Source organism: Vanellus vanellus, assembly GCF_965231255.1.
Source record: "Vanellus vanellus genome assembly, chromosome: 17".
NCBI lineage: Eukaryota > Metazoa > Chordata > Aves > Charadriiformes > Charadriidae > Vanellus > Vanellus vanellus.
The window spans coordinates 15,297,004-15,416,104 of record NC_138922.1 but is presented as its reverse complement, the minus strand read 5'-3'; the positions used below and the strand labels follow the sequence as shown (position 1 = coordinate 15,416,104).

General features: G+C 42.4%; 3 protein-coding genes across 4 annotated transcripts; all 3 read left to right on the top strand.

Moving 5' to 3' along the window:
- Nucleotides 1-1,953: 1,953 nt before the first annotated feature.
- CCDC57 (coiled-coil domain containing 57) lies at nucleotides 1,954-51,687 on the top strand (the record flags this gene model as incomplete). Its single annotated transcript, XM_082492325.1, has 16 exons — nucleotides 1,954-2,181; nucleotides 2,532-2,851; nucleotides 14,394-14,816; nucleotides 17,961-18,063; nucleotides 21,235-21,377; nucleotides 22,785-22,985; nucleotides 24,650-24,812; nucleotides 25,677-25,811; nucleotides 30,111-30,340; nucleotides 31,900-31,955; nucleotides 33,012-33,112; nucleotides 36,064-36,292; nucleotides 36,954-37,090; nucleotides 43,449-43,571; nucleotides 43,938-44,160; nucleotides 51,464-51,687. 16 exons carry the CDS (start codon nucleotides 1,954-1,956, stop codon nucleotides 51,685-51,687), a joined length of 3,039 nt encoding a protein of 1,012 aa, XP_082348451.1.
- A 9,977-nt stretch (nucleotides 51,688-61,664) lies between these two features.
- Nucleotides 61,665-100,273, top strand: FASN (fatty acid synthase; the record flags this gene model as incomplete). The annotated part of the gene is made up of 42 exons (XM_082492431.1): nucleotides 61,665-61,791; nucleotides 62,600-62,752; nucleotides 64,020-64,193; nucleotides 65,037-65,237; nucleotides 65,684-65,806; nucleotides 66,496-66,611; nucleotides 66,868-67,002; nucleotides 69,822-70,281; nucleotides 70,632-70,819; nucleotides 71,618-71,807; nucleotides 73,287-73,381; nucleotides 73,797-73,931; nucleotides 74,233-74,436; nucleotides 76,046-76,161; nucleotides 76,608-76,783; nucleotides 77,139-77,330; nucleotides 77,619-77,699; nucleotides 77,794-77,979; nucleotides 78,270-78,449; nucleotides 78,716-78,919; nucleotides 80,217-80,527; nucleotides 80,677-81,066; nucleotides 83,072-83,236; nucleotides 83,429-83,547; nucleotides 83,654-83,808; nucleotides 84,145-84,348; nucleotides 85,292-85,442; nucleotides 85,946-86,124; nucleotides 86,697-86,816; nucleotides 86,966-87,088; nucleotides 89,544-89,767; nucleotides 90,038-90,239; nucleotides 91,279-91,430; nucleotides 91,912-92,003; nucleotides 92,155-92,306; nucleotides 92,594-92,836; nucleotides 94,601-94,789; nucleotides 95,298-95,525; nucleotides 95,978-96,198; nucleotides 96,787-96,885; nucleotides 97,007-97,258; nucleotides 98,364-100,273. The coding sequence occupies 42 exons, from the start codon at nucleotides 61,665-61,667 to the stop codon at nucleotides 98,499-98,501; spliced, it is 7,545 nt and encodes a 2,514-aa protein (XP_082348557.1). The 3' UTR covers nucleotides 98,502-100,273.
- Nucleotides 100,274-103,362: 3,089 nt separating this feature from the next.
- On the top strand, nucleotides 103,363-117,689 carry DUS1L (dihydrouridine synthase 1 like). Of its 2 annotated transcripts, none has more exons than XM_082492360.1 (13): nucleotides 103,363-103,677; nucleotides 105,265-105,373; nucleotides 107,114-107,164; nucleotides 108,899-109,011; nucleotides 109,772-109,854; nucleotides 110,024-110,127; nucleotides 111,097-111,241; nucleotides 111,854-111,950; nucleotides 112,315-112,403; nucleotides 113,163-113,329; nucleotides 113,834-113,871; nucleotides 116,920-116,995; nucleotides 117,340-117,689. In XM_082492360.1, exons 1-13 carry the CDS (start codon nucleotides 103,441-103,443, stop codon nucleotides 117,489-117,491), a joined length of 1,461 nt encoding a protein of 486 aa, XP_082348486.1. In that variant the 5' UTR covers nucleotides 103,363-103,440; the 3' UTR covers nucleotides 117,492-117,689. The 2 variants fall into 2 exon arrangements, with proteins under 2 accessions (XP_082348486.1, XP_082348487.1); XM_082492361.1 differs by having other exon boundaries at nucleotides 117,360-117,472.
- The last annotated feature ends 1,412 nt before the right edge of the window (nucleotides 117,690-119,101 follow it).

Below are 119,101 nucleotides of genomic sequence, written 5' to 3'. Positions count from 1 at the left end.
GTTTGGTTTTTTGGTTGTTTTTTGTTGTTGTTGTTTGTTTGTGGTTTTGTTTGTTTGTTTGTTTTGGTGTTTTTTGTTTTGTTGTGTTTTTTTACTTATTTTTCCTTAATGAGCATGTTACCAACACTTACAAGTTATGGACCATAAGCAAAAGAGTAAGGCACAGCTCTGCATACTAATTTCATGTTTAAATAAGTATTATTGTGGCTTTCTTCTTAACAAGAAACAAACAGGTCTTTTAATCTTGAGACAAATACTTGCATAAATATTTTCTTTAATTACAAATACAACCAACAGTAATTAATGGTTCAATCTTCTCAGGTCCCAGCTTTAAAACAAATATACTAGTTCTACATCAATACCACTGTCCACCTCCCTATTTGTTGCCTCTTTATCAAATGCCCAGTTTCTGGAGAAGTGGACTTATTTTTCTAAAGCCTACAGGGTTTATTTACACCACATCCATTACCACAAATGCATTAATGTCAGCATCACAGCAACACCTTAAGACTAGACAGCATATGCCCCTTCTGTGTGCACAGAAAAAGTGACAAACATTCCTTCAGTTGCACTTCAAATATCTGGCTGCTTTCCGTATGCTTTCAGAAATAGAAGTTGCAGAATACCAACTTCAGTTGAATACTTTCAATTCATCCTCCATGTGTCATGAAAATGAATTTCAGCCCTGCAGCTCTGGTGGCTTTGTAATGTGTCAGAGCTTTAGAAGAATATAAATTCTTGCCAATTGTTTATAGTAGAGAAGTGTCCTTATTTTGCCTAGTATAAAACAAAAAAGTGACAGCTAGATAAATATTATTTAAGGGTCCAGTCCTGTCACCAGCTGGACATGCATGCTTATTTTTGCAGAATACCACAGAACTATCATGATACACAAAGTGTTTGCACGGACACGCACTGTATCTCAAGCTACGTTAGCACACACAGCTGACTATAAGCGGGAAAAGATCATCTGGCTAAGAGGTGTCGTTTTACACAATCACTTCAGACAGTGCAGCTGCATAACATGGTGTCATACCTCAAGATATGTGAATTCCCACTTCAGTCACAATTTAAAACGTCAGCGTAATATTCTTGCAATTTACCTTGAGTTACACTTCCGACTGAACCACAACAGGTGTACTGTACTAATAGATTCTGGTTTACATTTTTAAACTGCCGACTGCCACACCTTAACAAACTACCGCTCCCTCTGAAATAAACATTGCAAAACCACACATGACTTCACTCTGTGACATCCCAAACTAAACGGTTTTCCAACTACTTTACGCAAAAAGCACGCAAACCTGTGACCAACAGTGCATTTCCACACCCGGTGCTAACGGTCTGTGCCGGTGAGGAAGCTGTCTCCCTACAATTCAACCTCACCTTTGTGCGCTTTTTTTTTTCTCCACAGAACCGTTTAGCATAAGGTAAGCCGAAGACCCTTCCATGCGGGTGACGAGCAGTAGCAGAAAAGGGCTCTTTTCCCGCCGAGGCGGAGGGGCTGCGGCGGCCGCGCGGGGTCGGGAGAACAATAGTGGCGGTGGCGGCGCCGCCAACGGCCAGGGCGGCCCGCCCGGCGCTCCGGGGCGGGCACAGGGCCGAGAAGGCTCCGGCGGAGGGCTCTGTCCGGCGCCGCCAGTGCTCACGCAGCCCAGAGGGGCGGCCGTGCGGTTCCGCGCCCGAGCGCTCCACCGCCCCCGGCGCGCTCGCGGAACCGAGCAACGGCGCTGGCGCCCGGGGCCGCGGCGGTGTCCTGATGAGAGGACGGTCCCTCCGACCACGCGTCGCTCGCTCTGGCGGGTCTGAACCGTCCCCACTGTGACAAAGGGAACTCCGGACCCCCCCCCCCCGGGCTCGACACCGACACGAACGGCGAGCAGCAGCGAAGGGATCGCGGAGGCGGGGCTGGGCACGGAGACCCTCGTCGCTGGCACAGGGCTGAAGGCAGCGATGGCGGGAACCACCGGCGTGGCACCGCTCGCGCGCTGGGGCGGCGGCGCCGCGCGCCTCGGCGTGACCCGACCGCCGAAGGGGGAAGCTGGGGGCAGCGCTCGCAGCCGGAGCGGGACTCGGCCGACAGCACCGCTCAGCGCCCGGACAGCGCTATCAGGCGGGGACGCTAGGAGACCCGCACCGCAGCGCGGGGGTCCCGAGAAAGAAATGCGCCCGCCCGGCCCTGTGCGTGGGGGAAACGCAGACGGAGGACGGGGGGGGGGGGGGGCCGCCGTCCCACGTGAGGCGGCGCCCGGGGGTCGAGGACAGCCCGCGCCGTGCCCACTGCCCCACCGGCGCCCTGCGCAGCCTCTGGGAGAGGGATAAAGCCCCACCGCGATCGCCCAAACCTTTGGCCGCGCTCGAGCGCGTCCGCCAGCCCGGGCAGCCCCACGCAGAGATGCGCCCTCGGCCCCACCCGGCTCCGGACTCCCCCACGCTCCCCATGGCGTTCGCCTCCGTGCGCTAGCCAAGCACTCCGCAGCACCACGCACGACGGCCCCACCACAGTACCTGAGTCACGTCCGACGCCTCAGCGTGAGGATGCTCGCGCCGGACCGCCGCCCCAGCCCGTCTGCGCCCCGCCGGCCGCGGAGCGCTTCGCCGCGGCAGGTCGGCGGCCGCTCTCGCCCCTCCCACGCCAAAGCGGGGGCGCCCGGGTCCTAGCGCCGCCACGTGACTCCTTCCCGCCGCTACAGGTTGGTCCGCTCAGGGGCAGCCCAGCCGCGTGCGGCCCGGCTGCGGCGGCGCGGAGCCGCGTGGGCTCCTCGGGACGGCGCGCGAGGCGGCGGCGGGGGCGGCGCGGCTGCGAGGGTCGCCGGCGGGGCCGCAGCGACGAGCTTCAGCATTGGCTTCGGTAGTGAGACTTGTTCTCGGCTGCCGTTTCTGTTTTCCAGGGAGGGATCACAGTTTCTTCGTTGCCTCCTCGCGTAAGAAAGTCTTTTATGAGCCTCCTTGTTTGGTTGTTTGTCTTTTTTTTTTTTTGCTTTCTTCTTCTTCGGCATTTTGACTGTGATAACTGTACATTCTGCAGATAATTTACAGGCTTCCCTCCTCATCCTTTACCAAGGGAGCACTGCCTGCAAATATGCCTGCTTGAGATTTCTCTCCTTTGACATATGGGTGAAGTGACCTTTCTGCACTGATCTGCTGTGGCTCTACTGCTATTCTACAAATGTTGAATTATAAAACTGTTTGTTGATATTGCTATTATTTAGCATCCACACAAGTTGTGATGCGCTTCCAAAGTGCAGTACAGAAATAAGCCCTCCTTAGGCTGCTTAGGGCTTGGGAAATTGAGGAGTGGGTGTTCTGCTCCTTGGGGTGCTTACAGCACACAATCTGGTGTACGGGGCAGTGATCGCCCCTCTGCACTCGGCAGTGGTGAGGCCGCACCTCGAGTGCTGTGTTCAGTTTTGGGCCCCTCATGACAAGAAAGACATTGAGGTGCTGGAATGTGTCTAGAGAAGAGCAATGGAGCTGGTCGGGGGTTTGGAGCACAAGTCTTGTGAGGAGCAGCTGAGGGAACTGGGGGTGTTCAGCCTGGAGAAAAGGAGGCTGAGGGGAGACCTTCTCGCTCTCTACAGCTCCCTGAAAAGAGGGTGTAGCGAGGCGGGGACGGTCTCTTCTCACAAGTAACAGGCGATAGGACAAGAGGAGACAGCCTCAAGTTGCGCTAGGGGAGGTTTAGGGTGGATATTAGGAAAAAATTCTTCACCAAAAGGGTTGTCAAGCATTGGAACAGGCTGCCCAGGGAAATGGCAGAGTCACCATCCCTGGCGGTATTTAAAAGGTCTTTTCCAACCTAAACGATTCTATGATTCCTCCCCGCTGTGTGGAGATAGACTGGGGTAGGGTTCTAAGTAGAAGAGGATAGGTAGGATACAGAATTGTCTTGTGAGAGCTATGGCGTTGCACAGATTAGTAGCTTCCAATACTTTAGAAGTGACTCTCTGAAATTGGGTAATACAGAAGGAGCATCTGAAATTGTTTCGACTCCATAGAAGTTTTTTCTTTTCCCTGCACATTATGTTTGCTTTGGCTTTTGATACAGTTTTGCTGTAGTACCCATTTGTACTTGCTTAGGGATTCGTTGCAGTAATGTGCAAAGATGAGCAAGGCTGGGTGGTTTGTTTTGAGTAGACAGCATACACCGAGACATACATTGCTAATCTTAAAGATCAGTAAAAACAGTTTTTGACAGTTTTTGACCATTACCTAAATTTAGGCCATTCGCTTACAGGCTAAATGAAGGTAATTGCAGAAGAGCAAAAACCACTGATCCTTGTGGCACTTCTGAACCAAGCAGTGCAGTGGCTGAGGCTCAGCAAAATTGGTGGAGTCTAGCAGCTGAAGACATTTTTACATGTCTTTACAGGTAGTCTGGGTTCTCTGGGAAAAACGAAGTATGACCTCCATTGCCAGTCCCAAAGGACTTGAAAAACTCCTACAGTTTTTGAGAGGTAGGCAGTTTTATTTGTCATGACTCCACCCACTGATGGTAATTTCTCAAGGAGGACAGTTCCATCCTGCAAAATCTTATGCTTTGTTGTTCCACTTTACTTGAATCACTACATCATAGAAATGTATAGCCACCAGTGGAATTTTTAATGCAAATCTTAGAGGTATGTACTTTGTGATGATATTTTCAGGAAGGACAGAGGCACCTAGGAATGGAGAGGAATAACAGTGACAGTGAAATTGGCAAAACACCTAAACCATCAGTATCATATATAGCTACTGAAATGATATAAGAGGCTGGAGAAGGAAAGAGGTGTTAACCTAACATGTTAAAAAGACAAAACAAAGGACTGGTGTGTCCTTCACATCTGTCAATATTGCCCCTACCAAAGCCTCCATCTCTCTGCAGCCTGGTCAGCAGAGTGCAACACGTGCTCTGTGTTCGTTTGGTTGTCGAACACAGACACCATTTAAGAGGTCAGTGTTTTTTTCCTGGAAGCAGAAGAGTGTCGCTGCAGTTGGTCTGTTTTTCAGAAATGGACATCCATAGGCATAGACCAGCTGTTGAGAAAACTGATTGGTCGTCTGTGGTCTCACTTTTGTAGCTGATGGCTCCCATTGTTTTGGAAGAGTGCATTTTCTGAAAGAGATGTGTTCATAGAGGATGACGTCCAGGGTAAATGAGACCCCTCAACATCAGCACACAGAGTTGCTGTGTTTGCAGAAGCCTGCACAGAATCTGGATAACCTCGTAAACACTTGTAACTGAGAGGAAGGCACAAATCCCCTATCTGTTAGGTGGAGTTATGTTGCATGTGTTTAAGCATTAAATATGCTGCAGTACACTTATGGGTAGAGGGAGTATTAAAGTGCAGCAAAGAGAACTCACAGTGACTTAAGGCCTCTAACCACAAAAAGAGCTTTGAAAAAATCTTCTTTACAGTTCTAACTAAATTTACAAAAAGATCTTCATCTTTGTATTGTTCATCTCCAAACATGTTGAGGAACAGGAAGTTATTGGAAGTGGTCAACATGGATTTACCAAGGGTAAATCATGCTTGACCAATCTGATAGCTTTCTATGATGTTATAACTGGTTGGCTGGATGAGGGGAGAGTCGTGGATGTCATCTACCTTGACTTTAGCAAGGCTTTTGACACTGTCTCCCATGACATCCTCATTAGGAAGCTGAGGAAGTATGGGCTAGATGAGGCGACAGTGAGGTGGATTGAGAGTTGGCTGCGGGACAGAACTCAGAGGGTTGTGATCAGCGGCACAGAGTCTAGTTGGAGGCCTGTAACCAGTGGTGTCCCCCAGTGGTCAATACTCGGTCCAATTTTTGAATTTTTATTCATTAATGCCCTGGATGAGGGGACAGAGTGTATCCTCAGCAAGTTTGCTGATGATACCAAACTGGGTGGGGTGGCTGACACCCCAGAGGGCCGTGCTGCCATCCAGCGTGACCTGGACAGGCTGGAGAGCTGGGCAGAGAAGAAGCTAATGAGGTTCAACAAAAGCAAGTGCAAGGTCCTGCACCTGGGGAGGAAGAATGCTAGGCATCAGTATAGGTTAGGGGCGGACCTGCTGGGAAGTAGCTCGGAGGAGAAGGATCTGGGGGTTGTGGTAGACTAAATTATCCATGGCCCAGCAATGTGCCCTTGTTGCCAAAAAGGCCAATGGAATCCTGGGCTGCATAGGGAAGAGTGTGGCCAGTAGGTCGAGGGAGGTCATTCTCCCCCTCTACTCTGCACTGGTGAGGCCACAACTGGAATACTGTGTCCAGTTTTGGGCTCCCCAGTTCAAGAGGGACAGGGAACTGCTGGAGCGAGTCCAGCAAAGGGCAACTAAGATGATTAAGGGCTTGGAGCATCTGCCTTATGAGGAAAGGCTGAGAGAGCTGAGACTCTTTAGCCTGGAGAAGAGAAGGCTGAGGGGAGACCTTATTATGGCGTACAAGTATCTAAAGGGTGGGTTGAAAGAGGATGGAGCCAGGCTCTTTTCAATGGTTCCCAGTGACAGGACGAGGGGTAATGGGCACAAGTTAGTACACAGGAAGTTCCGTTCAAATAGACGGAAAAACTTCTTTACGGTGAGGGTGACAGAGCACTGGAACAGTCTGCCCAGGGAGGTTGTGGAGTCCTCTTCCCTGGAGATTTTCAAGACCCGCCTGGATGCTGTCCTGAGTAATGTGCTCCGGGCAATCCTGCTTTAGCAGGGGAGTTGGACTAGATGATCTCTAGAGGTCCCTTCCAACTCTGAAAATTCTGTGATTCTGTGATTCTGTGATCTATAAGTATGCCACTTATTACAGATATTCTCAGTCTTATTGAACTCACAAGGAATCATTAAATAGGCAAATTCTTTGTCCACAGCAGACTGTGAAAGTGTCAGTTTAATTTTTTGCTCGAGGGGATTCTTAATAGGATAGTGTCATTGGTTTATACTTAATAGACTCTAGATTCCACCAACCCTCCACTAAAAAATCCTTCGCTCCATAATTCCTTACTAGTTTCCAAATAATATGGATCCTGGTGTGTTCTTTATTTACATATTTAATTTCTCTCTCTTATTTTTTTATTTTGCACCTTTACAGCAAGTAAGGCTAATGATATTCTGCGTACAGCATAGAAGGGCACATTGCTGGCTCATGGTCAGTTTGTTGTCCAGCATGACCCTCAGCATTCCAGCTGTCTGGCTCCCAGGCTGTGCAGGTGCATGTGGTTATTCCTCGCCAGGCACAGGACTTCACATTTTCCTCTGTTGAGCTTCATGGGATTCCTAGATTGTTTCCATTAAAACCAGTGATGTAGTAAATCCAATAACTGTTTACCATTCACATCAGTAAAGATGGTCAGAGAATGCTGGAAATTTTTACCAGGCTTTTATCAGGCTTTCAATAAGGCAGAAGTGACAGGAATATTGTTATTACCGAGTATAAATAGGAAGAGGGTGGCTGACATTAGGACAAAGCTTCATTGCTGTGGCTTCTGGTGGCAAATGTCTTCCTTAGCACCTCCTGAACTGGGGAAATGCTTCTGTGTATCGTAACAGTTTTGGGTGGTTGTTGCTTCCTGTTGCAAATTCCAGCTGTACTCCTTGCTGTTCATGCAGTTTGTAGGTGAGTCCCAAATATTACCTTAAAAGTGCCTGTAAACATTTATTCTTGTTAAGCTTTTATAGATATTCTGTTTTTAAGAGTATGTTTTCTTATTTGGACTTGAATGGAGTCTGTTAATTACAGATTTTCACTGCAGTATTTTTAAGAATGTTAACAGTAACAGTGAACGTGTCAAATGGTTGCGTACATGGTTAACTGAGCACTGTGCAATGCATACACCTCCGCCTTTGATTCAAAAGGTAAACGTAGCAGATCATGTTGTACAAAGAGCCCTTGTAAGATATTTATTGCAGAAAGGCCAGTAATATTCAGAGTTGAGGTTTCAGTAATGTTTAGTTTGTTTCTAAAGCAAGTACGAAAATAAGGTCTTTTTATATGGCTCTCCAGATGCAGTTGAGGAACATGAACTGTACCTTCAAAGATGTATATAGTCTTCAAAAATTTGAACCCACAGTAGTTATACGGGTAGATGTGGAAAAGAGAGACATGGAAATCAAATTCTGTTAGCCTGGATGAAACTGGAATTTAAATGTGTCATTTAGGTCCTAAGTAACAGCACCCAAATTTAAGAGGGGATCGAAAATTCCTGTGGAGTCCTTTACAAGCTATAAAGCAGGCCACTTTGATTTAGAAGATCATCTTTAAAATGTTAGTTCTGAATTTTTTGTATTTATTGTTTGTATCCTGTATATCAAATACATTCCTCAGGGTTCTGTGGAAATAAATTTATTCATTTGAAGGAAAGCTGCACTTGAAAGAAAGAGTTTTCTGAATCACACTTTAATTTTTATGTTTTATCAAGGTAGACTATGTCCGTATTCACTTACTGAGTCCCTGCATGATGTTTCTTCTAAATCTGTTCTTCTGATTATCCAGGTAAGCATCTTTAGAGTGTGCTATGGCTCTCGTGTGGCCTGTATCTTGGAACTACTTTTCCATAGAAACAGGAATGAGAGTGGAAGGATAAACAGTTTGTGTAATCCTGAGTCTTGTCCTGTTATGGAGTCAGGCCATGACGAGTTGGACATAGCCTTTGGACTGGAAACTTAAAAGTTCTTTTGAGCCTCATAGCATATCTGTAGCCAGGATATACCCTGCTTTTCCTCTCTAAAATGCAGCATTTTCAGAGAGTGGGCCCATATTCTTTCTTTCATTGTGAAGCTGCTCGTGTTGCTATTTCACAGTACGCTGATGGGGCCAAAGACTTGTATTCAGACTCTGAAGGTGGCTCTAAAGGTGGCTGAATTCTACCTTTAGCCTAAATCTTACTGAACTCACTAGTGTTTGATAAGGACAGAAAATCTGTCTCTCTCTTCTGAGTTCCTGTTCATTTTTGCTAAAAGGGAAAAAACGTTTCCTTTCATTCCCATCTATGAAACCAGGACATTTTCTGCATTTATTTTAGGTGTATACAGGGTTCTACATTGATCCCAAAATTAATGTTGTGTAGACTGTAATCTTTTTTGACTCACCGTTAAGATTAAAATTTACCCATTTCAGGAACTATTGAATCACTAGAAGCCATCAGTTACTCATTTGGGGAACTGACATGCATTTATAACTACGTGACTAGGGACTGTCTGAAGGTACTTTGGAGAAGATGACAGCTAATTTGAAAAGGGGCGGTGAGGAAGAGTTGCAAAAGATAATGTGGTTGATAGGTTACGCAACTCTGGGGTAAGACATAAGAAAAAGGAGTATGCCACCAGTCAGCATGGTATATGGATTTATACATTTGCCTGCTATGTATTGATTCTGATTAATGCTTTCAGAGGTCCACTGCAGAGTATAAATTAAACTGGGACTTGCGCTATAATTTTTGTGTTCTCAGATTTGGAAAATTGTTTGAGGCCAGACTTCACTGTTGTATTTTAAACCAGAGATGATTCATATAAACAAATGAGCAAAATCCCTTTAGTAATGGTAGTATTGTGAAATTATATGTAGATACACTTCATGTAGCTAAATGAAACCTGATTTATTTCAAAAGTCAAATTGTTAGTTCTGATTTAATTTTCAATAATAGTTACTGATGGAAATAAACCCCTCTTTTCTTTAGGTGACATGGGGTTAGGAAATGCAGTTCTCTTATGATGACCTAAGGAAAGATATTTAAGAACTACTGACAATATTCTATTTTCTTTAAATAAATGTACTTCAGATATAATTTACGCAACATTCCGGTTTCTGAAAGGTCTCTCATCTGGCAAAGCTGTTTATGTAACCTAGAAACACGAAAAAGTGAGAGAGCATTACAGGAAGTTTGCCTCATGACTTCCAGACAAGCAAGTCATCCAGAGTGACGAAGGGAAAATCGTGCCTTCTGGCGAGTTCCTGTATTATGTCTTCCTCAGTCTCACGTAGGCAGTGTCGGCTGGTTTAGTTGGTAGGTAAGTTTTTTAATAATTAAATGCCTTAGTAGCAGAACATATTTATCTGTGCAGCATGACCTCATGTTGCAGTTGGCCTGAGCTTGTTTTACAAGCTTTTTAAAGTTTTTCACGCGATGCAGTGGCAGTTAGGAGAGAATGGGAAGTTTGTTCCTATTTGCTCCCATTCCTAACAGCTGTACTTGAAACGGGCCAAGACTCTCCCTCCTGATCTGTGCTAGGGAGAAATGGTTTAACGCTCAACACTCTGGTAAACAAAATGCATAGGAAGACAAGTGAACAAGGAAATGAGAGTACAAAACAAGCGTTTGCTGTGCTTTGGGAGAAGGGGTTGTTGTTAAAAGAGACCGGGGCCGCGAAGGCGCGTGCACACGCGCACACTCTGTGGAGGAGGGGCTGCCGTGCGCTAACGGCCAGCATGAAACGGGGAAAGTACGCGGAGACGAACATGATACCGGGTGCCTGGAAGCGAACGCTGCGGGGGGAACCGAGAGACGCAGGTTGGCGGAGCAGGAGGGGGGGCCGTGGGGGCCGGCGGAGCGCTGATTGGGCGCCAGCGGCGCTCGCCGCCCGCCCAGGGCTAAGGGCGGGCCGCGGTTCCCATGGAGGCGGCCACGGCCCGCACCGGGAGCGGAAGGAGTCGGGCTGCTCCGTAGGCGCCGTCGGGAGGCACAGAGGCCCGCTGAGCCGCAGTTTGTCCTTCAGCGCGCCCGACGCGGCAGCCGGGCGCCCTTTTGCCCGTGGGGATCCGCTGTCTTCCTGCACCCTCCCTGCCACTGCTTGCTCTTGGTGTGCTGCCTGTCGGCCCCAGGCGTTACCTTCTGCTACCGCGTGCTCCTCTCTGCTGCCTTCCTCTAGGGCACTCGACCTCGGCAGTCCGTCTGCTCTTCTGCTTCAGAGCATCAGAGCCTCTGGGCCCTCCTCGGGACTTACCGCCCCTCCTCCTGGGGTCTGCCTGCTGCCTGTTCCCCGGTACCGTTTTCTTTTGCTACCACTCCACTATGTCTTTCTCTCCCTCTCTGCCCTGAAGGTGTACAACCCTCCAGTCCTGTAGAGTACTTGAACCCGGGTTGCCAGTAGCCTTTCCATCCTCCATCCTCGTGGCTGTCCCTGTCACCCCTGAGGGTATTTCCTCTGGGGACTCAGTGTCAGTGCTCCTCACCGTGTGTTGCCCTCTGCCTACGTTCCTGGATGCTCTAGAATATGCACCCATTTCTCAGTCCCAGGGGCTAAATGTTTCTTCCCACCCTGCCTTGTCTGCTACTTATGCAGGCCCTCGTGCCCCCTGCTCTTCTGTTGGTCCTGCATAATGGCACAGCCTGCTATCAGGTGCCCCCTGGCTTAGCCCACCCCGTGCTTTGCCAGAGGTGTCTCCCTGCTCAGTACCTGACATCCTGGGTTTCTCTGGTATGTTATTGGTTCTTATCCTATACCCCAGCTTCTGCTAAATTTTATCTGTTCTGATCAGATTGTGTAATGCGTGATGTCTATTTACTGTTTTATATGTCTAACCTTACTTGTAAATAGCAAACCAGCTACTAGCAGTAAAGAAAGAGACAGCGCACAAGTGATGCTAACTTGTATCACTGATTGTCATCATTATTTTTCGTCTTGGAACAGTGGGTTTCCTGTCCTTTTTCTTTTTTTGCAAGAATGCTGTGGCACAACTACTTAGCAATGTAGCTGTGGCGTATGCTGGTTGCTTGTCTCACAGCACATAGTGAAATATCAGTGCTAATACTCAGGTGATCTTGGTTCTGTCTGTTACTGCTTCATCAAGGCAAACAGTTGTGGCTAGAGATAATTAACTAATACTGGGTGTGTGGCCTTTTTTTCTCATCCTCTTTTCTGTAGTTTTGAAAGGAAGATAAGTAATTCTGTGTTTAATCCTGGCTTATTAGCTCTGCTGCTCTGTTATGCACATCTTATTTTTGGTACAATAAGGAAATGATAAAGAAGAGAGAAGCAAGTACAGCTTCTTTACTTTGAACAAAATTGTAAAGCTTTACATCTTGTTGACAAATAGAGGTTGTATGGAAGTCTGAAGGTTCTCAAGTGTCACTCTGAAATGTTCTTCAGTATCAACCTTGTTCTTATTTGGTTGAAAAGTGAGTAGCTGAAACATGGCATCTAAGTTCTTGTTGTTGAAGTAGCACTTTAGTAAGCAACAGTTGCGAAGTCTCCACTGAATCATATGTGCCAACCACATTCAATTGTGTGTGACTTACAGCCAAGCCATTACTTTCCTTTGGTAAAGAGGCTGATATGAGTCCCATTAGGCCCTCATGTGGGGGAATAGCAGCACCTATCAATCACCTCTTTCTGGATATGCTTGAAGTAAGTGGTTGGATTGTAACGGGTATCTTTGCTGTTTAGATTGTACGGGTAAGCTGTGCTTGTTGTAAGATGTTGTCTCTTACTTATATGTATGCTGTTTTCTAAGTCATCTTTTAATGTCATTGTATATAGGTTTACTATTCTTCTTTTGACTGTAAGACATCCAGGCAATTGGCACAATTTATATTTAAAATTACTCTGTTGTTTCCATTATGGTCCTTATTGAAACTCACTTGCAATTATAAATACTGCTGCTATCAAAGGCAAAATGTCCCCTTCTCCCCTATTAAATTGCATTTCCAAGAAATACAGCTGTCTGTGACGGAAAGCAATATCTTAAAATTACAGGAAGGTTCATTCATTAATATGAATAATATGAATGATTCCTATGTTATATGTAACCCAAACACATCAGAATACAACTTTCAATTTACCAGTGATTTACCATTAATTTAAGTGAGATATACGGAGATAGGGAGGAAGGTTGTTTTTATAGGAAACTGTGTGATGCCTTTTAATTTTAAGATACTTGTTGAGAGAGATTGTAAAGGTAGTATCATTTTTCTTAACCACCTCTTCCAAGAAAAATTGTGACTTCAGTTTGATGATTTCAAGAAAGTAATAGGCTGCAGCTGTGCTCTTGTTTTTGATTCCTTACACAAAGGTCTTGTCTAATAATATATTGCTAATTTTAGCTAATGAAGCATACGTCAGTTTTTTAAAAGGCACTCAAAAAGTATTTTGATGCCTTAATTTTTTATCTTTAATGTATTTATGATGGGGGGGAGGAAGTTGGATTTAGTTAATCTTAACTGTAGTAGTCATCAAATGCATTTGGAGCGACAGTAGCTGAAAGGAAGATATAGAAAAAACCAATTCTTTCTTAGCATTGTATATTATAGGCAGGGAGACAGTACTGTCCAGGAATATCCACGACAGTGACTTTTACAAAAAATATGTATTTCTACTTACCCAAATGAAGAAGATACTACTTACACTCTTTTCTACATGGTAACAGCATTTGAAAATTGCCAACAAGAAGCAGAATATGAAGAGAAAACATAATGTATTTTAATTGCCTTAGGGATAAATGTGAAATCTAGGCCAGCAGGATTGAAAGACCACCAGATCATTGTTTCCTCTAGCAGTGTTTGTTACTCAGGGTACCTGAGAAGAGCAAGCTTGAATTATTTTTATACTTGTCATGTCCAAAGATCAGAGACTCATTCTTTGATCCTGGAGAGTTAGAGTTGTCTAGTTTGTTTGTGAAGAAATATTTTGTTTAAATTGTGGCATCCTTTAGCATCTCTATGTTGCATTACGTTTGCTGATTTGGAAATCTCTTTCATTTAAAGAGATTAAAGAGCCACTATTTGAAAGACATGCTTGTCTGATTTTGTTCTCTGCATCCCTGTGCTTATCCAGATGGGATTATCTGTAACCACTGACACAGAATAATACTGTGAGAGAAGCTGTATTGACTTGGGGAAATCTCTGGAGAGATCCGAGCAGAAATTACCATATTTTTTCTTTTTCTTTTTTTTTTTTTTTTTAAAGCAACTGTGGTGCTGAGAAATAATGTTTTTTCTTCTATAGAGTTTCTAATCAGATATGAGGCAAATATGGAGAATAAACAATAGGAAGAGATAGAAGTGAAGCAGGTAAAGGGTTTTAGCACAACTTCTATATTGTTTATTTACTTTTTAGTGTTAAAGACACAGTTAATATGTTACTGAAATACAGCCATTTGCTCATAGCTGTTGGCCTTTCTGAAAAGTAACTTCAAGGTGGATTTAACTGTGAATAGAACAGTAGCTTTGTAGCCCTGTGAGTAATTGCAGGAGGAGGAGACTTATAGGAAGAAGGGGGCTTATGAAAGATGGGCACGATCTTTTTAGCAGGGCCTGTTGCGATAGGACAGGGGGTAATGCTTTGAAACTGAAAGTGGGTAGCTTTAGACTGGATATAAGGAAGAAATTTTTTATGCTGAGGGTTTGAAAATTCACTGGTAATTAATTATCAACTATGCAATACATTGGGAGTGACAAGATACTTGATTTGTATTAGTTATCAGTCTTAACTGTCTTCTGCCAGCTCCTGTTTCAGATTTACAGTAGTGCTACAAATGGAGAAAGAACTAAATGATCTCCTTCAGTGGAAAGAAAAAGAAGGGAAAGAGCTACATACTTGCCAGTTCCCATGTCAAAAGAAAACGCTGCAAGATGTCAAAAAGCAACTCCAAGACATGTGTGAAAAATTTAACAAATTAAAAGAAGATTTTGTCTATAACCTTAGAATTTTAGAAGAGAGAGATAAAGAGTTAGAACACTATGATGTCACAGTCACTCATCTGAAAACATCTGAAAATGCTAAACAGGTGGAGATTAGTGATCTTAGAGTACAACTGGGTAAAGTGGAGCAAATGCTTGTCAAGGAGAGAAGAAAAAGACACGAACTTCATTATCACTATCGACAACACATTGAAGAACATAAATTAGAGCTGGAACAGTTTTGCAGGTGAGATGTTGGTGTCCAGTCACGAGTGGTGTCCCCCCGGGATCGGTGCTGGGGCCCGTTCTCTTTAATATCTTTATCAATGGTCTGGATGAGGGGATCGAATGCACCCTCAGTAAGTTCGCAGACGACACTAAACTAGGGGGGGCGTGTTGATCTGCTTGAGGGTAGATTGGCTCTGCAGAGGGATCTGGACAGATGGGCTGAGGCCAATGGTATGAGGTTCAACAAGGCCAAGTGTCGGGTCCTGCACTTGGGTCACAACAACCCCATGCAGCGCTACAGACTGGGGGCGGAGTGGCTCGAAAGCTGCCTGGCAGAAAAGGACCTGGGGGTGTTGGTGGACAGCCGGCTGAACATGAGCCAGCAGTGTGCCCAGGCAGCCAAGAAGGCCAACACCATCCTGGCCTGCATCAGGAATAGTGTGGTGAGCCGGACTAGGGAAGTAATCATCCCCCTGTACTTGGCACTGGTGAGGCCTCACCTCGAGTACTGTGTTCAGTTTTGGGTCCCTCACTACAAGAAGGACATTGAGGTGTTGGAGCGTGTCCAGAGAAGGGCTACAAAGCTGGTGAAGGGTCTGGAGGACAAACCTTATGAGGAACGACTGAGGGATCTGGGGTTGTTTAGCCTGGAGAAGAGGAGGCTGAGGGGAGACCTTATCACCCTCTACAACTACCTGAAAGGAGGTTTTAGAGAGATGGGAGCTGACCTCTTCTCCCTGGTGACAAGTGATAGGACAAGAAGAAACTGGTTCAAGTTATGTTAGGGCAGGTTTAGATTGGATATTAGGAAGCATTTTTTCACTGAAAGGGTTATTAAACATTGGAATAAGCTGCCCAGAGAGGTGGTGGATTCACCATCCCTGGAGGTGTTTAAGAAAAGAGTAGATGAGGTGCTTAGGGACATGGTTTAGAAGTGGTGGTGTTTTTATCAGGGTAGGTTAATAGTTGGACTTGATGATCTTAAAGGTCCCTTCCAACCTCACTGATTCTATGATTCTATGTGACTTCCTTAGAATAGTATGCAGGAAAAGAGGAATCTGATTTCTCAAAGACACATCATTCATAGAGTAGAGAGCACTTTGAGCATGGAGATACAATTAGCTATACTAACAGGAACACCTAGAATGTGAACAGAGTGAGGACTAACAGAAGTGACTTGGGCTATCTTTACGCTTCCTACATCTTGGCTTCCATAGTGACTTGTCTTATTTCTGGCAATGTGTTAAAGAAAGGAGAGCATTAAGTGAGGATGCTCTTAAATATACAGCATGCCCCTATATAATTTACAGGCGTGTATGCTGGGAAGATGATACGACTGGGTGGAGATGCTATGACTATAATGGAAACATAGTGTGGGGAACAGAAAAGGATTTGTCAGAAGGAAATGCTTTATCTTTGGGCACTGAAATACCTCTGGGAAATAAGATGAATCTGAAAGTATTTTGATATGTCTCCTGTATCAAGATGTACTTGTCTTCTGTGTATGTGAGGAGACACATGATAATGGTATCAGCCGTTGTCAATAATATTATCTAAGGTTACGAGACATTAGTTGCTATATTGTGCAGTTGTTGTGCTATATTGTGAGTTGGGTTTGTGCACTCTTAAATACATTTTGTCCCACCTTCTCTGATAGGCCTCTGTGAAGGAAAGAAGTCTGGGCATATCAAGTCACAGGACCAAGATTTATGACTAATACAACTAATTAGAGATGACAATAGCTAAATCAATGCACTTGTTTAGTTTGGCTATTCTTAGTAATTTTTATTATTCTGTATAGACTTCTAAACTTTGCAGGATGGGGGGGAATAAACACTTATTTCTTGAGATCTGTCTGCACATCTTTCTTGTTTAATATAACTACTATCTTCAGATATAACAGCATCTTTGGGTTTATTCTCTAGTTAACATTGTAACTGCTGTAAAGTGTTCTGGTTCAAACTGCATTTATAATGTAGAGGTGGCTGGATAAGATTTAAATAACTTATTTTAATTATTAGAAGTGATCTGGATGTGGATCTGGAATTCCTCAGAAGTCACTAACTGACTGGTGTTACTGTAGTTCTGGAGCATATGCAAATTCATTTAAAGCCATTTCAGGAATTTCGTATGGAGCATATCTTGGGAATGGAAGGAGGAGTTTGAGTCTTTCACACCTAGCATTGCCTCTTTATCAGGCTGAGCTGGATACTGATCACTGAGCAGTACAGCAATTACTCTTCTGATCTACCTTGCCCTGGAGAGTTGTGGGATGAACAGGGGAGGTGTTAAAGTGCCTGTCTAGACTACATTGAGACAACACTTCTTATATGCATGTGTTGGCTATAGGATTCGGATTAATTCAGGTGAAGTGTAAATTCAAAAGCAAAATCTAGCAGAATATGAAAACGAATATGCATTTAGCTGTTTGTAAATATCCAGTTCTAGCTTGCAGTTCTGTCTATGTAGTTATTATGTGATCAATCTTATCTAACCAAATGAAATGGGCATTCAGCTACAGAAAGTGACTGTAATATAGAGTTGAAAGTAATCAGAAGATTGCAGAACTGCACGATATCAATCCAAATCTGTTTGGCCATGTAATGGGCAGCATCAAGCCTGTTGAGTCTTGCAGAGATGAATCCCAAGCTTGAAAAAGTTCAGTGTATCATTAGAGAGCTTACTGGTCGTGGTAGCAATATCAGCTCTTCAAATTTGTTGGAAATGCTGGCATTACTGGTATTCTTCCACTGTATCTCAGAGAAAATTTTTTGTTGATAGCAAATAAAAATACTGGGGGTGAAGAGAGGAAAAGATATAGAGCTGCTTCTATTTTTAAATGTATCTAAAAGCTCGGAGTTATGCTGGACAGCCTTTGTTTTGCAATTTCTTCTTATGTAACAAATTTTTGGGTGGAAGAGGAACTCTGTTGTACTTAAGTGGAAGTCTTGCACTACTTTTCAGCAGATCCTCGATATTTCATATGCCACTAACCTTTGAAGTATAGTTTTGAGAAGTGGCATATACTTTTATAATTGGTTTCAACTGAGTTATGAGAAGAAATTTTATGGTGACTCTTTCTTCAGTTACACATGTATGCCTCATTAGGTCACCAGAGATGCTCTTTAATGTAAATTTGGTTTATTTTTGTTTATGGCTCTAGGAACGGTCACATAGATCATCAGCACGAGGAGTATGTGAACCTGAAACATCACATGGAGAGAAAAAGACAAGAATTGGAAGGAGAGCTTGCTTATCAGAAGCAGGTATAAGAACATGGAGAAACAGTGTTGTGTGGCTGCGGTGCAATCTAGCAATCCTTTTTTCTCTTTTTTTTTTTTTTTTATTCAAATGTTTTGGTTTAACATTGCCATAGTTTTATAAGCTTTTATTTTTTGCCTTTTTTGCTTAAATTGATGAGATTTGTAATGACAATTTAGAAAATTATGCACGACTTGTGTAGTAGCTGTTGCTCTGCTTGTCTGGCAGCTACCCCTTGTAAGGAACTGTTAAGAACCTGTTCAGTAATCTGAGATTGTGTAAGATTATTTTATGTAGACAGCACGCTGCTAAATTTGTTAACCTTGAAACTGCAGGAAAGGTCAGCATCTCAAAAGCAGAAGCAGCCTTAGGCAAGATGGGTAAATGTACATTGTTTATCATACTCCTAATTGCAAGCCTTTTTTTTTTTTTTTTTTTCCCCTTCTGCCTCTTATAATGCTATAATTTCATCATAAAAGTATAATCTTACTAACAGTGAAATTTCACCTTCAACCATGATACTTTAGGGGGGGCATTATGTCACCTCTCTGTATATTACAAACTTTAAAGAACAAAACCTACCTTCTTTGGTTTTGTATAAAAAGTTATTTAATATTAAAATTACCTTTAATTATTTACATATGAATATGTTTAATCAGTAGATCTAGAATGGTTAATTTTTGGCCTGTCAACCAAACCAATATATAATATAAATGGAAGGGATGAAAGAGATTGTTAGGTAATTACGTCTTGCACCCAACACCTGCCAATCCAAATCTTGCTGCCCTTAATATAGTAGTTCAGCTAAAATAACCCGTCTTCATCCAGGAATCTTTTACCCGTGGGCTCCCCAAAGGCAGTGCATGAACCTACCCAAAGGAGCATGAGCAATTCTCACTTGAACAATACTTGATAACTGGCTTGATTTCGAAGTTATCTTTGTGCATTGTGTGGTTAAACTGTAATGATAAAGCTGATTAACTACTGTTCTGCAAGTGTAAGGGAACACCATCTAATACACACTATTTCTCTTAACTTTTTTTTTTCTTCTCCAGTGTGGTATCTACATTGTTTATGACACATCTTACATGCTTGCCGTTGGGTGTCTTTGCAGTCATTCCCCTTAACCTAACATGTGATATTGCATCAATTGGGCAAAATTCCTTCTGACCTCATCCTCTTGTTTTCAAGTTTCAATCATGATTTATCAATTGAACTCCTGAAAGTAGTATCTCATAAACACTTTTTTTAATACTTTGTCAGTCTGAGCACCTGAATGGTGGATTGAGAAGAAGGACTTGGGTGTACTGGTGGGTGAAAGGCTGGCCATGAGCCAACAATGTGCGCTGGCAGCCCATAAAGCCAACCACGTTGCAGGCTGCATGCCCAGCAGAGTGGCCAGCGGGGTGAGGGAGGGGATTCTGCCCTTCTACTCTGCTCTCATGAGACCCTCCCTGTGGTACTGCCTCCAGTTCTGGAGTCCCCAACATCAGAAGGACATGGACCCGCCCAGAGGACAGGTCGAGGAGGCCCCGGAGATGCTTTGAGAGCTGGAGGCCCTCTGCTGGGAGGACAGGCTGAAAGAGTTGGGGTTGTTCAGCCTGGAGAAGAGAAGGCTCCGGGCAGACCTTAGAGCCCCTTCCAGGCCCTAAAGGGGCTACAGGAAAGCTGGGGAGGGACTCTTGATCAGGGAGAGGAGCCATAGGACAAGGGGAAATGGTTGTACACTGAAAGAGGGGAGATTTAGACTAGGTATTAGGAAGCAATTCTTTACTGTGAGGGTGGCGAGGCACTGGCGCAGGTTGCCCCGAGAAGCTGTGGCTGCCCCATCCCTGGAGGTGTTCAAGGCCAGGTTGGAAGGGGCTGGGAGCAACCTGGGCTGGTGGGAGGTGTCCCTGCCCAGGGCAGGGGTGGGACTAGATGATCTTTAAGGTCCCTAACAACCCAAACCATTCTATGATTAAACCAGCTGATAGCATTGGGAATAGCAGACAAGCTTTCAGAAAGAGGGCTTGTATACCTAAACAATTGGCAGCTTTTTCCAGCTGTGTTGATTTTTTTTTTTTTAATATTTTTTTTTTTGTCTAATACATTACATCTGCCTACAAACTTTACTTTGCCAATGGCTTATTAGGGTAGCAAAAGGTTGCCTGGCTATTAGCGGTATCTGTGGATTTCTGCATCTTGAATGTTGACACAATTGGAGTTTAGTTTCTGGTTTTGTTTTCTTGCCTTGTCTTGGGCCTTCTTTAAAAGACACTGCTGTAGTAATGGACCTAGACCCACATTTGTCTTATTGCAGTCTTGACTATAAAGATTGCGTGACCAACTGCTGTTGACTCAGTGTGAACAAAGAAACTGCAGCTGCATGTATGCTTATTAAATGTAAATTTGCACATATTGCTTACTCTGTGATATGCAGTAGAACTATGATAGTACTTCAGAAGAAACCTTTAGTCTTGCAATTTTCAGACTTGACTGCTTGATTAGATATTTCTAGTACGGTTTCAGTTTCTAATACTGCTTGCAGCTGCATCTGAATGTAACAGGTCTCAGTAGACCTCATGTGCTAGATGCTATTATATCTGTTTCTTTCTTTACAAAACATATTGTCTATATTGAGTTATGTATTTATATCTATCTATCTACTATTTGCACCTGAATTGATGGTGGAAGTGTTAAGCAAGGGAAGGAGCGGTCATCGGCAGTCATTTCCCCCAGGTATTAGTGAGGCCAGCTGCAGGGGAAGCCAAGAAGTCAAAGAATAAAAAACTGTAAAAGGAACTTTAGGCAGAGTTAGGAAGAGGTAGTATGCGGGATTAATGGTAATGTAGGTAATAGGTGTAGGAAGAGGATATAAAATGGATATTTAGCAGAAATATGGGAGTAGAAATCTAAATAATAACAGAGATTATAGGTTATGGGGAAGGTGTTTTAAAGTGTTTTGTTGTTCTAATGCTTACACTATGCAAAATGTTACTACAAATTAAAAAAACAATCAAACAAAAGAACTACCCCCAAAAAAAAACCCACCTCACAATTTCCTATGCTATTTTGTTTGTTTCTCGAGCTGATGTGAACACTTCAACTGTATAAGGGCTCTGGACCTCTTAAAAATATTAGGTTACATCAGGCTCTCATTAGAATTCTTAAGTATTATTCTCCCCCTTTTTAAGGTGAAGCTGCTGAACAGAGAACTGGAGGCCCTCAAAGAGACTGGAACACAAATGGCAGAATCACTGCAGACAGCAGAAATGTTTGATTTGAGACTGGAAAAAGGAAACCAGTTCAATGATTTTGTTGCTGTGAGAGATGCTTGGTATTGTACAATTTTGATTATGATTGAAATAAACTGCTTTTCACAGACTCTACAACTCCACAACACTTCCAACTTACTCTTCTTCACGTACTCTTACTTTAGCAACAGGTTGGGATGGTGTTTGTGAATTAATTGATCTAGTAATATGTATTGTTACAACAGAAAGCGGTCACCATTCATACGAAATATTTGCTATGTCGCATGGATTCAGGTTAATTTTGCTAAATTCTTTCTGGATGTAACCTGTCTCACTTTAAAAACGAAATTTTATCTTAGAAGTTCTAATGGTTCAATGGTACCTTCTGCCTTTACTGCAAAAAGGAGTACCTCTTCCAAGAAGTAGATTTAATGAAAAACTTTGTTCATCCCGCTTCTAGAGTATGTGGCTAATTTTGGTCATATTTCACCCACTTGATTTGAATCCAGTAAGTCCAGTTGTGTTCAGTCACAACTTGATACTTTCTCAAGCAGCTACAGACAGATTGTGAATATAGGGACAGAAAAAAACTTGTTCAAACCAGAGTATTATTGGGGTTTTTATCTTTTGTTTTACTCATTGCCAGTTCAAACTTAAGAAATAAGATTTACTCATAGTTCAATTTCTGTTCCTTCTGATTTGCTTTAATCCTTTATATCCAAGAATTTGTGTGTGTTTTGAAAATGCAGGTCAATTTCACAGGGTAAGAACATGAAACAACTGTTACTTGCATGCCTCCTTTTTTATTGACTGTTCAATTTCGGTTTTCAGTAGGCTCTATTTGGTGGTCTTGTCTTCTAACAACTCCTGTCTTATTTTAAACCTGGTCCCTATTTTTTGTGATTGCACGCTCAGGAAATTAATCTGTAAGTGTAAACTGAATATTCAAGGAAGTATTTTTGCTCCATGGATTCCTACAGTCTCTTATTTGGGGCCCCTGATCATAGCTGTCCTTCAGTTGTTCAATTACTGTGAAGAATATTTTCAGTATGGTAAAAGAGTGTGTTAAATGGAGTAGTTTACCTGTTAAAACAGCTTCTCTGTGTTTCAAAAAAAAAGAAAAACAAACAATTTTTAGGATTACCCCGATCCCATAATTAAGTGAAATACTGTTGTTCTTCGTGCTAATCACAGACTTAAACTTCTGTGATAATCGGAGTTAAACTTTCTGCAGTGGTATAAGAAAGATTCAGCTCTGGTCCGAACTCCAACTAATTAGTGGCATTCTTAGTTTGAAAAAACAACCGCAAAAGACCTCCCCGCAACCTGTTCCTCTGAGAAATGGATATTGATTTCTGTTTCCACTGCTTCCAACAATGATTCTTAGAGTTTACTCTAACCAAATTGGTAAGTAAATCAAGAGTACTAAAAAAACAACATGCTTGTGTTGCTTGAAACCTCATTTTATTCTGTGTCTCTACATCTTGTAGGCATGAAGAACTATCTCGTGCTGCCAAGGAAAAGGATGCAATGCCAGCTTCAGTGAAAGAAGCCCAAGTCAAACAATTTAAAAAGTTGAAGCAGCAAATTAGAGAGCTGCAGATGAGACATAACAGTCTGGAAATTGAGCTATGCAGAAAAGAATGGCTTCATAGTGCTTGTTTAAGAGAGAAAGATGCTCTTATTAGAAAGTGAGTGACTTGATTTATTTTGTTTCATAAGCTAAGATGGAAGAAACTTAGAACATCCTACTTACTGGTTTCGTGCCCAACTTATTTATGTGAAAAGCTTACAGTAATTCATGGTTAAACAGACACCACACCTGGAGAACTGTGTCCAGTTCTGGTCCCCACAGTTGAAAAAAGACATGGATGGACTGGAGAGGGCCACAAAGATGATCAGAGGGCTGGAGATCCTGCCCTTTGAAGGAAGACAGGAGTTGGGTCTTTTCTCCCTGGAGGAGGCTTGGGGGGACCTCATTAACTGTACATAAAGGCTGGCTACAAAGAGGATGGAGGCTCTCTTTTCACAAGGAGCCACATGGAGAAGGCAAGGGGTCATGGGTACAAGTTGCACTGGGAAAGGTTTCATCTCAGTGTAAAAAATAATTTTTTTTTTTTTTTTTTACATTGAGAACAATCAGTCACAGGAATGACTGCCCCAGGGACATCTCTAGAGGTTTTCAAGACGCAATTGGACAGGGTACTAGATAATCTCATCTAGGCTGCCTTTCTAATGAAAGGTTGGACCAGATGATCTTCCCAACCTGGGCTGTTATATGTATATTATTGCAACAAAATTTGTAGCAAAATTTCTATATATGCATATAAACATTAGTTTTATGATTGACATAATCAAGAAATATCTCCTCAAGGTTTAAAAAGAAAATGAGATCACATGAAAAAGAAAGTATCTGGGAATTTAGAGAAGGAACAATACACTGGAATAAAATAATTTCCCATGAAAAAGTCCCTCTGAGCTCCTAATTAATAAAAAAAGTCATTTAACAGTTTTGTATCCAAGATTGCATTACGTGTTTTGTTAATTGTCTTAAGCAAGTATATATTAACATGGGAGGGGGGTAATTATTCTTTTTCAAGAAGAAATTGTAGTGCTAAAAACAGGCCAAGATTCTCATCTGATTTAAATTTCTAATGAGTCTGCCTCTAAAGAATTCAAAATTCAATTGATGCAGGAACAGGAAGAGAAGTTGAGGGCACAGTTGGCCAAATTCTGGAAAGATGCAGAATGTGGTAAAGACGACTAAGACTTTGTCTAAAGTGACATTTACAACCAATCTTAAGAGTGTCCTGAAGTCTTTAGAGCTTTGTGTTTTAAAAGCTGAGCAATATGACAACTGAACCTGTCTTGAAAGCCCTTAAATTCTGAATGAGGTTTGTCTCATTTTGTGCACCTCCTGTCTCTTCTCTTTCCACAGTGTGTTTTCAAGGTATATATATGCAGCAGCCTTTGAGCTTAGGAATTTTACCCTGACAATCCAATAACTTTAATTTCTAGCTATTTTGTGTCTCGTTTCCATTATTAACGAATGGGAAACATGCTGTGGATGATACTGCTCTTGGCAATATCAGCATTGAAGAGCAGTTTATGCTGCTTGAGCTGAGGTGACCTCCAAAGCTGATTCTAAATACCCATACAGATGGACCCTAGGAAACTGCTCTAAGCAATTAAAATGCTTTTGTCCAGTAAAATACTTAGAGTGGAGCAGAATAAAATAACTAATTTGTCAAACAAGGCTGAGATTGGAAAAAACAAAACAACCACAGAAAACAAACGCAAAACTTCCTCGGTATTTTTTCTGCTGAAATCAACAGCTTTGCTCTGTGCATCATAGGTATGAGCAACAACTGTCTGCTGCAGCTGAGCGAGAATGGATTCTGGAAAAGAGTAAAATGCAAGCAGAACTGGACTGGCAGCAGCTCTGTGAGAATTCTGAAAGTAATTGGTATCAGAAATCACAGGATCTGACACAAAGCCTGTCTTCAGGCAGAGAGCAGGTGATAATTTCAAATTAACACTCTTTAGGAACCATCTGTTGCATAGAGAGGTACAGAGTTTTTCCCATCATGGTGTTTCTCAGGGGAGAAACAGTCGTCTTTCAAAAATCTGTAAAATGGTGATTCTGTATTGTGCACAGCAGTTTATCAGTTTCATGGACAATCTCTAATAGCGGCTTTTTCTCCCTTATAATGAAGTCAAGTCAGTGTGAGAGATGCCACTGCTTTGCTCTTGGCATCGTAGCAGAAAAAGAAAGATCCGTCTTAGAGCAGCCCCAGGTGAAAAAGAGTTTCAGATCAGAGTACAGCTTGAATTCTGTTGAGGGAACAATATTAGTCCTGGAAAACTCAGAGTATTTTTGTATGGAGAAAAAAAAAAAAAAAGCCCTATTTTGTGAAGTGTACAGGCTTCTGTTTCTGAAAAATGAAATATATGTTTTTTGTTTAGAGGATATTGCACAATGGGCTAATAATTTTCAGTGACCAGTTGCTTAGTAAACTCATTGGTACAGAAGAAACACTCATTTATGAAGTTTAGAATGCATGCATTTTCTCTGGTGTTTTGTTTTACCATTGCCTTCCCAAAATGATTCATAGGCATTAATAGCTGTAGTGTAGGAATACATACAAGAGATGAATCAGCGTTATCCATTTCATATACAGAAGACGAGACAATGAAATCAAATTATTTTTCTGTGAAAGCAGTTTTTGACAGAGCCAAATGCTTCAAGTCCCTGCCCTGTGATTTGAAATATCTTTTTATTTGATTTTCTTGTTTTCTTTTTCTTTTCTTTTTTTGATCTTTACACCCTTATCCTGAAGATACTGATGTCCTCTGCTTTCTCTCCCTTCCCTCCCTCTGAGGTTGAAGCTGATCTACAGAAAACAGACTGCAGGTTGCACAAAGTAAAGGCTGTTCTTCATGCTTTAACTGTTGAGAGAGAACAGACAATGCAAGCATCATTTAGTCACAGTATTTTACCTAAAGGGGAGAAACAGGTTAGACAAAACTCAATGTCTTGACTTGGATGAATTCATTCTGAGATGACGACAACTTTATGGGGCTTGTTTCCACTGGACTTCTTGTAAGCAGTTAATCTGTTTCATATGTTTAATTCAAAATATAGACATGTCTAGCCTGGAATACACATAGATTAGGTGTCACAGGCTTCATTACAGCTCTGAACTGTTACTCACTGGCAAAAGCAGCAGTATTGGGTCCAGTCCTGTTCAATATATTCATCAGTGACCTGGATGAAGGGATAGAGTGTACCATCAGCAAGTTTGCTGATGACACAAAACCAGGAGGGGTGGCTGACACACCGAAAGGCTCTGCTGCCATACAGTGTGACCTGGACAGGCTGGAGAGTTGGGCAATGAGGAACCTAATGAAATTCAACAAAGAGAAGCGTAGGGTCCTGCACCTGGGGAGGAATAACCACATGCACCAGTACAGGTTGGGGGCTCACCTGCTGGAGAGCAGCTCTGTGGAAAGGGGCCTGGGAGTCCTGGTGGACAACAGGATGCCCATGAGCCAACAACATGCCCTTGTGGCCAAGAAGGCTAATGGCATCCTGGGGTGCATCAAGAAGAGCGTGGCCAGCAGGTCAAGGGAGGTCATCCTCCCCCTCTACTCTGCCGTGGTGAGGCCACATCTGGAATACTTTGTCCAGTTCTGGGCTCCCCAGGTCAAGAAGGACAGGGAACTGTTGGAGAGGGTCCAGCAAAGGGCTACAAAGGTGATTAGGGGATTGGAACATCTTTTTTATGAGGAAAGGCTGAGGGACTTGGGTCTTTTTCGTCTAGAGAAGAGAAGACTGAGGCGGGATCTTATCAATACTTATAAATACTTAGAGGGAGGGTGCCAGAGGGATGGGAACAGTCTTTTTTCAGTGGTGCCCAGTGACAGGACAAGCGGTAACGGGCACATGCTTGAACACAGGAAGTTCCATCTTAACATGAGGAGGGACTTCTTTACTTTGAGGGTGGCAGAGCACCAGCACAGGCTGCCCAGAGTGGTGGTGGAGTCTCCAACTCTGGAGACATTCTAAACCCACCTGGATGCCGTCCTGTGCAACTGCTGTAGGTGACCCTGCTCTGGCAGGGGGGGTTGGACTCGATGATCTCCAGAGGTCCCTTCCAACCCCTATCATTCTGTGATTCTGTGAAGGAGCAAGCTGGATGTAGACAGTTGCTCCAAAACAGGACAATGCACCGTACCACTATGGAACATCATAATGGGAAGAAATAATTTCTGGAATGTTCCTGAGGCTCTGTGTTAGTTGCAGTTCAGGGTAGATTTTAAAGTTGCAAAGTTAAAATTTTAGGGCAATGCTTCAACATAGTAATTTGCCAGCTGTTTAAAATAATGTCTTTTATTTTATTATTACAAACTAGTTTTTGCTGCATTGCTACTTATTAAAACACATATATTTTTAAAAAGCCATTCAAAATTGCTAATGTAATGCTGGTTTGAAGGATAATGCATTGTGAGTAGAAAATTGTCTTTTGTAAAAGAATGAAAGTAAAGAGTGTGCTGCAGTGCACCCTACTGGGCAGCTACAGATGCTCAACGGTGAGCAGTTAAGAGTGTATTACTAGAGCGCTCTGATAAGAAGAAGCAGCGTTAACCAAGCCTAATGGTTTCTGAATGCAGAAAGTGTTGTATTCAGAACGAAACTTCCTGAAAACGATTTTTATAATAAATTAGACAAAAGTAGACTGGTAGCAAAAACTTACTATGGAGCAAGTTGCTTTTCTAATTTCATTTCATCCTGGACTGTTTTGCAAATTGATCATTCAAATACCAAGAGAATCAGGGCTAGGGTGGGATTCTTCTTTTACTGTTCACATTGGCTATTGTCTTCCACTGTAACTGACTGTTACTGTTGTTGGCAAGACTTTTTCGTTGTCACACTTTTCTTTCTGTTGTTAATCTACTCTGTCTCTGGTTTGCATTTTTGGCCTGTAGGATAAGCAATATCCATTTCAGGAAAACCATTTTTGTCTCTGATTTATGTGGCAGACCATTGTTTAAAAAACAAATAAACAAAAAAAGTTATCTATTAGTCTGAGCTAGAAGCTTTTCTCATAATTTTTCTGTACAAAATTAGTTGTAAACAAAGGGTGGAGAATTGATTAAAAGTTTAAAATTGATAACGTTTGTGTCAATGAGTCTTCTTAAAGAAGGAATAGTATGTTGGCTAGCTTCTAGTTCAGAGGACTGAGGCAAGAAAGATTAAAGTTTAAATACACCCTAGTACAGTATCTTCAGCATGGAGGTCCTTTCTTCAGATTGGCCTGAGACCCCATGAGGGTGCTAGAAATACTGCAGTGTCATTCTTGGCCTTTAATTAAGTAACAGAGTTGTGAAACGCACCAGCCTGGAAAATCTTGCTTGTAACTGATTTTGAGTCTGACTTAGGTCATGTCTGCCTAACTCGAGCATGCTAATAATACCGTGCAAGTGCACAGATAAGAAAAGATGATAAGCACAAATGTTGAGACTGAAGTATTTTGACATGTGTCCTATGTGCAGGGCCTCATGGATTGCCCTTCCCTCTCAAGAGGCAGAACTGCAGCTTTGCAACAATTTAAGGTTAGGGTTCAATACAAATAAACATTTTTTTGAGGCTCAGAAACATAAATTAGTAGCATTCAATACAAATATTCGAAGCACGTTAGACAGTCTTTTCAAAAACATCTGGTCTGGGCAGTCTGCAAATTAAGACTCACTTAATGACTGCAGGAGTGTATTTTCCACAATTGCAGTGCTTTCTTATACTCCTGTACCAAATAGTATCAGCATTTCTTAAATGGCTGATGACAAATGTTTCCATCAACTAGAGAGGTTTTTGCAGGTGTGGAATCTAAATTCTGCATTCTCTGTTTGGATGAAACCACAGTTATAATACGCTGCCATCAGTCTAATATGGCTTTTAAAGTGTTTGCAGTCACACTCACACTTTGAATGAAGAAACAGCAGAAGTAAATAATGTCAGGACCCTGATATCCTGGTCCTTATATCCCATTGGTCCTACTAGAATTTTTTCCTGAAGTTTGCACTGGTATTTCAAGTGACCAGGAAATGTGTTTTCCAGTCAATGTCTGTGTGTTTGGGTTTTTTTTGTGGCATCTGGTTTTCCTTTTTCTACCCTCCCCCAAAGTTGCAAATTTGGAAATTGAGGAGGCACATGAGAGGAAGCATTTCCGTATTTGTTCTTTTTCCTAGGATTTTCCTAAACATATGTTGCTGACTATTGTCAAGGGTTGGATTCTGGAGCTAGCAACCTTTGGTGAAACAGAGTAAATCAGTTCTTAAAGTCTGTGATCTGGAATGTTCACATTCTTCTCCTGATTAGGCCATCACTTCATTCACACAGGACTAGCTTTCCAAACTAAATCTCTAAGATAATCTTTAAAAATGTGTGCAGCCCATGAAGAAAGCACTCTTCAAAAATTTAAGAAATAGAATGATATTGGGATGTATTACTCTATAAGCACACTGCTCATATTTCCCTAATATAAATTAGGTTTTTTACAGTAGTTAAAGCGGCTTTGGCAACTTGGGTTTTGTCAGCCTCTTCAGTTCTGGAAGCCTGTAAGAATGACATTTGCTCATCAATTCATACTTCCACCAAGAATAATTCCAAAAGTCAGTCTTCAAGGCCTTTCTGAAGGCAGAGCTTCCATCGTTATCTGACAAATATTCCTTTTACATTGTTTGCTCTTAGCTTATCTGTAACTAACGTGCAAAAGGAAGACATTGCTACTTATTTTAGCATTTAAGTGCTTAGAGGTTTCCTATGTGTTGTCCATTGTCCAGGTTGTCTAGGTGTAATCCGTACACTCCTCCTTCTTTTCCAGTTTAGCAAAGGGTGTCCAGCCTCTTTATGTTCTTGTGAACAAATGGTCTCCAATGACAGTTTCACCAATTTGGCTGGTCAGAAAGGGGACTGCTGTTGACCCAGTAAGTTATATAAGGAGATGGGTTACCCACGCATGGAAGAGAGAGAGATGGCACACTTCAAAGAACAACAGTGCTAAGACAGAGCGACCTCTGTGGCCATTCTCCTCCCCATCTGTGCCTCCTCCCCCATCTCAGGTTCTCACCAAAGCACTTTTTTTCCTGGCAAATCCCCAGAATAACCAGATCTCTTTCTTTTCTTCCTATGGTTCTTTTGTCCCAAGTCTCTTCATGGATTGAAAGTATTAGGATGTCTGTGTGTGGTGTTGTGGAGAGAATATGTGTTACTCATTAATGAAGTGTTGTTATTGTGTTGTACTTTTATTTTACAGATATTTCAGTATGATGATAAAAGTTCTCTGAGCAAAGATATTCCTACCTTGGAAATAAAAAAGTTGCAGGAGCAGAACGCCAACCTTCGGGCTGCTGTTGCACAAATGAGGAAAGAAATGGAGAGTCTTGATGAGCAGATGTTGTCCTCTCTTCCTCTGACAGAAAACAGACAGCTTGCAGAGCAAGGTGACAACTCTCACCACAGAACTCTGAACTCAGTTACGGCAGCGTAGCAGTCACCATCATGACGGTCATGACCTATTAGGGCTACCTGACCCACATAAAGATTGCAACTGTAGGGTTCTCAGGATTCCACAATACACAATCACACAGAGGTCTGAGATTCTGGGAATTTCTTTATTACAAATTACCACAAAACTATTATTAGTAAAGAAAACCATACACACACACACTAGTGTCACTACAAAATTACCACTAGCAAAGCAAATGTATATATATATTGCAAGAGTAAACCAAATATATATATATTACAAGTTATTACAGAATTCCAACTAGTGAAGCAAATATATAGAATCATAGAATGGTTTTAGTTGGAAGGGACCTTAAAGATCATCTGATTCCAAGCCCCCTACCGTGGGCAGGGACACCTCCCACTAGACCAGGTTGCTCAAACCCCCGTCCAACCCGGCCTGGAACACCTCCAGGGATGGGGCAGCCACAGCTTCTTGGGGCAACCTGGGCCAGTGTCCAACCATCCTCATAGTAAAAAATTGCTTTGTAGGAGAGGTATTCTAGCCCTCTGATAATTTTCATGGCCCTCAGCTTTAACAGGTCCATGTCTTTCTTACAAACCTTTACCTATGCACGTGCCTACAAATATATTGTATGAAGTATTACTGGTATGGCACTCACCAAACTGCTCCCAGAAATGGGGCTAATCAACGATGGGGAAAAAAGTCTCACTTCAAAGATGATCCAAATCAGTGAGTCTGGAGTCAGCCAGATGTCCCCAGGGAGGGTCCAGTCTGTCTGGGAGATCGCGTGCAGGGAAGATCTTGCAGAGAGTCTCATTTTGGGTAGGTTGTGAGTTACTTTTTATACCGTTTTGGTGTAGATATGTAAGCGGGCATAGGGCATCGGTTCCAGGTATAGTTATTGCTGACTTCTGTTTTCCTGGAAGGACGGTTCGGTATCACAGTTTCTTTGTCCTGTACCCATCGAGCTTTCTTCATCCTGCCTACTATGGCTGAGCGCTAAGGAGATACCCTTCTTTGTTAGTATGTTTACCTGGTGGCCTTTGTGATGGCTCCATCAGGAAGCTAAAAATTTAAAACCACCTCAATATTAAAAGTATATGATACTTTCGAATGTACTTTACCAGATATTGTGACATGTTAGGTGATTTTTAGCATCTCTTAGAAACATCTCCGTATATCATGTCTTACACTTTCATTTTTACTTTATTTCATTATGCTTCATGGGAAAGTCAAGGCTGAGAGCATAAAAAAAAAAACCAAACCTGCAGAAAGTAAGTCCATTACAACTAGGTATATTTTGTAGTAATTTCTGAACATTTATGTTTGGTTTTGTCCAAACATTCTTGTGACTTTTAGGAGTCTGGAGAAAAGAGGAAAGAAAATTAACTGTAACTTGGTAATGGAATAACCAGCTCTGATTTGGTTTGGTTTTAAAAAAAACAGGCAAGGTATAACTTTTTCAACAAGCACCTTTTACCGGTTGTGTAAGTGCAGGTAGATAGCTGCCTTACGCATCTCTGTGCCTTATTAATGTAAACATTTAATTTCCAATTGCTTCAAACTATTCCAGAGCCACCATGGATTGTTTACGGTATTTCAGAAAAAATAAGATGGGTTTGATGACAGGTATTTTGTTGTACTAGCTGTTTTTCTGTCATTATGCTTCTCTGTTTAAATTTTGCCATGAGACTGGATCTGTGTGTTACCACTGTGCAGAATTAGTGTTAAACTGTCATTTGTACAGTAGCCCGAATCATGAGCTAATTAAGTGTGCAGGTATTTTTCATAAATATAAGCATATTCTGGCTTTGTTAATAATGAGACATTAATAACCAATTAAAGCAAAACCTCTGTTGATTTTAAATAAAAAACAAATTCAAGCATAGTTTTTTGTCACAGGCAGCTGAAGTTAGTCCACTTTTTTTAAGATGTTTTAGTCCAATATGTAAAATATTTACCGCTGCTAGAGTTTAGCAGTGTCCAAGAGAAGCAATAATCTTTGTCGGCTGATAAATGTAAGTTTTCAGAAATGTATTAACCATTTTCTTTATGGCTGAGATACTTTATTCAACTAAAATAATCTTTCTTATATCCCTTTTAAAAATGTATGGAGATTATATTCAATCACTAAAAGAGATTATAATGTTAAATCTGAAATTTTTAAGACAATGGAGAGTAACTTGAAGAGGCACTTCTGGTTTCCAAAGAGTCATCTGTTCTTTCCCCTGACTTTTTCATATACATCAATATGTTCTGACTTACATTTTTACTGGAACTGAAAGAAGACTTTTTCGGGATTAACTTCCATTTATTGGTGAATTTTCAACTGTGATTAAATAATGCTAGTGTGTCTTAATTATTCTTGTTATACTCAGTATTGCCAGTTTCCCAAGAATGATTAAATAATGCAGTACTGGAAGAAATAAAAACTTCTCTGTGCTCCTTACCCACAAATTGACCTTTCTGATGTGTCGTCTCTAGTCACTTCTGTATTTTGTAGCTGACTGATGTTTGTGTATTGTGAGACTTACTATTTTTTTTATTTCTTCAATTCAGTTTACAATATATCTACTGAAGTGATATACATGTTTATTTATGAGACAAAGTTCTGAAGCAGCTGTTGTGATGAAAGCCTAGACTCTGTGTAAATACATATACGTTCATATTATACTCCTCTTTTAGGTTTATTGTGCACAAACAAAATTTCAACTGGAACCACTTTGAGCAATGTCAGAGTCAGCTCAACTAACTTGGATTGTGTAATAAACCCAGACACAGAAAAGGTATGAAGAGGTTTAAACTACCTAAAATACTCATATGCACGTGTATCTGTAATTAAATACATAGCATTTTTGTTTGTTTGTTTGAATAAATATTAAAAAGGGAAGCAATATACGCTTATATGGTCAGTTAATAACGAGTGTAAGTTAAATGAGAGCCAGCAATGGTTTTTTTCAGCCAAACTTATGCTCATTCCTTCTAGGGAATAAATTTTAGTCATTCCCTGGCACAAGTCACTCCTGACCTTTCAAGCCCTTCTTGATATTTTTTTTCCACTTGCAAATTCTTAAACTACTGTATATAATCTCTGAGTTTTCCATTGTAAATCCGGATTTTAGCCTTTTTAAAAAATACCAAAAATCTTTCAATATGCCTTGTAATAAGGCGAATAGAAATGAAACTGTAGATATTGTGTCACTACTGGACTCTGGTGAGAAGGTCCTGTGAAGCCCTGGTTGGAGAGAGAGATGCAAATGGGGTTGCAGGCTCAGTTGGGGGAGTGGGTGGCTTTTCCTGGGAGAACCTCGTAACTGCTGGATCGCGAGGCTCACTTCTGACAGGCCTGCATTAGGGGCCAGCAGCCACCCGCTCGCCAGGTCCAGCCACGGTGGGCTCCCGTGCGTGCCCCGTAGTCCACTGGGGAATGATTCGTTGTGACCAAGAAATAACTGAGTGCCAGCATTGGTTCAGAGCTCTCACCACCCACGAAGGAAAAGCTCACTGGCTCTGGGAGCGTTTTTACTCATTTCTAGGGTACAAATGGCATTCCCCTTGTTTTATTTTAAAGGGACAATATCAGCATCAAAGTGTGACAGCAGCACCTCTCAGAAAAATAGTAAAGGAATTGAAAACTGGGACAAATATCTGTTACTATGTAAGGAGTAAGTCACTATATGCTCTCTCCCCTTCCTGTCTCCCAGCAATGTCATGGTGTAGTAGAGTCTAAAGTAAGATAAGTTAAAATACAATTAAAAAATAAAGGGTTTCTAATTTTCAAGTCATCTGTAAAATCTACCAATATCTGTTTCATGCTTTAATCTTACTATTAAGGCTCAGCAATAACCATTTAAGTTCAAGAAAATGGAAGTAAGAGGTAAGTAAGAAATAAGGACGAGAGATGCTGATTACATTAAAAGATAAGAGCTTTAAGAACTGAAACAATATCAATGTTTAAATAAAACTTTGGAGCCTTGGGAACTTTGTGTGAAAACATGCACAACCTACTAGGGACAGTTCATGTTTAATCTTAGTTGTGTCTTTTTGCTAAATATAGAAAGAGGTTTGTTTGGTCCTGCTGTCAAATTGTATTTAAGAAATCATTGTATGCCAGTATAGACAGCACAGATTTATTTTTTTCTCTTTGGCCGCTTCCAGAATTAGGTGAAAAATGAATTTTATACCAACTATTTGTTTCTGTTGCAGAAAATGTTTTACAAACTACTGTCCAAGATGCTTTCTCATTTTCTTCACATTTATTTATGGGGATAGAGCCTTAAAAGAAGAGAGTGACTTTGCCTTGGAGGCAGTAAGATAAGAACTGAACATTCTCTGTGCCAGAGATTAAACCTTTGTTTAATGATGCTAAATTGTAATTGAACTCTCAGCACTGGATATGAGAACAAGAACATTTTTCAGGCAGAAGTGTGCATCTTCTTGTGCTTTATATGTATAGACGCATAGTAAAGAGCAGAAGTGCAGGCCAAAACCTGAAGTGAACAAAATGCGGAGTTGTAGTTAATGTGTCTTCACTGGTGTTGAACTATGATTTCCTGTCTGTTTCTGCTGTCTGCTTTATTTCTTCTTCCTCAGTGCATAACAAGCCTTCTTAGGCATTGACCGGTAGCTGGAAACAGTCCTAAGAACATCTTACAAACGATGGGCAAAGCTTCGTTAGAATTCCTTACTGCATTTTAGAAGTGCTTATCTTTTAACATTCTTCTACATGGTCTCTGTGCTTCTTACATTTATTAGTTGCATGTTAAGGATGTACTTAAGGCCATGATGAATTACAGGCAAAAATATTTTTACCTCAGGGAGTTTAGAATCTGTTGAGCAACAATGGTAACTAAACATAGGGGTGCAGATGTGAAGTCAGTACAGAGACCCATAGTGATAGTTTTCTTTTTTTCCATTTAATATAACAGAGGTTCTGGGGCCATAATCTCGAAATGAAACTCCAGAGCTAAAATATAGCTAAAGAAAAAGAGGAAAGTTTATTGTGGAAACTGGTAAAATAGGCGTATAGACTTTTGCATGTATTAGATACTTTGCATTATTAGATACTTGCGGCAATGTGTAGTATTTAAAAAGTCTATAGGTAGATTATTTGTTCAGCAAATGATGAGTTTTTAAATGGATATTAAAAAATCTCCTCTGTAATAAGGGGGCTGGAAGAGGACGGTATATAGCTCTTGAAAAATAAGGATGTGATCTTTTGGGTAAATATCGTAACGTATATGTGCAAGTGAACTCAATTAGGTTTGCAGAGACAAAACCGATTGTGGAATCTTTACTTTTCACTCTGCACAGCCTTTCTCTTTAAAACAATGTTTTAAGTCATATCTACCTCGTGTGTGTATGCACATGATGATTATACAAAGAAGGGTTTGTGGTAGCTTGCTATCTTCTGTAAAGTGGTTTTTCCCACATTTTATCTTAAAATTAACTGCGCTCTAGTTTACAGTTATATGTGCTTATCCTATGTGTATTATTTTACATTTACAGTTAACAATATTTGTGGGAACATCCCAGGCTGCTATAGGGGTTTGCTCCACAATATAAATAGCCCTATATTGCTAACAAAATCTTGAAAGTGGACCCTAAAAAATGGGCTGTAGACTTCAACTTTACACTTTTTTCTTCAACTGGCTTCTAATGCGTGTTTGTACAAACCTCTAAACCTGCAGACCACACTTTCAAAATACTCATTATAAGCACTACCCGTTTTTTTCAGGGGGCAAACCCCAAAGTTCTTGAAGAAAAGATGGTAAATCTTGGACAACACTTACATGGCAAAGGTCCTGGTGCTGGTCTTCAATGTGGTGGCAGCTGCACTCTACAAGGAATGCAAAATAAACTGAAGGAAGCAGCAAGAAAAATCTCAATTCTGAGCCAAGAGAAGCAGCAGTTGATTGAAATGGGAAACAGACTCAGGGGAGAACTCGGAATGGTATTAAAGAAAGGTAAACTTATTCTACAGAAGAGTGCTAGCTTATATATTTAGAATAAAACCTGGGAATCAGTTCATCCTTTGAGCTGGAGAGAGCTAGGCTTTAATATGAAAACAAAGTCCTGAACGTAACTGATTCTTGACCTGCATGGTTTGTGTGAGACTGCAGTGCTAATTGTTGCAAGTAAGATTATTCTGTGATAGGAGGTGCTAACATAGAACAATGAGAGTCCGTAGGCAGTAAATTTTTGTTGATGAACATCTTAGATGAAGGACTCCCCGGTGCTTAGATATCAGTGTGGGAACTGGAAGTTGAACTAAGACTTCTTTTAAGAGCAGAAAAGAGATAGTTTATCTCTTGGAATAAAAACTAATGCTTTATGAAAGTGGAAGAGAAAGCAGATTAGGCTTACTATAAAGTAAGCTTGAATCAAGAGTGTATATAATGTAAGAAGATTTCGCTGTGGACATTTAAGTTCCATGCAAAAATTGCTCTGGCAGTGAAGCAAAGGAAAACACTGGCCCATTTCCGAATAGCACTGAATCTGTCTGCAATGAGAAGGCCTGTGTTCTGTGGTTCATTTGTATCCACTATAAACACTTGCTGGGAATGTAATATTGATGACAAAATAACAATAGGGAATGCCTTCCTCAGTATTTTCTCTCCTTTATAGGACTCTGGCATCCTGTTAGCTCTAAGCTCTGCACAGTTTGTATTGCCTCTGGTAGTCTTTTTCCAAGAGATCTTGTCAAAAGAACACAGTGTCAGCAATCAGCTTTAAAGCATCTACAGCACAAGCTTACAACACAGGTAATGATATGCTCTCTAAAATCTAGTGATAATGAGCAGTTAAGCCAGTTCGAATTCCATGAGTATAACTTTCCTTAAAATTTTGCATTTAAATGACTTTTTCTGACTTTAGCTCAAATCTTCCTGTGGTACCTTGGAAGATTTCATAGAATCATAGAGTATCCCGAGCTGGAAGGGGGACCCATGAGGATCTTTGAGTCCTGACTCCACACAGGGCAACCTAGAAGTCAAGCCATGTATCTAAGGGCATTGTCCAAATGCTTCTTGAACACCAACAGGCTTTGGGCCATGGCCACTCTCTGGGGAGCTTGTACCAGTGCTTGACTACCCTCTGAGGGAAGAACTTCTTCCTAATAGCCAGTCTGAACTTCCCCTAATGCAACTTTAAGCCATTCCCTCGTATGCTATCACCGGACGCCAGAAAGAAGAGATCAGCAGCTCCCTCTCTGCTCCCCGGCATAAGTAAGTTGCATCAGGGGAGGTTTAGGATGGATATTAGGAAAAATATTTTCACAGAAAGGTTTATCAGACACTGGAACAGGCTGCCTAGGGAAGTGGTGGAATCGCCATCCCTGGAGGTATTTAGAAGACAGGTAGATGTGGTGCTGAGGGACATGGTTTAGTGTTGGGTTTGGCAGTGTTAGGTTGATGGTTGGATTCGATGATCTTAAAGGTCCCTTCCAACCTAGACGATTCTATGATTCTATAAGTTTCAGACAGCAATGAGGTCATCCCTCAGTCTCCTCTTCTCTAAGCTGAATAAGCCGAGTATGCTGAGCTGCTCAGCATAAGTTTTCCCCTCTAGTCCTTTCACCATCTTTGTTGCCCTCCTTTGGACATATTATAATATTTCTACATCCTTCTCATATTGTGGAGCCCAAAACTGCACACAATACTCGAGGTGAGGCCACAGCAATGCTGAGTATAGTGGTTCAATCACTTCTTTCAACCGGTTAGCTATACCGTGCCTGATGCCCCCCAGGATACAGTTGGCTCTTTTGGCCACCAGAGCACGTTGTTGACTCATATTGAGCTTGCCATCAGCAAAAACCCCCACAGGTCTCTGCAGGGCTGCAGTCCAGCCTCTTGTCTCCTAATCTGTACGGATACCCAGGATTACACTGTCCCAGCTGCAGAATCCAGCATTTGCTCTTGTTAAATTTCATACTGTTGGTGATTGCCAAGTGCTCCAATCTATCAGGATATTTCTGTGAGGTCTCTACTCTCAAGAGAATCAACGAGTCCCCCTAATTTACTATCGTTGGCAAACTTACTTTGTGTGCACTCAACTCCTGTGTCTGAGTCATTGATAAAAACACTGAAGAGAAACGATCCTAAAATTGAGCCCTGGGGAACACCAGGAGCGACTGGCCACCAGCCAGATGTTACCCATTTTGCTTAAGGGGTTGTATTTGGGACTTCAAAATTAACTTTTTTAAACATGATTTTCATGCAAGGAATTTCAGAAATGTGTTAATGCAGCATAAATGCAATCCTGAATTACAAGTATGAGTTTAATAAAGCTTAGTTTTAAATAAATAAGATAGTCCTTATGAAGGATTTGAAGTATGTTCTAAGATAAACTTGAAAATGATTAATCAGTGAACATATTTCCAAATATCCACAGTGGTGGAATTTTAAAGCACCCTTGTCCAAATTATTGTAATAGCACATTTTCCATATATAAAAGCAGGATATATCATTAACCTGTCTCTTATCTTTTGTAATTAAAATACAACTTTTAATAGTTAAATTGCAGCTTTCATCAGAGAGACAAATGGATAAATCCTGGCTCCCCTAGTAGTTAGTGGCAGACCTCCCAGTGACTTTGATAGTCAGGATTTCACTATGTACTTTACTTAATTGATCAGCAGATTTGTTCCTGTGAGGATTGAGTCAGAGCAGCTGACTGTCGTTGTAGTTTTGAGGGCAGTAAACAATGTTCTTTCAAAAAGGGTGAGGTGGTTGCTCTGAGGTATAGAACTCCAGTAGAATGATTAACCAAGTTCAGTTGGGGAAATACTTCCTCTGGGAACCTCTCTGGGCAACTTGTTCCAGTGTTTGATCACCCTCCCAGTAAAGAAGGTTGGGGTTTGTTTGGGTTTTTTTCCCCCCTTTTCCTTAAACAGCATGTCCTGTACTTCACTTTCTGCCCACTGCCTCTCGTGCTCCCACTGTATACCACTGAGAAGAATCTGGCTCATTCATCTTTACCTCCTCCCACCATCCCTATCAGGTGCTTATACATGTTGAAGAGATCACTCCTGACCTATCTCTTCTGGAGGCTAAACAAGGCCAGCTTCCCCAACCTCTCCTCATACGTCTAATGCTCCAATTCACTGATTATCTTTGTGGCTGTTTGCTGGATTTGCTCCAGTATGTCTGTGTCTTTCTTGTACTGGGGAGCCCAAAAGTGGACACGCTACTCCAAGTGTCGTTGGTAGAGGGAAATAATTCACCTCTCTTGACCTGCTGGCAGTGCTGTTCCTGATGCAGCCCAGGATGCTGTTGGCTGAAGGCCTCAAGAATGCGTTTCTGCCTTATGTTCAACTTGTAGTCCACCAGCTTTCCTGTTCCTTTTCTGCTGAGCTGCTTTCCAAGCAGTCAGCCTCCAGCCTGTTAGATTGAAACTGCAATCTCCTCTGCCTTTGGGGAAAAATCAACTGAATTAAAGTTAATTGCCTGTGGAGGATCCTGTTTATTTTAATTCTGTCTGCGTTCTTATTTCTGTTAACTGAAATCAAGGGCAGATTGAGAGCCTTTTTGTGGATTACTAAGGTTTATCCAGGACTATGTAGGAGACTGAAGTCTAATGGTTCTCTTTTTACATACTAAGATCTCTGTGATAATATGAAAATACACAGGAGATAATCCTATCAGGGTTATCAAACATTGGAACAGGCTGCCCAGGGAAGTGGTGGAGTCGCCATCCCTGGAGGTATTTAAAAGACAGGTAGATGTGGTGCTGAGGGACATGGTTTAGTGTTGGGTTTGGCAGTGTTAGGTTGATGGTTGGATTTGATGATCTTAAAAGGTCCCTTCCAACCTAGATGATTCTATGATTCTATGTTGTCAGATTGCACTAAGAAATCACAAATGTCAGTCATTTACTTGAAAATTTTACCATCTGAACACATTCTAAAAACATCTTAAATGTTTTTACATCTGGACAGATTCTAAAAAGATAAGATGGAATAACCATGTATACATTTTGAGCATGCCATCCTGTGATTTTTTGAGCCTGAAGTTATCGCTAATTTTTTCAGATGTTATCTGCTTGGCCTAGGTGTATTACAAAGTATATGAACCATCTGGCCAGACAGTTTGAATGGCAAAGGTGAATTTCTTAAAAGAGACAGTGGGAGTAAATTCTGATGAATATTTGATTATTCTTACATCACAACAAGAACGGTGTTAAAGGAAAAAAAAATGTATTAATCTCTGTAGTTGCTTCGAATAAGGGTTAGGAATTTGATAAATAAAGGTTAAGTGACTCAGCTGGTGCTTATTTAACCAGTTATTTGTCTGGGGATGATGCGCTTTCAATTTGCAATTTGGTTCTGCCAAAAATAGATTATTTTTGTTCCTGTGAAGTAAAACAGCATTGCAGATTACCCACATAATTATACCCATAAAATATGTTAGCTGGACAAATTACAAAAACTTCTGGGTCAGTAGATTTAAGAAAATATTGAAAAAAGTTGAAGTGCAAAGATAATCCCACAATTAAATTTGAGAATAAGTGTTTACAGGGTCAAATTCAGTGTTCTGCTACGAGGTCTTCAGGCAGACAGTTATCCAGCTTCTGCACAGGATCGCTGGTAACTCTTGGGAAAGAATAGTAGTAAAAACAGGTAGTACTTGTTTGGAGGGCTCAAGTGTTTGAATATGAAAGGAAAAGGCTCTCCAAGCATCCAAAGTATGCAGCAGTATTTCAGCCTGGAAAAGCATATATTTGGGGAAGAAAAAGGGTACACGTGTTTCTTGGCTAAGGCGACTCTATCAGATTGAATCTATGGCAACATTTTGGAGTATGTTCTAAGGGTACCTGGCAGGGAAGAACTCTGTGTTTGGGCGACCTATCACAGGTGCTTGAATTTCTCTTAGCTTCTTCCTGGCAGAAGATGTCCAGGAGGAGTGGCACTCCTGTTTGATTGAGAAGGGTTGCCTGAAGGCCAAAAGGCTGTGCTGTTAGAGCCAATTAGAACCAAATTTGAACAGATTGCTTGAGTGAAAGTAAGCCCCTGTTCTTTACTGCCCATTAGTCAATGAAGAAGTTTTAAAGGTTGCAGTGTGAGCTAACATTGTAAACCATCCATCAGACAGTGATAAACTGAGAATGCCATCTGTTGTACCTTTACAGAGCTCATGGAGACTTATTCTTCCTTAGATATAGCAGGTAGTCTAAGATAACAGAAATTAAGAACTTTAACAGGTCAGTCAGGTGAGTGCAACATGAGCTGGAGAATCTGGTATATTTTACCAAATTTATCTAATCAAGTTCTTTTGATACCAAAAGTATTAGTGAGGGCATCAACAATAATAGTTAGAACATGCTATAATGGAAGTCATATGGGTTTGAGACTGCGAAGGCTTGAATTATTCGAGGTCTGTGAGAACAGGTCTGGGAATGCAGCATTGTTCTGCAACTCTTCATTGACAGTCTGAGGACCTGATGAAAGAGCTGTCACAGCAGCACTGTCACAAGAAGTATTAGCATCTTGTTGTAGTGTGAGGAAGGTCCTTGGAGAAAAGAATTGGGGAGCATTAATAAACAGCCTCGCTGGCATATCAATGATACATCTTATGGGCCGGTTGTATGAGTTAACTCTGCAGCAGGAGATTAGTGTCCAGCAAAGCATTTGAGTTGACCTTTTGTAGCCTGCTTGTTTCATCTGTGCACTGCTTGGATCGAGGTCTGAAAGGATTGGTTAAATGCTTATACTAAATGTATGTAAAAGCAATTTCCAGATCTGGGCCAAATTGCCACAATTCAAACCCACATTTTTTACATTTTTTTTTCTTCTCCACCTCTTTAATTTTTCTTTCTTTCACAACTCATCTTAGAACTTAGCTGAGTTTAAATTGAGACCAATGAACATTCATTGCCCACCCATCCCAGTCTTCCCTTGCCTTATTTTTAATGAACTAGGTACTGTGTTTGCTATTTTTCTGACATCTCGTGTCTCCCATGTTTTTTCTTGCTTTTGTATGAATAAATTGGTTTTAAAAATACAATATGTCCACGGCCTTGGAGAGGTAGCATTTGACTGCGAGTTTCCAGATGTTGTGCTAAACTCCAGGAGTAGTAGTCCAACATCTTCAGCTCACGTGTTGCTTGGAGGTCATGGTTGAAGTGGCTATCACTGAGAATCTTTCCTGCTCTGGAACCGCTGGGATCATCTCTCTTACTGCTGGAATTTGTCCAGACTAAAAAGCTGTTCATCTTCAGTCTCATTCCAGGCTGCTTTTTACCCAGAACATATGGGCTGAGGCTTCAGCTCCTGCACTGAAGCTGAGCTCCAGGTTGAGCTTCCAAAGACTGCTGTTCTAGTTTGGGTGTTTTTCTTCTAGGTAATCACCCTTAGTAGCCACACTACGTTTGCTCCTGTGTTCAAGATCATAGGTCTTATCACTCTGAGAGAGTGAACATTGTCTGCAAAATATGCTGTTAATTTCAGTAGTTAGAAGAGGCTCAGCTAAGAAGTGAAGTTACTGAACAAAATTGGTCCTGTTTCACCTCAAACCAGGACACTTACCAAAAACTGAGAGAATTTATTACTATGATACCTACAGGAATTTCAGTGCGCGTTACTTTATATGATGGGCTCATCTTTTGTTTCTTTAGTCTTAAATATATAGCAAAAGATTTGATGTTTTATTTTCATCTCGTTTGACAGAGCTGAAGGAGTTCACTTTTCATCAAATCTCACTTTAATTGCTACATGTTGAAAACTGGTGAAATTTTGTGGGGTAATTAGTTTTTTTTTAGTTGCTGACAAATTAATTTTCCATAGCTGCTTTATTTTATTTGGGTTTTTAGGACTTCTTTGGGAGTTTTTCTTCTGTGATTTAATAATGGGAGAAGACAAAAGTGAAGAATGACACTGACAATACAAACTTGAGTAACAAGCAGGATGATAGTAACAGCAACAAGGAATGTAGATTTTGAACAGGTTTAGCAAGAGGTTTATTAGGAGGGTAGTTTGGCCCTGGTGATCTGAAGGGAACGTAATTTTGTTTAATATTATCTATGACTTATTATTTTAAATCTAGCAGTGTAACAGCAAACTGAGCTATAAATGTGTTATTTTTAGAGATCATGAATTATTTGTGTTAATGAAATATTTCATATTAGGAGCTGCAGTATGCAAAGCCACAGCATTCCTCAAGGATCTCTTCTCTAATTGCCTGCCCTAGCTTAAAGGAAGAAGAAGCTTCAAGCAGCTGTAGGGAAGAAACAGAATTATCGTCCGCTGAGGTATGGTGCAGTTTTATCATCAATGTAACTTGCCCTCAGTTGGATTTTTCAGTTGCAGTAGCTCAACAGTCATCTCCTGGAAGACTTAAAAATATATATATTCTTTTAAGTCATGCATTGTTCCTGTGCAAAATAGTATTTGTTAACATTTAATAAACTGGGGTTTCTCAATCACTTTCATGATGTTGTAATTAATCTTCTTGTACAACCTTTCACAATTAAAAATAATAATTTTCTTTTGTCTTGCGTCTTGCTGAAACCTTCTATCTTTCCAAGACCAAGATGCCACTGAGATTTAACCAATTTTCTAATGTCTTTGATGTCAGAAGTACGTATCTCTGTAAGATTCTGTTTGATTTTGAACAGGTTCAGCTAGATTTCTCTGTTGAAAATCATGGGCCAGAGCAACGAAAGGCAGATAGATCCTCAAAGATTGTTCAAAGTCGGCCACTCAGGCAGAATCCTAGTCCAGCCCAGCAGGTCCAGCTTTATTCATCTAGAGCATGTGATTTCTGCCAAGGTATTTGGCAAACTTTAGAAATGGAATCAAGCCCTTCTATTCTCAGTCCTCAAAAGAACACTGACCAAGGTAAGCACGCTTTGAAAAGTAGTCACAGTATTTGACTTATAGAAGAATGGAAACACAGTAGTGGATTCTGCCCCCTACGTTACAGTCCTGTAATCAGAATCTGAAGATCTAGTGAGTTAATTGACGGGAATTTCACTGTTGCCAACAGAAGTAAGAATTATGAGGAATGCCTATATAGCTCTCTGGTTTTAATGCCATTGTTGCAAATGCAAACGCTTTGCCCCTTTTATTAAATACTCCTGGAAAATACAAATACCCTTCTGTTTTGACATAGTCTAAACCTTATCTGTGGTAGATATGAAAGTGTCTGTCTGAGAACTGCACACTTTATGTGTTGCCAAGTGACTGTTAGATCAAATTGTAGTTTGGCAAATCCTTGCTTAATCATTATTTTTGTGGCAGGTTAATAGGTACAATGCTGTTTAGTGTGCTAAGGCTTAAAGGCCAAAAGTGAGATCGTGGGCATAATGTGGTATACGCTGTGGGCACACAGTGAACGAGGTGTTGTTATTCACTGGAATTTTGTAGTCCAGTGCAACAAGTTGAAACATAAAAAATAAAAAAAAGCAGACAAATTCTTATATGTGAGACAGCATCCAGACCTTACATGTCAGACAGTATCAGGGTTAGGGTGAGAGGAGAAGGTAAAACCCAGAAACACAGACTGAACATTAATCAATGTTGTATTTCTAAAAAAAGCACTATATGTTCTTGGAAGATTTAGCAGAGGCACCATTTGTAAGATACATGCAGCAGTGTTGCCTCTTCACAGGCAAATTGTAAAGGAACTTTTCAGTGGTAACCATTATGTTGAACAGTGTATTGCAGATGAATGTTCTGTCTCTCAAACTCTTGTCTTGTTTATGAAGTAAGCCTTCATTGGCTTCATTATGATACTGGAAAAACTTGAGGATGGCTAATAATGGAGTATGTTGCCCGGAAGGACTGTAGACTCTTCTTTATTAAAGGTCTTTATAAATAGGCAGACAAATGTTTCTCCAGAATGTTCCAAGTAAAGGTGATTTTTATTTTTTAGTAAGAGGCGTAGCATTCAATAAGTTTTATTTCTTAATGCTGTAGGGCTTGTGTGGGTTGTCTGGGTTTTTGGTTTTGATATTATCAATTTTATCATCATCATTATTCCTGAGATCTGATGGCAGCTGTGGAGTAATATGGCATCCATTTAGACTTTTCAGGTGAGCTTTATATTACTATTACATAGATACTTGTGTGCAGTTAACCATATACCAGACTGCAGGAGCAAGAACCAGTGGGTTAAGGGAAGTGATTTGTTCCCCTCTATTTGGTAGCTATGAGGCCATATCTGTAGTACTGTGCCCAGTTTTGGACCCTCTGGGACCAAGGATTGACAAACTGGAGTCCAGTGGGGAGCCACTAAGATGGCTAGGGCGCTGGGACACACATTACACGAGAAGAGGTTTAGAGAGCTGTGTTGTTCAGCATGGACAAGAAACAGCCGATGGGTGGTCTGATTGCTGCTTTTTAACTACCCAGTGAGGGGTTTTGGAGAAGACAGGGCCAGACTCTTAGAGGTGCGCAGTGAAAAGAGGCAATGGACACAACCTGTGTCAATATGCGTTCCGAGTGATAAGCACTGTGACATTTCACCCAGAGATCCTTTCCAACCTACATTACATCTATTTTTAAACCAGTGTATAGATGCAATGAAAGACACAACAAAAAAAAAATAACCAAAAGGACTTTCAAAATGAAGAGTGGATTACAAGTGTATTTATTCACAACAGCAGTGCATTGCAGGGACAAAGTAATGTGCATTGACAGACCTGTAGGACTGGAATGGACATAGTGCTGACAGCCATGATTTGTGTGCTTTTTTTGTGGTGCTGGGACTGAAATAGAAGGAGTATTTCAGGTCAGGCCTATATTGACAGGATAAGCAAAAGGATGTCTTTGAAACGTTACTGATAGTGCCATGCAGTTTCATGCTGCTCTATGCATGATGCAACACCACTGGCAGCCTTACAAGGACGTCAGTTTCTTAATGTCTAGAAATTTCCAGCCACCGTTGCAAAATTTACTGTAGATTTTTGGGGATCTAGAGAATAGCAAAAGGGAAAGGTAATACTGCCAACATGAAACCAGTGTAACGCCAATAAGGGGTGATATTTTTCTGAGAACAACCTTAATTTGATCTCTGCACTCAGATATACCCTAAGAACACTTGAGCGGAGCTTCTTACTCAAGCATGCAGCCCCTAAAATACTGCATTGCAAGAACAGGACTTTAAAAAACTTATCTTGTTTAGCTTGCTTCTCCAGGAAACCACCCAAATGGTATCTTTAATTTTACTAGACTGAATACTGCATTTCAGATAACAAAATTGTGAAAGCAAAATATTTCTTTTTTGGAAGAGCATTGCCTCAGAGCAAAATATACAAAATTTTCAAGGAGTTCTGCAGAACTTGCATTATTTTTCATGCCTGAGCAATGGAAAAAGAATTCAATCTTTCCTGTTTAAGACCACTCACTTATATTTAACACATTGATTGATCACATGGTTACAGTGGATAGAACCACCATTAAGATGGAGCGTCTCAGTGCTGGGCTTTCAGATACAAGTGACACACACACAGACTTGAAAGCTCAGTAACAAAAAGTGGTTTGGAACAAAGCAAGCAAGCTAGTTTGCTTACTCAAACGTTTCTTTTACAAGTTCCACTCTGTACAAATCCGTCACACCAGTAGCTGTGTTTCGTGGGCATTTCTGGTGAAACAGAAACAATTGCAGTGTGAGAATGATTTTTCTGAACCTGTTGAACAGCTTCATTCATTTTTTTCATGTACAAAACAGTCTATTGGGGCTTAAAATGGTTGGCATGTCAAGTTAGCCCTGCAATTTGCTGTATGTCCAGCATATGACACAATTCAATGACTCAATGTGTTTTGGAGTGTTTATGACTACATGTTAACACTGAATTACTGAAGTGAACTGTTGTATGCTTTATTCGTTTCACCATTTAATTCAGAACTTGTGGAAGCTTCCAAGCAAGTCAGAAGTCTATGAGATATTTTAATTTTATCTCTCCTTGTTCTTCCTGCTGATTTTTAGTTTGTACTGTAGGAATGAGGTGGCTTTAATAATTTGCATGTTAATGCTGCAGATAAGTAGAAAGAAATGGTTTAGAAGGAACACAGGTTCCTTCTTCAGGTGTTTTTATTGTTCTGTATTATTGAAAGAAAAAGATCCTGCTACTGAGGTAGAGAGGTACAGGCCACGATGATATTGAAAGCATCAGCATTACATACATAGACTGTACTTGTAAGAAATACGCTTCTGCATTTCTTTCTTTTTTATATGCCCTATCCCAGAGGTTGAGAGCAGGTGGGAGACTTTGGCTGGTGATCCATACATATCATATGCGTCTTGACTGCTGATGACAGGCCATCCTCAAAGGAAGGTTGTTTGTCAGAAGAGTTGTGGGCTTTCTTCTGAAAATCATGACAGACATATACGACCATGTGATTAGCTTCTGTACATTCTGCAAGGTTTCGCTATTCACCTGTGGGCTATAGGGTCTTTTTTGATTTCAGAGTAAATGTTAGGCAGGAGGAGGAGAAGCTTTGTAAAACATGTAGAAAACTGGAATTTATTTTTCTTCAGGTAATTTTGCTTATTGAAGTTTCTACTTGCTATTGGAGATGCTTACTAGTTTTTCTGGAAAGGCAGGCGAACATCACCAATTCAAGTGTGACTGTGAGACTGCATTTAGAGTGAAGCCAATACTGTGAAGGCTGCTTTGTCCTACCATGTGAAAAGCTCCTGATCAGCTGTATCTCCTTGGGTCAACAGAGGCCGGGGTCAGTGCAGAGGGAGGAAGAGCAGAAGGCAAGCTGTGTCCGCACTCAGAATGTCCCCACTGGTCACTTGTTTTGTATACTTTTGGGGTAGATGAAACTTTGCATTTTCCATGCCAGAGGAGGGCTCCAGCTGTGGTGGACCGTCCCACTGTACATTTTGAGAAACCCACCTCCAGAGACGCTCAGAACTGTGTCCTGGACGTATTAATTTGAGTTTACATTGTAGCCTAACAAAGACTGAGATTGAGCTGCTTTGATGCAAAGTAACTTTTCTGGTTTACTGCTGGAACTTAGATGGGGGAGTTTGTTTTACTATAATTCTCATTGTTACTGTTACTTGCAAAGCTCTATGGTCTGAAATTCTACACTTTCTGGATCAAAAGTTATCTTAAGTGTTTCCACACTAGACAGAATTTCAACAGCTTTGACATCACTGACAGTTCTAAGAGCAATCCATGTGGGTAAAAAGCTGGCCAGAGAAAGAATCTGGTAAAATATTAACAAACAGAAAGAGCGCTCTGGCTCTGGCTTCATTCCAGCTCCAATCAGAGAAACACTCATGATTTCTTTTCTGTGTTACATAAAACTTCATCTTTGAAGTGTTTCACAAATATTAACTAATCCCCTAGTTACATTTTCTTCACTTACATGTTCTTCTCCTGAATAGGAGCTTGTTTGAGTTGGTGTTCCTTCAGAAACATTGTTAGCCATAAGCAAATATCTAGTGACAAGTTTCTTAAATGAAATTTTCCATCTGGGGAAATTTCAGTTTGCTTGTACAGCATGTCTACCTGTATCTCTTTAGTTGAAAAAAAAAAAAAAATCTGAATATTCATTTCTGACTGTAGTTAACACACATCAAATAGAAGGTATGTTAAGCATTTCAATACACTAAACATTTAAGTCCATTTTCAAAAGCAGTTGAGGCTCTTAACTATGATCTTACTAGCTCTTGTTGCCAAGGTCACTTCTGAAAGTAAGTTACAGGCTTGTAAACTAGGTGTGCTTTTTCAGTGTTTGTGAAAACCAAGTTACTGCATTTAAATTTTACTGCACAGTGTGTATTGATGCTGATTTTATTCAAGGTCCTTCACACATGTGAACAGTCCCAAGCAGAACCAGTAACATATGAAGGTCCTTATTCAGTGTTCTCTTAGGTTATTTCACTTTAAATAGCATTTTTAATTCTGGGGTTTGGGTTCTTTGTCTTTTACTATTTTGTCGAACTAACCTTACGAGTTTGCAATTTCATGGTTTTAAATTTCTGTGTTAACATGACTTTTTGACATTCCAAAACTTTACAATAGCCATATAGAATGCTCGTTTTCTAGTTCTGTGTTGTTGGCCCAAACACTTAACTAAGTAGCCTTTACTAGTTATAACTGTAGTGTCTCTACTAATATCAAGAGACAAGCATACAGAAGACTTCAGAGAAGGAGATGCATGTGATGCGTTGGTGCTTGGTTACTTTGCATTTGGATCTACAAGATTAGGGCCTCCCACATTATTTCTGAAAGTCATCCCCTTGGTTGAATACAAAAGGCCCTTCAAAACTGAGGGATTATTTAAAAAAAAAGGACTGTCTGTTAGCAGTGTTGACTCTGCTATTTATGGATCTGCTCATTGCTGTTATTTAGACCACAAACAAGAGGTAATCTCATTCTGCTGCGGATCCTGTTCAAGCAAAATAATCTTTGAAGCTGTATCCACTGCGTTTCAAACACTGCTGCCTGCACTGTTCTAAACTGTTGATGTGAAATTCCGCTTTATTATCTGCCCTATCTGGTAGAGGTCTTGGGTAATGCACTATAATGATTAAAGTTTCCAGGCAGGAAAATACACTCAAAGGTCTTCCCTGGGCTCAAGCATCCTCTTTCGTATCTTCTACAGCTGCAGGTAACCGCTAGGTGGCAAGCTGAATAACATGATTTCGCATCAATAGCACAAGAGTCCACTGAGCTTTTGCCACCTGTAATAACAAATGCCACCAAGCTGACTCAATGCAGAGATTGCGCACACATGAGTGAACAGCTGGTTCAAGCTAAGCCTGGACGTAAAAATTATTTTGAAAAGTGTCATGTTTTGACACTGGCCACAGTGTCATGCTTTGCATAGAGCTATAAATCCTCAACAGGTTAATTCATTCCATAATTCAAGATTTTTTCTAATTTCCTTCCAGGTAGAATTTTGTTTGGACTTTCTACCATGTTCTGTTGACTATGAAAATTTACCTTATCCTACTAATAACTTACTTTTGTCAATTTGTGCACCTCTTATTCTTACTCTGTGACTAAATTGTACCTGGGACTGACTCTTGTCATGGTCAAAAAATTCAATGAGTACAGAATGCTGTAGTGTGTGTTATTGCAAGTATATTATGACTACTTCTGCTGTCTGCTTTGGCTCTCCATAGAAAATCTAAAGTTAAAATCTCAGTGCCTTGAAAAACAAGGATTAAGTGGCTGGAGCCAGGCACCTGTAAATACTGCCTATAGCTTACAATTAATACTATGATTGACCAATTCCACTTATCTTACCTAATGAAACCTGTGATAAGACTAAAGTTCAGTTAGCTGGAGATAGTGGTTTTCAGAGAATTATGCGAGAGGCTGCGGAATGGACTCCAATTTTTACTAAGACCAGTCTCCCTGTCTCCCAACCGAAGATGTTACTTTCTGTCCTCTCTAGTACACAGAGGTATTTTAAACAAAAAAAAATCCAAAGAGTTCCACAGTAAATGCCTTCCTCTGTGAGAGAAGATATGAAACAAACAAACAAACAAACAAAAAAACAACCAAAACCAAACCAGCAACCCAAAAGATAATGTTAGTAGTGCAGCTTTGTCAAGCACTCAGAATTGCCTTTGAGCCCTTTGGATCGTGCATATCCAAACACGTTTTGCTGCAGCTTTTATGGCTGCTGGTGATTTCTTGAAACAGATCAAACTATTTCAGCCAAAACTTCATCACTGTTTCACAATACAGGAACAGGTGGGTCTTAACCTTGTGCTGTGTTGTCCCGTGTCTTGGTATTGCCTTGATTGATGCAGATGTTCTCTCACAATGGAGAGAAGGGTAAACTTGTAAAATGTGATGTTTAAAAACAGCTGGACAGATAGGTAGTGCTTGACTTGAACACTTACACCAACCTTCCAGCTGTCTTCCTTTTTCCTATCCTAAGCAGTCTGATGCTAATGGAGAATTAACAAAGGCAGATGAAGTGAGGATTGAGCAGGAGATGCTGATGTATTTTACCATCAGTGTAGAAAGCCTTCATGGATGGTTCTGTGCCTCCTGTGTACTGAAATGGTTCTGATACTCACTCAGTATAAGACTTTGACAATGTGGCGCTATGGCAGCAGTATATTTAGAGAAAAAGAGTAAACCTGTTCTCTTCAACTATCCACTTTCATAATTAAATGCAAACATAACTACAAAGTAGTTTTATTTCTTTTTTTGAGCAGTGGAGTTTGAATTTATATGTTTAACTGAGCAATCTGAAGAATCTCAGCAAAATACCAAAGCCAAGGATAAGCGTGAAATGCCAGCTGCAGATTTGACAGTCAGAGGAACCAGGCTGAAAGTTCAGCAGAAGTTAAAATCCAGGAATTTGTCTTGTGCTCATCCCATAAAACCAAAAATCTCTTCTAACATGGCAAAAATCCGCAACTATAATATTAAAGACTGATTTCTTTGTTGGCAGCAAGTTCCAGGTCCACACGTGCTATTAACTTACTTTGAAATGTATAAATTGGATGTAAATACCAGCTTTCATTTTTTGTATGTGAAGGTGGGATGTCTGCAGCCAGAGGAGAGAAAAAATACCCTGGTCTGTACTGTGAACCCTAAAATAAAGGGTTAGTATGTGTATATTATGAGATTAGTCTTCACTGTTAATACTGATTTATTTTGATTATATATGTTAAATATTGTTTGCATCATAGATTTAGAAATGCCCAATTAATACATATGTAAAGCCTTGTGCCTTTAGGCAGGGCTTGGAGGTCCTTAGCAAATATTTTGTTGAGAAACTGTAGATGTGATTTAAGCTGAGAAGTGGGATGCCTCAACCTACTTGTTGTCTTATAATTAACAATGCAACCGTTAATCTGGTGCAGCTATCTTTCTAGTTGAAAGGGGTTTGAAAAGATTACACCTGAATCTGTATTGTTTCTCATCTTCTGTAGCTCTTTCCACTTGTTCATGCAGCATGAAAGAGTATAAAATGAAACTTCTATTGTCACACCAGTAATTATATTGTTCTTTAACAAGAGATTGCATAGAGTTTAAAGCAGTGAAAAACATGTTCATAAGCAACACTTAGAATCATACAGAAGCATTGGAAGAAATAAGTCTTACCACAGATTAAACTAAAAGAAAACTTGAATGAGTTGTGATGTAATGAGGGATATCTGTATAGTTACGAACACTCCAGGACACTGAAACAAGTAATCAGTGTATTTTTTGTAATATTTCCAGTAATGCTGAGCTGTCTTGGGATATTACAATGATGAACTTCACCATAAGTAAAGAAAACACACATGAAAAATGCAAGAAAAACTTTTTTTTTACTGTGAGGATGGTGAAGCGCTGGAACAGATTGCCCAGAGAGGTGATGGAGTCTCCATCTGTGGAGATACTCAAAGCCCAAGTGGACATGGTCCTAGGCAACCTGTTCCAGCTGACCCTCCTTGATTAGAGGAATTGGACTAGGTGATCGCAAGAGATCCCTTCCAACCTAAGCGATGCTGTGATTCTGTGAGTGGTGTCACTGAAGTGAATAACACTTCTCAATTGCTGCTAAAAACATATGAAATCTAAACAGGATTAATGAAGGAAGAGAGCTACTTACCCATGAGCGCTTCTTTTTCTGCAGCACTTTTTTTTAGAAATGCTTTCCGGATACTCTTTGCAAACAGCTGCTCTCTTTGGCATCTGACAATGTGGTAGTAATCATTTTGAGAATTTGAATAATTATTTTTCTACTCCCTGCTGAAAATGTTTTGCTTTAGTGCAAAGGTGCTATGATATTATAATCAGATGCTAAATCTGCAATAAATTTCACTGAGATGTTACCAAGCCAATATGAGGCCTGAGAGAACTTGTGAGCTTCTTTCTAAAACATCTAATTACTTGAAAATCCTGTCATTGGATTCAACATTTAACATTGTTCATGAGCCAGAACAACATGATGCATTCCCTTGAACCAGGCCCTGAATGAGCTCTTTCTGTAGCTCAAATCATAGTGGTTTCTAACAAGTACAGGAATTTTGGCCCAGATCACATCAGTTACAGTTCTCACTGGTTATTTCTAGAACACAACGTGTAAATTCCAAAGTTTTTAATAGCTGTAGATTATTCTGATAAATATTTTTTACTTATTTCCAATTCCATGTTTAATATCGAACTGTGGAGATGCACAGTATTTCAGTGTGATGAGATGCTGTGCATCTGCAGGTGTTAAAAGCAGTGTGTCCTTAGAAAAAGTTTGTTCCGTAATCTTTGTAACACTGCATCTGTGCCTGGAAAACATTATTCTCTATTCCTTACATTGTGAATATAAACTCATGGGCTGCAGATCTCAGAAAATGCCTTTCTGTACATTTCTTTGCAGGTTTTTAGGGGTTTTGTGTGCTTGTTTGAGGGATTTTGGGTTTAATTGTTTCTGGTGTTTGGTTCCCCCCCAGTATGTCACCTGGCATGCCTGGTCATGCAGACCTCTTGCCAGAAATGCAACTTTAATTTATTCAGATTCCCTGAGAAACAAGTTTCCTTAAGGCAACTGTAGGTAAGGGATTGATTGTTTAATTTGTTTTAGTTGTGATAGAAAAAAAGTAGTTCAATCATTGTACACTTGTTTCAGAGTAACTATAAGAACATAATGTATAAGTATGCTGACAATTAACAAAGTATGCATAATACCAATAAATAACATGGACATGTTGCTTGGCTCCTGTGTGGGGAAGTTGTGCTAAGTGTCTACTAAGTACAGGGGGGAAATTCTCACGTATTTCTCCTCTGACCAAAATACTTAACAAGTCGGGCATTGATTCTTAAAAAACAGATGAAAAAGAGCAGTGACAAGTCAGCACTGTGGGGAGTTGTACAAAGAAAGGAGACACTATAAAAAAGAGCATTCCAGCTGATCACAGAGTGCTGAAGAGGTACAACAGAACAAATTGCTGATTGTGAGAATTTCCCCCCTGTACTTAGTAGACACTTAGCACAACTTCCCCACACAGGAGCCAAGCAACATGTCCATGTTATTTATTGGTATTATGCATACTTTGTTAATTGTGGGTCTTATCAAAGGGTTAAAGCCCCATTATAGTATTGAGGAAGATATGGCTAAAGGCGAGAGCTGTGCCCAGACCAGGTGCTGGCCGACCTCTGTGGCGCAGCGGCCGTGCTGTGGCGCGGACCCGGCCCCTCCGGCCCTCCCGGCCCCCCGGTCCCCCCGACCCCGGCCCCGGTCCCGCCGCTCGGGGGAAGGCGGTGTGCCTGGGCTCGCGTGGGAGCCGCGGGGGATGCAGAACAAAATTAGAATTTGTTTACTGTTTTGCTTTAAATTAAGGAGTCGAAGTTATAAACTGGATAAAGGGCCTCCCCTTCACCGCCGGTCGGAGAGGTGGGCGTACCAGGGGCGCGGCGCCGAGCGAGTCCCTGGTGCCCGCGGGAGCGCGGCGGCCCGCCCGCCCCCGCCCACCGGACGCGCTCCGCTGCCGCCAGTCGCGGCGGGCCCGGGCACGGGGCAGCGCATCCCCGGCCGGCGTGCCCGCTGCCCTGTGGTAACCCCGGGACCGCGCTCCGCCGGGGTGAACGACCGCCGCCGCACAGAGCGGCGGTGCGCTGCTCGCAGCGCCGGCGGCCCCGGCCGCCCCCTCCGCCGTCACCACATCGCCTTATCGCCTAGCAACACCCCACGGGCCGCGCCATTGGCGGGGCCGCGCCCCCGCCCACACGCTCCCGCCTCCGGATTGGGTGCCGGCTCGGGATTGCGCCCCCGGCCCAGCGACCCTTCCCTTTGTGCGCCGCCGGCGCCCCGCAGCCCGACCCGGCCTGGCCTGGCGCGGCGCCCGCCCGGCCTCCCGCCGAGCCACGGTGCCGGCGCGGTGCGGCGCGGCAGTGGCCCGCCAGTGTGCACATCCGCACGGGGGGGGTAGGAGAGGGACACGAAGAGGCCCGCGCCCGCGGGCCCGAAGCCAGGCGCCCTCCGCAGCGCCCGGCCTTCCACAGACTCCAGTGCGGGGCGGGCCGTCGGACATTGGCCCGGTGCCGAGGGCGCGGGGGCCCGCCTGGGCCCACCCCGGCCTGGCCAGGACCCCTCCTCCCTTTGAGCGGCTCCGGCGGGCAGGGGTTGGCATCACCCCGGGGCCGGCTGGGGTTGGCCCTGCCCCGTCTCTCATTGGACTGCGGCGAGGAGTAAACTGTCAGCCCATGTGGCGTGGCCGCCGGAGGTGGTGGCTGCTTAAATAGCGGTGGGAGCTAGAGGGAGACAGTGAGGAGAGCGCGGAGCATCGGCCGTGCGCAGTCTGGCACTGGCCCCCGCAGCGCCCGCGTCCACCCGCAGCGCCCGCCCGCAGCAGCCCGCTCCGGCGCTGAGCTGACGCCAGAGTCTTCCCGGCACGAAGCCTTCTGCCCCTGTGCAGGTACCGGCGCGACAGCGGACGCGGCGGGGCCGGGAGAGCGGCGGCTTCCGCGGGCCGCTGCGTCCGGTGGGTGCGCCGGAGAGGCTCCATCTTGCTCCCTCCGCCGTGCGGGGCCGCGCCCGCACCTCGCTGGGCGGATGGCGGCGGGTCCGCCGGCCCGTCCCGCACGACCAGAAGGTTCCGCGCCGTCGCCGCCGCGCCCAGGTGCCGGGGGGCTGCTCTCCTGCGGCCCGGCGCGGCAGCGCCGAGGAGGGTCCCCGCCAGCTCGGCGTCTGGTCACTGAGCCGCAGCTTCCCGCTCCGCCCGCCCGGCGAGGTGGCGCGGAGGGAGGCTGAGCGGCTGCATTGTGGTGTCGGCGCTCGGCCATCTTGGCGACGGGCGGGGACCCCGCCGCCGCGACCCCTCGCCGCCGGGCCGGGCGGGCTCGGGGGACGCGGCCGGGGGCGCCGTCGCCCGCAGCCCTGGCGCGGCCGGCGGCAGGAGCCTTCCCGCCGTTCCCCCGAGCCCCGGCGTGCCGCTCCCCGGCAGCGGCGGCGAGGCTCGGCGGGGGGCCGTGCCCGGTGCGGAGCGAGCAGCGCCCGCCGCGGGGCTGGGCGGCCTCGGCGGCCCCGCGGCGCCGCAGCCGGGGCGGGCGGCGGGGCTGGGGGGGCCGCGCTGCCTGGCGGCGCCGTGGGCGTGAAGGCAGCGGGGGGGCGGGCGGAGGGCGCTTGTCCGGGAGGAGGTCCAGCTATCGCTCTTGCGAAAGGTGACCGGTCTATAGGTACCGGGAAACCGTCTCGCCGAAGGTGCCGCGTACACTGCTAAACTTCTCTTTTCTGCCTCGGTATGAATCCGCTGCTCGCATGAAATAACCCATTGATCGTGCACCGGCCTGGTTTGGATGATATGATTCCATCAGGAACACGATGATCATCTCTCTTCTGCTGTTTTTGTTCCTGTTTGGTTTTTATTCCATACTCCTTTCCTGGCATAAGGCCCTCCGAGATACTGATTGCGTATTTTCCTAGCTAAGAGCTTTATCCGGATGCATGAATTGAAGCGGGCAGTGTTAAAGTTGTGTATGTTAACTTGCGTTCCCCTTACTGAGAGCAGTGTTGGGGGGTTTGGAGCATGTCTGGCCTTACAAAGCAAAAGGGAGGAAAAGCCTTAAGCCACATGAGCAAAGGGTTCACCTTTTCTCGCATCCTCTATGCGTCTTGAAACAATCTGGAAATAATAGTACATTGTGAAAGGCTGCATTTAGCAGATGAAATCAGAGGATGAGCTCTTTAGGTGGAAGGCAGTTATGAACAGATATTTTACAGACATTGTATAGTGATACTGGGGACTTAAATTTTTGTACAAATCACTTCCGACCATTTGGGAATCAACAGGGCTGTGTTGATTCCATGAGCAAAATCTAACCTACTTTTCTCAAATAACAGCTCTGAAACAGATTGTGTTTCCTGTTAAGTAGCACACTTTCAATACGAAAAGACACTACCATGTTTCATTTGTCTTCAGGTCAATGGGACAAATCCAGCCTTGAAACTGAAAGAGACAGTTAAAAGCTCTTTGTTAAATGGAAGTTATAGCATGCAGGCTGATGGTAGCCAAATGCTTTAATAAAATGAAAAGCAGCCTGTGTTTGCCTCTGTTTTTGTAAAGTTTTTTTTTTTTTTTGAGGTGGGCATTATAGCTATTTACAAGTGAAGTTCCTATGTAATGACAGTTTTAATTACAAATTTTAGAAATTATAATCGGAGATTAGGAAACCTGGATTATGATGTAGTTGTACTGAAAAACTAAGAAAGCAATCCTTTTGTCAGTATCTGTGCTGAAGGAAGCTATGGAGGAGTCATGGGTGTTTAACTTTAAAATAATAGGAGTTCCAAAAAAGATTTCATCTGCCTAGAAACAGTAGCAGAGTTGGCATTGAGGACTCTGTCCCACCATGATGACAGCCATCAAAATAACACTAAAATAAATATAAGCGATGGGCTCCTGCCTAGGAAAGAGAACCCTGCATTAGGCAAAACAAGATGGGATTTTATTTCTTGTTTCTTTGCAAACAGTTTCTTCCTCCTTTCCTTGCTGAAGCTTAGGTGGACATAGATACAGCAGATTAAGAAAAGTATTCTTTGGTGGTTGGGAAGTCAGGTATGAGTCAGAGAAAAAAAAAAAAAAAAGGTAATTTTTTTTTCCTTTTTTTCTGGTCTTTCTTTGTCTTTTTCCCTCTAAAAGCTTATAAGCTTAATGGGCACAGAGGTATTTTTTTGTAGGGAAATTGTAGATAAAATTATTGTTAAAGTTGTACAGCTGCCAGGGATGTTGCAAAATGATGATTAATACTTTTTTTTCTTGATTCATTGTTGGTGCTTGATTAGTGAGGTACTCAAAGACAAATTTTAAGTGCAACAGAGAACAGTATTTCAACTTAAGAGTAAGTTTGAGAATAGCGTTAAGCTAGCATGATACCAGTAGATATCCAGTACATAGAGAACAAGGTTAAGAAGGTATAGCATGATTGGAGAAAGGAACTGGCATCAATAAACAAACCAACCTTGTCAAGTGTCTAATGTGGGAGGTAGATAACCAGAGCGCAGGTATAAAGTGATGAAAGTTGTTACTAGTCAATAATACCAGAAGGGATTGTTAGTTATTACCAGTCCCAAACTGAATGAGTCAGCATTGCAATATCATTGCCAAAAAATATTGTGTAAATCCAGTGAGGTGGTAGTTTATGCTTAACTGAGGTGTCTTATCAGACTGACATGTTTGGTGGGGGGTGTGTGTGTGTTTGCTTCTCCCCCTACTTCCCACAGTTAAAAATGTATCTGTCTAGGAAGAATTCATGTAATTCAATCCAAGCAAAACCATGGGGTAGACAGAGGAAAAAGGATGTTAGACGTCTGGTTGGGTCCAACAAAATACAGTTGTAGGAAATTGGAGAATCCTGATTGTCCCCCTTTATCTTCTTTGTCTCCTTTTTCTGATGTGTTGCTTTCGTTCACCTTGGTCATCAAATATAGTAGGAACAATCTCTTCTGCATATTTCCTGTAGTCCAATCTCCCTTTAAACAGCTGTAGAAATAATTTTCTTTATTGATCTATGCTACATCCTATACTTCAAGAACTGTCAGTGTACCATGTACAGTCTGAAAGTGCTCTACAGAAAAAAAGTCTCTAGTAACAATATACCATTTGGGGGTGAAGTCAAACTTTAAAATGGACTACCTGCTTATCTGTCAAGGAAGACCAAAGATGTTGTTGGTAGCTGTAACATCTACTTTAATCACTGTTTAATCAGAGATTAATTAATATTCACGACTTTTCCTCTCCCCACCCTAGTTTTCCACTGCAAGTCACTTCTACTGTCTACTGCTAAATCTATAATTTGTATGTTATCTTAGATGTAGGCATTTGGAGTTCTCTGTGTCAAGTCTAAATCTTTCTAGTTCTTCATGTATAAAAAATCCTTAACTCGTGGCTCTTCTTACCCATTCACCCAGCTAAAGTTAACTTTTTGGCTCTTGTTCGTCTACATTTTGATTACTACAGCATCTTTTTCTCTGCCTTTGACACAGTCTTGCTCAACTACATTCATAACATGTTGGCAAAAATTGCTTTGCTGATAAATTCCATTACTTCACTGTCTCAGAACAACATTTTGTCAAGATTGGCTGTACCTGGATGGAGTTTTTCTGGTACTTCAGGGAGAGATGTGGGATGGGAAGGAACAATCCCAGAAATCTTCAGTCCCCTGAAATACAAATTATATTTCTCTCCCTACAGATCATCACCCAAAAAGCTGAGCCATAAAATCGAATCATAATCACATTATCATCTTGCGGGTCTCTTGCCTTATGATTAGATTGTGAGCTTTGTGCCCGAGATCCGTTATTGCTCTGCCCCTGGCGCTGAACTGCTGCAAGCACAGAGAGTTGCGGCCCTTGGTCAGGTTTCCCAGGTACAGTGGTGACGGCAATAATATAGCTGACTTGCTAGATTTCTGTGAGTGGAAAAGCAGAGAGTCTCCTCTTTAGAGGAGAGTGGACTGGGCCCATTACTACCAACTTCAGTTTTGGGGAATAGGTTTCTCAGTAAGGGCCTTACGTGTTAGGCCCTCAGTGTTTCCATTTTTAAATGAACAACCAGAGTGGGATGGACCTTCTGTTGTCTGGGTGTTTAGCATAAGACAGAAATCCAAGATGTCCTTTTGGGAGCAATTCTGTTTCTGATGAGGTAATCATCTCTTGTGCTTCAGTGTTGCATAATTCCACAGTTACTCCACAGATCTGAAGGAAAGAAGAAGGGTAAAAGAAATCAGGCAACCTCTGGGGGGTTGTGTGCTGGCTGGGCTACACCTCAGCTAACAGAGGGCTTTGCTTTCCCTGTGTGCTGCAGCTTCTTCCAGCTACAGCAAGGCATTGTGCCTGAGCCGTGGGGGGATGGAAGCGGTGCGTATTTCTTGCTCAGTCAAAAGCATCAGGAACTCCTGAAAGAGGCTGCAAAACCGTGCCTAAATGGAATGTCTTGGGTTGGAAAAACAGATATGAAATGCTCCTCAAAGAGTACGTGTTAGTGCTGTTTTGTGGAGGAGATAGATGATCAAGCACCAGCAGTGCTTAAGCAAAGTGCCTGCGTGGCACTATGGAGCATCATCTGTGATGGAAGTAAAATTTTAGGTGTTCCACAACAAAGTCTTTCATTCAAAGTTATTAAGGTAGACTTTTAGCTATTTAAGCACCTGGTTTTCTGTGTGGTTTTTGCTTGTTAAAATCCCACGCATTAGCTCTAAAGAATATTTTGCTTCTCTTTACAAGAAGGATTATTTAAGGACGTACTGTAAATGCTTACTACCTCTTTTGTTCATGCAACCACACTTTTATTGGTTTTTATACATATATTAAAAATAACCCATATATATGTGGGTTCCCCCCCTCCTTTAACTTGCCTACTTAGGGTTTACAAAATATAATTTGAACTTAACTGAAACATCAGGTTAACTTGCCTTCTCTCTGCATAGTTGTTAATGTATTTTTAGTGTAATTGAAAATAAATTAAATGTGTCTTAACTGTAATATATGAGCTGTCATTTGGTGTCGTGATCTGTATAGATGACCTGCCGTGCTGCGTTATGCATCATGATGCTCTCTTGTGTTGTTTGAGATTGGGGTCTTAGAATGCAAATTTCTTGGGGCAACGGCTAGGGTTTTTCATCCCATCTGGAATCCAAATCTGTTCTGCCAACTCTTATTTCAAAGCCCTGCTCTCTATCACATGTAGTCAGTTCCCCATTCCCAGCCCTCTTAATGTGTGGCAGTGCAGGGTTCAGTTGGGAAACACTTTGTGTCAAACTTGCTTCATATTTTGGAAATTTAAAGTGATGCTAAGTTGTATTGTAATCTTTGTGCTTTTGTGTAGGTTTTCTCCTCTGTGTGTGTCTCAGGCTAGTGGATTTGGGTTGTCTTTTGGGGGGGCGGTGTGTGTGTGTTTTGGTTTGTTTGGCCTTGTTTGTTTTGTGTGGTTTTTTTTTTTTTTTTTTTTTTTTTCCCTCCAACAAACTTTCTCATTATTGATTCTTAAGTTAGCATTTAACTTTGTAATGATTGTAGAACTTGTTTTGCTACCTGTTAGGTTTGCCTTGTAATTATGTATTTTACTGTATGTATTTCATAATTTCCCCACCCACCTCTGCTCCAGCATGTTAATCTTTCTTCTCTGCTGACTTCACAGAGGCCCTGTTCATTTTCTAGTTGTCATGTAGAAACTGGTGGTTCTCCGAGCCTGACACTCCAGGATCAGTTTTCTCATTCTCATTATCCCCGTGGATCTTACTGTCCATTTGACTAGTTGGGATGTCTTTTTGTAGTAAGAGACTCCATGGGCTGTTCCTGTGTGGGTGTTTCTCCTGCAAATATGCTTGTTTGTCACAACATGTCAGGAAGACACGAGACACATATACTCTCCTTCTCTGTGTGAAATCTTACTAGTCTTACTGTTTTCTAGATCTCAGCAACAGGGAGACGTTGAGATGGAGGACGTGGTGATTGCAGGCATAGCAGGAAGACTGCCAGAATCGGAGAACTTGCAAGAGTTTTGGGAGAACCTGCTTAATGGAGTTGATATGGTCACAGAGGATGATCGGAGGTGGAAACCAGGTGGGTGTTTATTGTCTTCCCTTTTGGAGTCCTGAGTTCTAGAGGTATTATCCTGTGAAAGGAAAGGATTTATCAGACACAAAACACTGCCAGAGCTTCTGAATTCACTTCTGATATATCAAGACATTCAGGAACAGAACACTTCTATGATGGTCTCATGCAATCCATTTTATAATGTCATGTCCCATGCAGTAGTAGCTTATAAATATGGAGTTTACTTCCAAATAAAAGAACACTCTGACAGAGCAGCTAGGCAACATGAATCCTGTCCCTGCTCTTGACAGCTGTGGCAGTAAGACAGCTCTGTCGTTTTTCTGGGTTCAGAAGTAGCACAGGGACTCCAGTCCTGTGATTTATGGCGTTTTACAATGTTCTGTTCTGTCTGATTTGTCTTTCTGAAGTGTTTGGCACATGTCTGTCCAATTCAAGCTAGTGATTTGCAGAAGTGAAAAGTAGCTTTTGTTTTCCTTGTACCTGGTAACTGATAGGAACCACTGATCTGGACTCTGTTTATGAGCTTGGTACAACTTGCCAAAATGAAAATGCTTAAACTAGACAGATATCTTTTGCTGCCATATCCAGGAGAGTCTTTAAAATGACAATTGTTTTTGTTAATGCAGCATTCTCATTTCCAAATGAGATTCAGAAACAGGTAGGTAGTTATTAATGCATTGCTCTGGGTACTGCAACAGGGAAGTGATGTTTCATGTGAAATCGAGAATCAGCTGTGGTCATTCTGTACTCTGTCTCAGCTGGTAGCGGCTTTAAAACAATGTATGCTGCGACTCTGTCGAATTTTTCTTCTCAGGAATTTATGGACTACCCAAGAGAAATGGTAAGCTCAAGGACCTAAGCAAATTTGATGCATCCTTTTTTGGGGTTCACCCCAAACAAGCTCATACGATGGATCCTCAGCTTCGCTTGCTGTTGGAAGTTTCTTATGAAGCTATTTTGGATGGAGGTAAGCACCTGGATGACTGAAGAGGGAGAAATGTGCTGTATCGTCTCTGTGCAGCAGGTGCAGACATGCACCTGTGTGATGAGACCTCTAACAAGAGAAAGCCATCACAGTAGAGGGGAGACCAAAGGACTAATATGGGTGTTAGAACAAAGATATTTTCTCTGGAACTCAACAGTGATTGCCAGCAAATCTCTATCTGCTTCATATGGTACAACCAGTACGACAGGAACACTTGAGCAGTCAAGGGTTCTAGAGTTTTTGTATGTTTTGCTCTACCCTAATATTCCTTTTGTTAAAGGCATATTTGTAGTGCAAAAAGAAGATGACTTGATTAGAATTCTCATCCATGGTCTAAACGGGTGGGAGATGGCCTGATTCCTGTCTATTGGCTGGGTTCATGGAAAATTTGTGGCATTTGATCTGCTTCTATAGAAGGTTTGCCCAGGCAGTGTGCTTTCAGAAGTAGAAGCCTCTTTCTTCCATTGCTGCCAGTGTCTTAAGCTTTTTAGTTACCCAACAGAGCCAGAAAGTTTATTCTTCATATTAATCAGCTTCATGTCTGAATACAAGAAGCACATGGGGGGGGAAGGGGGGCGAGTTGTAACTACCTCACTAGTACTGACTTACTAAAATTAACAATTACTCCTCTGCTGCTCAGCCTCAGTCTGAAGGTTTGAATATTCTACTTGTCTCCAGTACTCCTGAAGCACAGAGAAGAAACAGCAGAGATTGCTGCAAGTTGAGCTTGCTATGCAGTTTTTCAGGGCAGAGTTGTTTCTTGTTCCAATTGTTGGCTTTTGTGCTTAAGAATTTTCCTTTGTCTTGTACTCCAGATCTGGGCTTTGTTTGTGGCTAGAGATGGAATGTCATGTGACCACATGAACATCTAAGTGCTGTGATTTTTTGCCCCTTTGGTCTGCTCCTTTTCTCTGCACTGGAAGTCAGCTGTTAGCTTATCTGATCAGCACTTGTCTTTTGTCGTCCATACACTTTTTTACATAAGAGTCTAGTGATGCCCAGCTAAGCTGAAAAGCTGTCTCTGGGCACAGTATGTTCTGGCCAAAAGCCAATACCAAAGTTCTGGTGGACTTCGCAGTAAGACTTGTAAGGTCTGCAACTGAAACAGATAAAAGGTAACTATAAGTAAGGGAACAATGCCGCAGTCCTGCCAGAAAGGGAGAGTAGGTAGTATTTCATGAACTGGTGCCAGTGTACCTGATATGTCCAAAGTTTGTCTCCTGTAATTTACCTTCCAATATCCTTATAGGTATTAATCCGGTCACGCTCCGTGGCACAGACACAGGTGTATGGGTTGGTGCCAGTGGGTCAGAAGCTGGTGAAGCCCTTAGCCAAGATCCAGAAGAGCTTTTGGGATACAGTATGACTGGCTGCCAGCGTGCTATGCTTGCCAACAGGCTTTCCTACTTTTATGACTTAACAGGTAAGTGCCCCCAAACCTGTCATTCATCAGCCACTGCAATTTCAGCATGATTGTATCACAGCTTCCGTAGGGGAGTGGGATGGATATGATGACATAGACCCCTTTTGGCATGAGAAAGTAGCATGCAGCTATTGTAAGGAGGCATCTAAGAAGCAGAAAATGTATTGTAACTGTGTGGTAAGATTTGTTGTAAGGCTTTATAACTCAGTTGCTGACTGCTGGGCATAGCTGGCATTCATCTGAAAGATGATCATGTCAGGAGGCCTTCAAAAAGGCCTTCCTGCCTTTAGGCTGCTATTTGTGATCAAACTATGTAGAAGTCAGCTAGCCCAGAGGCAAGCTGACTGCAACAGTTAGCTCTTTTTTAGTAAAGTGGAAGTAGTGGGAGAGCCACCAAAACCATGTAATTGAAGGCATAGACATGACTTGAACTGTGTGTGGCATTGAAGATAAGAGTGGAGGGATAGGAATTGCTCTGAAGAGCAACAGAGATAATGGCAAGGGAAGGACGATGATTTTTATTGGTGAGAATGGGGAAAAAGGTGAGACCTGCTGGTGAAGCTACAGTCTCTCTTTGGAAGTGGAATTTTAAAAAATACCCTTAAAGCCAAACTATTGCAACTTTTTCCACCTTTCTCTTCCCTTGTTACCTGATAAGTAGGCGGAGATGGTGATTCTTGTCTCCCATTGTATCAGGATTACCTGTTATGTTCTGAAGCAGCTCTTATTTAACTTTTTTTTAATGTTTCTCTTGTGATCCCATCCTGTAGTCTTTGGAGAGCCACTCTAGGAAATAAACAGTATAAACCCAGCTTTTTTTGTTTTTCCTTTCTGTTCCATAAGGACCAAGCATAGCTATTGACACAGCCTGCTCCTCTAGTCTCGTCGCTCTGGAAAATGCTTATAAGGCAATTCGTCATGGACAGTGCAGCGCAGCCCTCGTAGGAGGGGTCAACCTTTTGCTGAAACCCAATACTTCTGTGCAGTTCATGAAACTGGGTTTGCTCAGTTCTGACGGTGCCTGCAAGGCTTTTGATGCTTCAGGTAAGGCATCAGTACAAAAGGTTGTCATGTTGTATGAGAGGAACTTATTGTGGAGTCTGTGACCAGATACTCTTGTAATACAGCAAAGAGCTGGCCTCAGTTGTTCCTAGGTGCACTGTCTGGGACATATGCTGGACCTGACCTGTGTTACATGCTTCATTGAACCTGGAAAACTAACTGTGGGGAAGAAACTATGGTTCATTCCTCAGCCACTGCAGAGAGGAAATAGATGTCTCTTGGAAACTTTCTGTCATCATTTGTGATGAGCAGCAAGCCTCTCTAGGATGTTAATTTTTCTTTTTTTAAAGAAATGGATATGTCATACTCTCAAAGTTGTCTGTTTTAAGTGGTAGCTCAGGAATGAGATGACCTTATTGCATGGTGTTTTGCAACTTTATTCAAAGCAGAGCAGAATTAGTGACTCGTTCTTCTCTCTCTGCTCTCAGGAAACGGATATTGCCGCTCTGAAGCTGCTGTTGTCGTTCTTTTGACCAAGAGATCTATGGCTAAGCGGATCTATGCCACAATAGTAAATGCTGGAAGTAACACTGATGGCTTTAAGGAGCAAGGTAGGCCTTGAGCCTCTGAAAAGCGAGATACCTACAGAACCGTTCAGTTTAGAGTCTTTGTCATCAAAAATGGGCTGTTATGGGGTTCTTGTTTCAGTCTATGAAGGTGTTTTATTGTTTGTTTGTTCTTTTTCTGTTTTGGTAATGCAAAGTTCAGGATCTTATTTTGTAAAGAAGTTAAAGGAGACAAGTGTTGGTTTCTACTGTACAAAGCAACAGGAATGTCCTGTTGCTAGTGTAGCCTTCCTCAGGACATCTCTACGATAACTTCTGCAGTGATGGTAGAAATGTGGGTGGTGTTAAGACTATAGGGGTCTTTCCCTACTGCTGTGCTATTTCTCCCTCTCTCCAGTTATGGAGACACCAAACTTCACATAATCTGCTTGATGTAGACAACTCCTAGTGTTCTATTAACCAGTATCTTCCAACACTAGTCTTAACTCATTGCTTTAGGTCTGTTTCTGGTTCCTCTGCTCTTCCAAAGAGCCTGAGAGGCTTATTGCGTGTGGTGCGTAGAACACTGGTTTAAATCCTGAAAACTTTCTTTGTGGTGTGTGTGTTTGGTTTGGGTGTTTGTTTTGGTTGGTTTTTTTTTTGGACCTGGTAGCCCCAAGCAGTTGAAAGGGTGCTAAAATCAGAACATGAAGCATCGGATATGAGAGAGGAATTGATGACAATTTTGGTTCTAGGTGTGACGTTCCCATCTGGAGAGATGCAGCAGCAGTTGGTCAGATCTTTGTACAGAGAATGTGGTATCAAACCTGAGGAAGTGGAGTATGTTGAAGCTCATGGGACAGGCACCAAGGTCAGCATGGCCCCTTTTGGTTTAGAGTGTTTTCTTGTCCATTATCATCTTTCCTTGCATCACGTGCCACACTTTTCTATCAAATTATTCTTTGTTTTTCCAAAGTGAACTATATTTCTCCCTTCTATGAGTTAATAGAATATGTACCGCTTCACCACTTCTGGATTTTGTCAAACTTCTTAATCTTTCAGGCTTCCCTTTTGTGGTGTGTTTTGGAAGTGCTAACTAATAGCCATTCTGATTCTCTTCCTACTAGGTTGGAGATCCACAGGAAGTAAATGGCATTGTAAATCTCTTCTGTCAGTGTAAGAGAGCGCCACTGTTGATTGGATCAACCAAGTCAAACATGGGTCATCCAGAGCCTGCCTCTGGGCTTGCTGCATTAGCCAAGGTAAGAGGTGGCTTCAGAAGGAAAATTGGGGGAGGAGAGGAACACAACAGTGTGGGGGTTTTTAATGTTTGTTTTAAGGAAAATATGCACTGATCCAGATAAGATGTTCACTGGTAATGTGAACAACTCAGGTGTTTATCATTAATAATCTGCTTCTTGCTTCACCTGCAAATATTTTTAAAAGCTCAGGTGGCTATTCTGCAAGCTGGCCACAAATGCCCAGGTGGCCCTGCGCTGTGTGCACAGACAAGTGTGTGCGTGCATGCACACACACTTTAGTTTCCCCTTCCTACTGAATTATACAGGAACATAACTGCTCAGAATAAAGGCTTTGGGATCACTCTGTGGATTATCCTTAAACTGGACATTCCATCAGAACTCTGCTGTAAGTCATTTGGGTTAGGAGGGTGTACAAGTAGAGGGATTTAAATGTTTGGAGTAGTTGGCAATGACCAATGATAAGAGCCAGTGTGGGCTTTCAGTGCCAAAAGAGTAGCTGATCCTTCTGGCTGTTTGTCAGGGATGTATCATGTCTTCCTCTTCTCTTGTGTTGGCAGGAAGCCAGGTGAGCTCTTCCAGATGAGGCTATGGGCTTGAATAACTGGTTGCCTTAGCAACCAGCCTACAAACTACTGCGGTAGGCAGGCAGTCATCTACTGGCTCTGGCTGCTAAACTGCTTAACAGAGAGCTAGCTAATGTTCACACTTGGTTGTAAGCCTATTACTGACAGCCTTAGAGCCACACAAAGTGAAGTCACGTACGCTGTCACTGCTAGAATTTTGGGCTCTCTAAAGTGGTTATTGTGACCTGAATGCATGTAACTTGCAGTGTATAGCCTCATCTGCAAATAAATCACAGAGACAGCAGTGTCTGTCTGTAGAGGAAATTTTACTTTTTTTTTTTTTTTTTAGCACCTCTGTCCCTCAGACTGACACCTTCATAGAAGGAATGATAATTGAGTTGTAAAATAACTGTCTCCATCCATACTGTGTGGTAAACTATAAACAATTTGTTTAGTGCAGTTCTGCTGTTACCTGTCAGGACAGGATCATAACTTTAAGGTATTGTTTCCCCTGCCTGTGTTTCTTAGAGGATGCAGAACTGCAAAGGCAAGGGCCGCAATTTCTTTTTGGAGACTTCTGACACCATGTTTTCTCACTCCTTTTCTTTTTTTTTCATCAGTTTTCTCACTTCACTTTGCATGGGAATTTACCCATCGTGCCTGCTAGAATATATTTTTTTTGCTATACTTTTATTAAGTTGTGTTAGGTCTTGTTTCCAGAGTTGGCATCTTGAAAGCACCTGAAGCTTTGGAAGGGTATTGGAAGCTTTGTCTCTGTTCTTGATTCTTTGAAAGCTGGGCAGCACTTTGTATTTTAAGATTTGGAAGTTGATCAGAGTGGCTGATGGGGTGTCCTTGAGACCAAGCCAGAAACTACACCAAGGCCACTGTCTTTTAGACAGTAACTGTCTCAGCAAGTCTGCAGTTTCCATAAATGTTTTCTTTTGGAATTCCATAAAATGGTCTTATGTGAGATGTCAGTTAGGAAAATAAATCTTGAAAGTGTCTGATTTTAGACTTGAAGAGAATCTATTAATTATGTGGATAGGTACGAAAGAAACTAGGGCTTGCCAAGGCCACTTTAGTTAAATTCTGCTAAGGGAAGGAAAACTCACCTGTACCTTCAAAGAACTCAGCCTGTCTAATTACTTGCTGTACAGCAAAGACAAAGCTTCTTGGTGGGTCTGGTGTACACTCACTGTACTGTACTCTCAAACTTGTCTAGAAGCCATGGCAGACAAAAAAGAACAAATATGTATGCTGTGTAAAGCAACGGCAAGTTCATAGTATTGTAGGTGTAGGACAATGTGCATGAAAATACTTAGGTCACTGCAACTTTAAACATGCTGACTGGAGTTGAAATCGTGCATTTATGCTGGTTGTCCTACCGGGTAAGCTGCCATGTCTGATAGTCAACTTGGAAGAACAGTTCCTCCCAAACCAATAACTGTTTCTCTGACCATTTGGGGGTGATGAAGGAACCACCAAACATACAGAGCACTGAGTACTTGCAACTGACCTTGTAGTCTGTGATTTGCTGGACTTGTGCCACAGAGGAATATGGGCTTGGTGCTATGGGCTCTTTGTAGAGACGCTGCTGAGAGAAGGGAACTCTTGTTTTTTTTTGGCACAGCTATTCTAACTCTTACGCTGTTTCTGTACTTCTCTTTGACTCTGCCAGTTCTGAGCAGTTGATGTTCCTTCTTTTTTGGATCAAGAAGACAAAAAATGGGTGCAAAGCAGCAAGCGAACTCCTTCATCAGTGCTTCAGCTTGGCTCATTTGCAGTAATGGCAGAAATGGAAGCATTCATTGTGATAGGGAAGACCATGTGTTGGCTGTGTGTGACTGGAGAGAGATGAAGCAGAGTATGATGAAGGGACAGGATCTGACAGAGGAGAAAGAAGATGTAATATTCTTAGTAGCCAGGCTGCTTTTCCAGCAAGACGGCATGGCTTTCCAGTTAGAAAGGGTCTGGAAGCTAAACTTAAAACTACTCCCCTCACATTCACTGCTGATTTCCTGCATGGGCTTAAAATTTGCCTAGGTGAAGTAGGTACTACCTCAGTAACATCAAGAATGCTATTCTCTGAAGTGTCCCTTTATCCAAACATAGAGAGCTGCTTTAGTGAATGCTTACATGGTCACTTATAGTAAAACAATAACAACAAAGAATGCTTGTTACAGGAAAACATGGAGCACAGAACACTCTTTTTTTTTTTTTTTTTTTTTTTTTTTTTTTTTTTTTTTCTTCCAGGTCATTCTCTCTCTGGAACATGGGCTGTGGGCTCCAAATCTGCATTTCAATACCCCAAATCCAGATATTCCTGCCTTACAAGATGGCTCTTTGGAGGTAGTTTGTAAACCAACACCAGTGAAAGGTGGCCTTGTCAGTATCAACTCTTTTGGCTTTGGAGGTGCTAATGCTCATGTCATTCTGAGGCCAAATGAGAAGAAATGCCAGCCTCTGGAGACTTGTAGCATGCCAAGACTGGTTCAAATTTGTGGCAGAACCCAGGAAGCTGTGGAAATACTAATTCAAGAGAGCAGAAAACATGGAGGCTGCAGCCCACTTGTAAGCCTGCTCAGTGATATCTCTACAGTTCCTGTATCCTCCATGCCCTACAGGGGCTACACGCTAGTTGGCACTGAGAGTGACATAAAAGAGGTTCAGCAAGTTCAAGCATCTGGTAGACCATTATGGTACATCTGCTCAGGTAGGTATGCAGCAGTGGGTCGAGGCTTTTGCGTTCCTCTGTAGATCTGAGGCTTGAGCAACTGGATTCTGTGCTCTAATGTCATTTTCCACTCTAGCATGAGAAAATACCTTGCAGCCATGTGGTATGTCAGGAGACTTGTGTTTCATGTGTTTTATCTAATCCTTCCAACTTTGCTATCTTCTGTTGATAGCAAAGTCCAGGAAAATAAAAAGCAGTGCCTAATTTAGAGGATGTTAGAAATGTACATTCTGCTCTTAGATAGAATTTTTTCACTGTCAGAGCAAGTGTGTGATGTCTACTTTTATGGAGTGTTACTAAAGCTCGCTTTCTCCTTGCCTATCCTGCAGGCATGGGAACACAGTGGAAAGGTATGGGCCTGAGTCTCATGAAGTTGGATTTGTTTCGCCAGTCTATATTGCGCTCGGATGAGGCTTTGAAGAACACAGGCCTAAAGGTCTCAGACTTGCTTCTGCAAGCAGATGAGAACACTTTTGATGACACTGTCCATGCATTTGTTGGACTAGCTGCTATTCAGGTAAGACTCAAATGACTGGTAGAGGGGGTCATGGACTCAATCCACATAAGCATGCTCTGCTAGTGTGTCTATTTGGCCAGTAACCCTTCATACAGATTAATGGAAGATCATTTTGTGTAGTCAGCAAATGGCAGCTGTTAGAAATATCTCTGATAGGAGGGAGTGTGTTGTACCCTCGATAGTCTGGGCTCTGCCACTTGCAAGACACTTGGACGAATATTGATCTAAACTGATTTGCCTGTGTGTCTGTGTGCATATGTGGGGCAGTTTCTCCTTTTAAGAGACTAAGGAATGTCTGAAGTTTTATGCAAATGTTTGTGCCAAGGAACAGGGTTCCTTAGAATGCCTTCTAAAATTTTTTCTAAAAACGAACTATATGATGCTAAATTAAGTCTCTGTTAATGCTGGGTGACAATGTGGGATTCATTGTTTCTTAACAAACTAGAGGCAGAGCTTTTAAAGAGATTTGGAAAGTTGGTCTTGCATCTTACTTTGTACAGACGTGCTCTTGGCAACCTCCTGTTATTGGAAATACTTTCTTAGTGGAAAGGTACATAGTGGAGAGGCCCAAACAATACTGGAGTCACATAACGATTCTTGGGATTGTTTTGAAACAGAGGCTGGACCTGCAGTTGTCAGGGAAGGGGGGGAAGCAGTGAGGCCAAGAAGAATGTGAGGCCAAGAAGAATGTGAGGCCAAAAAGCCATTTTGTAGTGTACTCACTACTACTGTGGGCCTCTGAGGCCTGACACCTGCGTACTCTGGCATGGAATCACTAATCCCTACTTTTCCTTGCAGATTGCTCAGATTGATATGCTGAAGGCTGCAGGTCTGCAGCCTGATGGGATTTTGGGCCACTCTGTGGGAGAACTAGCTTGTGGCTATGCAGATAACTCCTTAAGTCATGAAGAAGCCATTCTTGCCGCTTATTGGCGGGGACGATGCGTTAAAGAAGCCAAATTGCCCCCAGGAGGAATGGCTGCTGTTGGTAAGTATACCATTACCAAAAGAGTGATACAACAGAGATCCGATGAACCTTCCTGTATGGCATTGGGATAAAATTGGGCTCTGAAATGTGTTGGTGGCGACAATCATATCTGTAAAACTTTGGTTACTGTTGTCTCTTCTTTTTCTCCTGATATAGAACAGGATATTAAATATTGAAGTTGATTTAATGGTAGTAATCTCTGACCTGGAATACAGCAGAATTTTGGTAATCCAACCAAAACTAAGTGGAAATGCAGGGATTTATTGACAGGTGACCAATGACAGAGGCTTGATAAATAATCTGCTTGAAAAGACAGGTGAAAATCTGGGGCACCAGGGTTTTTGTCTCTTTATTCCTTTTTTTTTTTAATATATATAAAGATATATCTATAGTGTGTGTATATATACACACATATATATTTGAATTTAAAAAAAATATTTCTGATTTGTCTGCAAGAGTAATGAGAGGTGAAATCAGTAAGCTGCTATTATGTAGTGGGCAACTGGCTAGTGAAACTTAATGCCAATAGAACTTACTTTGGCCTAACAGCACTCGAAGAAGCTTTCTCCTGAACAAGCTTTGCTTAGTGCTTCTGAGAGTCCTATAGTTTTGTTTGGTATTGGGTGAAATGCTTAGCTTTGGACCCAGCATTTTGGCTGCATGGTGTGGCTTCATGGTGACTTAATGTTTAAAAATGTAATTATTATTTGTAGTATTATTGCTCTTCTGTTTCTTATTATTGGATGCAGTGGTCAATTAAAAACTGAAACACTAAAGAGAAGCTGTTGCAGGTCTAATGCAGTATGTTTGATGACTAGGTCCCTTGCTATAATCATAGACTCCTTAATTTTAACTATAGCCACAAAGGACTACCTACCAATTTAGCTTTCTTTTCCTTGATATTAAATACATTGCACTTATCACAGAATTTACCTGGGAGTGCTGCATATATGTTTTTCATAATCTGATGTTGAGTTCAAGTTCTTCTGGTGTCTTGTAACCGTGTAATATATGACCAGATATTGCATGTGTTGAGCTAGTTTAAGCCACTAGCGTTGTTGGTTTCTATAGATATTTTGTGGCTCTCAGTTTCTGCGAGTCAAGCTCATATATTCTCTCTCCTGTTCTAGCTCGGGTTGCTAAGGGCAAGATGAGACAAAACAACCAATTCTGTAGCTTTGGAAGTGTGTGGGTTCCCCCCCACCCCATCCCTTAATGGCATAATACAAAGATTCAGTCCTCTGGTTTTGTGCTCAATATCACAGTGATAAATGTTATGTTAAAGCCCTGAGATAAATATCCTTAGCTTTTGCAGAATCACTTCTGCAAAAAAGGGTGATGTCTGTCTTTCTCTTAAGAATCCTTCCCAGATTTGCAAAATGCTGAATTAAGTGCAGTGATTGTGTGGTTAAGATTGCCTACATTTATGAGGCTCCCTGGTAGAAACACTTGTATTGTCCTGAGGTCTTCCTTCTGCAGGTCTGACATGGGAGGAGTGTAAGCAGTGCTGTCCTCCAAATGTGGTACCAGCCTGTCACAACTCTGAAGATACTGTCACTGTTTCGGGGCCTCTGGTGAGCATGGAACTGATACTGTGCATACCAGAGATGTGACTGGAACCTGTGAAGTTCTGGTTTGAAGAACGTGTGAAGCTGAGTTAAAGCTTGCTGCTTGCAAAGGGGAGCTGGATTAAAGTGGTGGGAGGGGACGTGATGCTTTGCATAAACTTAAAACACTCAAATGTTCTGAGAGGAAGTGATATTAGTGCCTCAGTAAGCTAGTAATAAAAGATCTTTTATGTGGAATGGTCTTATAGCCATGGCCATAATAAGTGATAAATTATAAGACTCGGAAGGGCAATAACCTTATCCCAGATATGGCTCCCCTTAAGTGGCAAGTGATGAAGGGCATGGGGAGAGTATGGTGATTCATACAGATCCCAAATACATTGCGAGCTTTTATTTTTAATTCACTTATTTCTCTTCTTAGGACTCTGTGAATGCGTTTGTAGCCAAACTGAAAAAGGATGGTGTGTTTGCAAAGGAGGTGCGCAGTGCTGGAGTCGCATTTCATTCCTATTACATGGCATCTATTGCACCAGTGCTGCTCAGTGCCCTGAAAAAGGTAATATTGCTTAACTATGGCTCACATGGCTTATGCTCAGGCACCTGGATTTGAGTATAGGTGATGTAGAGCTTAAGGGGGTTCCTTTCTTTTGGAGGAGAAGGAAATCTTTTGAAGAGCATGTATACCTGCTGTGACACCTAAGGTTTGAAGTCCTATGGCCTCAAGCAGAAGGATGTCCTGAGCAATCAAGCTGAGAAAAAGGGCCTGTAAAAAGGAGGGGCTGCTTGCTTTTGCCTGTCTTGTTGTTATCTGTGACATGTAACTCTTCCTCCTGTCCCTCTTTCTTGTCTGTCTGTAGGTCATTCCACACCCTAAACCTCGTTCTGCACGATGGATCAGTACGTCTATCCCAGAATCTCAGTGGCAGAGTGATCTTGCTAAGAATTCCTCTGCAGAGTATCATGTGAACAACCTAGTGAATCCAGTGCTGTTCCATGAAGGTCTGAAACATATTCCAGAGAATGCTGTTGTAGTAGAGATTGCTCCGCATGCTCTTTTACAGGTATTGTATTTGATTGTGTCAGTATGGTACTATATTGATATGCTGCTCCAGGAAGGCGATTGAGGGATTGAATGCTGTCGTGTGTGTGTGTGTGTGTGTGTGTGTGTCCCGTCTAGTTCTGAGAACACTTTCTCCTTCCAGTCTTTTGAGTCTCTCCCAGTTTTAACACCTTCTTGATTTTTTTTTTTTTTTTTTTTTTGTGCGTGTGTGGTTTGGTGTGATTATTTTCATTCTGATTGGTGTTTGGTTTGGACTTTTTTTGGGGGTGTGTATGTTAATATTAAAAATCCCAACACACTGCTGCTTCCCCATCCAGACATTCACATTGTTGCTTTTATTCATTGCCATGCATTTCAGATAGCTGATAGTCAGCTCTTTGGACTGTGCAATGAGTTTAGATCTAATCAAGAGTGTGTGTGAAAATTGGGGTGGGAGGAGAAATTAAAGACTAACAGTCCTTCTCTATGGAAAATCTGTTACCAGCATCTGTACACTGGATTTGGTTTGAGGTTCTTGTCTTAGAAGGTGGTGGCTGGTAGTGGTGTTTCCCTCTTCTCCTAGACCAAGTAGTCTGAGACTACAGGAGCTTTCTCTCTTCATAAACTCCTTTCCCCTAATGATCAGATCATTATTCCTTTCTCCCCATCTGGTAAGAATTAATCTTTGTGGAATTAGCTCCATAGTAAAGAATGCAGAACATGAGGTGCATTAGGATGCACTTGCACCACGAGATCAGTGCTGGGGTCTTGTGCCTCAAGGCTCAAGGACTGGTCTCTTTATTTGGTCTGTGGCATGCAAGAGGAGAAAAGTGTTAAGAAAAATCATAGTTACTTGTGAATCAAGTGTAATAACTATACAGTGCTTCTGAGTTCCAATCTGGTGTGTACTTATGTCATGTTAGTCTTACTTATGTTTTGAAAGTGACTTGAAGGAAGAATCAGAACAGGGCTTTTAAATTCGATGTAAAATATTTTTTATAGAGAAAAATATCCATTTCATGTTAAAATCACTTTACAGTTTTTCACTCTAATGCAAGTGACTAAAGGCTTCATCAGCTGGTTTTGAGGGCTTGAGAGAGGCTTCCCTCTTCCTTCTCCCATTTAAAGACCATGGAACCAAATTGAAGAAAAGATGCAAGCTGGGTTAGATGTTCAAGACAGTGGTTTTTGATTTAATAGCTGTCACTTGGAAAATGCTCTAGGATGCTTCAGACTAACAAGGGCTGCTCCTGGGAATAAGGGCCTAAAGCTGGGGGGGGGGGGGGGGGGGGCGGGGTGTGAGTGGGAGGCTTGAGAGAGTGATCTTGCATTTCTTGAAGTGCAGCTTTTGATTCCACTTGACAATCTGCTTGGGAAAGGGAGATTTGTGTTTTGGCAGAATTTCATGAATATTATGTAGGTTCTGCTTTACCAGATGTGCAACTTCTTGGATTGCTGGAAGGGTGTTGTGCTGCTCTTCCTTTTTCCTTTCAAAATGGTGTATGTTCTAGCACCTAGCACAGAACTGTTGGCACAGAAACAGAAGAGGTTTGGGTTCTATAGAGAAGAATTCAGAGACAAAATAGTAAGTAATGCCTTCCACCAGTGATTTATGGACTCTACTTGACCAGGCTATCTTGAGGAGAACTTTGAAACCAACTTGCACCATTCTACCTTTGATGAAGAAAGATCACAAAAATAATTTGGAGTTCTTCCTAACGCAGACTGGAAAGATTCATTTAACTGGGTAAGGAGACTAAGGGAGAGGGTGAGTGGGGTATCAGTTAGGAGGGAATTCAAGTCTCTTCTCTAGCATGCATATCTTCACAAGGATTGAAATAGTCCTTCAACAAACCTGGAAAAAATGGGGTTTACATCTGTTCTTTACATACTTAAACCTATTCGCTTATGAAACGTTGCCTTGGGTTAGAGACTGCTTGGACTGGGAAGATACCTTTAAAAGAGGAGTCCCATTCTAGAGGTCTATGAACCTGGAACTAGGTCTTGGAAATAAACTCTGCATCTTGTAGACTGTTAGAATTACAAATTTGGCTGCAGTAAGTGTTCATGGTACTTCTGGAGAAATCTCACACAGAGGCCAAGACCAATTACTGTCTGACCTCTAAGTATTATGGTCAATTTTTTTTCCCCTTCTCCACACACACATTGTCTTGATCCTTTTTGTCTTCCTAGGATAAATGTTCTTGGAAATAACTTGTTCCCACTTGTGGAATACCCTGTCCCAGTGGGAACACCCCTTATTTCTCCATACATCAAATGGGACCACAGCCAGGACTGGGATGTTCCAAAAGCTGAAGACTTTCCAGCAGGTTCCAAAGGCTCTGCATCTGCTTCAGTCTACAACATTGGTGTGTTTCCCTGTTTAGATTTTCTTGTTTGTTTGTCTCTTTCCTGCTTTATCACTGTGTTTCTTTTGTGAAACTAGGAAAAGGATACTCAAAGCAGCATCCTTGAAGCCATCTTCTGAAGCTTAAGGTTTGGTTTCGATTGAAAAAGACTGGATATGCTTCTGAAATGAGATGAAAGAATATGAACAGAGCAGGAAAACTGTCTTGGTTCAGACTCACAATATTTTTAAGAGCTGTATGTTGCCAAGCAGCATAGTTGGGAAAACCAGTAGAACCCCTTACAGACATTGAAGGGAAAAGACCTCCTTATTAAGATGTCTGTATTATTTTTATTCTGCTCTTTATTCTTTGACAGATGTGAGTCCTGACTCTCCTGACCACTACTTGGTTGGTCACTGCATTGATGGCAGAGTCCTGTACCCAGCAACTGGGTACCTAGTGCTGGCTTGGCGAACTCTGGCACGGTCTCTTGGCATGGCTATGGAGCAAATGGCTGTTATGTTTGAGGATGTCACAATTCATCAGGCAACTATCCTTCCCAAAAAGGGTGAGTGAGGAGTGCTGGCACAACTGTGTAATGAAGGTGAAGGGAGTGGGAGGGAGGAAAGAAATGCAAGGAGACAGTGAGGAGGAACACAGGAGCAAGAGTATAAAGAAGAGTGTAATATGACTGAACAAAGAATTGAATTCATACAGTCAAGTAGTACATGTTATGGTCATCTTTATTCCATGTTGTGCACAGTGAGTCTGGAGATGGTGAACGAGAAAGCTCTGCTTGAGGATGGTACCAATGAATGACCTCACAGCCCTGACTTCTTATCAATGTTTTTTGCAGGATCAGTCCAGCTGGAAGTAAGACTCATGCCTGCTTCCCGCTGCTTTGAGGTGTCAGGGAATGGGAATCTGGCTGTGAGTGGTAAGTGAAGGAAGTGTAACTGTATGCACAGTCCTACTAAAATCCATTATTTATGGACACTGATGATTCTTATTCTTGCCACTGTGCCCATCAGGGAAGATTTCCGCCCCAGAAAACACTGCTCTGAAGAATTTCCATAACCAGCCAGTTGACTTTCAGACTCAAGTAGGCATGAGCTCGAAGTCCAGCCTCTTGAAAGATGACATTTACCAAGAGCTGCATCTGCGTGGATATAATTATGGACCAACTTTCCAGGGTGTTCTGGAATGCGACAGTGAAGGTGAATTTACTTTCTATAGAAAGATGATGAATATTTGATCTTTTAATTCCATCTGTATTAGCGGTCCACCTGACCACTTTGTACAATAACTATACTTTATGTGACAATGAAGAACAACCAAGTGTTCTGACAGAGCATTGGGAAAGCTGTTTTCTCCAATGTTGAACTGACTATTGGAGTTTATGGGGGAGGTTGGGTAGATACAGCAGACTGCATTTGATTAAGCACCGACTTCTGGCATCTGCTGAATGACAAAAATCACAGTGAGGCTTCCTCCTTCTCTTCTGCAGCAAACACAGGGAAAGTTCTGTGGAATGGGAACTGGGTGACCTTCCTTGACACCCTGCTACACGTGATAATCGTAGCTGAGACTGGGCGCAGTCTACGCTTACCCACCAGGATTCGCTCAGTGTTTATTGACCCAGTGCTGCATCAAGAACAGGTGTGCCAATACCAGGACAATGTAGAAGGTAAGGTCTCTCATGCTTGGGCTTTTGCTAGTTGCTTTGGCTGCTCTGTGGATGAATGTATGACTTCCTAAAATGTAGGATGGACTTTAGGGGGGGGCTCTTAGTCTCCAAGCTATTCTGCAGCTCTGTAACAGAAACTGCTGTTGTGCAGCTTCTGTAATAGTCTGACATAGCACTGCTCATCTGATCACCTTGAATTAAAATACTGGTAGTGTTTGATGCAAACTTACATGTGTGGTTGGTTTTTTTTTTTTCCTGTCTTCCAGCTTTTGATGTTGTTGTGGACCGCTGTCTTGGTAGCCTTAAAGCAGGAGGCGTTCAGATCAGTGGTCTTCATGCTTCTGTGGCACCACGACGACAACAGGAACGGATCCCTCCCACCCTGGAAAAATTCTGCTTTGTGCCCTATACTGAGAGTAACTGTTTGTCTTCCAGTGTCCACCTTCATGCTTATCTGGAGCACTGCAAAGGTAGAGTGGGATTTGTTTATTGTCACACTAGGGGAATCTTCCAGCCTGAAAGAAATGTCTGAGAGAAGCTGTTCATGCTTCAGAACATCCAAGAAATAAAGTGTTGGCCTGTGTAGAAGACTTCAGTGGGAGTCCTATGTTTGTATGCTTGCTAGAAGCTAAAAGCTACTTCTGCCTCAGGTATCTCTAGAATGTGGGTAGGAGTAAAGCCCAGTAGCGTAGGAGGGGCATCTACCTTCTGTAGCAGTCAGTGCGGTGTCAGATGGCAGAACCCCCTCGGCAAGCAGAGGCACAAATCGTCTTCTCCAAGGAGAAATCCAGCCTAGTTGCTTCAGACACTAGCAGGAGATCCTGCTTCCTCAAGTCTTTAGCTTTCTTGTTTTGTCTTTCCCTGACAACTGCCAAGATGGGTAAGCTAACATGTCTGTTCCCATTTGGTTGTGGGCACAAGAGCATATCCAAGGCGGGACAGTAGTTTTAGTGAGGCACACAAAAAAAACTTGTTTGCTTCAAGAATAGAATAGGAGCGGCTTAGTTTATTGTGAAACTGGTGGCCTAGTACAGTGCTTTTTGGATGGGGAGACATCCACTTAGTTCATGGTTGGACTTGATGATCTTAAAGGTCCCTTCCAACCTCACTGATTCTATGATTCTATGATTCATCACTTCAAGTGCCTTTTCATCTAAGGGGAAAAAAGTTACTCTTTTTTTTTTTTTTTCTGGAAGTGATGAATCTTGCTATATCTTGAGACAGCAATTTTGTTATTCTATATTTGTAAAGTGTCTTCACACATCCTTTGATTTGGCAATAGATTTTAAAGATTTATCTCTTTTCCTGCAGTGTCCAAATACTGTCCCCAAAGTCTTTTGCATATGTTGTAGTGGGATTTCTATTTCATTTCTTGTAATGCTGTTCCTGATTTCATTCAGGCTAAGCTATTTTCCATGTGATTATAAAGCAAAAAAGTATATTTGTATCTGCAGAAACTTAAAATTTCCCTCCACAACTCCCTAAATCAATCGGAGGCTTTCTGTTAGTTGCCCTCTTTCAGTCAGTCTTGCCACGGGTAATTTTGGTGGTTTAGACTGTCTTGCCACAAAGCCTGCTTGTTTGAGGGCTGCAACTACTGCACAATACATAATCATGTGAATCTAGAGGAGCATGCACTGAATCTTTGTGGCTAGGTTAACGATACAAGATGCTGTAGTCTGTGGCGCAGATCAGAGGTATGGCAGAGGAAAAGAAAGACCTTTGGAAAATCTGACTCTTCCTTTCATTTCCCCTTCTATTCTGTAGATCTAATCCTGAATTTACAGGCTAAGGTGGCGGTGCATGGCGTCAAATTAGTTATCCCTGGATTAGAAACTGCAGTGGCTGCTGCAGAATCCTCACCCATACAGAAGGGCCTTCAGCATATCCTTGCTGAAATCTGCCGTCTGGAACTGAATGGAAACCTCCATTCTGAGCTGGAACAGATCGTGACTAGAGAGAAAATGCACCTCCAGGATGACCCCCTTCTCAATGGATTACTAGATTCTTCAGAGTTGAAGACTTGCCTGGATGTGGCATTGGAGAACATGATCAGTCACAGGATGAAGATAGTAGAGGTTAGCTGGAAGCCTGGGATGGGACTATAGATAGTGTTTCCAGACCTTCCAGTAACCTGATTGCATACTTCTATTGTTACAGTTATAATTCTGGATAACATTCATGTTTCAACTTGGTTTCCCTTTTCCTTCTGCTTCTTTTATTGCAGGCTTTTGCAGGAAGTGGGCACCTCTTCTCTCGTGTCAAAAGTATTCTGAATGCTCAGCCCCTGTTGCAGGTGGACTACACTGCCACTGACTGCATCCTGGAAACTCCTTCAGTGAAGGAAGCAGAGCTACAAGATGCTGGAGTTTCCTTTAGCCAGTGGGATCCATCTAACCTTCCCTCTGGAAATCTGACCAATGCTGACCTGGTGGTATGCAACTGTTCAACAAGTGTTCTAGGGAATGCCACTGAGATTCTGTCTAACTTGGCAGCTGCAGCCAAAGAAGGAGGGTTCATTTTGATACATACCCTTCTTAAAGGACAAACTCTTGGAGAAATTGTCAGTTTCCTTACCAGTCCAGATCTACAGCAGAAACACAGCTTCTTGAGTGAGGTAAGCCTCCTGGAAGGAAAAATACTTTCTTGGTGGATAGTCTGAAGTCTGCTGCTTGCCAAAGCTCTTGTGATGAATGTTGAGCAGGCATCACTTAGATCAGTCTCCATTGAGGCCCTCTTCAGGAATATGTAAAAACAATTCCTCAGAGTTGTGAATTTCCGCATACTGGATTGGGAGAGTAAACTGTGAGTTCAGTCAGGAGGGCCTTAATGCATTGAAAATTATTTGTTGTCATTTTTATATCTATATAATCTGTATGAAATAACTTGCCAGGACAATTCCTTTGTAGCCAAAATAAAAATAATGTGCTGCATTGTTGGGTGGGGGTACAGCTTTATCACTGCAGGATCCCGAAATACTTCGGTATCAGAATATCTCTTCCTTCTGATATTGCTGCTGGGAGTGAGACTTTACAACCTGGTTAAGCACTTCTAATGTTGAAGTGCTCCCAGCAAGGAAGGCTTTTCTCTTGTACTCCAACCCCCCCCATTTTCCTCCTATCTTCCCTTCCTCTCCACTCTATCTGATCCCATGAGATAGAGTAAAAAAAGCCCTTGGAAGTAGGGGAGCGGGGTGCAGGGTGTCTGCTTTATACCTGGAAACCAGTATAATGTGGAGATGAACTAATGCCAATGCTGGCACAAGAGGAGGAGAGTGAGTGGCTAGGGTAGGGGCGGAAACTGGGACATCACTTTCTCTTGGCAGCTGTTAGACTAAGCAGTAGTGAGGAAACTGCCCCTCTAGAGAACATACACGTTATTCCTGATTTGAGTGGCTGTAGCCTCTCAGCTCTTCATTTAGACTAAGAAAGGAACACTTGTAATAGTTTAACTTTTGCTTATAATTCTGGAGCGTGGTAGTTGGATTTTGAATTTTGCAATGACATGGATTCTAGCCTTTCACTTTCTGCAAAGATTTTTCAAGGATATTTGAGAAGAAAGGGTGAGTTCTTTGGATTTGCATCTTGCCCAGTGAAGAGGGGGATAAAAAGACGACTGTGAGATGCTACTGAAGCTGATAACTTAAAACTTATGTCTGTCATAAGTGTCAGTAGCCTGGTATTAGCAGATATCTTGGGTAAGATACATGTGAGTTGAATGCACCTTCTCTAAAGAAAATGATACTGCGCAGGTGAGTGAGCAGGACTTATCTAGAAAACAAAGAACTATGTTAGGGACACTGTCCCTAGTTGTTGATATAAGGCATCATGCTGTAAAAAACCTTCCACTGTTTTATGCCTGGCATGTGAGATGCAAATGGATGCTTTTCTAAGAGGCTAAAGTCATCTTTATTTCATTCAGATACTAGACCTTCAGTATTTCTGAATATGTCAAACATATTTTCATTCTCTTGTTGTTCTGAAATGCTACTTCAATGCAACTCACATGTTATAGGTACTTCTTCCTTGCTAGTGGTTGGTTGCTTCTCCTTACCCCCTGCAGCTGAAGGATTTAGATGACTTGTTTTTTTGTGTTTCCTCTGGCCTGCTTTACTTTTTCTATTGCAGACAGGACTTATGTGACAGACTGGTAACATCTAAATTCAGCGTTTCCACTTCTGCTATTTTCTGTGTTGGAATCTCTGTTTGTCTTTTGGAGGTGTGCCTTTACTGCTGGAATTAAATTCTAGACGTGTTCAAATACCCTATGGGATTTGACAGCATGGTCACCGCTCTGGTTTTTTGCACACCTGGTAGTGTGGTAAGACTAGTTCCCTAACCAGGGCTTCAAGATACTTGTATTACTGCTTTCTGAAGACCTTTTAGTGAAGAAGGAATAGTGTAGACGTGGGTAAAATACTGTTATGTTAAACAAATATACATCTGTACTGAGACAATACAGAATAGATCCAAGATTTCAAGCAAAAGCAAGAAAGGTGGACAGTGCCTGTTGTTCCTGGTGAAGCAGTCTTTGAGGACACTCAACATGAAGTGTAGATGTGACTTGTATTTTTAATTTACTCTTGACTTTCCTGTTAACTGTTGTTTTACCTGATTTGACAGGCAGAGTGGGAGGGCATATTCAGCAAAGCCTCACTGAATCTGGTTGCTATGAAGAAATCATTCTTTGGCTCTGTTATTTTCTTGTGTCGCCGGCAAGTCCCTGACAAAACACCCATTTTTCTGCCAGTAGATGAGACCCATTTTAAGTGGGTTGAATCCTTAAAGGTGAGAATTCCCGTGTCCTAGATACCTGAATTTCCAAATCACATGCTTTCTAAATGAGATATTTAGCAGCTTTAAAAGAAGTGTGTGTTCAGATACTTTTCTTAAAATATAAGTTATTCATCTCTGTGTTAAGGATATGAGGGCTGTTTCCTTTGTGGTTCCTAATAAAACAGTTTGGGGTTTGTCCTGTAGGAGATCTTGGCTGACCCATCAGAGCAGCCTGTGTGGCTGACTGCCACTAGTTGTGGGAACTCGGGAATTTTGGGAATGGTGAACTGCCTTCGCCTTGAAGCAGAAGGCCACAGAATCAGGTACGTAAGCACAGCCTTGAGTCACAGTTGGACATGAGATATTTTTGTGTTAGCTTCTTTTCAAGCCTATAGCAAAACAAACAAAATGACAACTCTTGGCTTCTAGGTGTGTGTTCATTTCCAACTTGAACCCTTCATCAGCTGTTCCACCCACAAGTCTTTCTTCCCTGGAGATGCAGAAGATTGTTCAGAGGGACCTGGTGATGAATGTGTATCGTGATGGAAAGTGGGGCTCCTTCAGGCATCTCTCGTTGCAGCAAGGTAACTCCTTTGAGGCCTGAGGATCGCTTGCAAGGCCTTGAGACTGAATGGACTTGAATAGAAAATTAGTACCTGTTATTCCTACAATTATTTCTTCTTATTATTTTTTAATGGATAATTTTGAGGAGTTCTGCTCCAGCTCAGTGTAAACAGTAGCATGCTCTGATGCCAGGAGGCAGGATGAGCTATTTGGGGTATAGATAGAATTGCATGGTAAAAAGTGTTTTCTATAGCACAAATGGAGGAGGAGGTAGCAATTACACAAGGAATTTTACTCGCTCTGGAAAGTGTGTGCCTGTGTTAATGTGTGTAAAGCTCTTATTGTTCCTTCTGCAGCGCAACCTCAGGAATTGACAGAATATGCCTATGTAAATGCACTGACTCGTGGAGACCTCTCATCTCTTCATTGGATTGTCTCCCCACTTCGGCACTTCCACACAACTAATCCCAATGTCCAACTCTGCAAAGTCTATTATGCATCTCTCAATTTCCGGGACATTATGCTGGCCACAGGAAAGCTTTCTCCAGATGCTATCCCTGGTGAGTTAAAATCATACTAGAATAAAATGTACTTATGTTCTGCTCTAGAATTTATTTACATAATCTCCTGAATACTAGCTATGCACTGGCTAAAGTGTATATCAGTTTTTGTTTAGCAAGAAAGCATACTTTTGAAAAGGAAGCATAGCCCTGCTGCAGGACTGTACACCAAAAACTCCTAAGTTCTACTTCCAGTTGCAGTCCCATTTTTCATATGGCAGAATTAATAAACCTTGCTGTGAGGAAACATTACTTAGCCCTATTGCACAGATATCAAGTGTGAGGTGAAACAACTTGATGGCGGTTCCAGAGATGGGCAAGGTGCATACCAAGGTGAGAATGTTGAAGTTTCATGCTGCCATGCTACTGGACATGCTTTGCTTTTAGGGGAGAAAAATGCAAGGTGAAGTACTCTCCTGCCTACAAAATGGAGGTGATCATATCTTGCCTCATAGGGAGTTAAGAACTAATGTATTGTCTACTGAGTGGTTTTAAAGCTCTATTGAAAGAGCAGTGGGGGGACCATGCATGGAAAAAGTGTGTTTGGAGATTCTTATGGGCAACTTGACTTGGGCTGGGTTTCTATTCATGACTGAGATTAGTCCCTACCTAAAATGCGTGTTTGCAAAAACTAAGGTTTCACAGTAAACCGTTTTCTGCTGTTATCATCCTTTCTAGTTTATGTACCGTTCTTTTTCAAAGAGGAAACTAAAGCAGTATCATCAAGGATAAAGAGTACGATATAAGAAGACCAGGTCCTCTTCCACTAGTCCTCTTATTAAGAGTGAGAAATTAACTATGGTGACTTATGAACTGTGTGCGTAGTAGACAGCACCTTTTCTGTCTCTGGGGTTCCAACTTTCAGGGACTTCGTTGTAGTAAATTCTTGACCAAGGGATTTTAGGAGACATTTCCTTTATAAAAGATGCGTATGTTCTTTCAGGTAACTGGGCTTTGCAGCAGTGCATGCTGGGTATGGAGTTCTCGGGACGCGACCTGGCTGGAAGAAGGGTGATGGGATTGCTGCCAGCAAAGGGGCTGGCTACAGTGGTAGACTGCGACAAGAAATTTCTGTGGGAGGTGCCTAAAAACTGGTAAGTCAACTTCTGTTTTCTGGTTTGTGTATGCGGTTATGATTTGCCTTCCTGCCTGAGGCTGATGACAGCCCTGATCGGACCAGAGGACTGCACAATGGGTAGATTCCCTTCTGGGAAATGATAACAGAGCCATAGTCTCCTGAGCAGCTGTAGGGTTTGTCTTAGATTCACTGCAGGAGTTGAGTGCTGGGTTTTGTGCAGTGGCTTGCACAAGGTTCTCAACTCTTTCTTGGGCTCTTAGCTCCATGTGTTTCAGTATATGCTGGGATTTTGGTGTTGGTTATGTTAGTGGTTAGTTACTAAAACATTTTTGCAGAATGATAACACTCTTGGCTATGCTTGGCAGCTGTGGCAGTCTGATGTATGATTGAGAACCATTTATACTTTTTGGTCTGTCTTGGCAGTTTAACCTTTCCATTGCAGTAAAGCAAATTTCATCAGGAGAATCTAGTAGTCTTTTTCCAAGGCTAAAGATCTCTCTCTTTCGCTTTGCTCCTTAGGAGTCTGGAAGAAGCAGCTTCAGTGCCTGTGGTTTATGCCACTGCTTATTATGCCTTGGTGGTTCGAGGTGGTATGAAGAAGGGTGAGAGTATCCTTATTCACTCTGGCTCAGGAGGTGTGGGCCAAGCAGCCATTGCTATTGCCCTGAGCATGGGCTGCCGTGTCTTTACTACTGTAGGTGAGTACTGAGGGCCCAATGCTGGGGGGAGGTGGTGGGGGTAGAAAATAAATAGAGAGGAAGTGTGTGTTTGCGCATGCATGTGTTTGTATACAAAAATACATATTTATGTGTATACTTTTTCCCCCAATCTGATCGCCTGTAACATTGATCTAGTTTCCAGACTGAGAACAGGATACATGATAGATACAGCTCCTGACTATGTGCTTGAAACTTCCACAGCACGGACAAATTTGTATAGTGTACAGAGGTAGATAATCAAAAGTACGGAAGAGAATCAAGGCTTCTTGACTTTAAACTCAGTAATGTGATCAAAGAATGTCTATCCATTGAAAGGCTTGGTCTGTTTCTGGTCCTTGCTCTAGCTCGTAAATGAGCAGTAACAGCTAGAAAGCCTTTGTCCTAAGGTTTGATACCTTGAGAGCCTGAGAGATCTGAAGCAAGTGCTTGATGGCTGCTCAGACTTATAGTCCTTGGAAAAGACGTGCAGATGAAAATGGGCTGTTTCATCATTAAAAAAAAAAAATAAATGTAAATGTACTGGCATCATTCAACCTGTCTTCTACTTCAAGGCTCCACTGAGAAACGTGAGTATCTCCAAGCAAGATTCCCACAACTGAATGCTAATAGCTTTGCCAGCTCCCGAAGTACTACCTTTGAGCAACATATACTGCGTGTTACCAATGGAAAAGGTAAATTCAAGGAATACTTTTCATTCTTTTGTCAGCTATGCCACATTATGCAGTTGCGCTTTCTAAAGACAAAATGAGTTACTAGAATACATGGTTAGGCTCTCAGCGGAGCTGAGTTTATTAAATAGTTCCTTCTTCTTTCATTGCAGGTGTCAACCTCATATTAAATTCTCTGGCAGAAGAGAAGCTCCAAGCCAGTTTGCGTTGTCTTGCTCGACATGGGCGCTTTTTGGAAATAGGCAAATTTGATCTGTCTAACAACAGTCAGCTTGGTAAGATGGGACACTGGGAAATGCACCCATTAGGCTTAAGCAAGCACAAACCTATATACTAGCTTAACACAGACTAACTTTCTAATTTAGAAAAGCTTTTAGCTGGAATGCTTGTTTCACTTCTATCACTGACGATTTATGTAGTCTTTTCAACAAATACCTTCTTGAGGAAGCATAGTACTCAGCATTTTTCTGGAAGCCTGCATTAAACATGCAAAATAATTAAGTTATCTTCCTCAAAGTCTTTCTTTAAAATCAGTATAGGACATGTTGCCTATGAAGTGTTTGGATAGGAAGGTAGTAAGAAGCAGTATTCATTTCACATGGCACTGTTTACCACTGTGTCTGTTAGCTTGTAGATTTCTTAGATCTGTTGGACTTGACTTAAACTTTTTGGGATCTTACATGTCCATTTGTACTACATGAGTCCACTATGAAACTTAGCAAATGAAGTTCATAGCTATACAAGCTGCAGTTTTGCACTCCATTCTGGGTAAACTTGATCATTTGTAGAGTGAAAGTAACGGGAATTTTTTCAGATAACTGCAGAGAACCTGATCTTGAGTGAATCTTGATTTGTTGTTTCAGTAAATATCTGTGCAATTTTTGAATAGAATATAATAGTTCCAGTTGGAAGGGGCCTGCAATGATCATCTAGTCCTGCCTGACCACTTCAGGGCTGACCAAAAATTGAAGCATATTATTTAAGGGTATTTTCCAAATGCCTCTCAAACAGGCACGGTGCATCAACCACCTCTCTAGGAAGTCTGTCACGGTGTTTGACCACCCTTTTGGTAAAGAAATGTTTCCTAATGTCTAGTCTGAACCTCCCCTGATGCAGCTTTGAGCCATTCCCACGTGTCCTGTCCCTGGATCCCAGGGAGAAGAGATCAGCACCTCCCTTTCCACATCCCCTCCTCAGGAAGCTGTAGAGAGCAATGAGCTTGCTCCTCAGCCTCCTTTTCTCCAAAATAGACAAACCCAGAGCCCTCAGCTGCTCCCCATAGGATATGCCTTCCAGCCCTTCACCAGCTTTGTTGTCTTCCTCTGGACCTATTCAAGGACCTTCACGTTCTTTTTAAATTGAGGGGCCCAGAACTGCACATAGTCCTCAGAGGTAAGGCCGCACCAACACTGAATACAGCAGGATGATCCCCTCTCTTGACCAGCTGGTCATGCTGTGTTTGCCCCCTGGGATGCAGTTTGCCCTCTTGGTGCCAGGGCACACTGCTGGCTCCTGTTGAGCTGCTGCTGACCAGCACCCCTAGGTCCCTTTCTGCAGGGCTGCTCTCCAGCCACTTCTTTCCCAATATATACTTGTATCCAGCATTACTTGGTCTCAGGTGTGGAATCTGGCATCTGGTTTTGCTAAATTTCATGTCATCGATTGCCCAGTGTTCCAGTCTATCCAGATCTCTCTGCAAGGCCTCTTGTCCCTCAAGAGAGTTAACATCACCTCTGAGATTTTGGTGGCACAGGGGCAAGATTAACCTGACTTCTCTTGGATGGGAAAACAAATTTGAATGTTGTAATCTGTTAGTGAAAAAAGACAAGAATGTTCTCCTGTTGTAGAATGATGGCATATAACAAGCGTTACCAGTCTCCTTTCTTACTCTAATTAACATTTCAAAAGATCCTAGTGTCCTGGTTTCAACTGGTAAAGAGTTAATTTTCATTCTAGTGATTGCTGTGGAAGGAATGTCAGTAATGCATATTGTTTTAGTTGTTGCTAAGTGATGTTTATACTTTTCAAGGACTCTTTTTCGGACTTCCCATAGAAGCTGAGAAGGATCCTAGACAGAGCAATGAAATGGCCAATGGAATATTCTATACCATAGATGTCATGCTCAGTATATAAATGGGGGTTGGCTGAGGGGCAGGAATTCATGATCACTGCTTGGGAAGGTGCCAATTCCTTTTCTGTTGTTATCCTATTAAACTGCCTTTATCTCAACTGATGAGGGTTGGTTTTTTCCCCTTTTTTCCCCTCTTCTCCCTACCCTTCTGGGGGGAAAAGTGGGAGAACTGCGTGAGCAGCTGCGTGGTCCTAGCTGCTGGCTGGGGTTAAACCACGACACCTAGTATCATGGAAAACATCCTACGAAGAAGAAAACTTCTGTGGAGATAGACAGGATGCACATGGGATTCTAGCTCCTCTGTGACTAACTCAGCTGTCACTATACACAAAATGTCCTTTTTAGTATCAGACGGACCATGTTATAGCTTGTCCTCTTGACTCACAATTTTTGTGAGTCCAGTTTCTGTTAAACTCATCTGCTTTTAAGAGAACAATGTAAATTAATACAGCATTTGGAGAGTATATTTTGGCAACTAATGACTGCTTTACTCCTCAGTCTTACACTACTGACCTACACAGAAACGTTTGTGAAGCAGAAGATAGACTCTGTCTTGAAATGTCTGCAGCATCAGGTTATAACCAAGTTGCTTTTTCTAGGAATGGCTCTCTTCCTCAAGAATGTGGCATTTCATGGGATCCTACTAGATGCAATCTTTGAGGATGGAAACCAAGAGTGGGAAGTAGTATCAGAGTTGTTGGTGAAAGGCATAAAAGATGGTGTAGTAAAGCCCCTGAGGAGTACAGTCTTCAACAAAGAAGAGGTAGAAGCTGCCTTCAGGTTCATGGCACAAGGAAAACATATTGGCAAAGTTATGATCAAGGTAATGAGATAATGACTTTGATTCTCTGGTGCATCTGTCATCTTCTGTGGGTGACTATTGGATATTTTGATCCAGTTGAAGTTGTATAACTAGGACAACGCAAAGTTAGGGTTTTTACTGCTGACATTGTAATGTATGTAACTGTCAAGTCTGTCACTCTGATTCTACAAGATTAACTCCCGTTGTCTGGAGGAGGATAGCATAGAAAGATAAGAAATGCGTTCCTTAATCTGATTTTAACTACTTTTTTTTTTTGTCTTTGGGGCAAAGGTCAAAGAAGAGGAAAAGGAACATCTTTTAAGAAGGTCTGAGCCAGTTAAAATCTCTGCCATCTCCCGAACCTCCTGTCCACCTACCAAGTCTTACATCATCACAGGGGGCCTTGGAGGATTTGGGCTTGAGTTGGCACAGTGGCTAGTTGAGAGAGGAGCGCAGAAGCTTATACTGACATCTCGTTCTGGCATACGAACTGGTAAGAAAAAATTGTAAAGGAACAGGGAACGTGACTGCCTTTCAACAGCCCTTAATTTGTAGTCTCTCTCAATTTTTGAGTGTCCTACTAGCAAATAATAATGTCTTGATCCCTTTTCTTTCCTCTCATGTATTTATTCTCTCACTTCAAACAAGCTGGTGTCTCATTTATTCTAAAGGAGGAAGTATCTTTTAACTAGACCTCTCTTCCAACTATGTCTTTCCTGTTTTTTGTGGTTCCTAATTCTATCAACCCATTTTATGCCTTACCCAGGATTTTTAATGCAGCTTTACTTTTACCCCCTCTACAAAGTCTGTATCCAGCCACCTCACTGACTTGTCCAATGGCTGCAGCATGGTAGATCACATGCCACAGGGAAAGGCCTATAAACTCCTTGCTAAAGATACTCTGTCCTTCAAGCTATCTGTGGGGATGCTTGCTCTTGCTCCTTCAGATAGCTCATCTTTACAGTTGAGCCCTGCTATCTGATAATATCAGTAAGCATTTTCACTCAATTTTAAGCCATTAGTTTGATTACAATTGTGGCATTGAGATTTCTTATCAGTGATAGTCTTCAGTGTTTCCTCATACAAATTCAGCCATAACAAAACTTCTTTCTGTCTCTATAGATTTCTTCTTTCTATCGGCAAGTTTGCAATTGCACCACTTGTGCAAACACATAAATGAAATACTTCTCAAGTTCTGGTTGTGCTACTATAATCTGTTGCCTTGCTCTAATCCAGCCATTCTTTCCTGTCTCAGTACCCAAATTTGCATTAATTTCTCTTCATTGTTGTACTCTTTCTTCGCCCTGCCCCTTATGTTCTCCCAACTCTGTTGTCCACTTAGATCTATTTAGAGTATTTCTGAAATTCAAGTGATTTCTATCTACTATACAACAGGAAAATTAGAAAAAACTTGAAGCTGAATCAGTCCCTATTCAGTCCTTATCTAGTCAGAAAAGCGTAAGGAGCAGGTTAACCAAAGCTTTGTGGTTTGAATGCTTCATCCCAGGCACTGTTACCTTTATTTTTTGTAGGCTACCAGGCTAAACGTGTTAGAGAGTGGAAGGCACTGGGAATCCAAGTGTTAGTATCTACCAGTGACATTGGAACACTAGAAGGAACACAGCTATTGATAGAAGAAGCTTTGCAGCTTGGTCCAGTTGGAGGCATCTTCAATTTGGCTGTGGTAAGTGACAAAAATGTTTAGGACTTGTAAGAGACAGCAGCCATTCAAGTGACTTTTTTACTGAGGGCAGTCAGTTTTAGATTGCCTCTCGGTGTTTCAAAGGACACTTTGCTTTGGCCTTACCTGTTGACTAAAATCTCATGGGTCTGGTCCCTTGACCTGGGAAGCAACAGAATTTGGGCAGTGCACTCAGTTGGGGGATAAGATGAATGTTGCCCAAGACCTCTGAGGACAAGAAAAATCCTATACGGAACTTGCCAGTTGAAGGCTGCAGCGGCAGTAGTGAAAAAAGCTGACTTACCAAAAGCCATATGGTCCTTGTCATATTTCAGGACGTTCAGGATGTGTCTGTACTGTAAAGTTACAAAAATGCATTGTGTACTGATATCCTCTCAAATCTCAAACCATGTGGCAGCTTTAAATGAAGAAACTGTTGTGTTTTGTTTTTTTTTTTCTCTTTCCCCTTCCCCTCTCCACCCAGGTCCTTAGAGATGGCATGATTGAAAATCAGACCCCAGAATTATTCTGGGAGGTCAACAAGCCTAAGTATTCAGGCACCCTTCATTTGGATTGGTAAGTGTCTGTAGAAGGGACAAATATTAACTGCTTTTGTGGTCACAAAGCTGATCAAACTTAGTTGGTTTACTGTGGAAGGCCTATACAAGACTAATATGTAGTTAGCAGGTTTTTCTGATGGGGTTTCTCTTTTCTGCTCTGCTCCAAGGGTTACTCGTAAGAAGTGTCCAGACCTGGACTATTTTGTTGTGTTCTCCTCTGTAAGCTGTGGAAGAGGAAATGCTGGGCAAAGTAATTATGGCTTTGCCAATTCTACCATGGAACGCATCTGTGAGCAGCGACATCATGATGGACTGCCAGGTAAGATGACTTTACTCATTGCACAGAATAATCTATCACACCAAACATCCAGAGGAGAACCAGCTCTCCAGAAACTTGTGCACTTGTCTGGAACAATAATGAATGCTGAAGGCTGTTTCCTCTCCTAGCTGTTACCCTGAGTCATTCATGTGTGAATGAACACTGACCATTTAACGGTACAAAGGAGATGCAGGCCTTTGCTTAGCTGTTTTTAAACTCCTTTTTGTTGCTGCCATGTGCTTTAGTTAGTTACCTAGTGTGCTCTGTCTTCTGATTTTTTCCTCCAGGCCTGGCAATCCAATGGGGAGCCATTGGTGATGTGGGTATCCTTCTGAAGACCATGGGAAACAAAGATGTTGTGGTTGGGGGAACCATTCCCCAGCAAATCAGCTCGTGCCTGGAGGTGCTCGATGTCTTCCTGAATCAACCTCATCCTGTCATGTCCAGTTTTGTGCTAGCAGAGAAGGTCTCTGTGAAAACTGAAAGAGGCAGTCAACGGGATCTTGTAGAAGCTGTTGCTCACATCCTGGGTAAGTGCTGTCAGCCAAGCACTGCTGGGCAGTGTCTGCCACCTCAGTGCTTTTTGGAAAGCAATGGTGCTGCTGTAGGTGCTCTGTTCAGCATCTCCTCCCGATTCTTGTGGTGTTGTGGGACTGTTTATTTTTTTTCCTTTACAGTGCTCCTTTTCTCCAATAATCAATTTGTTTCTGCAGTGTGGTCTTTTCTCCCTTAGTGTGTTCACATACACGTGCATACATACTTCAGCTTCTAGGGTTTTGTTTAGAGTGGACTGGTGCCTTTCTCCAAATGGAGGATCAGAGTCCTCTAGGTTGGAAGGGACCTTTAAGATCATGGAGTTCAACTATTAGACTAACACTGCCAAAACCACCACTAAACTATGTGCCTCAGCACCCCACATCTACCCGTCTTAAATACTTGCAGGGATGGCAATTCCACCACTTCCCTGTTCCAGTGTTTGATAACCCTTTCTGTGAAGAAATTTTTCCTAATATCCATCCTAAAACTCCTGTGGTGCAGCTTGAGGCCATTTCCTCTTGCCCTAATACAACAACAGGAACAGCTCCTAAGAGCAAAATTATGGGACAACACATAGTAGGGCAAATACATGACTAACTTTCTGGGTGCTATTCCAGCTCTCAAACATTCACCTTGGGATGTCCCCATGCCACAAAAAGTAGCTCTTATGTACTTAGTGACTAACTGGTAGTGTATTCTCTTATCAGCTCTGTCTGTCATTCCATGTGAACGTCTAGTAACTGTAACTTAACTATGTATTACAAGAAGTGCCATGTCCTCCTGTCTGTTTTGAAACTACTTCCTTTTACCATTATGTCCCCCTTACGTTCTTGTTTGAAAGTGAATAATCTCTGTCAACTCTACTATGTCCCACTTCAGTTGCCTCTTTTGTAGGCTGAAGTGTGTACTGATCCTTTGCTTTCTACCAAAAGAGGTACTGATAAAATTAAAGACAGTCTCCCAAGTTAAGGAATTGTGTACAGTAACTGACAGCAAATCTGACCTCAGAGAACAGACACAGCATTTAGAAGTCATAAAGTGTCTGGGGACATTGTACTTGCTGTAGGGTTGGTTTGGAAGGAAAGACTGTGTGAAGACAAAAAAGGGAGAAGCTAGTAAGAAGCCTAATGGTGGGAAGGGTGGCAACATAGGGCAGCATATGGTGGAGGAAGGGAGGAAGAGCTGTAGATGCAAGTGTTACTATGAGAAGTCTCTTACAGGTAAGGAAAGGGTGAGAGACTTGAACAGTGTGAAAACTGAAGGGGAAGAGGTGATGAAGACTAGACAAATCACTTCCTCCTCCAGTGTGATATACATGAAGTGTCGCAATCAACCATCATTGACACTGATAGCTGTTTAATCTCATGTTTTAGCTGAGGATTAGTTGCATTATGTCTAGGACTATAATTTCAGTTAGAGCCTCCAGTGTGTGAAATTACACTAGCTGACTGTTGTGAGCTTGGTCTAGAGCTGAAGTGACAACGTTCACAGCTATTTAGCTGGGACTGATGTATCCCCTGTCATAAAGCTGTGTGCATTTAACCTGTACTCTAAAGATTACATTCCCACATGACCAGATGTGGGTTGTAGAAGGGGTGACTTGTGAAATCAATAGATGATCCTGAAAGGTAATTCTCTGTAGCTGTAGTTTATTCAGGGTTTAGGAGAAAGAAGGAAAACTGCTAGAGAGGCCTAGAGCCAAAAAGAAATCATCCTTTTGTTAGTGTGCTGGGTTTTTGTTTTTTTTTTTTTTTCAGGTGTCCGTGATGTAAGCAGTCTGAATGCTGAGAGTTCCTTGGCAGACTTGGGCTTGGATTCCTTGATGGGTGTGGAGGTGCGCCAGACACTGGAGAGAGACTATGACATTGTTATGACCATGAGAGAAATCAGACTCCTTACAATCAACAAACTGCGTGAACTTTCTTCCAAGTCCCGGACAGCAGAGGGTATAGTATCTGCATTGGGGTTGCTACCAGTTACCTGAGTCCAAACAATTAAGCTCCCAATCTGTTGCTTTCATCTCTAGTGACATAAGTCTCTATCAAATCATGAAATAAGGTTATAGCTGAAAGTCTGTTAAGTGACAGACATGCCACTGAAGTGCATTGACCACTGGGTCGGGCCCATCAGTTCTGGAGCAGGGTATCAGAAAGACCGTGAAAGCTGCTTTCTTGCCTGGCGAGCATCTGCTTGCATGACTACTCTTACGCAGCTGTGTGCAGGATGCAATTTGAGGAATGAACAATGTAATGTCATGCTTACTGTAAGGTAAAAGCATACACAGTTGCTGCAGAGCAACTGGCAGTAGAAAATCCCTGTGTCTGTGCCCTGGTGGTTTAGTGAGCCAGTGGGCTAATCTGGAGCAGCCCTGAGATTCTGCTTTAGGACTATGGCTACATGACCAAGACTGATACTGAACCTAATTGTGTTTGTCTGCTGTGCTTCCCTTCAAAGAGCTGAAGCCATCCCAACTGATGAAGACAGGCCCGGGCGAACCTCCAAAACTAGATTTGAATAACTTGTTGGTAAACCCAGAAGGACCAACGATCACCCGTCTCAATGATGTTCAGAGCACAGAGCGTCCTCTTTTCCTTGTTCACCCCATTGAAGGATCCATTGCAGTTTTCAACACTCTCGCTTCCAGACTTCATATGCCCTGCTATGGGCTCCAGTGCACAAAAGGTATCTCGGTTCTTCAGCATCTTGATTTTGTAAATGTAACAGTCTGAATTTTAATTCTCTTATAGAGAGAGGTTTGTTTCTATACTCTTAAATGTGGAGGATTAAGCATCAGTACCTGTAGCCTGCATAGGGTTGTGTCAAATGTCCCCAGGTAACAAGGGAAGTACTAGGTTAGATTGAAGAGCTCATGTATGGGGAAATGGAATCATTGGATGTTGATTGAGTCCCTGCATGCAGGAGAAAAACAAGGCATGGTGTTTTACCTGTCTTTGGAAAGCAGGAACATTACTATTCCTTGTCCAAAATAGAAGTTGCAAACCATAATTTAGAAACGTACTTTCAAAATAACCTGGATGTTTCCATCAAGTTTGTTTCTGAGCTCATGAAAATGTAATTGTCTCTGCGAGTGTCTTTTCACCAGAGTCTGTTTCTAACTTGCTTCCATGTTCTAGCTGCTCCCTTGGACAGCATACAGAGCTTGGCAGCCTATTACATTGACTGTATGAAGCAGATACAGCCTGAAGGACCTTACCGCATTGCTGGATATTCCTTTGGTGCCTGTGTAGCCTTTGAAATGTGCTCCCAACTGCAAACACAACAAAATGCTTCCCATGCACTCAACAGTCTATTCCTCTTTGATGGGTCTCATTCCTTTGTGGCAGCATACACTCAGGTAAGAGATACAAAGGAAATCTTCTGTCTGGGGACCATCCTGTGTCATCAGGGCCCATGTTCTTGGAGCTTACAATTCTAGATATGAGCCATCTGAAAAGCTGACAGACTTTTCTTGACAGGGGAGCTGGGAAACAGCTGTAGACAGCGGATGATTAGGGATGGCTGAAGGGTGGAAGTATATGGGGGGTGGTCTTCATTAACTGGAGAGAGCTGGAACACAAATGTTGCTGTTGCTCTTGCTGTGGTAAATCATGATATTAGTATGTCTTCTGGGAGATCCTGGAGCCTGCAAGATGAGATTCTTGTGTAGGGGTGCTAGGAAACCTGCTTAAGCCTTCCTTTCCATTTTCATAGGCTTTCTAGAGGACGCTAGGCTCTTGGAAATTGCCACCTGTGGATTTGCTTTCTAATCTGTCCTCAAGGGATCTTCCTCCCCAACCCCAAGCTTCAGTCTATCTTTTTTCTTTTCCCTCCCCTCCCTTCTTCCCCAGTTCAAAGCCCTTTGTTCTGTAATTTGATTTTTATCTAACATTCAAGATCTGGTACATCCCTTTCATGTTTGCATCTTATTCTTCTCTCTTTCCAGAGCTACAGAGCCAAGCTGACCCAAGGAAATGAGGCTGCATTGGAGACTGAAGCATTGTGTGCCTTTGTTCAGCAATTTACAGGCATTGAATACAATAAGGTAATGTTTCTTTTCTTTTTTTAGCATCTCTTTATATTGCACAAGAGGTGTGTGTGTTTTTTAATGGAGATGGATTCTCAGATATTGAGACTAATAGGGAAAAAATGTTAATATTTTCCAGCTGCTGGAGATTCTTCTGCCCTTGAAAGATCTGGAGGCTCGTGTGAATGCTGCTGCAGACCTGATAACTCAGATTCATACAAACATCAATCGTGAAGCACTCAGCTTTGCCGCTGCTTCCTTTTACCATAAACTGAAGGCTGCTGACAAGTACATACCAGAGTCCAAGTACCATGGGAATGTGACACTGATGCGGGCAAAGTCTCACAATGAATATGAAGAAGGTCTGGGTGGAGACTACAGACTCTCAGAGGTCAGTCTGAGGCCCACTGGTGACTGTTGAGGTTGTCCTGATATTTAGGGGAGCAAAACAAAAGCATGAAAATCATCCTTACTGAGAGAAAAGGGATGAAACCAACCTGAAAGCAATGATTATTCTGCAACTATCATGCACTAACAAGAATTAAAAGTCCCCCAAAGCAAATAGTTGATTGGTTCCAGGCATTTTCTCAGGAGAAGGTCTAGCCTCTATACTGGATAAGTAAGTGTTTTCTGTAGCTAATTCTTGCAGCTCTTTAGATAGACTTTAGATAATAAATATGTCAAAAGAGAGTAACTTGATAAAAGTAACTTTTAGTCTCTTCCTTTCACTGTTGGCCTCATGCAGTGGACAAACTTTAGGGGCCTGACTTCTGAAGAGCAAGTGTCAGCCTGCTTACAATAGAGGCAGCTTTTTCTTAGTTACCTTTTGTAGACCACTTAGAAGTTAGTATATGGGTTTCTTGTAGGCAAAAAAAAACTTAGATTTTCAGCCTGTAGTCCACATAAGGTCACTGTTCTTTAGCGCTTGTTCACGTAAAAGGACTGTGTCTAACACTGTGGTACAGGTACCAGGGAAAAGGAAGTGATTTTTCAGAATTACCTTCCTGCTTCTGGCATCTCCTATCCCTTCAGACTTAACTTGCATTCATTATTGATTCCAAGGTAACTTTCATGTTATTAAAGTTACATAATGAACTTAAAGGAGGATTCATGGTGGTGGGAGAAGGATTAGGTGAAGGGGAGGGTTATTTGGTTTTCTTAAGGGCTTAGAAGTAGCTACTTTATCAGTCATACTTTGATATTGTAGGTAAATTATTCTGTTAGTATCAGGTTGGCTGGCTTCTTGTCTAGCTTATATTTGAGTGGATCACCTGCCAGGCTGCCAAACTATCATGCTTTAAAATGCTGGTTCCGAACAATGCCCTGCAGCTGATCTATAAAAATGTGTCAGAGTAAAACTGGTGGTGTTTGCAACTGAGTTTGATGGAGTGGTGTAAACTATGTGTAACTTAGAAGACTGACAAACCCAAAACAGCTACATGACCAGCTGGTTGTCAATTGTGAATGTAAAGTTTTTCTTTTTCCTATCTGTGCAGGTATGCGATGGGAAAGTATCTGTCCATATTATTGAAGGGGATCACCGCACCTTATTGGAGGGAGATGGTGTTGAATCAATTATCGGGATCATCCACAGCTCACTGGCAGAGCCACGTGTCAGTGTCAGAGAGGGTTAATTTCTGCTTGCTTACTGTCAATGATGAAGAAAATGCCAACAACATTGCTTGTTATGACAGACCCCAAGGAACTCTTCCTGTTCAACATCTCATCTGCTCTGCTGCCAGAACTGGGAAGTCCAGCTGAACTTGATTGATCTTTCTCTCTCTTTCTTGCTCATCTCTTCCTTTCCCAACTTTTATGGGTTCTCTCTCCTCCTTCCCTTCCTATGCTTTGTTTTCCCCTAGTATCCTTGTCTGTGTTACTCTAGTTACGTGACTCTGTCACTGTGCACAGCTATGAGGGTTCCCCACCAACAGTTACTTCCTACACCCTTGGCAGTATGAAAAACAAATTTAGGAGTAGATTTCTTGTTCTCTATATTGTTTTGTCTTAACAGTATTCCAAAGGGTATGTGATAACACTTGTTGACCAAGCCCAGTGATCAGGGAGGGGAGCTGCAGCTGATTTCGGAGATACCTGTTGTCTGTGAAGAATCTGTCTGTAGTTAGGTCAGAAAGAGGATTCCATTGAGGCTTTTGTAACTATATTTTTTTAATTTGATATATTCTAAGTATTTATTGTGTCAAACCAGAGATGACTTACTTGGTTTTAATTTATCGTGGGTTATAGGAGAAAAGAAACGTCCCTTTTTGGAGGGGAAGGTTTATTCTACAAGGGGAAATCGCCCATTTGTTAAACCAAAGTGCATCTCTGGAACAGTCTGTTTTCTTTTGGTTGTGGTGTTTGTTTTTTTTTTTCCTTTTCCTCTTTCTCCCACTGCCCTGCCCTGTTCAGAAAAGCAAAGGTAAGAGGGAAGGTTCTTGCCATCATCCTCTCTTTTGAAGAGAACAGGGGAGGGGGAAGGGTGGTTGGCTTGACAGATGCCACTGTGTATTGAACAGCCTTAACTTGGGCATGATAAAAACAGGCAAAGCTGTCCCTAGGCAGGTACTTTGTTTATATTTGTGCAAGGTTTTGTGCTCTGCTGTATCAGAACCTTAGTAAAGCATTAAGACCTATTGCTTTACTTTATTTCCTCCCACCTCCAGTCTCACCACCCAACCAGACATTTGGAACAGGGTGGGAAACAGAATTCTGCAACAGTAACTGAACAAATCCTCCTACCCTTACTCTCCCATAACCAAAGCTCAGGCAAAACATACAGGCATCTACCCAAAGCCCCTGTTTTATTTTGCACAGGGCTTGCTTAAGCCTTGTGTATTCATTTTCCTCTCAGTAATGAGACTGGAGATCCTACATAAGTTAGCTAAGTAATCAGTTTGGTAAGATATAGTACCTTTTTAAAGGAAACTTGCATAAAATTCAATTTAAAATTTCTTGCCTTTGCTATGCTGGATCTGTCCTTTCTGAAATCAGTAAATCCTTGCTACACTTATGATACAGGAGAGTTGGATAGCAAAACACCAAATAGGAGGAGCTATTGTGCCTCTCGGAACTGCTGTACAACCCCAGTTCTCTCCATCTTCATCCCCCAGTGAAGTAGCCTGTTTAATACAGGAGCATTCCACTGACAGGAATGGGTGGCTCTTCACTAGAGGTTCTGGCCTAGTGTCTTTTGCTTATACCACCCTCTGTTGATAGTGGCTGGGTTAACTGGTTTTAGTTTTATAACATATTTCTTTTGTGAAATCTGAAATAAAACCAACATAATGTCACTTAAAGCATCTCCAAAGTAAGTCTTGTTGTTTTTTTTTTTTATACTTTTTGATCTGAAGAGCGTCTTTTTCTCTTTGGCTTTCCTAGTATTAAACAGAATTGATCACTGGTTGTTTTTTTGTCTTATTCTCTACCACCATTTCATAATCCTGTGTTTCATCTGGAATCTCATTTCTTGGTATAAAGCAAAAACTGCTGCTGGCATATCAGAGTTGGAGTCTGTAGAAATAATAACAATAATAAAGAACACTTATTACTCTGGAGCATGGCTTCTTGTTGCCATGATTTTGGTACTTTGGATACAACCAAACCACACACCCCCAAGACTGACATGGAAACTCTTCAAATTCTACTTCTGGCTCCTTTGTTGCTGTTTTGGACAAGCCATTAATGCTACTGCCTCAATTTCCCCATCCGTAAAATGGGACTAATAGCATCTACCTCGGTCGTTGAGAATGTTGGATAGGCAATAGGTATAAATACCATTAAGTTGTTAGGTATGATGACTGGGTGTTAGGTGGTAACAGGAGGGAGAGGGGCAGCATGTGAGGGTGAGGTGCCTTACAGCTGCAAAGAATCTAATACTGAAGAGTGGCTATGTGAACTGGGAATATGTGCATACTATGGGACTTCATTATATCTGATTGCATACTATCCATGCACATCCCAGCATAGCATATTACATAAACCAAATGTGGACTGGTTGGTTGATTTGTTTTAACTACTGGCAGTTGTAGTGAGCCTGAAAAAAGAGTTGAAAGAATCCTACTTGTCTGGGTTGTATTGAAAAACCTAGAAGAAAAAAGGAAGGAGTGATTAAACTTTAAGCAAACAGGTACAATAATTCTGTGCTAAAGTTTTTAACAAGCCTGAATGGGCTATGTGGAGGGAGCAAGGACTAATGCTCTTCTACCTCTTGAAGCAGGAGTTGGACAGGTTTTCTGTATAAACATAGATGTGCATGGTCTCATCTAAGCAAAGCTTGAAGATAACTGGTTTAGTAATAGAAGTTCCTCAAGAATTACTTATAGTCTATATGCTCTCAATGTTCTTGTGGTTGTTATTTGAAAAGCAGAAGGTTGTTTTGGTGTCGTCCCATCCCCCCCCAAATTGTCTAATTATGAGCTGCCCTGTAACCCATTATGTAACTGGCTGCTGAATACAGTGTGCCAAAAATAAAAAACTTATTAGAGCTGGTACTGCTTGTTGTCTCTCTGATGGACTACTGAGAAACATAGGTAGAACAATAATATCCTAATGCAAAATCAGATACTGTAGTTGCTTATTTTGAGAAGACAAGGGCAAAGGCAAAGCCCTTCACATCTACCCTTCTATGTGAAACAGAAGGGGGTGTCTCTTGTCAACAGAAACTTGCTATTCTTTTCAGCTAGCTTCTCACAGGCTTCTCTATACCATGCTGGTCTTAATCTCAAGACTCAAAACCACCGTCCCCTGTTGGCCCTATAAACTTATTTAGGCTTACAAAGTCACATCGCTGTTCTGAAAGGGTGGGCAGTATACCTTAAATCTGCAATATAGCCTTAACAGTAAGAGTAAGAACATATGGCGCACACAGCACATCTAGTCATCAGCATTAAAGCTATTACTTTCCTCTTCTACCACCTTCCTCAGGGGAAATAAACATGCCTCATTTGCTAAAGATAATAGCTAAAAAAAAATGCAAGAAGGGCCACAATTTAACAGAACTGGTGACTTTAAACAGCAATACCAGACAGCAGAAATGGAGAAGCTTTCTGGTGCTGAGGCAGTGGTCAAGTAAAACCCAAAAGACTTAAGGTAGAACAGTCATAAAGGAAGCAGATGTTTATTTCTCCTGCAGTTAGTTAAGTTACTTTAACTGAAGATCAGGCACCTTGCCAGCACATAGGGGTCAAAAGAAAGAAAAAAAGTAACCACGGAGCAGCTGCGTTGGAGGAAATGGGAGTGTTGAAGGAGGCCTGGAGAGGCTGGGTATTTAAAATAGCAGAACTGGTTATTTAGGCCTTTAGAAGGTAGTGGAAAATGGTAGAAAAGAATCAGGAGAGCTCGAAGCTCAGCTAGTTCTTGCTGCAGGGTTTGTCACAGCCATGAGTGCTAGAAAGAAACTTGGGGATGGGAGAAGAAATGTGACCATGACCTTGGACTGTGAAGGCTCTCAATGGACAGGCTCTAGCAGACTTTCTGAACAACTGGACTACGTGTGGAACCCTTTGTAGGCTCTGGTGTGCTATTGATGTGTATCATAGAATGGTTTAGGTTGGGAGGCACCTGAAAGATCATCTAGTTCCAACCCCCTTGCCATGGGCAGGGACACCTCCCACATACCATGCTTTTGTTTGAGTTTTTCCCTTTTGAAGAAAAAACATCTAAAGTCCTATAACTAAAGTTACATTGACGTTGTGACTGGAGTAGAGGTGCAGCATTTTTGTTGTTCTGGAAGGTACTAGCAGATGAGAAGAAGAAATCCACCACTGTGCGCATCCCAGTGGTGGTCAGTAGCTTTATAAAACGCTTCAGAATGAATGGTTTCATCCTGTATATTGTTATTTTTGGTTGAGCCAGGCGGATCATTTCCACATCTGTCCTGATCGTCCAACACCAAGGACCGGTGACAGCCCCTCACTTAGTCCGCCTTCTTGTAACGCCCAGTAACGGCTTCACCTCAGCCACGCGCCCAACGCGCCCCTCGGGCCTCGCGCGGGCAGGGTGGGCGCGCTGCCGGCCCGGCGGGGCCCGGGGCCGGGGCAGGCAGGCTGCCGCTGCACAAGCCGCGCGCCGGCCGACGGCCGGGGCTTCCTGCGCGGGCGCACAGCCCGCGGGGCACCGTGCCCGTTCGCCGGTGAGGAGGCCGCCCGCCTCCGTCCTCATGGCGCCGCACGGGTCGAGGGCGCGTCTCGGACCGCGGCCGGTGCGGGTGGTCCGAGCACCGGCCGGCGCCGCGGGAGGGCCCTGTGGCGTCCCAGCCAGCGCACGCCACCGCGGCGGGAAGCCGGGAGAGCGCGGCCTCCTCCCGCCACAGGCCGGCCCGGCTGCCGCCCGCACTCCGGCGCGCGCGGCCCCTGCTGTCGGCGCCGCGGTTTCCGGAGGGGACGGCGCGCGGCTGCGCTGCGGAGCCGGCCGGAGCGAAATGGCGGTGGCACCGTCCGGCCGCCTCTCTGCCCTGCCAGGGCCCAGCCATCGCGCGCGCCTCCGTGCCTTGGGCGCTGGCTGCGAGCCCCGGGGCGGCGGCGCGGGGCGGCGGCTGGCGCAGCGCTGCGCGGGCGGGTAGGCAGGCGAGAGATGCCGAAGCTGCGCGGTGAGGCCTTCTGGAGGGAGACGCTGCGGAGCGCCCACTACGTGGTGGCGCCCATGGTGGACCAGAGCGAGCTGGCCTGGAGGCTCCTGAGCCGCCGCCACGGCGCCCAGCTCTGCTACACGCCGATGCTGCACGCCCAGGTCTTCCTCAGGGACGCCAACTACCGCCGCGAGAATCTCTACTGCGAGGCCTGTCCCGAGGACCGCCCGCTCATCGTGCAGGTGAGCGCCCCCCCGGTCCGCAGCTGCCGGTCGGGCCTGGGTCGGGAGCGGCGGCGGGGCCGGCCGCGGGGAGCTTGCCCGGGGCTCGCCTTGCCCCGGGTTAGCGCTGTCGGAGGCACTTCGTCATCCACCCGCGGCCTTAAATCCAGACCGTTCCCAAATGCGCGTGAGTTAAACGAGTCAATCACCCAGATTTTAAAGGGGTTGTCTAGGACGACAGAAGTCTCATTTTCTTCATCTAAATACTGCTAACAGTACTTAGCTCATGAAAATAAGGGTGTTTTTCTGTTTATCCCTTGTCTAGCAAAGAGGATTTGATGTCTTAACCACAGGGGCCTGGAGCACTAGACTTCTCGTGGGCTTTCAGTCTTCCACACCTCACCTATAGAGACAGAGTGCTGCTGGTCATCCAGAATCACAGGTCGTTCCAGATCTGATAGTGGTTTTTGAGTAGTTCTCTGAAACCATGAGCTCAGTGCTTAGCTCTAGAAAAAGAATGCAAGGAAGATAGGACACACCTTTAAGCTGGTGTTGCTTCTGCTTCTTGAGAACTGTGTGAGGCTCAGTTACATCCCTCCACTCCATCCCAGAGAGGGAGAGGGGCCTGTGGAGCTGGAGAACAATGCAGGGAAAGACAGTCCGCGTGAGCAGAGAAATGGCGTGATTTCCACATGTGCAGCAGTTAAATGGATAGAACTCCTCACCCTGGAAGAGAAGTGTTTCCCCAGACTGAGGGGAGAGATGAGAGAAGTCTCTGAACGCTTGACTGGCTTGAAGATGACGAATGGGAAATGAATGTTAAGTAAGGGTAGTGGTGGTTATAAACTGCAAAATTCATTACCATGGGATGTACTGGATGCTGAGAAATTATATGGGTTTAAAAAGCAAATAAAGGATAACTCTATCGAGGGTCATTAGGTGCGGGAAACACCACTTCTGCTTCCAAAGTCCTTGAAGATGCTTTCCAGCCTCTGCTCTTCTCTAGGCATCTGTTGTTGAGCATTATCAGAGCAGGATGAGGTGGACCTTTGGTCTGTCTGCGTACAGCTTTGTTTATTCTCCTTTTTCTGTGGGAGGTAGTTTCTTTTGCCACAGAAAAATAACAGCGCAATGTGTCTTATTTCATACTCCACACTAATGTGAATTCATTTAGGAGGCAGCGGTGCTAATTGGTATCTACCAAGTTTGATTTGTCTCAAGACCCAGAGACACCCCCCGTAACTCTCTTCTTTTGCACCACCTTTATGTATTAAAATGCTACAGCTGGTCATTCTATGGGGGATTTGAACAGTTGTTCCCTCTTATTCTTGGGTACTACATTTTAAATATTCTACAGATATTTCTTTGCCTCTTGAATGCTCATCTTTCTCATTTTGTCATTTGAAGGTTGAGGATCTTTAGCTGGTAAGTGTCACAGTTTTTTGGGTTCTCTTTTTTTTTTGAGAAATGGTGTTTTCTGTCATTAACTGTGCATATTATGCCCATTTTCTGTAGCAAGTAGTTGCTTATTAACTTATGCCATAATGTGTTGTCAGTACTTGAAGAAAGCTATTGCCTGATTATTCCACTTTTCTTTGTCTTTCTCAGTTCTGTGCCAATGACCCTGAAGTGTTTGTCCAAGCAGCACTGTTGGCTCAAGATTATTGCGATGCTATAGACCTAAATTTGGGTTGCCCCCAAATGATTGCAAAGAGAGGTAGGTCCAAATCTGGACTCTGGATAAACAGAGAAATGGTATGTTTCAAATGTGAATTGACCTGTACAGGCTGGAGAGTTGGGCAGAGAGGAACCTAATGAAATTCAACAAGGGTAAATGTAGGGTACTGCATCTGGGGAGGAATAACCCCACGCATCAGTACAGGTTGGGGGCTGACCTCCTGGAGAGCAGCTCTGTGGAAAGGGACCTGGGAGTCCTGGTGGACAACAGGATGACCATGAGCCAGCAATGTGCCCTGGTGGCCAAGAGGGCCAAAGGCATCCTGGGGTGCATCAAAAAGAGTGTGGCCAGCAGGTCGAGGGAGGTCATCCTTCCCCTCTACTCTGCCCTGGTGAGGCCGCATCTGGAGTACTGCGTCCAGTTCTGGGCTCCCCAGTTCAAGAAAGACAGGGATCTGCTGGAGACGGTCCAGCAAAGGGCTATGAAGATGATAAGGGGATTAGAACATCTTTCATATGAGGAAAGGCTGAGGAACTTGGGTCTCTTTAGTCTAGAGAAAGGAAGAATGAGGGGGGATCTTATTAATGCTTTGAAATACTTAAAGGGAGGATGCCAGAGGGATGGGATGAGTCTTTTTTTCAGTGGTGCCAATTGATAGGATGAGGGGTAATGGGCACAAGCTTGAACATAGGAAGTTCCATCTTAACATGAGGAGGAACTTCTTCACTTTGAGGGTAGTGGAGCACTGGAACAGGCTGCCCAGAGAGGTTGTGGAGTCTCCCACTCTGGAGACATTCAAAACCCGCCTGGACGCTGTCCTGTGCAACCTGTTGTAGGTAACCCTGCTCTGGCAGGGGGGTTGGACTAGATGATCTCCAGAGGTCCCTTTCAACCCTGACTATTCTGTGATTCTGTGAATGTTGGCAGTAAAACATTGAGAGGTCCAAATTAAGCCTCTTGAGTGGGGGAGTGGCTGCAGTACTGCTGAAGTCAGACTTAGTTACACCTGCTTTAACAGGTAATGTTTTGCACTACCTAAAGTGAAAATCAGATATATTACTAATTAATTCCAACTTCTCTTGAGTGATAGCTCTTGTGTCTAGAATACCTTTCAGAAAAAGTATTTTTAGCAACAGCTTAATTTTCTTTCTGATTTCAGTTGCTCAAACATTCTATTTTTGTGAAACTGCATTTAAAATTATATCATGCAGGCACTTAGTGTCTCCTGTTCCCTTGATACTTGCACAGAGTTTATTCAAATTAGCATATAAGAGGATAACACCTGCTGAATCCCTTAAAAGATATTGCAAAGATAGCTATGTTTGAAAACCAGAACCAGTGTTTGAAATTTTGGATCAGTTAAGATGTTGAGGAAAGATTTGTTCAGTAACTGCCTATTCCTCTTCTAAAATGTCTTTCTAAGACTAATGGGAAATGATCAGTTGTGTACAGGGCAAATAGATCTTTCAATCTGATCAGGTTTTATCCTGAAGGGAATTTTTAAGCACCTGGTATAAAAAATTGGACGTTGAGCTGCCAGTGTCAACACACCAGCCTATGGGAGTAGCAGTGTGGGGATTCATTGTTGATCCTGTAAATCTAGGGTGGCATGGGGAACAGAATGATCCAACTCTTCCGGTTTGGGCAGGACAGAGCAACTCACTTGCTACTGGTGAGGTGTATGAGTGTCTGGATCTTTGTATGTGAACGTTTATGAAAGCTGTGTACTTCAGAATCTTACTATTCTGTACAAGTCTGTCATATGCTATTTTATTATAGGTCACTACGGAGCATTTCTGCAAGAGGAGTGGGATCTTCTTCAGAGAATGAGTAAGTCTTTAGAGAAGCTTCAGTTTGAGAGGGAATGGGAAGAACTTATTGAGAGGAGGTTTAGGGATTTTTGTGGAAAGGAGATGCAGCATGTTTCTTTGGGGAGGGTCGTGTTTGTTTTTTTTTTTTTTTCCGTTCTTAATGTAGTCTAGTGGCACCCACAAGATACTTGGTTGTATCCCACTACAAACTCATGCTAGATTTGCTAAAAGACTTCAGTACCTGAAACAGTGAAGGTGTTATGTGAAACCGAGTCAATTAAGTCCCAATCTGATGATAGCTTAGTGGCTCTCTAACTCTAGAAACAGCAGAACTCCCAGTGTCTTACTTTTTCACTTTGAAGCTATTGGGTGCCAGGAGTTGTGTTTCTGCTTGCAGCCACAGTTACCCTTTTCTGATCAACTCAGTGTACTCTTTCTGTCCACACTATAGGAAGTTATGCCTCTCTTCTCCAAACTTTTGTAGGATGTTTTCAGACTATCAGTAGCAGTTCTGAACTGTATTGTAATTTTTAAAAAATACATTCAAAACTGATTTAAAAGCAAGGTTTTGGTCATTGCGTAGAGCTGAGAATGTGCCTTCATCCCACTTCAAAGCAAGTGTCTGAACCGTGAAGTTAAAGAACCTTACTTCTGTTTGCATTCCCTGTGGTCCAGAGAATCTTGAATGATGTTTGGCACAGACACTGCTGAGAACCTGGAAAGACAGACAGTACTTCCCTACCCAGCATGTAATGTGGTTGTTAGGGCACTTTTCTTAAGAGTGAAAGATGCAAATCAGAACAGCCTCAAGGTGAGAGGAGAACCCAGGCCGTCTAGTTGGGTCAGAACCCAGGCTGTCTAGTAAGAGAGTTGTCTTACTGGGCTGTTGTATAAAAGGTGCGCAAAGCTTCCTCTTCTCCCTCAGCCTTCTTTAGAATGATGGAGTACTGTTTTCTGCTTTCACCTGTATATACCTTCCTTGCTCTTTTGAAAGGGTGATATGAAGTACCTATCATTAGACTTTCTAGGATTTGGATTAGAAGAAAGCAGGTGACTTCTTATATTATACGTCCAGGCTCTGGAAGAGAAGACCATTTCAGGCATGCCATAGCTCAGTGTTTTCCTGTTGGCTGTCTTCAGTAGCTCTCTTTTAGTAGTTTTCTGATTCCATGCACTGTATGAAGACTATGGGAGTTTAACATGTTGTTCTAGATTTCACCCTGACTCTGTAATCTACGTTAACTACTTAATTGGGTCCGCAGCCTGCCTCAGTTGATAAGCCTCTGTTTACTATGGACAAGACTCTACTTGTCATGATTATTTGGGTGATAATTTGAGAATAAGCAAAGCGTCTCTTATAGGAAAGGTGGACAAGTGAGTATTAATGTTGTTGGCAGAACAGGAGTACAATAGCCTGTGACGATAGTAAACCTGTAGCAGTGACTAAGATTTGAGGGGGGTGGTCACTGAAAGTGAAGGTTTGATGCAGTAGAAATGTTAGGGCTATTAAATGCTGACTATTTTGTGCCTTCTTGTTAGAATGCAGATTTTGTGCTTCATGTTTTACTATTACTTAATTAATCTGTGCAATAAGGATGGCAGAGGACATTGCTGCTTGTTTAAGCTGTGAGAGCTGCGTAGCATTAACTTTTCAGGGTTTTTCCATACCACACCCAGTATCCGATCTTGAGGAGAGTAGGCACTTTTCATAGCATTGTGCAGCTCACTTACCTGTCTTTTCAATCTTTCCCAGTTTTACTGGCTAACGAGAAGCTCTCTGTTCCCATCACATGCAAAATCCGCGTTTTCCCAGAAATTGACAAGACAGTGAAGTATGCACAGATGCTGGAGAAAGCTGGCTGCCAGGTAAGGAGGCAGCTGCTCCCTGTACTCTTGCATTGGACACATGTCTCTGTGTAAAGCATCTGATGACCGGATCTTGGTGTACTGTGGAGATGAATAGGTGACATTGCTTTACAGACAGAGCAAATGGGATGCAGAGAGATTGTGTGTATTTGGAGTCATAGGCAGAAGGTCAGTAGTATGATACGGAAGATATCGTAACTTCAGAGTCTCTTGTAATCACTGCACAGTGCAGCATCCTTCACTGTGGCTGAGCATCTCAGTTTAACAGAGTGCTGCAGGAAGCAGTGCAAATGCATGAAATCCACAGGGCTATAGAAAAAGCAGTATCAAAGATGGCCACCACTAGTGAAGAAATAGGCAGCCTTCTAGGATTTAGCTCCAGTTAAATTGGAAGAGATGGTCTGTAGTTAGAGCCAGTACTGACAGTATTCAGGCCTTCTGCTGAGAAGCAAGCCAAATCAATATATCACAAATTCCATAGTGAATCACTAATGAGAGCCAGTGCAATAGGAAATCTGGAGGTTCTCCCAAGATACAATCTTGTTATGCCATGGAACAGCAAGCTGAAAGAAGTCCGAGACCATGCCATGGTAGGTGAGCTGCTGATACCTTTCTGTGATACCAAGGTCTCTGCACTGTTGAAATAGCAGTGGGAATTCAGTGGCATCCATGAAGTGTATGGGGTAAAAGGAAGGTTTTCTCAGTGGATTTGTTCCAGTGGCTCATACACATGAAAAGTAAATGAAACTTTGTGTTCTAGCTGCTGACTGTTCATGGCCGTACTAAAGAACAGAAAGGACCGCTTGCTGGCGTGGCATCTTGGGAGCACATTCAAGCTGTCAGGTTAGTGAGCAGTACCAATCTTAGTGGATTCTGCTAACATGCTGTGAAGGTTGATTTTAAGCGGAGTGCACAGTGACGTTGGAGCGCAAACAAATTTGTGTGACAGGAGTAGAATTTCTGGGTTGACTAATTCTCAAACGTTTTGTATCTGTTTTATTCACCGGTATAGAAAAGCTGTAAGTATTCCTGTATTTGCAAATGGAAACATCCAGTGTCTCAGTGATGTGGAAGAATGTATCCGTAAGACAGGAGTGCATGGTGTCATGAGTGCAGGTAAAGAAAATTAACTTTTACTCATAATAGATGAGAATACGAACTGTTTCTTACTCTCTTAGCAGTCCCATATATATTTATTAAAAGCTTATGTCAGACTGACTTGCTGAACAGCTTTGATTGAAAGCTGAGTGGCCATTTTCGCTCCTCTTATACTGGCCATCTCTTACTAGGACCAGGAATCACTTAAGATTTGTAAGAATTACTATGTTGAACTTGTAGTACCATTGAGTGGACAGCTCAAATCTAATTACTTTACAAAGGTATATGGGACTCCTGTTGTCCTGGAATATTTTCATGACATCTGTTAATCAGTGAAATGGTTTTTGAATGGATCTTGCTGCAGTAGGTGTGTCCACTGATTAATATTCTTCCAGATGGTTCATGTTGGGTTGGGACAAGAAAGAATTGGCATAACTTCCTACAGGAAGAGCTAGGATAGACATCAGAAAAAGCTTCCAATCACAGTTAAAGCAATCAAACGTATTTTCTGGGAAGTTGTAAAATCTTATTTTTAGAAAATAATGGTTAACAAAAGGCTTGTGAAGCTAGTAGAGAAAGGCATAGCGAGAAGCAGTATCTGTAAACCTAAGCCAGACAAACGTGAATGAAGACATAAGGTAAGAGACCCATTGTCCAAGTATGTAACCACTGGGCAAAAAAAGCAGTGATTTATCTATTTATTAATTTTTTTGCTGTCTTTGTATCACGACTGGATGCCTTTCTGGAAAATGTTCTTTAATTAGATATGAGCTATTTGGCTCAATTAAGAATTGTATAGTGAAATATAGTATCCTGAGGTAAGGCTAGAGTTCTGTGGACCCTCTGTTCCTTTTTGTGAGTACATGACTGATGTGTCTGTGACTGGCTGGTAGAATCACAACAGAGCTGATGAAGCTCCAGAGCCTAGATTTTGTTTTCTGTTTCAATCCTGAAATGAAAGTTTGAGTATTTCTTTTCATTCCCTAGAAGGTAATCTTCATAACCCAGCTTTGTTTGAGGGCCGAAACCCATTGGTGTGGGAGATGGCTGAGGAGTATCTGGAGATAGTGCAGAAGTACCCTTGTCCATTGTCTTATGTTAGGGCTCATCTCTTCAAGCTCTGGCATCACACGTGAGTATCTCCAGAGAACTCTTAATGTTTTCAGGGCTCATCCTGCTTAGTAAGCATCTGGCTTTTCTGGACAAGGATGTGTTTGGCCAGAATTAGTATGCTGCAAGGTTTTCTTTCCTGGAGAGAATGTGGGCTGAGGCCTTTACCCTTCACTGCGTATCTGGGAAACAGGGCATGGGGAACGAACAAGTTACCACAAGATGAGCTAGGGCGTGAGCTCACAGCACATCAGCTACCATGTGGTAACTGCCTATATGCACACATGCACTTTATGGCAGACATGAGTTAACTAACTCCTTGTTCATTGTGAGGCAAGCTGTCTTGCATTTATTATGGAGTAAGAGCATGGGCAGTTACTGAGGAGCAGCTGATGCACTGTACGTTCATGTTAGCTTATCTTAAAGTATCTTGGTTGCGTGCCAAGTATTTATTTGAAAAAGAGGAGCAGGTATGTGTGCTTTACTCTGGATTTACAAGAAAGAAGATAAGCTTCTACAAAGGCAAGTGCAGCAAGAAAAATCTATAAAAAGCTTTTATAAAGACATTTTTAGTTGATCTCCTCAGTCTAGCAATAATGAATAAATATGACTTGATGTTTGGGATTTGCCTCAGGCTTCAAGTTTACCAGCAGCTGCGTGAAGAATTAGCAAAAGTGAAGACTCTAGAGGGCATTGTAGATGTCAACAGGGAGCTGAAACTACGATGCCAGGTACCAAGCTGGGCCCTAATCTCCCAGAACAACACTGTCCGCACTTGGTGGGAACTTAGCATGTGTGTCATGCAGTTGATGTCTGTTGGTCACTTCACTGGAACTTTGTGGCTTACCAACCTTGATCTTGGTAGTTTACTACAGTAGCAGCCCCTTAAATCTGAACAGCTTTACATGGGATAAAGTTGATTTAGGAGTTACAAATCTGCTTCAATTCATCTGTCTTAGTAGAGATATTTTGCCTGTATTTAACTGTCAGTAACTGTTAGTTTAAATTCCAATTTGTGATTTCCTGGAGTTTGAAGTATTATTTAGAGTATTTCTTGAGAACTCCAGGAAAACTGACTGTAACTCTATGCTGCAGGAAGAAATAGCTAATCAGAAAGAAGGAGAAAAGCCAAAAGAAGGGTTGCCTTTTTTCCACTGGATCTGTCAGCCATACGTCAGGCCAGGGTGAGTTATCTATTCTAACATGGACAGATACGCATAAGCCTTTCACATCTGTACTATCAGTACACAGCCATCCAGTTCTGTTCTAGGAGCGTACATTCATTTGAAAATAAGTGAAGGCTTTGGTTTATTTTTATTCTGGTTATTGATTTGTTTGTGGGGACATTGCTCATTGCATGCATCTTCTCCTTTAGATCCTCCTCAGATTTCTCTCTCTCTCTGGAAAGTAAAAACCAAGAATTCCACTGCAGCTTAGAAAGAGAACCTGATATGCAACAGATATGCTACGTGACAGTACTTTATTATACATAACACAAACGTTGCTGGTAACTGCCAGGGTAGCAAAGATGGGGACTAGACTGTATTCTGTAAAGAATGATTGCATTGTATGAACAAGGTTTTCAGATAGCTTATTCCCTTTCTGTTGTGAAAATTGGGTTGAAGAAGAGAATAAGCACGTCAAGATTAATACTTAAGTAAATTAAGAAAATACTTAAGTAAAAGCTGGGAATGACAGGTTAACAGGTGCCTAACTAATTTAACTTTCCAACCAATATCTCTGGCAGTGTGTCTGTTATTAACAGCCAGTGGTAACATTGGTTAGGTTTTTCTATTCCACTTCTAAGGGCAATGACACTTCCTTGTAATTGAGCCATGACAGAAAGACTTACAGTCTACCCAAGTTTCTGTAAACCAGTATAGTGGCCAGGGAACATCTACTTCTTCCCTTCAGACGACTTAAAATGATATTCACTGTTTCAGGCCAAAGGAGAGATGCAAGGAGAACGGAGCCAGTGGGACTGAAAAAGGTGTGCGAGGAAAACGTGCTCTGGAAGAGGAGGAAGATGGAAATTCTGAGCTTCTGTCAAAGAATAAGCAAAAAAAGAAGTTAAGAAATCCAAATAAAAGCTTTGATCCATCTTTAAAACGTAAGTTCCATTTATTGGCATAAATACATGGAAAGTTGCTGATATCACATTTGACATAAATTGCCACTGTTTATTTGCCTTGTTTATGAAGATGTAGAAACTTCTTTGAAAAGAGGGGGGATTATTGGGAAATTATGGTAGTAGGCAATGTGACTGAAATTATGTTCATTAGTAAAGAAAACAAGGATCAAAGAAGTAGGTCACTGATCCACTGTAAGACTTTTTAAGATTAAAATGCTTTACAAACTAAATTGTAGCTGTCACTAGTATTTGAAATTGGAATTTCATATGCATTTCAAGCAGATGTCCTCCTCTTTTACACCTAACTTGAGGATTAACATTTTCTGTGTTTGGATTTAGCTTAAAAGTCGAAGTATCTTTACCTTTTCACTGTTCTTTGAGGTACTTTATTTTTATTCCAAAAATAGTTTCTCTCTGGCTAGAAAAGTGCCAAACTTTGTCTGATCTGAATTTTTTTTAACTTAGCGTCTCTCTCTTTTCCAGCGAAGTATGCAAAATGTGATCAATGTGGAAACCCTAAGGTAAGTCAGTGCCAGTGTCCATTAAAGCATTTCCATTAAATGGAAATTAAATGACCATGTAGTGGTCAATGGCTCAATATCCAGATGGAGATCGGTGACAAGCGGTGTCTCTCAGGGGTCTGTACTGGGATCAGTACTGTTTAACATCTACATCAATGACATAGTGGGATTGAGGGGACCCTTACCAAGTTTGCGGGCGACACTAAGCTGAGTGGGGCAGTTGACATGCCATCCAGATGGGACCTGGACAGGCTGGAGAAGTGGGCCCATGTGAACATCATGAGATTCAACAAGGCCAAGTGCAGCGTCCTGCACCGGGGTCGGAGCAGCCCCTGATATCAGCACAGGCTGGGGATGGAGGGATTGAGAAGAAGGACTTGGGGGTACTGGTGGGTGAAAAGTTGGCCATGAGCCGGCAACATGCGCTAACAGCCCAGCAAGCCACCAGCATCCTGGGCTGCATCCCCAGCAGCGTGGCCAGCAGGGCGAGGAAGGGGATTGTGCCTCTCTGCTGCGCTCTGGGGAGACCCCCCTGCAGTGCTGCCTCCAGCTCGGGGGCCTCAGCACAGGAGAGACATGGACCTGGTGGAGCGGGGCCAGAGGAGGCCCTGGAGATGCTGCGAGGGCTGGAGCCCCTCTGCTAGGAGGACAGGCTGAGAGAGTTGGGGGTTTTCAGCTGGGAGAAGGCTCCAGGGAGATGTTATTGCGACCTTTCAATACTTGAAGGGAGCTTATAAGAAAGGTGGGGACAGACGTTTTAGCAGTGCCTGTTGTGGTAGGACAAGGGGTAACAGTTTTAAAGTAAAAGAGGGTAGATTTAGACTAGATAGAAGGAAACTTTTTTACACTGAGGGTGGTGAGACACTGGCACAGGTTGCCTAGAGAGGTGGTGGATGCCCTGTCCCTGGAAACGTTCAAGGCCAGGCTGGTCGGGGCTCTGAGCAACCTGATCTAGTGTAAGGTGTCCCTGCTCGTCACAGGGGGTGTTGGACTAGATTAGCTTTAAAGGTCCCTTCCAACCAAAACTATTCTATGATTCTATTCTATGATTGTAAATCCTGAGATAGGTCTATGCCAGCATCCAGTAATGCATGCATACCAAGTCCTGCTGATGCAAAGAAAAAAGAAAACCAAAACCATCCATACTTAGGCAAAAGCCTCATTACTATTAACTGTTAACCTGTCTCTGAGATGAAGGTGCTGCACGGAACTCATTAACAAATGTAGGTTCTTTGAGGTCATTTGCCCTCCTTTCCAAAAAAAGTGCAGTTCTTATGGCTGCTGGGGATATTTATTGCTAAGACAGTTGAGTGAGTTAGGTGAACTTCCCAAGAGCTCTTGGAGACAAATCTCCAAACTTCCAGCAATTACACATGTATATTCTACTGTCAAAAAACAAAGCCCCTTTTACTAGGGTTAGTGGTGGGTGGTGTTTTTCTGCAAGGATTGAGAATTTGAATAACTGGTGTGGTTATTAGTGTACTAACACAAATACTTTAGACGTTATCGCAGTATAGTCTGTGGTGAGTGTTAGGCAGCAATCTGCAGCTCTGGTTTTTGTTGTTTTTGGTTCTATGCCCTTAATCAGAACAAGAATGAGCAGCTCTGTTTTTGCTAGAAGATTAACATCAACTTTCACCATTAGCAATCTTAAACAAGCCAGCTGTTTTTCAGGTTGTGTATAGCATATATGTTTTAAACTTTATATAGGAACCTTCAAATATTTGATAGTTGAAAAGAGTTAATTGGGTTTTTATTTTCCCTTGGGGGAACATAGTGGTTTCCTTGACAGGGTGATGTTGCTGAGCTGAGTGAGCAAAGTGTATTTTTTGCTGCTAATATACCTGTGCACACAGACGTACAAGCAGGGTGTAAGATGCAAGGAATAATTTTGTGTTCTAGCAGAAAAAGTAGCATTACAGCTATAGGGGTGGGGAGACAGAGACACACGCATGTGGTGGTGCTCTTCTGTAACACTTTCTAGCACCCCAGAAATAGCAGCCAGCTGGGGCTCAGTTTGGAGCTGCAGCTACAGAAGAAAATGTTTTTGTTGCTGTGTTAATTATTGGGAAAACATGGCATGTTCATCTGTCCTGCTTTCAAAGCCATCCTGTTTCATGGCTAATCCAGGTGACACAGCTTGATGCGTCAACCGTGATTGTCTGAAGCTGGGCTTAGTCTCATTTTTGTTTTGCTCTTACAGCATTGTAATGTTGTAGGCAGCCCTTGATCTTGTGACTGGGCCTGGGGTTTTGTTGTTTGGTTTTTTTTTAGATCCTATGTTTCTAAGCTATGTCATGGAATGGGGGAGAACTCAAAAAAACCCACGACAAACAACAAGTTGAACGAAGGGTCCCTAAACAGGAAGGCATTTTTAATTGGGGTGGAGGGAGACACACCAAACAACAAAACCCCGCTACCCTAAATGATCACTACGGATGTGTGAGTCAAAGCACCGCAGACACCCTGTCCAGTATAGCCAAGTTTTCAACTATCCAAGACTGAACTGCTGCTGTCCCCTAAGGGTCATACATTATATTTTAATATATATTCGGGTATATTTTAAGGTGCAAGTAGGGACGTAATTGCTGTGGTAACATTTATTTTAGGCAAAGCTGCAGATGGTAGCAAGCGTGTCAGGTGCTGTGTTTCACATAGTACTTCTGCACAGAACTAGAGCAAGCGCACCTGCAACAGATGTCATAATGCTTGTTCCAAAGTGCTTATGGTACTTGCCTGCTTGTGTTGTGTAACTCAGGCTGCCCAACAGATTACTGATGTTGCAGAAGTAGAATGTGGATTTTTTTGTTTGGTTTGGTTTGGTTTTTGTTCTCATAGTGCAAACAGTTGATAGCTGCCCCCCCACCATACGACAGCTCTGTCAGCTTCATTAGACTGAGGTATGACTGCCTAATGCACGAGTTGATTTTTTTTTCCAAAGGTCTGAATGTGTAGAGCTGTATTGTTCTGTTGCTTATTATAGTAAACAATAATATATTTTTTTTTCACTGACACAAGTTTCTTTACACCCCCCCATCCCCAACCCAGGGCAATAAATGTGTGTTTAACATGTGCAGAGGATGCTGTAAGAAAAGAGCATTCAAAGAGACAGCAGACTGTCTGGGTAAGTGCAGCTGTCCTTACAAGTTACTGAGCAAATGTCTCATCTCCTATGTATATTCATTACTTCAATCTTTGGTTTATGGGGGGGGGTGTTAAAGTCTACATACATAGCTATCTAAAATTTTATAGTACAATTTTAAAAGCTTGCTCTTCGTTCTATGTACAGAATCGCTTCTGCTTCCAAAGCCTAAGGATGCATAATTTCCAGAATGTGAGGACCCATTGTTTATAAGGAATGAGCTGTTCTGTTTACCAGTGTGGTCATCTCATTTCGTTTTTTTGTTTTGTTTTGTTTTGTTTTCTCTCCCCCCCCCCCCCCCCCCCCCCCCCTTCCCCCGCCTTCAGGTCATGGATTACTTTTTAAGACCAAATATGAAAAATCCCTGTCATGGCAGAGTAGTCAAAGAGTAATTCAAAACCCAGAGATCAGTCGGAGGGGAGCTGTAGATGTGGGGGAGACTGCTGTACTGGAGGCGGCTGGTGACAATGCAGTGTGAAGCTTTGGAAATGTAGTTAAAGAGCTCCTGCCAGGCCTCTGCTTCCCTGGGCCAAAGAACGTGTCGTCTCCAGCTCACCGTCAGCTGTGTGAACTTGTTCCACAGGTTTATTTTAAGTTCTGGAAAAGTTTTATTTAAGTAAAAAGCTGCTTACTCAGGGAATTATCCTGCATTTGAAATAAAAAGGATGCAACTGAATTTCTCATGCTGTGTTTTAAAGACTGAAAATGCTGCATTTTTGGGTGGGGGCAACCTATATAAGCTGCCATCACGATCTGCCTCTTGTATATTCGTTAACCCTTCACGTCCTGTTTTTAATATTGGGGAATAAATTTCTTGTATTACAACAGCTTTCTGGCGTGCTAAAATAGCAATGTCAATGATTTCTTCACTAATAGAAATGTGTCATCACATTTGTCTGAGTGGCAGCAGGCCACGTTTTCAATGCAGAAGGAATCCAGCAGTACTTTGAAAATGTGAATGTAAAACTATAAGATGTTGCTACAACCACACTGTGTATTAACAGTTATAAGTTTTATACAGTATGATAAAGCTTACTGGCCTCCCATGAGCCAAAGGTTGGGGAAAAATGAAATCTCTGTTTTGAGAGGGGTGTCTGAAATTATGTGCTAAGTTAGAACCAAGTCCACGAACCTTTCCCTGCTCAAAGTCTCATACTTAGTTATACAATCATTCTTTCTCCTTCCCACCTGATAAATTCTGAGAAGTCTGTCAAAACCAGATGCAGATCTACATACCCAAGACCCCTACCTGGCTTTTCCCCATGGGCTTTGTGTGTCTCCTAGGCACCCAGTCAGTGTAGCCTCCCAGTGTTCAGTGTGCTGTAATGAATGTCAGCAGCCAAAAAAAAACCAAAACCAAACATCAGCAATAGTATGCAGCTGTTTAACAGTGAAGAAATGGAAGTCAAGCCATCCCATGCTTAAGATAGCTAAACTTTATTACTTAATCTAAGCTTTGAAAATTTAGCTCCCTGTGGCCTGTTTTCTGAATGCAGTTGACTTCACCGCATGCTTGGAGTATGCTGCCATTTCCCACACCTGCAGCCTGAGCATCTTTGCTGCAGAGCTGCTAACATCTTCTCAGCCACTAACAGCAGTGGGCTGGTTAATTCTGTCTTTCTTGTCACGTGTAGGCTCCTGAGGGGGACAAAGCAATGATGCATCATGGGGCATGTAAAACATGCAGTCTAGCTGTGCTTGGTTTGGCAAAGCTGGCATGTTATGAGCAAGCCCTGTAGAACACTAGATCCTTTAACTGTAAAATCAGCATGTCATTATCTACTGGTCCTCCAGGGGAAGTAGAGAAAAGGGGTGGAGGGGGAATCACGGGGGCGTTGTGGAGGAAATGGGTAGGAGAAAGAAGGAAACAGGGTGTGGGAGGGTGGGGAACGGGACACAAGACAGCGTTATGTGCCTGGCCTGGGTCCTTTCCTGCCCATCAAAAATAGTTTGCCTGCAACTGAGAGTGTGTCAGCGGGTGGCACTCCCAACCACTGCACTATGCCAGGACCTGCTTCCAGCAAGTCAAACCTCTGTTTCACATGGCCAGACCATCAAGAGATTTGGCAGATGTTTATCAGCATGTCG

What these genes read in the sequence shown, in the direction of transcription:
- DUS1L (XM_082492360.1), top strand. Translation starts at nt 103,441, where the DNA reads ATGCCGAAGCTGCGCGGTGAGGCCTTCTGGAGGGAGACGCTGCGGAGC. An exon ending in AGCTGAAACTACGATGCCAG is followed by an intron (nt 111,951 to 112,314) that starts GTACCAAGCTGG and finishes TCTATGCTGCAG; the next exon opens with GAAGAAATAGCTAATCAGAA. An exon ending in ATCAATGTGGAAACCCTAAG is followed by an intron (nt 113,872 to 116,919) that starts GTAAGTCAGTGC and finishes TCCCCAACCCAG; the next exon opens with GGCAATAAATGTGTGTTTAA.